Source organism: Rana temporaria, chromosome 3 (genome assembly GCF_905171775.1).
Source record: "Rana temporaria chromosome 3, aRanTem1.1, whole genome shotgun sequence".
In the NCBI taxonomy this organism is placed as follows: domain Eukaryota; kingdom Metazoa; phylum Chordata; class Amphibia; order Anura; family Ranidae; genus Rana; species Rana temporaria.
Window position 1 is genome coordinate 327701363 of NC_053491.1, and position 144179 is coordinate 327845541.

The 144179-nt window shown below is 43.7% G+C and overlaps 1 protein-coding gene across 2 annotated transcripts; it reads left to right on the forward strand.

Moving 5' to 3' along the window:
- The first annotated feature begins 14336 nt into the window (after nt 1-14336).
- Nucleotides 14337-104288, forward strand: CANX (calnexin). 2 transcript variants are annotated; one of them, XM_040344979.1, is made up of 15 exons: nt 14337-14436; nt 55383-55637; nt 59915-59988; nt 68093-68151; nt 72553-72694; nt 73429-73510; nt 74312-74504; nt 76688-76877; nt 80599-80712; nt 80799-80955; nt 84155-84370; nt 84987-85106; nt 86053-86188; nt 88208-88338; nt 103513-104288. In XM_040344979.1, exons 2-15 carry the CDS (start codon nt 55386-55388, stop codon nt 103564-103566), a joined length of 1920 nt encoding a protein of 639 aa, XP_040200913.1. In that variant the 5' UTR covers nt 14337-14436; nt 55383-55385; the 3' UTR covers nt 103567-104288. The 2 variants fall into 2 exon arrangements, with proteins under 2 accessions (XP_040200913.1, XP_040200914.1); XM_040344980.1 differs by having other exon boundaries at nt 88211-88338.
- The last annotated feature ends 39891 nt before the right edge of the window (nt 104289-144179 follow it).

Here is a 144179-nt window from a genome sequence, read left to right on the forward strand (position 1 = left end):
ACCCTTTTATTTAGCCATTTTTTCTTTCGTAAAAATAGTAGATTTAAAGGTTTAGTTCACCTTTACAGAAAAAAAATGTAAATGTGAACTAACTCTGGAATCCCTCCCCACTCCACCCCCCTAGTCCCTACTGTAATTTCCTCCAGAGATCCTGAGCTATCAGGGCACCCGCAGCCAGTCCAGCAGGTCGGGACTTAAGAAATCTTGAAGTGAACTTCTATTTCAACAACAGCCAGTGGTCCTGCAATATAAGTGAGGATGCTGAGGGCCCACCCATATCCCAGGAGTATTGGAAATTGGTTCAGAGTGTTGACTGCTGGGAAAGCAGGGGAGTATAAGGCTTCATTCAAACATGAAAATAATGGTTAACATGCTTCTGTGTTCAGATGCAGCAGCAATCTGTACTATTTGCACATACAAACTAGATGATTAGCTGTGGCCAGAAACACTATTCATGTCTCATGTCTGCATTCACGGCCTGTCAGAGTCCCTAATGGTGTTTAACCATAAGCAGTTACATGCAAACAGCACTGTTCTTTGATTTGTACAAGGTACATATCAGGTCACCCTGCTGCTGGCTGCGGCTGTTCACACATACCGTGTGCTACCAGACTGTTTCACTGACACCTGTGTGACAGATGACTTATGCCGCGTACACACGACTGTTTTTCCTGTCATGCAAAAAAAAACGTTTTTCTCGACGCGATTCCTCTCAAGCCTGCCTTGCATACACACGTTCATGAAAAAAAAAACACTCGAGAAAAGTGCAGTGACGTACAACACGTACGACGGCACTATAAAGGGGACGTTCCATTCATTTGGCGCCACCCTTTGGGCTGCTTTTGCTGATCCTCGTGTTAGTAAAAGTTTGGTGAGAGATGATTCGCGCTTTTCAGCCTCGTGCTTTTCAGTCCGTTACAGCGTGACACATGTGCTATCTCCATTACAAACGCTAGTTTTACCAGAACCAGTGCTCCCGTCTCATACTTGATTCTGAGCATCTGCGTTTTTTTTCCCCTCAGAAAAGCATACACGCAAGCGGTTTTCGCGATGAGAAAAAGAACGACGGGAAAAATAACGAGAAAAAATAGAGTAAGTTCTAATTTTTTTGCGGGCAGTTCTCGTCGAGAAAACTGCTATGAAGGATACACATGACCGGTTTTCACGACCAATCTAAAAAAATGGCAGTTTTCTGGTCATGAAAAACGGTTGTGTGTACGCGACATAAGGATATTTCACATGCGCTTTGATCAGGCATGTCTGTCAGTTTTTAGGGTGACCCGATTGGATACCCCATGCAAGTCTATGAGCAGGTAAATGTAGATGGACATTAACATCTGCCTACTTCCGAGTCTGTCCAGATCCAGATTTTTTTTTTTAAATGCGTTCCTTTTCATTGTTTCAGACCTAAACATGACAGAATGGAGGTAGCCTTATGTAACTGGATAAAAGTCCTTTTACATCTGGCTGCCCATAGGCCTGTTTTTGCTGCTGTCTCTAACCTGCAGCTGCTACGTACATGCAGGTTTTTTTACATCGATTAATACGCAGTGACTGCATGGACAAGGACACTATGCATTCATGGCCACTCACCCGCATGCTTTCACAATAAAGCCAGTGGCTGTGTGTAAGGGAGTAGGGGTAACGGTTCACACATTCTTCATGTTCTCCTCCTTACTGGGTGCCAAGTGTGGAACACATAGGAGGTTCTTCTGGGCTACGCTAGGCACTTTGTACAGGGTCACTACCATACACATGGGGTATCTTTACTTGAGCCACGCTCATGACTCAGTAGATTAATGGTCCCCAACCTTTTTGGCACCAGGGTTTCATGGCAGCCAATTTTCCCAGGGATCGGAGTGGGGGGGGGGGGGGGGGTGGAGCAGTGGAGTTGTTGGACAGGCCGGGGGATGGGATATTCACGGATTCTGTGCTTAGCCCTGCTTCACACCACAACTCCCCTTTACAGCACATTCCCTGCTTTATATCAGTGTCCTTAGTTCCCCTTCACATCACAGCCTACTTTACATTACAATGCCCCTTTACAGTGCAGTCCTATTAACATTATTGTGATGGTGACTGCTCTGTTAAGGGGACACTGTAATGTGATGTAAAGGGGAACTCTGGACACTGATGTAAACAGGGGGAATGTGATATAATAGGGTTTGCATTGTAATGATTACAGTGCTACTTTACAGTGCAGTCCCCTTTATATTACAGTGCCCCTAGCAATCACAGTCTCCTAAATTAAAACCCTCTGCATTCTACCCCCCCCCCTTACCTCTCTAACATCACACTTAACTATTCCTATCTCTGCCTCTCCTGAACAGGACTCCTACCTCTCTCGGCAACTAACGCTGCCCACCCAGCCGACACGTCATCCTATCGGCAGGGCGAGGGGTGGAAGGATCTCTCAATTTAGATCTGCAGTCCTATGCATTAAGGTGAAAAAAACACCTGGCTATCACGGGCCCCCCAGTTTTACTTACCTAAAGCCAGTTCACCTGCTCTGCGCGTCCCCCGGCGTCCTCTTCTCTATGGAGACTCGGCATTGATTGGATAGATTGATAGCAGCGCAGCCATTGGCTCCCGCTGCTGTTAATCAAATCCAATGACGCGGCCGCCATGGGGCGGGGGCGAGTCATACACTCGCCGTCTATGAATGCTAACTGTATGACACATGTGCACTCCCGCAAAGGTAACCCCCTTGGGAGAGAGATTCTCAGAGGGGGATAGCTACTTCGGGGAGGAGCCGCGAGAGCCGCCATGGGACCCCAGAAGAGAACGATCGGGGCCACTCTGTGCAAAACAAACTGCACAGTGGAGGTAAGTATGTTTGTTATTTTAAAAAAAAATGAACCTTTACAACCCCTTTTAACTATTCCTTTTCCGAAGCTGTGCAAAGGCTGAGAACCTCTGTGGTGCCGATCTGCTTCCATTGCTATGGGAGATGGACCTGATCACGGAGAGAGCCGACAACAACTCTTCCAGCAGAAGGTTATCCCACCTGTCACGTGTACACACTTACGACAGACTGCTAAAAAAACTTTATTACCCTTGGTAACCACTTGCGTTTTCTCACTGCATTAAATCTTGGACTGATGGCTTCATACCCCAATGTGTTTAAAAGACTTGAGCTGTAGACTGTGTGTGCCAGTTACTTTACAATAAACGCCTTTAGTAACTTCAGACCAGCCAAAGGCAAAATTTCAAAAGCTTTACTTAAATAACAATAGCACAAAAGCAACAGTCTATGCCAAAACAAATCTTTTTGCTAATGTTGATAGATATATTTCTCCAGCCTTATGGTTTCACCCATTTGGGCAATCCATTCCTTTAACGTTGGGGGCCCCACCACTTTCCAGTGTCTAAGGATCAGCTTACGGGCCTGAAACAGAGCCCTTTTTATGGCCTGTTTAAAATTGTCTTCCATGGGTATGTCATCTAATATCCCAAGTATCCATGGTTTCGGGGTCTGTGGGTATGGAGGTCTGATATACTCTGTTAACGGTGGCTAAAACCCCTATCCAGAATAAATTAAGTTTGGGGCACCTCCATAGCAAATGTATTAGGTCCCCATCATCTCTCGTACACCTGGGGCAGTTAGAATCCGGTCTCACTCCCATCCTAAAACAGTCTGTCAGGCGTATAATGTACTCTAAGAACAGCCACATTTAAGGAACAAAGTTGTACTGCCTGGAGTGCTTCCTCCCATTGTTCATCCTCGAACGTTCCCACGTCTTTCTCCCATTTACTCGACGCTGCAAGGGGAAATCCCCCCAGGTAAATATTAAGAATCAAGGAATAGGTTCTAGAAATGAAGCCCTTTAACTGGCATAATTCAGTCAAATATCGGAATATCGGTGTCAGTGAGAGAGTCCACAGGGTCCCCCCAGCCTGCGCTCTCACCGCATGTTGCAACTGCCTATAATAGAAGAGCATTGATTGCGGGAGGTGAAATTGCTCCCTCAGCTGGAAGGGAATCAGTGAACCCGCTGTAAATATTTGTCTCATGTGTGTAACTCCGTACCTCCTCCACCGCGCGCCACAATCCAGTGATAGCAACTCCTCATAGTACCTATTGGCCCATATCGGACTATACCTTGTGAATCCCTCTACATCCTGTAGTTGTCTAAGTTTATTCCATATTTTTTGCATCAAGACGTATATGTCAGAAACAATTAATCAGACCGAGACAGAAGTACAATTAAATCACACTTGTTTAATAATAATAATAATAATAAAAAGGTAAATGGAGTAAGCGTAGTCAAACAAGCCAAAGTTCAGTATCGGTGTCTGTGAGAGAGTCCACGGGGTCCTCCCAGCCTGCGCTCTCACCGCATGTTGCAACTGCCTATAATAAAAGAGCATTAATTGCGGGAGGTGAAATTGCTCCCTCAGCTGCAAGGGAATCAGTGAACCCGCTGTAAATATTTGTCTCATGTGTGTTAGGCTGCATTCACACCTGAGCGTTTTGTCGCCTGTACAGAAGTACAATTAAATCACACTTGTTTAATAATAATAATAATAAAAAGGTAAATGGAGTAAGCGTAGTCAAACAAGCCAGAGTTCAGTAACCAGACCAGTTAGTCGGCCAAGAGAGCCAGAGACAAACGTAATAGTCTAACAAGCAGGATCAGGAGCCAGAAGGAACACCAGCTGAGCAAGTCCACAACAGAAACACAGGAGAAAGTCTCTGCGATGTTGACAAAGGCGAAGGCAGAGATGAAGTGAGCTGGAAGGCTTTGAGTAGGCAGGACTGACGAGCAGATCATCAACAGGTGAGTCACTGTGGAGAGAAAGGAGCTGGCAATTGGCTGACAGCTGAGCGGCCAGCTCAGAGAAGGAAGGGCTGAGCCTAGCCCTGACAGTATGTGGGAAATCATTTATTGGACTTTGCATATGCCAGGGCCTCCATACCAGTGGGCACGTTGTCGAGGCCCGTGACATGGCAAATTAGGGGCTTAATGGGGTTAGGTTGTACGTTTCCTTCCCCCATAGCCCAGGCTATATGTTGTGCCCGAGCCACCAAATAATAGACCCATGGGTTAGGGAGGGCAAGGCCAACCGCTTCCTTGGGTTTTTGTAATTGTTCCAACTTCACCCTAGGGAGTTTATCAAGCCATATGAAGGCCCTAAAAAGGAATTAATAATTCAGATTTTTTTTAGAGGGATCACCATGGGTGTGTTGTGCAGGAGATATAAATGCTGGGGCATAAAATTCATCTTTATTAGATTAATCCTTCCCACCAGGGATATCTTACGGCGGGACCATATTTTGGCTCTATCTCGGATTCTATCTAACAGTGGGGTCAGGTTAAGAGAGATAAAATCGCGCGGTTCTGAAGTGATCTGAAATCCTAAATATTTGAAACCGGCAGACACCGGTACCTTGTGTATTGTCCGCACCCCGCTGTCCAGTTTAGCATCCAGCAGCAGGAGTAAAGACTTGGTCCAATTGATGACAAGTCCTGAATAGGTCCCAAATCTGCCAAGCACCGCCATAGCCTCCCCCGGGGAGTCATCTGTGTCCCCCAGAAGTAGCATGGTGTCGTCAGCATATAACATTAGTTTCTCCTGAATCTCTCCATATTCCTTGCACTCCCCGGTTTGCTCTAATCAAGGCTGCCATGGGCTCAATGGTGATGGCAAAGAGGAGTGGGGACAGTGGGCACCCCTGATGAGTGCCCCTATGTGGGGTAAATGGTTCAGAAAAGTGTCCCGCCTCTCTAATGACTGCCCTAGGTGAGCAGTACAGCAGCTCACAGGACAGGAACCCCTCGTCAAAGCCAAATTTGCCCATGACAGCCCAGAGGTACTCCCATTCAATGCTGTCAAATGCCTTATGAGCATCTAGTGACAGTAAGGCCCTATCCCCCATGTTTTCTGACTGCGTCTGGAGATTCAGGAAAAGTCTATGGAGGTTAATGGCTGTGGACTTCTGGGGCATAAATCCTGACTGGTCCGAGTGAATAATGGAGGAGATGGCCCTGTTAAGTCGCAGGTTCAAGACCTTTGCCAGAATTTTGATATCGCTCAATTTGATTTTGCTTTGATATTGGTCTGTATGAGCCTGGATCCAATGGGTCTTCACCCGGTTTTAATAGACGTACAATACTAGCTCTAGTCATGGAGTCAGGCAGACTCTGGCAATCTTTAGCATAATTAAGGACCTTTAACCGGCGCGGCAAGATAATTCCCCCATATTGTTTAAAAACGTCCATAGAAAGACCATCATCCCCGGGAGCCTTAGAATTCGCCCAAAACTAATCTACAATGCATTTTTGTATTACTGTCTTTCCTTTCTTAGGGCATCCTAAGTGCAACAATCATTGACACTCCTCTGAAAAGTTTACACGCTCGGATTGCTTCTCAGAGGTGTTTGACAGGTGGTCAGGAGGTCATGTCACTTCCTCGCTGTCTGATTTAAACCTTTAATTTCTGTACTACTGCACCACAATCACATGCATTGCATAGCAATTAAAGTTTAAAAAAACAGGCAGTGAGGAGGCAACATATTGGGGGTTATTTACGAAATGCAAATCCACTTTGCACTACAAGTGCAAACTTGGAAGTGCAGTTGCTTTAGATCCGAGGGAGACATGCAATGAAAATAAAAAACATAGTTTTAGCTTGCACATGATTAGATGATAAAATCAGCAGAGCTTCCCCTCATTTCATATCTACCCCTCAGATTTACAGTGACTGCAATTTCAAGTGCACTTTGCACTTGTAGTGCAAAGTGGATTTGCCTTTAGTAAATAACCCCCATTGTCTCATCACCATCTGTCAAACACAGTCAGATCGCTTTTCAGAGGAGCAGCAGGGCCTGATGCACTTGTGAATGAGATCATTTGGCAGAGACATTCTTAAGGCTTGTTCACACGTAAGGGTGGGGGGTGGAAAAACCCTGGTTTTCGCACTCCCAATCCCTACCCCCTTTAGCTGCAGACGCAGCAGCCAAAGGTGTCATTCCGCAGCAGGAATGATAACCCTTGTGACTTTCGCATATCGCTACTGCCCGTCAAGCGCGACCCATTCCAGTAAATGTTGCCCCTCTGCAAGCTGTGGGTCCAAGGGGTTAAAGCAGCTCGTGGGGAGGTGATACAATGCCTCCTCACAGTCTGCTTTAACCACTTGAATGGGTCATGCTGGGTGGGTGCTACACCCAAGAAGCATGACAGGGTGTATCACTCATGCTGCGGTGGCAACATGCGTACACCCCTGGCTACTGCAGCTAAAGGGAGTGTGGTTGGGGGGAGTGGTGGTAAAAACACAGCTCAACTATGGGGTTTTACTGCCCCCCCAAACTGCAAATAAGCCCTTACTGTCCTGAGCCCCCAAGAAGGTTGCTTTCACAATGATGCACCTACGAACTTCCTGCGGGTTAGCTGCGTTTTGCCTTAGACTTCTATGATATCCTGGGAGTTTGGTGAGCTTTCTAAAAACACACCAAACCCGCAGGATATCATAGAAGTCTATGGCTATGGCACCCGCAGCGCATCAGTGTGAAAGCTGGTTATTAGCCCTGTTATAGGTGCTATTTTGCCCATATAGCTGCTATTGTGCCCATATAGCTGTATAACAGCATCTATATGGGCACAACAGCATAAAGAAGTTATTCTGGCCATATACAGTAGATGCTGTTGTATCCATATAGCTGCTATTATGCATCTATATGGGCACAATAGCAGCTATATGGACAAAATAGCATACAAATGCTATTGTATCCATAAGTACTTTTGTCCGTAACTACTTGTGTCCATACAACTTAATTGTGACAATGTCTCCTTTTACATCGTTTTGATAAGTCTAAAGGAGATTGTACAGAGATTGCACAATTAGATTGAATAGTGTATGGCCAGCTTTAGATCTACTAAGAACTATGTTGTTCAGGGGCCTGTCTGATTGGATATAAAATAATTGTTTAAACAAAGTATACACATGTCACATGCAATTTATTGGAATGTGTTGTAGAGTGCAAATTATTGCTGTAATATCTTGGAATTACCGTTTCATGTTTTAAATAAAATATAAAAAAAAAAAATAAGTATACATGTTCAGTTTTTTTTGTTCAATCAGCGGGTTGAGCAAAAAAAAAAAACTGACAGATCCCTGCATCAACAATCAACACAAAGGATGTGATGCAAGAATCCCTCCCATAGTGGACATGTTGTCCCCTATGTGATGGGAAAAAATGTAGTGAAAAAAAGTGTAAAAAACGAAACCTCGGTTTGACTGGCCCCCTTTTCTTGTTATAACCTCTGACCTAACCTTCCTTGTCCCATTTCCCTCCACCCCCCCTTTTTCCCCTCTGTATTGTCTTCTCCCTTTTCATGATCTCTTTGCTTGGTTCTGTATTTATCGTGTAATAAAACTAATCCTCACAGGGTACAGAGACTCTTTAGTGTCGGGGAATTCAGGAACAATCTTTTCATGATTTGTTTATTGCTCATGACCTTGTTTTCCGAGTGCCGTAATTTTCTAATGTGGTGATATATTTGGACGTTTGTCATTGGTGTCTGTATTTTCTTTGAGTTCTCTTAAAAGAGAGAGTATTGGGAAAAAAAATTACACCTAAGCATTAAAAATCCCCCCCCCCAAAAAAAGTTTGAGCCTCCGCCCACGTACAAATACAAATACATGTGTTGGGAGTGTCTACAAATAAAAATGTTGATTGCACTACAAATAATACAAATCACAATGCATTTTGGAGTGGAAGCAATAATTTTAGGCCCATTATTCATAATTAAAGCAGAGCTCCACCCTAAAGTGGAACTTCCGCTCATCGGATTCTTCCCCCCCTCCGGTGCCACAATTGGCACCTTTCAGGGGGAGGGGGTACAGGATATCTGTCTTTGACAGGTATCCTTTACCACTTCCGGGAGTCCAGCCGCGGCGTCACCGCGGGGCTCCCTCCTCCTACTCCCCTGGCTGCCGGGCTAATAGGAGAGAAGAGCAGGGCCTCGCGCATACGCAATGGCGGTCGGCAGTGTAGCCTTTCGGCTTCACGCCGGGAACCCTACTGCCGACATCGCTGGACTCCAAGACAGGTAAGTGTCCATTTATTAAAAGCCAGTAGATATTGGCTTTTAATTTTTTTTTTCCGGACCTCCTCTTTAACTCTAAACATATCAATGGTTTTAACTACTTCAATACCGGGCACTTTTACCCCCTTCCTACCCATGACAAATTTTCATCTTTCAGCGCTCTTGCAAATTGGATAACAATTGCGCAGTCATAAAACACTACCCATTTGCCATTTTCATAATTTTTTTGAGACAGAGCTTTCTTTTGGTGGTATTTAATCACCACTGGGGTTTTTATTTTTTGCAAAACAAACAAAAAAGAAAATAAAAAAGAAATAGAAAGAAAAGGAAAACGTTTTTCTAATGCCCCGTACACACCATCACTTTATGTGATGAAAAAAAATGACGTTTTTAAAAACGTCACTTTAATTGACCGTGTGTGGGGGAAAACGTCGTTTTATGTCTTCTAAAAAACGACCCAAAAAAATTGAAGCATGCTTCAATTTTATGTGTCGTTTTTCAAAACGTCGTTTTTTACTTCACAGAAATTGACCGTGTGTAGCAAAAAACGTTGTTTAAAAAGACTTTTTTACACCCGCGCATGCCCAGAAGCTACTTATGAAGCGAGCTTCAATGGAAAAACGTGGTGGAACGTAACCTCGCTTTGCTAGAACATTGTGAGAAAAACGATGGTGTGTAGGCAACTTCGTCTTTGAAAATTTAAGTTTCAAAAACGTCATTTTTTACTTCACAGAAAATGTCGTTTTTTTTCATCACATAAAGTGATGGTGTGTACGGGGCATAACTTTGTTATAAAATTTTGCAAATAAATAATTTTTTGCTTCTTCACTGATGTCCACTGATGAGGGCTGCACCAATGGGCACTAATGATCAGTGTAAACCAGTGATTCTCAAACTGTGTGCTGTGGCACACTAGCAAGCCACAGGACATTTGCAGGTGTGCCGTGGGAGTTTTGAAAAATATTTAAAATTGCTAGCGTTTTGAAACCTTGAACATATCAAAAAATATAATGGTATATCAATGTCGCAAAAGTTAAAGTAACATATAAAAAGCAATCTCTGTCAGTCTGTCATTCATTGGTTCCTTTCCTAACGCGAGACTTGTGCGAGATCTAAGGAGAACATGATCGCTTTAATTATATTATAATAATGGAGACTGTTCCATTCCAACTTTGATACTTATAAATAAAGTTTGTTCATTGCTTATTGATGAAGAAATACCTAATCAAGTCTGGAACTCTGAAAGAGAAACTGGTAAATGAAAAGCAAGGAAGCAAGCGAAAGTACAAAGGATTACAATCTCTTCAATCTGATTTGCTCTCGAAAGCAGGCACATCCTTCTTATTAAATTTAAAATTAAATATATATTATGTAAAAATAAATAAGTTCTTCACCACAAAAATTGTTAAATCTTTTCAGGTGTGCCGTGAAATTTTTTAGATCTTTTTGGTGTGCTGCAAAAAAGTTTGAGAAACAATGGTGTAAACAATATACTGACAGTATTGCCGGTTATCGGCTCTCATACGGATAAAGCGTGTGAGGAAAGGACTGATGATAACCCGCAAGTCTGTTTACATGTGATCAGCTGTGATTGGACACAGCTAATCACATGGTAAAGGGCCACTGTGTTTTGCCCTTTATTGCCATCTGTAATCAGTTGTGTTGAAAGGACACAGCAGTCATAAGGTGCACCCCAGGGGGTGGGGTTGTAGGAGGACAATCATGGACGCCCTCCCAGAACTGGACAACTACCCTGTAGCCGTCTTTCAGTTATAGCGTGGCCGGCCAGTGGTTAAAGTTTTGCCTATGAAAAATACAGGGTACTGAAGTTTGTTGCCATATAACAGGCACATGAAATTTAAAGGCTTGACATGTTTTGTATCCCTTTACTCGGTACAACCTCATCTTTGATTTTTTGCCCAAAAATTGGGTAAGTTATTGTGTTTTATGTGCCCTAAAATTACCTTTTGTGTATTTTTTTTTACTGAAAAATTGTGTTTCATTAATCGTTGCACTATTGTGTGACATAAAAATCTGGAACTATCACCATTTTATTCTCTAGTCACTTCAGCCCCAGAAAGTTTTACCCCTTCATGACCAGGCCGTTTTTTGCGATACAGCAATGCGTTACTTTAACTGACAATTGCGAAGTTGTGCAAAGCTGTACCCACAAATAGAGCTTACTTTTGGTGGTATGGTATTGGATCACCTATGCAGTTTTTTTTTTTGCGCTATAAACAAAAAACCCAATTAAACAATTAAAAAAATCTAATTTCTTCATCGATTTAGGCCAATATGTATTCTGCTACATATTTTTGGTAAAGAAATCCCAATAAGCGTATATTGATGGGTTTGCGCAGAAATTAAAGCGTCTACAAACTATGGGATGTTTTTATTGAATTTTTATTGTTGTTTTTTACTAGTAATGGCAGCAAACGGTGACTTATAGCGGAACTGCGACATTACGGTGAACAAATTTGACACTAAGCGACACTTTTTTGGGGACCAGTGACACCAATACAGTAATCAGTACTAAAAATTATGCACAATCATTGTACTAATGCGTTATAACTGTGTGGGGGGTGCTTGTACTGTAAGAAGACAGAGATCAGTGTTCCTGCTTAGCAGAAACACAAGATCTCTCTCTTCACCTGTCACAGAACGGCAATCTGCCTTGGAAAAGATCGATGGGTCCCAGCAGACATCAGGCCTCCCGGACATGTTGATTGGCTCCCGCTGTGTCCAATTACAGCAGGAGCGGGGCTCTGGCGGTGCGTGTGTGCACCCCAAATGCGGAAGAAAAAAATCACGTAAAAGGAATGTGATTTTGCGTTAAAGGGTCGCCCTTCCACAGTATATGTGCATGGGGTGGTCCTTAAAGCGAAGGTCCAGCGATGTCGGCACTGCAGCTGATGTTTCCATCTGCTGTCGGATGCTGCCGCCGCCATTGCCAGTAAGGCTTCACGCCAAGTCCCTACTGCGCATGCGTGAGGCACCGCTGCACTCTCCTACTGGCCTGGCAGCAGGGGAAGGAGGAGGGAGCCGCTGGTGTAAGTTGCCATGGCCTGGACTCCCGGAGGTGGGGACAGGATACCTGTCAGGGGGGAGGAGACAAATGAGCGAAAGTTCCACTTTTGGGTGGAACTCTGCTTTAAGCCGCTAGGGCAGCGTTCCCCAACTACTCCTGCACCGGCCTCACGGAAGATGCCCTGGGGAGGCCGGGGTGTTTCGGGAGTTTGCAGCCTGTCACCTCAACTGCCACTAACATCTTTATTTGTATTTATTTTTTATGAGAAATTATTGAAACCAAATATATACTTTATAAATCTTAATTTCAATTTTTTTGGCTGATCACATGAGCCTTATTTAATATTATTAATAATATTGAATGTAATCAGCCAAACAGATAGAAATATAGATTAACCACTTCCTGCCCGGCCTATAGCAGCTTGATGGCCGGGAAGTGGTTCTGTTATCCTGACTGGGCATCATATGACGCCCAGCAGGATAACAAGCCAGCGTGCTCCCGCGGGGGCACGCAGAGCGGCATTCGTGAGTGCAGCATGTCACTCTGACACGCTGCATCTCAGATCGTGGTAAGAAGCCTCTGACAGGGGCTTCTTACCACATGATCAGCTGTGACCAATCACAGCTAATCATCGGATGAACCAGGAAGTGCCAGTAAACGGCATCCCTCAATTTGCGCTGACAGGAAGAGCCGATCGACGTCTCTCTCTGTCAGAGGGGGGTCTGTGCTGATAATCAGCACATTGATTATCAGCACGACCCCATCAGATGTGCCACCACAGTTACCCAAAAGGTACCCATCATTGGCAGTCATTGCCCCCTCATGATCGCCTGTCAGTGCCCAATAAAGTGCCAATCAGTGCCCACCACAGTGCCAGTCAGTGCCCATCACATTGCCAGTGTCCTACAGTCACACCTGTCAGAACCTCATCATCAGTGCTGCCCATCAGTGCCACCTGCCAGTGCCAATAAGTACCGCCCATCAGAGCCGCTTGTCAGAGCCACCTATTGGTGGCCATCAGTGCTGCATATCAGTGCCTGTCAGTGAAGGAAAAAACAACATTTTATAACCGAAACGAATAAAAACTTTTTTGTTTTAAAAAATTTCGGTCTTTTTTAGTTTGTTTAGAAAGAAAGAAATACCCCAGTGGTCATCCAATACCACCAAAAGAAAGCTCTACTTGTGGGAAGAAAATTATAAATAAATTTAGTTTGGGTACAGTGTTGTATGACCGCGCAATTGTCATTCAAAATGCGACAGCGCTGAAAGCTGAAGAGTGCCTGGTGCGAAAGTGCCTGGTATTGAAGAGATTAAAAATATATTTTTTTCAAAAATAAAAATTTTCATATTCTTTTTTTCTATAATAATAATAGATTGAGATCACGTGGTCAACCAAACAGATACATATAAAGATATATATATATATATATATATATATATATATATATATATATATAAAATGTTTTTTTTTTTTTATGTGGGGAGGCGGTTAAATAATCTTCAGACTTAAAATTTTATTTTTTAAATGTCTGTGCCAAAAAAAATCAAAAATGGATCTGGCAATGAAAGAGTTATATAGCCCCATCTCTACTTTCACCAATGACCCACATTGATGTGTATGGAGCTGCAATAAATAATCGTTTTACTGCCTAAAGCAAGCGATCAGCTTCTAAAGGTCATTTGTATTTTGCAGGATTCTAATGAATGGGAACAATGCCATGTTTCTAGTTGTCATTGGACACATTGCATCACAAGTGACTGTCATGCCAGACTTCCTGTGGGGGGTTGGGTGCATGCTTATGTATGTGTATGTATATATATATATATTATAACTGACACCCCAATGATATGGAGCAGTAATAAGAATCTCTGCTAACTCTATGCCCTGCCTTGCTGTATCCTGGGACAGCTCCTTCCCAGCCGCACATACACAATCCTATCAGAACACGAATGAATGGAGCTCTAGAAAGAAGAACCGTTTACTAGCTCATTTCCTCTTCCCGCATCACTGTTCTTCCTTCTCCGTCTCCCGCAGCCAATCACCTGTCAAAGCTCAGCGCTTTCGCCAACGAATCGCTGCTATCCACGAAGAGAAGGTCCTGGAAGGTCTCCGCCCAACGCAGGAGTGACAGCAGCTCCAACCATTCACAGGCCACCGATTGGCATTAGTCCCGCCGAGGCTGCCCGCGGCAGCCAATCGGGATTGACGTGGGGGACGTGCCCGCTCAGGGTGGAGTTGCTGGAACCGCTTCCTCCCTTTTAGTAAGTAACTCCTCCCCTTCTGCTTCACTCCCGGTAGGACACGTGACGGCTTGGTGCAGCGGCGGTAACTGGCGGAAGAAGACCGTCTCCCGGAGGGTGAGAGGGGCATTGTGGGCTGTTGGGGAATGTTGGGGGGCTGTAGAGTAAGGGCCGGGCGGCCTGACTTAGACATATACCGGGACAGTGTTGTCTTTGCTGTAGGCCTCACCCATGTTATTGTGTCAGTGCATTGTAGGGATGGACACTACATTTTTCAATCATAAATAGACAAGCAGTCATATTCTGCTGTGCTGTCATGTCTGCTATAAGTTGTGTTGGGTGCTAAGGATTAATACACGTTCAAATGATCACATCCTACAGGGCTTCATATACCAGGCTGATTTTTATATCCAATTTAATAATCAATGCTGGGAGAAGGTCAACCAGTGCCCAGGGAGAACATGCCAAGCTGCCCCCCACATGCCCCACACACACGATCGTTATACCTACATACAGAGTGCAGAGGGCAGGGTTGAATAATTGACAAATTCCAAGGATCTGGAGCAAAGATAATGTACAATGTGCAGTAGTCAGGAGAAGAAAACATGCAGAGGTAAGGTGTATGCACAGTAATGTACAATGTCAAGAGTGGTACACTACAGAGACCAGATACACCCTAGATACCCATACCAGTGCCCACTATAAATGATATCAAATTTAGTGTATGTGTCATTAACCGCTTGCCGACCAGCTGCTGTCATTATACTTTGGCAGGTTGGCTTTCCTGCGCAAACCGCCTTAGGCGTACGTCGGTCTTTGCACAGGGGATAGCGGGCATGAGCGTGCCTTTGGGTCCGGTGTACTCGCTGTCCGCCAGCGACCTGCGATCTCTGTGTACAGAGGCAGAATGGGGAACTACCCATTTAAACAAGGCGATTCCCCGTTCTGCCAGATGACATGTCGGAGATCTTCTGTTCCCAGTGAGTCCACCCCCCCCCCCCCCCACAGTTAGAACACACCCAGGGAACTCACTTAAAGGGGGTTATAAAAGTTTTCACCTTTAATGCATTAATATGAAAAACCATCTGAGGAATAGCCCCCCTCAGCCCCTTTTTACTTGCGTGACCCTTTGAAAGTCCTGCGCCGTGAACACGCAGGCTTCTCGGTCGGCTTCAGGGGTCATTCATTGTTTGAAAGCAGCGCAGCCATTGGCTCACGTTGCTGTCAATCATATCCAATGACAGGGGGGCCCGAGTGATACAGTGAGCAGCTATGGCCGCATCACAGGAGCGCGCCCGCAACAACTCATCACCATGCAAGCTCGCTCGCATGAAGATGAGTTCTTGCAAGGGGGAGCCGAGACAGCCGCCGAGGTACCCCAGAAGACGTGGATCGGGGACACTCTGTGCAAAACGAACTGCACAGTGGAGGTAAGTATAACATGTTTGTTATTTTAAAAAAATTTACTTCGCATTCCCTTTATCCCCTTCACTGCCAGTGCATTTTTATAGCACTGATCCGTGTAATGTCACTGGTCCCCAAAAAGTGTCATTTGGGGTCGGATTTGTCTGCCGCAATGTGGCAGTCTCACAAAAAATCGCAGATCGCTGCCATTACCAGTAAAAACAATAAAAACAAAATAAAAGTCCCTAAATCTATCCCATAGTTTGTAGATGCGATAACATTTGCACAAACCAATCAATATTGTAATATTTTTTTTAATATGTAGAAGAATATATATCGGCCTAAACTGATGAAAAAATTAGACCTTTAGAATTTTGTTTGGGTACAGCCTCGCACAACCGTGCAATTGTCAGTTAAAGCAACGCAGTGCCGTATCGCAAAAAACTGGCCTGGTCATTAAGGGGGGAAATCCTTTGGGGGCTGAAGTGGTTAACTCATGTCAAGTATGACCAAGTGAATTATGTAGATCACATGAATACGGAACCAAAATACCAGTTCTGCAAACAACATGCTGTACGCAGAATAAAAAAACATATATAATGCGAACAACGCGTAAAATATTCAATTAAATATCGCGTGTACCGTATTTGGTGGCGTATAAGACGACCCCCTAATTTCCCAGCTAAAATGCTGGTTTTGGGATATACTCACTGTATAAGACAACCCCTCACTGTGCCAGTATGCCTGCCTCACTGTGCCAGTATGCCTGCCTCGACGATCTTCCTACCTTCTCCTGTTTGCAAAGTTTCTCAGGCTGCGGGCGTCCATTATTCAAAAGCCGCGCCTCCTCCACAGACTGTTCCGTGATAGGCGGAACACTAATTTTCCCAGCAGAGCCTCTGTTCAGTGTTCCGTCTATCACGGATATCCTCTCGGCCGAGGATGAGAAGGCATCCGTGATAGGCGGAACACTGAACAGAGGCTCTGCCTATCACGGAACAGTCTGAGGAGGAGGAGGAGGCGTGGCTTTTGAATAATGGATGGCCGCCGTCTGACAGACAGGTACCCGGCGTATAAGACCACCCCCGACTTTTGGGGCATGATTTTAGATGCAAAAAGTTGTCTTATACGCCGGAAAATACGGTATATTGGACCAAACTCCCAGTGCTTCAAAACGGTCCATTAAAAACAAACCGTCCGTTAGAGAGAAACTGCTTTTGTGCACATTGCTGGATGAAGATGGGGCTCAAGCAAGTGGCTGACGGATTCCTTCATCCACACAAAATGGGTGAATGTGGGAACCCCCCCTCAGAGGGACATTGTATTCTGACAGCGGGGGCTGTTGCTGATCAGCACTGCTGCTGTATGGCTGCAAGCAGCTAATTAAAAAAAGGATTTCCAGCAGAAGATGATATAACAATCGGTTTCTGCCTAACGGAGGGCTACACACAGATACAAATTCAGCCTCTGGTGAACCAGATGAATTTTGATCCTTGTGTACCCAGCTTTATGTTATCCTTTGCTTCAGCAGGCTCCCCGCACTTCTGCTACTGGTTATCTGCAGCTACTGTGTAAGTTGGTAGTGACAGTGGTCACTGCGGCCTCCACTCTGGACCATACGGGGTTAATCTTCCTGTATATGTGATGTCTAGGGAGGAGGAGAGCACTGGAGCTGGCTGAAGTAAAAAGTTACTATATTGGCGTATAACACTCACTTTTTTACCCTGAAAATAGAGGGTAAACTGTGCCTGCGTGTTATACGCAGGGGGCTGTGGAAAGTTTTTTTCCTTAAAGGGTGCGTGTTATACGCAGATAAATACGGTATATCTTCCCACTCTTCCACACTGCAAGAGTGGACTTCTTTACTTTTTTGGAGTTGGGCTGAGAGAAGAAAGAAATCACATCATTTGCTGTGTAATGTATTTTTTGGAAAATCTTTTTAATTTTATTTGTAAAAACACATAGACAATACAAACGTACAATAGAACAGCCAACATCTGGCTTACAACACGGCCAGGACCCGCGTAGGGGTCGCAAGGTAGCAGTACAGAACCAAGACATGTTAGAGAATTAGCGACTACCATAATAAACCATCATCTATGAGGTGGTCTGGCTCAAGCTCCAGGGGTAGGATGATAGTGAAACATGTTCACCTAAGTTGTTGTGCTAACAGGGGACGGTTCAGCAAGACTTCAAGCAACGCTATCAGAAATCAAAGAAGCCTCCTAATCTGCTGCTGCGGTGGAAGGTTCTGCCAACCATTTAGACCAGACTCTGTCATATTTTTTCGGACAGCCTCTGTGTACATAGGTATCTTTGCATAAGGGTATCACATTATTGACAAGTGTTTTCCATAGACCCAATGAGGGAGGGGCCCTACGCTTCCAGCACAGGATGATGGACTTCCTGGCATAGAACAGCAAGAGACCCAACAGGGTTCTCTCAGCCACCCTGGGCACCAGGTCCTCCACCAGCCCCAGCAGGCATATTCTTGGGGACGGGACAATAGAGATACTGAACAATTCATTCACCTCCAGAAAGATTTGTGACCGAAAAACTGTTATGACCGGGCAGGACCAGAAAATATGAATGTAGTCCCCTTGAGCATGGTCACAACGCCGGCACTCCGGGGAGAGGGAAGACCTCATCCGGTACACCCGGGCGGGAGTGAGATACGCTCTGTGTCAATCTTGTATTGAATGAGGCGATCTCTCAGGGAGACCAGTATTTTAAATGGGGAAGTCCCATACATCCACCCAGTCCTCAGAGTCTAGTTCCGGAACATTCCGGCCCCATTGCTGACGGAGCCTGGACAACTCCGGAGAAGAGACTCGGAGGAGATGTGCATATAACACAGAGGTGGGTTTGTTTGCACAGTCGAAGCGCAAAATCCGCTCCAAGTCAGACTGCACCAGTTGCCTTTCGCCTGGTGGAAACTGGGCCCTGAAAGCATGGGACGCTGTGTAATGTTTAGATTCTTGAATAGGTTAGGAATTAGTGTGACATTTCAGATGCTACATGGATTTAATACATATAGCTTCTAAAAATAATGATTTTTAATAAGCTATAATGTGTATGTGGATCTATGTAAAGTACTGCAGCCCCTGAAAAGTCTCACTTAAATTCCTAACCTATTCAAGAATTTTACTTTCACTTTTAATAAACCTGGACTGAAAAGTTCAGGGCAGGATAACAGCACAGTATGGAATGCAGAACTGTCGGGATTTACAGTAGGAGGATCCAGTCTGCCATCCATGCCACACATCTTCACTCTGCCTGCTGTGTGCTGGGCAGTAACCAATGATTGATGCTGCCGTGTGATGTTCTCTTCCTGCTCCGCCCACATGTACTGTCGCTGGGACTGTATCAGCCCTGATCTGGTGGAGGGGTCTGGAGACTCGCAGGAACTAAAGAAGGGAACCTGGAAAGAGGTGCATCTGCTGCCACAGAGCAGCGGGCAGGGGCACATAATCTTTGTTTTGGGTAGGCAACAGGGGGATACAAGTGTCACAGCTAGATTTTGTGGACAGATTTTTCAGCTCACAACCTGGCCACCCCTCCCACACTCTGCCCGGGCAGAAGCCCCACCCACCCCTTGTACCACCCCTCATAACAATATATAGATCATTAATGTATGATGGGTACAGTTGTGGTTCAGTGTTATAATGATGCTACAAGACCTGATCCAGTTAGAATTCTACATTGCGCTGCTCAAGGGTGAAGCCTGAGGATGAATGTCACCATGCAGATGCAGCACCGAAGGCTGCCAATGCCTGGGTTATGTAGTGTTGCTAGTTCCAACTCTGGGGGTCCATTGCCTGGCTCCCTGTAGCATTCTTGCAGCTCCAGGGGCCCATTGCCTGGCTCCTTGTAGCGTTCTTCATTCCAGCTCCAGGGGCCCATTGCCTGGCTCCTTGTAGCGTTCTTCATTCCAGCTCTGGGGGCCCATTGCCTGGCTCCTTATAGCATTCTTCATTCCAGCTCTGGGGGCCCATTGCCTGGATCCTTGTAGTGTTCTTCATTCCAGCTCCGGTGGCCCATTGCCTGGCTCCCTGTACCTTCTTCATTCCGGCCCTGGGGGCCCATTGCCTGGCTCCCTGTACCTTCTTCATTACGGCCCTGGGGGCCCATTGCCTGGCTCCTTGTAGTGTTCTTCATTCCAGCCCTGTGGGCCCATTGCCTGGCTCCTTGTAGCGTTCTTCATTCCAGCCCTGGGGGCCCATTGCCTGGCTCCCTGTACCTTCTTCATTCCGGCCCTGGGGGCCCATTGCCTGGCTCCCTGTACCTTCTTCATTACGGCCCTGGGGGCCCATTGCCTGGCTCCTTGTAGTGTTCTTCATTCCAGCCCTGTGGGCCCATTGCCTGGCTCCTTGTAGCGTTCTTCATTCCAGCCCTGGGGGCCCATTGCCTGGCTCCCTGTACCTTCTTCATTCCGGCCCTGGGGGCCCATTGCCTGGCTCCCTGTACCTTCTTCATTACGGCCCTGGGGGCCCATTGCCTGGCTCCTTGTAGTGTTCTTCATTCCAGCCCTGTGGGCCCATTGCCTGGCTCCTTGTAGCGTTCTTCATTCCAGCCCTGGGGGCCCATTGCCTGGCTCCTTGTAGCGTTCTTCATTCCAGCCCTGGGGGCCCATTGCCTGGCTCCTTGTAGCGTTCTTCATTCCAGCCCTGGGGGCCCATTGCCTGGCTCCTTGTAGCGTTCTTCATTCCAGCCCTGGGGGCCCATTGCCTGGCTCTTTGTAGCGTTCTTCATTCCGGCCCTGGGGGCCCATTGCCTGGCTCCCTGTACCTTCTTCATTCCAGCCCTGGGGGCCCATTGCCTGGCTCCTTGTAGTGTTCTTCATTCCAGCCCTGGGGGCCCATTGCCTGGCTCCCTGTAGTGTTCTTCATTCCAGCCCTGGGGGCCCATTGTCTGGCTCCCTGTAGTGTTGCTAGTTTTAACTCCGGGGGTCCATTGCCTGGCTCCTTTTAGTGTTCTTCATTCCAGCCCTGGGGGCACATTTCCTGTCTCCCTGTAAGAATTACTTGGAACCCGCAAACATTTTTTTTCTTTTTTATTATTATTAGCAGAGACATCGAGGGAAAATGGTCGGTGTTGGAATTTTTCGTCACACGGTATTTGCGCAGCTGTTCTGCAGACACATTTTTTTTGGGGGGGGAACACCTTTACAAATTAATAAAAGACATTAAAGGTAGCCCAATTGTTTTGTATGTGAAAGATAATGTTACGCCGAGTAAATTGATGCCTAACATGTCGCGCAATAAAATTGTGTCTGCCAGTGTAATGGCGGCAAGCTGCGTTGCTTAAAATTACCTATAGGTGGCGCTTTAAACACCTTTACATGTTACTAGTTTTGCATTGCACAGTGGGTCTGGTTCTATAATTATTGCTCACGTTTGTGGCAATACCTCATATGCATGCAGGAGCAATGTATGTGTTCGCATTTGTGCGTAAGCACGGTGGTTTGGGGGCGCTTTAATTATTTTGTTTTCTATTTTATGCAATAATTTTTTTTGTACTAACTTTATTGCTATCACATGGGATGAACAAAATCTCTTGTGATATCATGGTACATGACAGACTCTCTTTGTTTCTCTGCCCTCTTTGTCTCTTTGTTTAGACCCCTGATATCTCACCAAAGCCCCCCTCTCCCCAACAGTTTTGAAATAAATTTTAAATAGATATTTTAACATTTAAATTGTAATAAATAAAATGAACATTGACACTGTCCACTAGGTGTGGCCAGTGTACATGTAGCTATAGTATGCTGGCTTTGGAGACTGAAGCCCGGAGAAGTAACCGGCTGGGCGAGGATGGCGCAGAATCCTGGATCAGGCGAGTGTCTGTTTATTAAAAGCCTATTTTAAAAGGTGATGGAAGAACCACTTTAATGCTCGGTGTGCATGAGGTCATATAGTAAATGTTGCACTTAATCTGTGTGCTCAGGAGTGTAGTTCTACTTTACGGTGAAACTGGTATGACAAGGTTTATGTGTGTGTGTGGGAGTAGTTTTCGTTTGTTGAAAGACTTGGCACTTTCATCCTTGAGGCTAGGTTCACACTGCTGCGAATTCAAAATTGCGGTAAAATCCAGATTTTACCGCGATTTCGCGGCTGCGACTTTGCTGCGATTTAAGAGACATCTGTGCAGTGTTCAATGTAAATCGCGGCCCGAAATCGCAAAAAGTAGTACTTTTTGAAATCGGTGCAGCGCCGCAGATGCGGCGTCGCACTGATTAGGACAGTGCCATTGCCGGCAAATGCCGCCGATTTGAGATGCAATTTGACACGTGAAATCTCATCTCAAATCGTACCCAGTGTGAACCTGGGCTTAAGGCCTGAGTGCTATATTCTAGATTGGTTTTAAAATCATAAGAAGTTACAATGGACAATGTATGTGTTTATCAAACTTGTTCCATCCCTATATGTGTACTGATTTTATTAAAGTGCATTGGAAGTTTTGTTTGACAAACAGAATTGTGCCATCTGCTAAATGAATGTCTGATTATCAGTTACCACCTGGACAACTGTAATTTCAGGCCTCTTACTGACTGTGATCCTCTTTCACACACAGATTTTCTGTTCCAGGGACTTTCTTTTAATCCTACTAATGGGTAAATAGCCTCCTTCCATGCTTTTGCCATGATGGCTTTTCCTAGTCATTCCTTGTTAATAAATCAAATTATTAGAGTTAGACCGATATGTGCCCATTTTTGATAAATCGGCATCGGTCTCCTCCCCTTGTGAGTCCCCGCCCCCTACAGTTAACTTTTGCGCAAACCAATTAATATACACTTACTGCAATATTTTTATATATATATATATATATATATATATATATATATATATATATATATATATATATAATTTTTTTTTTAAACTTGTCACTCTTTTGTTTATAGCGCAACAAATAAGAACCGCAGAGGTGATTAAATACCGCCAAAAGAAAGCTCTATTTGTGGAGGGGGAGAAAACATAAAACCATTTCATATGGGTACAGTGTTGCATGACGTCGCAACTGGAATGACAATTGCGACAGCGCTGAAAACGAAAAATTGGCTTGGGTAGGAACGAAGGGGGTGAAAATGCCCATTTGGGGCCCCCAAGTTCACCAGACCTAGTGTCCCCGTTGAAAGATTTCCCCTCCCTATTGCTTTTCTGGGGACAACTATTTTCTTTTACTTACACTTTTAAATATAAACAGAACTTAAAGTGGAGGTTCCCCCTAAAAAAATGTTTCTAACAATACATTCAGAAGACCGATTACACTGCGGGTAGGCTGGGTTTTTTTTTCTTTTTTCGTACATACCTCGATATCGCCGTTTCATCCCTCGGCTTCCGGGTATGATTCTTGTGGGGCTGGGCGTTCCTAGTTGATTGACGTTCCTCCGACCGGCACATACTGCGCGTCACGACTTTCCGACAGAAGCCGAACATCATTGCGCAGGCGCCGTATAGAGTTGGCTCTATACGGCGCCTGCGCAGCGACGTTCGGCTTCTTTCTGAAAGTCGTGACGTCAATTATGCGTCGGTCGGAGGAATGTCAATCAACTAGGAACGCCCAGCCCCACAAGAATCATACCCGGAAGCCGAGGTATGTACGAAAAAAGAAAAAAAAAAACCCAGCCTACCCGCAGTGTAATCGGTCTTCTGAATGTATTGTTAGAAACATTTTTTTAGGGGGAACCTCCACTTTAATGGAAAACCAAGAGAAATGAAGAGAGTGAATCTCCCTAACGGGGGCACAGGCAACAATAAAAACCTGACAGGTGTTCTAATCCATCTCCACTCTATCCAGAACAAAATAACTATTTCCCTTTCAGTTACACTTTAAAGCTGAAGTCCATGTTTCCTTTCACTTGAAGTAGTAGGTGTTCAAGTTGGTCCAAACTATTTCCGTATAAGTTGTTCTGCTGTCAGCACAGTATCATTCTGTAGTAGCATTAGCTACATACAGTATTAAAAAAAAACACTATGCCAAAAGAAGATGGGTATAGAGAAGTACATAGAGCCTCTGAGATATAGTGTCTGGTAAAAATATATCGACCTTTTTATCTAAACAAAGAATTGTATTACAAAGTTAAAGGGGTTGTAAAGATTTTTTTTTTTTTTTTTTTTAATAGATTACTATTAGCTAGAGCATTGTTGGTTCACTTACCTTTTCCTTAAATCTCCCTTGTTTTCTTTGTCTGAATTTCTCACTTCCTGTTCCTCCTCAGTAAGCTGTTCTAAATGACTTTCCACCGCTTGGATGATGGTGGAAAGCTTACTGAGGAGAAACAGGAAGTGGGAAATTCAAACAAAGAAAAAAAAAACATTTAGAAGGGAAATCGAAGGAAAAGGTAAGTGACCCAACAATGCACTAGCTTAAAGGAACCTATTTTGAAAATAAGACACAAACCTTTACAACCCCTTTAATCAATTAACCAAATACAATTGATAACCATTGATTCTTCACCAAACACCATCAATAGACAACGTTGTCTGGGGACAAACAGGCAAGACGTCTATACAACACTACACATGTATCTGCAATAGAAACCATGTAAAAATACTGCAAATTGCAAACAATTGAAGGGACTCCGCCAAAGGCCTACAGTCCTAATATGGATAAAGAAAAAAAGCAAAAGTCAAACAGACAAAAGAATATAGAACAGTACCCCTTCAAGAAGAGTGGGCAAAATCGGACTTTGAGGCTCGTGGAAGTATAAAAAATATATATTTTATTACATAAATTTACAAAATGTACTCTAACAATGGTATAATGGAATGCAACTGATAACAATCACAATACAACCATTCAGAACAAGAGAATAGTGAAAGAATCCTATTGAAGTCGCCTACGCGTTTCACCGTGGGGCTTCTTCAGGACGAAATTAACAGGATTATTGCTACTATGTAACCATTATTTTCACAATCTGATACACAGCTGTGGATATAATCATCCAGGAAGATTCCAATGATAGATGAAATATATACCGATGGTAGTAGATAGTACAAAAAATATGTTTAGAGATCGATGATCGCAGGTCCAGGCCAAATATGTCAATAATGACATGAGCAAATACACATTACAGTCCCCAGGCAAAAGAAGACGTGTCGGGGATAGAGATGCAGGTAACCGAATCCCTTAAAAATCCACTAGGGGACCTAAAGCTGGGGCAAAAGACGGCTCACAGAGGCAAACATAAGGCCATCCATCAATAAACGAACAGCATCTCCCATATAACAGAGATCGTCTTGCAAACACCTCTGTGGACTGTGTGCATGTAGCGTCCGTGTATGCCCCAGGGTCACAGCCTGTGCTGAGTACACAAACAGACAAAAATCCTGGGGACTGGGGTACACGCCTGGAACACTGTACATGACACTTGTTGGTGGATGGTGTAAATAAACCATGCACACTGATCCGAGGAAACAGAAAATATGTAAACAAGATGGATAGTCCCTTTAAAGAACAGAAGTCAAATCCCAGCACAAGCACAGTTTTAGCAGAGATGACCATCTAGAGCACATGTGTCAAACGCAAGGCCCGCGGGCCGAAAATCCGGCCCTCCAGGCCATTTCATGTGGCCCTTGGTCCTCTCCTGCAGCTGCAGGAGAGCTCCAGCCCTCCCCTGGTCCTCCTCCAGACCCTTACTTTCTGCTTTAAAGAAATGCATCCAGCTTCTTCCCAGCAGCAGCATAATGAAAGGGGGATGCACTGTGATGTAAGGGAGAGTGGGAGACTCAACTTCTAATGGTGGGGTGGTTCTTGACAGCTAATGTAAAGGGGAGGGGGTGCGCTGGACATCTAATCTTACAGATACAACCGGCCCTTTTGAGGGCAATCGTAATGCTGATGCGGCCCACAATGAAATTGAGTTTGACACTCCTGATCTAGAGCATAAAGTACCTTGATTTGGTGTAGAGATTTGAAGCTCTGCCGATGGACCCAGGTGGTGAACTGTGAGCATGCTTCATCATCAGCTGGGATACGAGTAGCCGTGGTGTTCCATAGCTGCGATAGCCAAAAATGGAGAGTCCCTTCAGATGCAGGCGTTTCCTCATCGCGGACCACACTACACCTATACTAGGCGTCCCGTCACCTACGATGTGCGGGGAGTGACTCCATAGGACGAGTCCGTCTTGAGATTGGCCGCTGGGCACAATAGCCTGTGCTTCTGTGTAGCAGTCCGTTCCTCAGTTCTGTGTTCCAGCAACATCACAGGTGGCCTCCCATCTACTGCAAAGACTTCCTCTGGTTAAAGTGAAAATTATGATGGCATCCACCTGTCTGTCTCGTCCAATCAGAGGAAGCCTTATGATGCAGCACTGACCGCAGCAGAATAACTTGGTTCTGGAATCTTTGTTTTACCAGCTTGGCCCAGATGAACTCTAAAGTCAAAAGAAACCTGAAGTTAGGCTGGCACTAGACTATTCAAATCTCAGCCGGTTCAGCAGGAAACTGACCAAGATTCGAACCATGTGTGCCCAGGCTGAATGTACCAAGTTGATCGATCAACTTGGGTACAACTAGCTGCCTGCTTTTGCGAGTGATTTATCGCTAGTGGATTATTATAGCTGCTAGCAATAATCAGTCTTCTCCCAGTGGGGATGGCCTTCCCCGCCAGGAGAATATGATGGCTTGGCAAGAGGAATTCCCCTGTCAACGCTGTTTGTTAATGGGGAGTCAAGCAAATTCTTTCCTGCAGCCCGTGGTTGCGGGAAAGAAATGCATTCCGTATATGGGCTGCTTTAGGCTTTAAATTTAATTCTGAGCAGGCACAACGTGATTAGCCACCTCAATACCGCCGTATTTATTTATGGCATTGTATTGAGGCAGTTATACCAGCATCATGTTTAGGGCTACAACCATGAATGAATGAATGAATGAAAAACTTATAAAGCGCGGCGCATGTGAACTGAATCGCTTCTGGGCGCTAGTTGTTCGTGTCTCATGTCATCAAAAGAGCAGAGTTTTGATTCGTCTTCTGAAAGTCAGGTGGTTTTCCTCCAACCGAATGCTGGTTGGTAAAGCGTTCCATAGTCTAGGACCCTGAAAAGCAAACCTTCTTTCTCCTTTGGACTTGTATTTGGTTTTTGGTACCCTGACCAGATTTTGGTCGGTGGATCGCAGAACGCGATTCGAATTGTGAGGTTCTATCTTGTCGCAAAGATATTGCGGAGCCTTCCCATGGATGCACTTATGTGTCAGGCAGAGTGCTTTAAATGCAATTCTGTCTTTTACTGGCAGCCAGTGAAGGGTTCTCAACGAAGGTGAGATTGATTCCCATTTTTTTTTCCCAGTCACAAGTCTGGCGGCCGTATTCTGTACGACTTGCAGACGAGAGATTTGGTACTTTGGGAGTCCGAGGTAAAGGGCATTTGCATAGTCCAGTCTGGAATTCACGACTGCTACGTCTTCTTTGGGGATAAATGGAATAAGTCTGCGTAGTAGGCGCAACAGATGGTGCGCTCCGCTGACTACTGACCCTATTTGTGCGTCCATTGTCATGAAGGTGTCGAAGATGACCCCGAGACTTTTGACTTTGGAGCTAGGGGTGATGATTTGGCCCAGAATGGGCGGGGGTGTCCAGGTTGTTGCCAGTTGACTCTTTCGGCTGGCGTGAAACATAAGGAGTTCTGTTTTTGAACTGTTGAGTTTAAGATAACTCTTAGTCATCCAGTTTTCTATCAAAGAGAGACATTTCTCTAAACTGAGATGATGATCCTTTTTGTTGCAGATGCGAAAATACAGTTGCGTATCGTCTGCATAAGAGTGATAGAGTAGTTCTTGGCTACTGATAATATCAAAGAGAGGGCGAAGATAGATGTTGAAAAGCACCGGTGACAGGGGGGATCCTTGGGGGACTCCACATGACACCGTGCGCTTTTCCGACGTGAAACAACCCAATTTAACTGTTTGTGATCGGTTTTCAAGAAAGGAAGAAAACCATGGTAAATCACCTTCTGCGACTTCTGCTACCTTGGCTAGTCGCATCAGTAACAGTTTGTGGTCTACCGTGTCAAAGGCTGCGCTTAGGTCCAGCAGAACCAGGAGACAAGATTCTCCTTCGTCTGCGGCCTCGAGGGCATCGTCCCATATTTTGAGTAAGGCCGTTTCTGTCCCGTGTCCGGGACGGAAGCCTGATTGTAATGGATCCAGTAGATTGTGGGTATCTAGATGCTGTTGCAGCTGTTGTACCACTACTTTCTCCATTATCTTGGAGAGAACATTAAGGCCTGTTATGGGACGGCGGTGAGTTGGGTCCTTGGGATCCAGGTTAGGTTTTTTCAAGATGGGCTGGATTGTGCCCTCTTTCAACAGGGATGGCACTGTGCCTTCCTTAAATGACTGGTTTATAAGCTGTGTGATGGGTGGTGCCAGGATGTCGGCACATTCCTTCAGCAGTTTGGTGGGGATGATATCATTGGGCGATGTGCTGTTCCGCAAAGCACCAATGATATTTTTTGTGGTATCGATGGAGATCGGTTCCAGAGTGAACTTTGTTGATTGTAGAGCGTTTCTGTGGGTGTTTTGTGGTTGATTGACGGTGGGGTTGAGGGGGGTATTGTTTTGCATGATGCTTTCCCGGATTCTTTCAATTTTGTTGATGAAGAAATCCGATAGTTCATTGCAGAACTCTTGGGTGTCTGAGTTGGGGACTTCAAGACATCCTGGGTTCATGGTCTGGGTGACCATCTTGAAGAGTTCGCGGGGGCGGTTTAGGGCGCTGTTAATCGCCAAAGAAAAATTATGTTTCTTGGCTTTGAAGATTTCTTTATGATATCGTGTTGTTATTGCCTTGTAGATGATGAGGTTATCCTCTGCAGGACTTCTTTTCCAGGCGGCTTCCGCCCTTCTGCGCTCTTGCTTCAGAAGCGACAGCTGGTTGTTGAACCAGCCGGACTTTCTTTTTCGAATGCAGGCTTTGCGTTTCGGTGCTACTAAATCGGCTGACTGTAGCAGGGCTGCGTTTATGGCGTCCAGTGTATCTGCGGCTGTTTGATGTGGATGGATTGTTTTGATTCTGTTTCCCAAGGTAGATTTGAAGAGTTCCGAATGGAGCTTCTTCTGAGATCTAGCCCAGTGTATTGTCACCGGCTTGGGTGCTTTTATCACTGGGGGAATTTTGGAGATTATGAAATTAATTGCATGGTGGTCTGTCCATGGCAATGGTTCATTTTCTAAAATGCTTATTTTCAGATTTTGTCTGAAAATTAGGTCGAGTGTGTGACCTGAAGCATGTGTTGGCCCGCATATAAGTTGCTGTAGCCCTAATCCCTCCAGGTGATCAATGCAGGCGTCCGCAATGGGATCCTGTGCGGAGTTGGCCCACAGATTAAAGTCCCCGAGCAGCAAAAGGTGTTTGCTGTTAAGGGTATAAGTGGATATAAACTCCGTTAATGATGGCAAAAACTGCGATTTTGGCCCAGGTGGCCTATAGCAGAGGAGAATGTGAACAGTCTCCTGGGGGGAAGTTTGAAGTTGAAGAGTAAGGGTTTCCATGAATGGAAGAGGATTTTGAAGGGCTGGCTTAGTGATTGTAATGCGATTCTTGTGGATCACCGCCAGGCCTCCTCCTCTTTGCCCTATTCTGTTTTCCGTTATAATGCGATAGTTTTCTGGCACCAATTCTCCGAGAATGGTGTTGCAGTCGTCTGAGAGCCAGCTTTCTGTAATAAAGAGGCAGTCTAGATCGTTTTGTAGTAAGAAATCGTGGATTTCTAATCGGTGTTTTACTGCCGATCTTGTGTTGATCAAAGCACATGATATGTGCTCGAGCTGGGTTAAATAGTTAAAATTTTTGATGGTCGATCGTCGATCGAATCTCAAAAGTTGCTCTATTTTTAAGGCCTTTTTGGTGACGGCTGGTAATGCTGTTGCGAATTGTCTCAGACCCCGAATAGAGTGCGCAGAGTATCGCAGATTAGCCATTGTCGCCAGTCACATTGTCATCAGTCTTTCCTAATTGCGGCGGCCGCGAATGAGGCCTGGTCTGGCGCGGATGCGGGAAGAGCCGCGAGACGCCGGACGTGATGGGTGGAAGACTGTCCAAGTGAGCCGTCACTCGTTGAGTCTTCTCTCCCCGATTGGTCCAGAGGAAGGCGAAAAACCCCCGGCGTGCTGTGCCAATCTGCAGCGATCGGGGGAAAAAATTCCTTCCTGACCCCTTAACGGCGATCGGTGCAACCCTGGATCAATTGGCTAGGGGGGTGATCTCTACCGTTTTTAGAACTGTGGATTCTCTTTTATGTAAAAATGATCTGATTGACTTTACGTCTGCCTGGTCACTTTTACAGGTGGAATGGGGTCCCAACGCCCCAGCCTTTACCTGGGCTTTCCTGATCCACAAGGGAACCTGGCAAGGCTGTGACTGGCGGCATAATTTTCCTGATATTGTTCCACCGACTGTAAACAACAAGGATTTTGTCACTTCTGGTTTGTTTACCAGCTTGCGAAAGCATCTGATGCTTTGGAGGCCAGAGGAGAAAGATGGGGTCTCGCCTGTCACAGCCCACACTGTCTTAATGATTGTTGCTCATCTCATGTGACGGCAATAAAGTTAATCAAAAAGGCAAACGCGCACATTGGTTCCATATGCATATGTAAATGGTGATCGCACCACATATGAAAAGTTTCATCGTGCACTTCAGATGGAGAGCAATAATTCTAGGACCAAATCTCATGTAGAACTCTAAGCTGGTAACTTGTAAAGGTTTTTAAAGTGTGGCGATTTGTGGGCAAGGTAGTTTGTCGCCCTTCCACAAGTGTGCAATTTTAAAGTGAGACATGTTTGGTATCTATTTACTTGGCGTAACATAATCTTTCATACTTTACCAAAAACAAGGTATGTGCAAATATTGTGTGACAAAAAAAAGGCCACACCCACCATTTCAAGAGTCTTAAAATAAATATAATTTTATGTAGGGAAAAAATGCAGATTTTTTTACATGGGGAGAGGTTGGCTTGGAAATATGAGTACAATGGTGCTTTAAATGTTCAAATAGTGGCCCAAGAAATATAAGACTTGTTGCTAATGTGGGTGTCTAGCTGCTGTGTGTGTGTGTGCCTCCCGGCATTTCTCTGAGGTGCGGATACAGCATCCAACCCCATTGCCTGGTATCTGCAACGTTGAAATTGCTGCGGCTGGACTGGGCTAAAGGCTGTACGAATGGTACTTGCATTTTGTGCCATATGTGTTGAGGGAGGACCCACTCATTTCATGCTCATTACCTGCGACATGCTACATCCTTTCAGGGACAGTGTATCAATGAAGTTTTACAAATGAATTGGCAACTCTACGGTCACTTATTCCTTATTTTAATAGCTCCTGTGCAGCCCCCTGCACTTGCCAGGAATTCTTAGCTGTCAATATGACGGACAGGAGTTGCTGTGTGTCAATACAGCAGCTGTAATAAAACCCTCTATAAACTCTGTTCAGATTTGAGAGAGATACGATGTACTTTTGTATCTATCATTTAAAGCAGCATCAAATGGATGAACTTCAAGGTAAAGAGAAGCTCCAGAGTGAGAAAATTTTGATCTCCGGGTCCCAGGAATAAAATGTACACTTTCATTCAGTCTGACTAGTATAGATATTGCTGTACTTCCAGCCTGCTGCTGTATAAGGGCTGCGGCTCGCTCTAAATGCAGCTCGGGTTTACATTCACTTTTGAAGGAAAATGGGCTGAAGTCACACCTCTGTTTTTTGGTGCTTTTTGCAGAAACGCACTACAGTTCATTTACATTGTTTCCTATGGGACACGTTCACATCCATGCTTTTTTCAGCTGCTGCATATTTGTAAAGGGCAAGGACTTTTTTTAATGCACACCTGTGTCATTGGAGAAGCTGCTGAAAAGCATGTAATAAGTTTTTGCGGCAACAACAAATTGGCCCCAAAAAAAATGCAAATCGCAGCAAAATTACTTTTTTTTTTTTTAAGGTTATTAACCAATTAATCGAAACAATAATCGGCCAACTAATCGATTATGAAAATAATCGTTAGTTGCAGCCCTAGCTGGCACAATGGCAGCAATGGGCATACAGGTGCCGTGTAGCGCGTGTCCTCCGTGAGTGTGCCCGCGATCGTGTCACGGAGAGGCAGAACAGGGAGATATAAACAAGGCATTGCCCTGTTCTACCTAGTGACATCTATTGCTCCCTGTCATCGGGAGCAGTGATCATGAGTGGTAGCCCAGCCCCTCCCCCACAGTTAGCATCACTCCCTAGGACACGCTTAACCTCTTGATCCCCCCCCCCCCCTAGTGTTTAACCCCTTCCCTGCCAGTGTCATTTATACAGTAATCTGTGCATTTTTATAGCATGGATCGCTGTATAAATGACAATGGTCCCAAAATAGTGTCAAACGTGTCTGATTTGTCCGCCTTAATGTCGGTCACAATAAGATTCGCAGTTCGCTTCCATTATTAGTAAATATAATAATAAAAATGCCATAAATCTATCCCCTATTTTTTTAGACTCTAACTTTTGCTAAAACCAATCAATATATGCTTATTGCGTAAAAAAAAGTAGAAGAATACCGTACATATCGGCCTAAACTGAGGAGATGTAGAGATATAGATATCTATAGATATATAATAAAAAAAAAAAAATTTTTTTTTTTTTTTTTTGTGGATATTTTATTATAGCAAAAAATATTGCTTTTTTTCCCCCTCAAACATTGTCACTTATTTTTCGTGCTATTAAAAAAAAAAAAAAAAAAAAGCAGAGTTAATCAAATGATGCCAAATGAAAGCTCTCTTTGTGGGAAGGAAAGGACGTCAATTTTGTTTGGGTGCAGCGTCGCATGCCCGCACAATTGTCCGTTAAAGCAGCACAATGCCGTATGGCAAAATGTGCTCTGGTCAAGAAGGGGGTAAATTCTTTTGGGGCTGAAGTGGTTAAATATCTCTATGCAGTGGTAAATATAAATACCCAGCTATATAGTTTGGGAGCAAAATCTCTAATCCACTCTAAGAACAGACAGAAGACATATACGGTATATTAGAGGTTGAGTCTGGTAAATGTTGTCAAAAAACTGTTTTGCTGAGACCGAACCAATATATGCTGGCCATAGAACGTTTGTTCCATTTTCTAATCGTTAGTGGTGTCAAATCGATGTTTTCGACCACAGCGATGGGAAAACTACTTGATCAATTCAGAAATTACCGTATTTATTGGCGTATAACACACTTTTTTTTCCTCTGAAAACAGAGGGTAAACAGTGCCTGCGTGTTATACGCCAATATCCTGTTTACCAATAGGGGGCGGGGATCGAACAGTGCTCCCTGCATAGTCTAAAGTTGAGAAAAAAGTCACTAGCCAGCCCCTTCTACACCGCTCCTCCTGTGTCAGTGTCATTGTAAAACGAAGCTTGTAAATATCTCTATAGCTCCGTTTTTTTCTGGCTGCTCTCCTCCTCCTGAGTGTAGCTTTGATTGGAGGAGGAAAGTGGTCACATGACCATCTCTGTAACATCAGAGGAGAGCAGTCATGTGACCAGGTCAGTGGGTCAAAAAACTGAGCTATTGAGGTAGATGGAAGCTTTGTTTTGCAATAGGAGTGACACATGAGGAGCAGTGAGGAAGGGGCTGACAGTTTTTTTTACTTAACTGTAGAGAATGCTGTCAGCACTGTCCCAGGAGACTGGGAGTGCAGGGGGGCTGTGTACTGGATGGGGAGGGCTGTGTAATGGATGGGGGACAGAGTACTGGATAGGGGGATGTGTACTGCATGGGGGGAATGCATAATGGATGGGAGCTGTATACTGGGGAGGGAAGCTGTATAATGGATGGGGGTGTGTACTGAATGGGGGGGGGGGCTGTGTACTGGGGAGGTGGACTGTGTACTGTAAAAGAGGGCTGTGAAAACATTTTTTTTCCTTAAACTCCCCTCTTAAAATTGGGGTGCGTGTTATACGCCGATTAAATCCAGTACATTAATTTTAAAAATTAATGTTAAGATCAAGTGAAATTTTCTAATGACATTCTTTCATTCAGTGAATGTACAAAGATTGTTGGGCAGATTAAAAAATGCACTACATGCTTTTCTGCAGCTTCTTCGTTGTAGTCTATTGAACCAAAAAAGTGTGAGCATGAATTCATGGCAACTTTGATCCTTCATAGGATTTCTTGGTCAGCTTAACAGGTTCCCTTTAAAGTTGACCCCTGGGACAGCTTATACTTGCCTTCCTTTTGCTTTTCCAGTCACTACCCAAAGCAAGGGAAAGATTACAGAATTGAAAGGTTCTCTGTAGGGCCGAAACAACTAATCAACCAAACAACTAATCGATTGTGAAAATGGTCAACTATTTTCATAATTGAGCACGAGTCTTAAAATCCCTAATTAAAAAGAAAAGCAATGACGTTCTTTCTATCTTCAGTTAAAGCGGAGGTTCACCCAAATAACATGTATATAAGATCATATTCTTTATACTTCCAACATGTACAGTATTCCCTTTTTTTGGCTCTACATACCTTTTTTTATTATGGCTATTTTTCACACGGCTTCCGGGTACTCACTCCCGCGGGAGTAGGCATTTCTATGCAGAGGCGCAATGTCACCTGGGACTTCGCCCAGATGATTGATGTCCTTGAGAAAAAGTCCCCCCCCCCCTCACCCCCCTATTGCGTAGGCGCGTCAGAGTTTCCGAAAGTAGCCAAACTGCGAGTCGGCTCTACACGGCTCCTAGTTGGTGCGCAGGCGCCGTGTAGAGCTGACTCGCAGTTTGGCTACTTTCGGAAACTCCGTGACTCTCGTGATGCGCCTACGCAATAGGGGGGCCCGGGGGGGAACTTTTTCTCAAGGACGTCAATCATCTGGTCGAAGTCCCAGGTGACATTGCGCCTCTGCATAGAAACGCCTACTCCGGGTACTCACTCCCGCGGGAAACCGGGTGGAAAATACCCACAATAAGGTATGTAGAGCCAAAAAAAAAAAAGCATACTGTACATGTTGGAAGTATAAAGAATATGATCTTATATACATGTTATTTGGGTGAACCTCCGCTTTAAAGACTATGTTCAGATTTAAAGCGGTGTTCTGCCTGGGGAGACAATATTAGAAGTCAGCAGCTACAAAATACTGTAGCTACTGACTTTTTTTAATATATGGACACTTGCTTGTCTAGGGAGCCCGCAATGTCGGCACCCCAGCCGATTTTTTGGATCGGCTGTCGGGTGCTACTGCTGATATTTATCCTAAGAGCCCTTTCACACTGGTGCGTTTTTGCGGTAAAAATAGCGCTATTAAAACGCTCCAAAAACGCCCCTCTCCATTGAAATGAATTGAAACGCGGTTAAATCGCGGTGTTTTACCGCTATTTTAACGCTCCGCTATAGCCGTTTTTGGTGTCAAAGGGCTCTAAGCAAAACTGGCAGGGAAGCCTTTAGTCTTCACAGCCGGTATCCTAATGGGCATGCTCGAAGCACACTGCACTTTCTTACTGCCTGGCGAATCGAGGGGGCCAAACTCCAGAGGGACATCGCTTTCCCAGAAGTGGGGATGGGTACCTGTCAAAACGGGTACCCGTTAATCCTGAAAGGTGCCAAATATTTCCCTTTTTTTTTTTTTCTTTCTTTTTTTAACACAGGAGCCTGCAAAGTATTGCATCCGCAAGAAGTGTATCGCAGGTGCAATGTCAGATTTCTGCACACTCTCCCTCCATCTTTCTGCCTGTATCGCTGTACAAGCTTTCAGTTAGAAACCATATCCTAACATTACATTATGGATGTATGTCCATAATCTGGAATGTATCTTTCGCGCACCTTGTCATATGTTGCCCAAATATTTTATACTTTATTTTAAATGGTGTATAAAAATAAAAATTTTACTTTATCAATCATTTTGTGTATCTTGTCCAAACCCAATACCGATAGTCCATCCCGTCCTGTGTATGGGTGACCTGTTTGGCACTGGTCTCCCTTTCTCCATTTCTTCAATAATTCCTGGATGATACCTGCTATAATATCTTCTACATGGCTTATATAATGTGAGGGTATTATTTTGACAGAAAGCTGGGGAAGATTTAGTGGACTACAAGTCCATGAAATACAATAGCTGGCAGCTGCCATTCCACTATTCACATTACTTGGTGTGGACAGGGGAATCTATGAATTTCTCTAGTTCGGTCCTTGGGACACGGGGGCGCCAACTTTGAGCATCCTTTTTTTTTTTTTTTTGAATGTTTGTGCCTGAACTGTATTTGCCATTGGCTTTTGTTTGCTAACATTATCAGTATTGTTTGGTTTTGGTTCCTTTCGATAGATAAGTGTTGGCTTGAACATGCATAACTGCTTTAACATTTGTTTATTAGTATTTGCCAGTTTTTTATTTACATAGCTGATCACTGCATTATATCGTTGTGCTCTCCCATAGACAGCAGAAGATTCCTCAAGAATGACAATCAAGGAGACATCTTTGGACATAGCACAGTTTACTATATGATTTGTCAGGTTGAATTGTTGCTCAATGTACTTCCCTCATTTGAGAAGAGACAGGGGTCCCAAACACGTCTGGCATTAAAGTGGTTGTTTACCCAATTGCCCCAATTAATCAGGCACCCAGTACATGTACCCTAAGTTGTGCAGCGTGCGTCTTATTACAGTCAAGCAAAACTTTTAAATAAATTCTGACTTGATATACAAGTAGCGTCATATCACAACTGTGTGTAAAAGAGAAGAGGCGCCTCTAAGTGTAGCAATATGGTTACATTTAGCAACGTATTGCTACACTTGGAGGTGCCTCTCTTCTCTTTTGCTTCTAATCCCCTTGGGGAGGTTGCCATTCGTGGATGGACATTTTATGGTTACACAACCTATCACATTGCTATAATCTTTTTATATGGACTATAAACTGGAAAGATCTATGAATAAATGGTTGTGGAACGAATCATTTGAGTTTCCATTATTTCTTATGGGGACATTTGCTTTCATATACAAGTGCTTTGGATTACAAGCATGTTTCTTGAACTAATTATACTCGCAATCCAAGGTTTTACTTTATATATACATTTTTTTTTTTTTTTTAAGTAAATGCCGTTTGAGTCACCTTTTAGCGATGTCATGTGTCCTATAGTCTCCCTTGTCCCGAGCAGAGTAGGAGGGACACAGATTCCGTCTGATGTATGCAAGATGCATCAGAAGAGGAATCTATGATCTTCCACCCTGTGGCTGTGCAGCTCTGATTGTTGATAATAAAAACAAAACGGTAAATCAAAATCATGTGTAAATGCACCAGAAACATTGCAGACAGTGCAAAAATGTATATCTATCGTGTTAAAACAATTACATTTCTATAAAAGGAAATTAGTGGGTGGGCAGAGTTACTGGTGATTGACAGGTAGTTTTATTTTTGCAGACTTGTAAAGTGTGCAGGGAGAGGGGCAGGGCTGGGAGTGAAGGAGTTGAGATTGTTTTTCTGACTCATGACTACAAGGAGGGATGGGGAGATGAAGACTGCGGATGATGCACACATGCACATTAACAAGGACCTCTTGGCTCAGCAGACATGGTGATCGAAGTCTGCACTCAAACAGGTATTGTAGGAGATACACAGACATAACAAAAAAGCTTTAAATGGAAGCATTTTCTAGCCTGTGAGAACCCATGTGTCAAGTTTACAAGTTTCTGAATGTCCTAGGACAGTGAACTTGACATCTATGCAGATGCCAAATGGCTGCAGTACATACCAACTGATCTAGTCAGAAATGTGGCTATTTTTTATTTTTTACTTTTAAAATCTTTTGTAATTGGGTGCATTATGATGGCATTTTCTTGCTTTACCACATATGAACAAGTAAAACGCATGTTTTTACCGCCTAGTTGTAAAGAGGAACTCCAAGAAAATATATGTTTTTGTTTGCAAAAAATTTTTTATTGAAATTTATATTAACATACAAAACTAGCCCACGCAGGGGCCGAACAGTTGCCCACGCAGGGGCAGTACCTCGGTCGTGACAACATGCCGCAACAGAGCACAACACACATCTTAAACATCCTATCTTAACTTATACTATAGCCCCAATGTGGGGAGAGGGTAACTTCAGGATAATCTGTGCTGAAATCGGTATTGACAAAAGAGTGCAGCATGAAAATAGTTTGGTCAATAGCTAACAAACTGCAGACACATTATCTATCTAGGCATTTCCGGGTGGAAAATACCCACAATAAGGTATGTAGAGCCAAAAAAAAAAAGCATACTGTACATGTTGGAAGTATAAAGAATATGATCTTATATACATGTTATTTGGGTGAACCTCCGCTTTAAAGACTATGTTCAGATTTAAAGCGGTGTTCTGCCTGGGGAGACAATATTAGAAGTCAGCAGCTACAAAATACTGTAGCTACTGACTTTTTTTAATATATGGACACTTGCTTGTCTAGGGAGCCCGCAATGTCGGCACCCCAGCCGATTTTTTGGATCGGCTGTCGGGTGCTACTGCTGATATTTATCCTAAGAGCCCTTTCACACTGGTGCGTTTTTGCGGTAAAAATAGCGCTATTAAAACGCTCCAAAAACGTCCCTCTCCATTGAAATGAATTGAAACGCGGTTAAATCGCGGTGTTTTACCGCTATTTTAACGCTCCGCTATAGCCGTTTTTGGTGTCAAAGGGCTCTAAGCAAAACTGGCAGGGAAGCCTTTAGTCTTCACAGCCGGTATCCTAATGGGCATGCTCGAAGCACACTGCACTTTCTTACTGCCTGGCGAATCGAGGGGGCCAAACTCCAGAGGGACATCGCTTTCCCAGAAGTGGGGATGGGTACCTGTCAAAACGGGTACCCGTTAATCCTGAAAGGTGCCAAATATTTCCCTTTTTTTTTTTTTCTTTCTTTTTTTAACACAGGAGCCTGCAAAGTATTGCATCCGCAAGAAGTGTATCGCAGGTGCAATGTCAGATTTCTGCACACTCTCTTCCTCCATCTTTCTGCCTGTATCGCTGTACAAGCTTTCAGTTAGAAACCATATCCTAACATTACATTATGGATGTATGTCCATAATCTGGAATGTATCTTTCGCGCACCTTGTCATATGTTGCCCAAATATTTTATACTTTATTTTAAATGGTGTATAAAAATAAAAATTTTACTTTATCAATCATTTTGTGTATCTTGTCCAAACCCAATACCGATAGTCCATCCCGTCCTGTGTATGGGTGACCTGTTTGGCACTGGTCTCCCTTTCTCCATTTCTTCAATAATTCCTGGATGATACCTGCTATAATATCTTCTACATGGCTTATATAATGTGAGGGTATTATTTTGACAGAAAGCTGGGGAAGATTTAGTGGACTACAAGTCCATGAAATACAATAGCTGGCAGCTGCCATTCCACTATTCACATTACTTGGTGTGGACAGGGGAATCTATGAATTTCTCTAGTTCGGTCCTTGGGACACGGGGGCGCCAACTTTGAGCATCCTTTTTTTTTTTTTTAGAATGTTTGTGCCTGAACTGTATTTGCCATTGGCTTTTGTTTGCTAACATTATCAGTATTGTTTGGTTTTGGTTCCTTTCGATAGATAAGTGTTGGCTTGAACATGCATAACTGCTTTAACATTTGTTTATTAGTATTTGCCAGTTTTTTATTTACATAGCTGATCACTGCATTATATCGTTGTGCTCTCCCATAGACAGCAGAAGATTCCTCAAGAATGACAATCAAGGAGACATCTTTGGACATAGCACAGTTTACTATATGATTTGTCAGGTTGAATTGTTGCTCAATGTACTTCCCTCATTTGAGAAGAGACAGGGGTCCCAAACACGTCTGGCATTAAAGTGGTTGTTTACCCAATTGCCCCAATTAATCAGGCACCCAGTACATGTACCCTAAGTTGTGCAGCGTGCGTCTTATTACAGTCAAGCAAAACTTTTAAATAAATTCTGACTTGATATACAAGTAGCGTCATATCACAACTGTGTGTAAAAGAGAAGAGGCGCCTCTAAGTGTAGCAATATGGTTTCATTTAGCAACGTATTGCTACACTTGGAGGTGCCTCTCTTCTCTTTTGCTTCTAATCCCCTTGGGGAGGTTGCCATTCGTGGATGGACATTTTATGGTTACACAACCTATCACATTGCTATAATCTTTTTATATGGACTATAAACTGGAAAGATCTATGAATAAATGGTTGTGGAACGAATCATTTGAGTTTCCATTATTTCTTATGGGGACATTTGCTTTCATATACAAGTGCTTTGGATTACAAGCATGTTTCTTGAACTAATTATACTCGCAATCCAAGGTTTTACTTTATATATACATTTTTTTTTTTTTTAAGTAAATGCCGTTTGAGTCACCTTTTAGCGATGTCATGTGTCCTATAGTCTCCCTTGTCCCGAGCAGAGTAGGAGGGACACAGATTCCGTCTGATGTATGCAAGATGCATCAGAAGAGGAATCTATGATCTTCCACCCTGTGGCTGTGCAGCTCTGATTGTTGATAATAAAAACAAAACGGTAAATCAAAATCATGTGTAAATGCACCAGAAACATTGCAGACAGTGCAAAAATGTATATCTATCGTGTTAAAACAATTACATTTCTATAAAAGGAAATTAGTGGGTGGGCAGAGTTACTGGTGATTGACAGGTAGTTTTATTTTTGCAGACTTGTAAAGTGTGCAGGGAGAGGGGCAGGGCTGGGAGTGAAGGAGTTGAGATTGTTTTTCTGACTCATGACTACAAGGAGGGATGGGGAGATGAAGACTGCGGATGATGCACACACGCACATTAACAAGGACCTCTTGGCTCAGCAGACATGGTGATCGAAGTCTGCACTCAAACAGGTATTGTAGGAGATACACAGACATAACAAAAAAGCTTTAAATGGAAGCATTTTCTAGCCTGTGAGAACCCATGTGTCAAGTTTACAAGTTTCTGAATGTCCTAGGACAGTGAACTTGACATCTATGCAGATGCCAAATGGCTGCAGTACATACCAACTGATCTAGTCAGAAATGTGGCTATTTTTTATTTTTTACTTTTAAAATCTTTTGTAATTGGGTGCATTATGATGGCATTTTCTTGCTTTACCACATATGAACAAGTAAAACGCATGTTTTTACCGCCTAGTTGTAAAGAGGAACTCCAAGAAAATATATGTTTTTGTTTGCAAAAAATTTTTTATTGAAATTTATATTAACATACAAAACTAGCCCACGCAGGGGCCGAACAGTTGCCCACGCAGGGGCAGTACCTCGGTCGTGACAACATGCCGCAACAGAGCACAACACACATCTTAAACATCCTATCTTAACTTATACTATAGCCCCAATGTGGGGAGAGGGTAACTTCAGGATAATCTGTGCTGAAATCGGTATTGACAAAAGAGTGCAGCATGAAAATAGTTTGGTCAATAGCTAACAAACTGCAGACACATTATCTATCTAGGCATTTGCTACTGGATCATTTACCGTGGCGTTATCATCTAGCCAACAGTTCCACACAGTCTCAAATTTTTGTGGGCATCCCCTGCCCGAGTAGGTGGCCCTATACAAGGGCAAACTAGCATTTACTAGGCTTTGCCAGAATCTGACAGAAGGGGGAGACTATTGTTTCCAGGTCATCGTAATGGCCTTACGAGCATAATATAGTAACAGGGATATGAGTATCTTCCTGGAAGAAAATATGTTTTTAAACAATCTGCTGGGTTACAAAACTGCAATCTAGAAGACTGTAACCCAGCAGATTTTTTGAAAAAAAAAAAAAAAATCCTGCAGGAAGCTGTACCGAACCGAAAGGCAAACGGCATAATGATCCTGTCAGTAAATCTGTTTTTCAACAGAATACGCTGTTCCACAAATGTAGCTGTTGGGGGGGGGGGGGTTTGACACAAACCATTTAGTACTAACGGGTGCTTACAATGGTCTGTTTTTACTTATTTCTTTATTTGCATAAGGGCCCTTTCACACTGATCAGTTTTTTGCTTAAAAAAAAAAGTGGGTAAAAATGCATGCTTGCGCACAAAAATATAGTAAAATTGCATCTTCTGCTTTTTTAACTGATCAGTGCGAACGGGTCCTAACATGCACCAAAAATGTAGCAAGCAGGACTTTTAAAAATGCAATTGACTGACTATTGGGAAGTTCCATAGTATATAAAGGAATGCAGTATGCGTTGTTTTTTTTTTTTCTCATCGTCCATGGACGGACTCATCCTCTTCAATTCTTGGCAAGTGGGTTATGTTCCCTGTTTACAGGAGAGAACTAGGCAGAAACACAATAGATATTCATATACATGTCATTTTAACAGAGTTGAACAGCCCCGCACAGGGGGCGGTCCCTCCGGACATAACCCTCCTCCCTGCAGTATGCAGCCTCAGTTTCGTTTTGCCTATTAAAGAAGGACGTATGGCTCCCTTTGGGCCCAGCGCCCTGAGGAAAAGATTTTATTTTTTGGTCTTTTTTGACTTCTATCAACTGTCTGAGAGACAGGCTGGATATTATAGATCCTTGTAGTCTACTCAGTCCGGCCAGCGAGCGTGAGCACAGAGGCTGGGTCTACCACGACATCACCCATGACTCCTGGGGTGGCCGGTGAGCTTTGCTCTGAGGTCCACATATGACTGGGCTGTGGTGTTGTCTCACTCACAGTGGACCGGGCCGATGGCTACCTCAATTGCGGTTGTATGCCTGTCTGGAATGCGTCAGGTGTCCTCCCGTGGACAGGTAAGTACAGTCCTTCCCTCTTGGGTGGGGTGGTACGGCTGAGCATTCCTGGGGTTTTGGGTATCCTCCCTTCCCTGCTCCCTTTTCCCTCTGCTGTATTACATACTGCTGTCGGGGTGAGGGGGTGGGGGCACCTTGCTGAGGGGACTGTGCGTCTGGCCTATGTTTTGTTTTAATGCTGGTGGTCCTTTTTCTAGAGGAGTTTTGGAGCTGTGTAGCCTCTTTAGGCTTTCTCTTTTTAAATTGCTGCGTTCTGCCGGGCGGCGCTATCGCCTTTTTTCGGGTGATTTTCAGTTTCCATTTAAAATCCCATTGGTGGCCATTTTGTTATAGCTTTGCTATGATGCAGCATACTATTGCGGTCAGCGATTTTCCTGTGGCCACGTCAGGCTCCATATGCTGCGCTTGGCGGCCATCTTGCCTGAGCTTTCGGCCTCTAGTGGTGATTCCTACGGTGCGCGGCGCCGTTCTCCTCACGATACAATGCTTCACGGCTTACCTCACGGCCTTCTCCTCTCCCACACGGCTGTGTGCTGAAGATGGGCAGCGGTGCTGAGCAGTTTCCTCCGGTGGTGGTGAGTCCCCTGGGTAGCCCCCCCAGTCAGCACAGCAGGGGGGTGGGTTTTTGTTTAGGTCTGAACTGGGCCCTGAGAGTTTACCTTAATGGAGTCAGTATCTGGTCCTTCTCCCCCAAACATAAGTTTGCAGCTGGTGCTTCTGCACCTGCGGTTACTATAGACACTTTGTCGGCAGTCCTGGAAACCTTTGTTGCCAGGGTGGAAGCGGCGTGCGAATGTAAGGGGGGTAAAAAGCGCCCCCTCTCTCCGCTATCCCCTGGGGAATGCTCAGATTCAGACCAGGACCTGGCTGCGGCTCAGGTACCTGGTCCTGTTTTATCTGAAAATGTGGACCAGGGCCTTCCTTGTGAAGAAGACACTTTAACTGGGTCGGGGCACGAGGGCTCGGTCTTTTTGTCCAAATCGGACAGCTCTGAGGTTTTTCCTTATGTGCCCTTCTTTGATAAATTCATTCATGCGGAATGGGAAAAGCCGCAGAAGTCTTTTGTAGTCCCTCACCGCCTGGCGGCTCGGTACCCCTTTGAGGAGAACCTTTCAAAAAAGTAGACTTCTCCTCCGGTGGTGGACCCTCCAGTTGCCTGGTTAAATAAGGTGACCACTCTCCCTATAGAGGGAACCCCTGCTTTTAAGGATCAGACTGATAGGAGACCTGAAGCACTGACCCGCTCTGTTTACCATGCTGCGGCCTATTGTGGCCACTACCCTGGTGTCTCAGACACTTACTGAATGGGCAAAGGTTTTGCGCCAGACTGCGGAGGAGCACCAACTCCCATCCGAAGTTATGAGACTGGCAGACCAGCTGGTCCAGGGCCTTGTCTATGTCTGTGATGCTTCACTAGATGCAGCATCCTTGATATCTAGGGCTTCTGTTTCCCAGGTGGTTTAATGCCGCCTGCTTTGGCTGAAATTCTGGTCTGCGGATTTACCCTTCAAAGGTGGAAGGCTTTTTGGGTCTTCACTGGACGACATTATCAAGGATGTCACGGGAGGGAAAAAGCACGCTCCTCCCTCAGTCCTCCAAGGGGAAGGAACCCCGCCGTAAGCCGGGTCCTTCCTTTCCCACACAGAAGCGGTATTTTCGTCAGTCGGGGTCCGTGGGTAAACCCTCCCAGGTCGACAAAGGCTCAGCTGGGGGACAAACGTCCCTGGGTGTGTAAGTCAAACAAGCCAGCCCCCAAGCCCGCCACTGCATGAAGGCCTGCCCCCGCCCGACTCATGGGTGGGGGGACGGTTTTGCAGGTTTATGACTCGGTGGACCTCACTGCTCTCCGATCAGTGGGTCTGTGAGGTGGTCTCTTTAGTTTCTTTCCTATCCCCCGAACAGATTCTTTCCCTCGGGTCTCCCTCTCCTACCGGCTCGTCGGGCTGCCCTGTTAGGGGGAGTAAAGGACTTGCTAAGTTGCGGGGTAATTTTTACCCGTTCCGCAGGACGAGAGGTTTCAGGGATTTTATTCCAATCTGTTTGTGGTCCCAAAAAAGGACGGTGTCCGTCCAATCCTGGACCTCAAGGCTCTGAATGCCTTTGTGAAAGTAAGGAAGTTCCGCATGGAATCCATTCGCTCGGTGGTAGCTGCGCTTCACCCGGGGGACTTTCTGGCGTCCTTGGGTGGGTGTTGAACGTTTATTAGTCGGTCCCGGTTCCAACTCGGCGTTTGGAATATCTGGGGTTGATTCTGGACTCCTCGGAAGCAAGGGTCTTTCTACCCCTGGAAAAATTGCAGACACCTCAGTCACCTCAGCAATGAGAGTGTTGGCATCCCCCAAATGGTCATCTCTCCGATTTTTTGCATGCGAGTTCTGGGCCTCATGGTGGCCTCATTCGAGGTACCGTATGCCCAGTTCCACACTCGAATACTACAGAGGGAGATCCTGTCCAAATGGAACAGATCTCCATTGTCGCTGGTTCGCCAGATTCAGATCAGCCACCTGGTCAGGGTTGGTGGCTGAGATCCCCGGCTCTTCGGTCAGGGAAGTCTCTTCTCTACTTTCAGTGGATGGTGATTACGACGAACACCAGCCTCACAGGCTGGGGGGGTCTTTGGGGGGTCCAGTCGGCCCAGGGTAGTTGGACTCTAGAAGAATCCTGTCTACCGATCAATGCCAAAAGGGGAGGGAGGGCTGTTTTACTGTAACTGCTTAAAAAATGTAAGCTGAAGTTTTGCTTTAATTGGTTAGTGTATCTAAATCTTCTAGTGCATCAAATGCTCTCCTCCCTTCAGTCGGATGATGCTTAGCAGGAGTGCCTTTCCCTGTTTGGGACCATTGTTCCTTTGTCAGAAGCTGGTGATCTGCTGCCCCCCCCCCCTCGCACTGTCAGTGTGAGGGGGGGGGGAGCTAATTACCGAACCTTTGTTTACATCACGTGATTGTCTTTTATTGGCTGACAGCTGATCACCTGGTAAGGGGAGGGAATCTGAGTCTTTATTGGGTGCGCAGGCAGCTCTTGCATGGGGGTACGTCTATTGGCGGCCTACCGGCAATTAAGGCCCACGCTGTAGCCATCATTTAGCTATAGAGCAGGAGGTGGTTAAAGCTTGAAGTGGTGTTTTGTCAAAATAGCCAACGCATCGAAATATCCAATCGCGTTACTCTACAGTAGCCTTTTTCAACCAGGGTGCCTTGGGGTTTCTTCAGGGGTACCTTGGCAAAATGCCTAAAAGTTGGCCAAAAATTGTATACAAGTCGGCGTGTGGATGAAGGCTGCCTTTTTAGTTAAACTAAATCACAGGTTTTCATTGTGCACCATTACAACCTTCTAGCTGCTTGCGTCCTAACGACCAATGGCATCATCAGTCATGTCATGGGTGGCCTGCCTTTGATTATAAAACGGCTGTCAGACGGGTCGCGCGTCATTCGGCCGGGAGCCTCCTATGGAGGCGGTATCGTTCGTAGCGGTGGGTCGGACTCGTAGAAGGGTTGCGGCACTGGAATTTTTTTTTTTTTTTTTCTTATTTCTCACTTTTTTGAGTGAAATGGTACCCTGTTAACAATTCACATGGGGGGCCAGCATCTGGGGGTCCCCCTTTGTTAAAGAGGCTTCCAGATTCTGATAAGCCCCCCACCTGCAGACCCCCACAACCACCGGGCAAGGGTTGTGGGGATGAGGCCCTTGTCCCCATCAACATGGGGACATCCTATCCATGTTGAGAGCATGTGGCCTGTTACGGTTGCGTGCTCGGATAAGGGTCTAGTTTGGATTTTAAGGGGAACCTCAAGACCGGTTCCCCTTAATATTCATACCAGACCCAAAGGGCCTGGTAATGGACTGTAAGGAGGGGGGGGGGGGGGTGTAACCCATGTCGTTTTTTTAATGACTTATCTGTTTTGCCGGGACCCAGCAATTCATTATAGCTGCGGGTAGTTTTAAACTACTCCTTTTTCTTTTTTAGAAATGTCATTTTGTGCAGGGACTGTTATAAACGCTGGAAACATACAGTGCTTTACAGGTATATTATAGACAGCCCCCTCCGGTATTATATTTAAAGGAATATTTCACTTTTTATTGTTTCACTTTAAGCATTATTAAAATCCCTGCTCCCGAAAACACAGCAGTTTTTTTTAAAACTTTTTTTTGCATTGATACATGTCCCCTGGGGCAGGACCCAGGCCCCCAAACACTTATATATTTTTTTTTTTTTTTATGACAGTAACTCGCATATTTGGCCTTTTAAAATGGGCACTTTTGATTTTTCATGTTCGTGTCCCATAGACTTTAACGGTGTTTGCATGTTCGAACAAATTTTTTGCATGTTCAGGTCATCTTTAGATCATTAAATATTTAAGGATGATAGACCTTTGGGAAGGTCTAAATATAAGCTAGAGGTGAATTTGGTTCTTTAGACTCTCAGATGTGAACACTCACCCATTTTAGACCGTTTAGGTTTGAATGTCTACGTTTTATGGCCTTATCGCTGATGCCTGTAGTGCAAATAATAAATCTGGTGGCATTTTCCTTCAAAATCATCTAACACTAGATTTCCATATATGCAGGTGCAGGAATGTGTGTAAAATCGCAAGCGTTCCCGCACCTGGAGGTTACCCGTGCTGCTATTTAACAGACACATGGGGGTGCCATTCATTCTTCATGATACTCTCGCACATCTGAAAACGCAGTGCATTTTCAGGTGCTGGAAATTTCATGATTGAAATGGTGCAGGGACCTTTTTTTTGCTGCGTTTTCTGCACTTACCCGTTCATTTGAACACAAGCTGCACCGATCACATGGGTATAAAACTAGACCAAGGGAATGAATGGTACTGCATGTGTGCATATTTTTGGACTAGTTATTTAAAAACAGAAGTATTCCAAGCAACAGATTGTAAAATTTGGCCAGTATAACTGACTGATGCTAACATCATCCCTGTAAATTACAATTCGCATTCAGAACAGACTAACAGATAAAGGAGATCAGTATGTTTTACTGACCTACTTTGATTTAAATATGCCAGATGCTGGTACTCTGTTACTTTTTTTTTACCATTTTATTTGTGCGTTTTTAGATAAAAACAACATCTAGTATATTTTTGTTAGAGTATGTCCACTCACCCCTGCAAACATTAAAAGCCAGCAGCTGCACATACTAAAATGTTTCCAAGATGCTAAATTGCAGGTAACCTGTAGTGCCTGAAAGTACTTGTGTTGGTCTTAATTGTTGCCTGTGTCTTTGCAGGATTCAAGACATAGGGCCTTTCTTTTCTACCCAAATTCAAGTTAAACTTTGCCCCTTCAAATTGGCAGAATTTTAGTGGACAGCAACTCCTTGGCTTCCTCCTTCTTCTTTTTTTTTTTGTCCATCAATTGTCGCCACTGTGCCGTGCCATGCCATCAAACGCAGCCACTGTGCCCTGTACTTTTCTGGAAGTCAGCCATCCTCCTAGTCCTTCCACATCCCTTGATGTCTTCTCCCGCCCACGATGACGCTTCAGCCAATCAGGTTACCGATAACCAGAACCGGTGAACCTGATTGGCTGAGACGCCTGTTAGTCTTATCCAAGGAATGCACCTCCCGTACGTTCCCTGGATAAGCATCCGGAAAGGCTGAGGGCTGTACTTGGAAAGCCTATCAGAGCCGTTGGCTCTGATAGGCACTTCCACACAGCCAACCAGCTGCCGTTATTCAGGTGGGCGGCGCTCAAGGTCCAGCCATCTGAATAGACCAGCGGCCGGCAAGAATAACATAGATTCATGCAATGCATCAATCTGTTATTTGCGGTGCGAGAGCCAGAGGGGGGCGGCGCTCCAGTGCCCTCCATAGACGAACCGCCACTGGCCTAGAGGCAGGTTTTCTTTAAAACAGCCAGTCTTTTAGACCCTGGATGTCTCCCCTGTGCTTCATTGAATGTAATGCAATGCAGATTGCATTGTAAAAGATCCGTTCCCAGGTATGCTGGCTGGGAACACGAAGAGGTGGATCAGGAAATGTCAAACATGTCACTTTCCGTATCCGTAACAAGGAGGGGAGGAGAGCGGTTGCAAGTCCTCTGCCTCCCTACCTCTACCTGAGCAGCACCCACTGTGTTTGGTCCCAGACCCTGAAATAGGAAAGTGGATTGCCATTACCAGAAGTGTGTGGAAGCAATTGGGCGACGGCGCAGCAGCCCAAATGCTTCCATCTGACAGGCAGGAGTCTGCTTGTCAGATTTACGATGTGTAAAAGCAGGCAATAGAAGATGTTTACTCTTTAGCACTGTTGCCTTGGTAACATTCAGTGCTGGTGAGCATCTCCGTTCCTCAAGGGTGAAGAAAATCATTAATACTTACAGTACCTGCCCCACCAAACTTCTCTCTTGAGGGCCTTAGCTTGCCAAGATTTTTCAGCATATTGTACTTGTTTGTGTGCCAGATGCCCAGTCCCTTACTTCATCTAGTCCGTCCCTTACTTCATCTAGTCCTTCCCTCTGCCAGATCCTATTTTATCCTGTAGTAACTTGGCAGGCGGTGCCAAGAAAAAGGCATCTGAGAGATTCTCCCAACAACGTAGATCTTCAAGAAAGGGAAGATCTATGATACGAGTGGAAGGACAGATACATATTCTTTAAAGTGGAGTTCCGGCCACAATTTCACTTTTTAAATATACATACCCCTGTAATACACAAGCTTAATGTATTCTAGTAAAGTTGGTCTGTAAACTAAGGTCCGTTTTGTTAGGTTGTTACAGCATTTAGACACTTTATAAAATAGAAATTGACTGGGGCCATCTTAAGTGTGGGCATCATGAAGCCAGATTGTATGAATTCCTGGATTTCAGCCTTGCAGATCTCGCACATGCTCAGTGCTGCACAAGCAATGTAATAGTTTTCAGATCAGGTTTCAGCACCTGTACTGTCCAAGTCACATGATTCTTCGAGACTGGGGAGTGCACAGACTCCTGGAAAGTTACACCCACTACATTCCCAGGTGTGCGGTAAAGCTTAAGCACCTAGGTGCAGGAAGAGGGAAGATTAACTATTCTGCCTAGCAACAACACTTTGAAGGCATCTAAAAAAAAAAAAATTCTTAACCACTTGCTTACTGGGCACTTAAACCCACTTCGTTCCCGGACCAATTTTCAGCTTTCAGCACTCTCACACTTTGAATGTTAATTACTCAGTCATACAACATTGTATCCAAATGATTTTTTTTGTCCTTTTTTTCATACAAACAGCTTTCTTTTGGTGGTATTTGATCACCTCTGGACTTTTTATTTTTTGCGCTATAAATGAAAAAAGACGGAAAATGTTGAAAAAAAAAATGAATTTTTCTTAGTTTATGCGATAAAATTTTGCAAAATATTAATTTTTCTTCATAAATTTTGGCCACAATTTATACTGCTACATATCTTTGGTAAAAATAACCCAAATTAGTCGATATTATTTGCTCTTTGTGAAAGTTAGAGAGTCTACAAGCTATGGTGCAAATCATAAAAAAATTATCACACCTGTTGTACCGGTGCCTATCTAATTTCTTGGGGCCCTGAACACGCCAGGAAAGTACAAATACCCCCCAAATGACCCCTTTTTAGAAAGTAGACATTCCAAGGTATTTAAGATGCATGATGAGGTTTTTGATGTTGTAATTTTTTTCCCACAATTCTTTGCAAAATTTTTTTTTTTTTTTTTTTTTCCCCCTCACAAAATTGTCATTGTAATAGGTTATTTCTCTCACATGGCATGTGTATACCACAAATGACACCCCAAAATACATTCTGCTACTCCTGAGTATGGCGATACCACATATGTGGGACTTTTTCACAGCCTGGCCACATACAGAGCCCCAATATGCAGGGAGCACCATCAGGTGTTCTAGGAGCATAAATTACACATCTAACTTGTTGACTACCTATTACACTTTTGAAGGCCCTGGACAATGGAAATGCCCACAAAATTACCGCATTTTGGAAATCTAACACCCCAATGTATAATCTATGAGGCATAATGAGTCTTTTGAACGATTCATTTTTTTCCAAACTTTTTTGGAAAATGTGGAAAAAAAATGAAAATGCAATTTTTTTACGCAAAGTTGTCCATTTATAAGATATTGCCAACACATAGCCTGTACATAGCAAAAATGACACCCCAAAATACATTCTGCTACTCCTCCTGAGTATGGCGATACCACATATGTGGGACTTTTTCACAGCCTGGCCACATACAGAGGCCCAATATGCAGGGAGCACCATCAGGTGTTCTAGGGACACATAGCATACACATGCAAAGAATTACACCCCAAAATACATTATGCTAAGCAAAGGGTAAACAAAAAATGTACCTGTGGTTTTAGTAGCGCAGTTGTCCACAGAACGATAGCACTGGTCCAGGCAGCAGGCAGGGACTTGGTCAGCAAAAGCAAACGCGATTGTCCAGGCAACAGGCAGGGATATTGTCCATAGTCGGTACAGGCATGATGGCATAGGTCCTACAGGCAGCAGGCAGAAGTAGGGCCTCGTTCAGGACAGAATGGGGACAGGGGTAGAGGCTTCTCCCACACAAATCTCTTTGAAGCCTCCGGGCAACCAGACCCTAATCTAGAATGAGAAAACAAAAACAATAGTTTTCTTCATCCAGAAAAACAATTCTGGAGCCCCTCACATGTGAGACCCCTGTACTATGAATCCCACTAGTCCACTGGCAGGGTAAAAGATCAGTCCAAGAGGCAGGCAAAAAAGAATGGTCAAACGGTCCAGGGTCAGTTCCAGATCAGGCAGAGGTATAAACAGAATCGGTAGGCATAAGTAAATGGAAACTTTTTGTTATACCACTGGTATGATCATCTTGTGGAAAGGTAGGGTTCGATCATTGAAATCGACACCCCCCATGAACTTATTGTATTCGTGGATACATTTAGGTTTCTGGATTTGCCCATTCCTCCTTCTGATGGTAACGCATGTATTGTTGTGGATGGTAGAAAGCACGTACACATCCCTTTTGTCCCTCCATTTCACAGCCAGAACTTCCTCATTGCGTAAACTCGCCGTCTCCCCTTTTTTTAATTTTTTGGTGACAAGGCTTTGGGGAAAGCCCTTCCGGTTCGACCGTACGGTGCCGCATGCTGGTGTCGTTTTTTTTCTATACAGGTTTCGGAACAGGGGCAAACTTGTGTAGAAATTGTCCACATACAAGTGGTATCCTTTCTCCATTAGTGGGTTTAGGAGTTGCCAAACAATTTTCCCGCTGGTTCCTATGTAGTCTGGGCAATTAGGGGGGTGTAGCTGGCTGTCCTTTCCTTCATATACGTTGAAGGCATACGTATATCCGGTGGCTCGGTCGCACAATTTATAGAGCTTCACTCCATAGCGGGCCCTTTTGGAGGGAATAAATTGTTTTATGCCCAGCCTGCCAGAAAATTTTATAAGGGACTCATCCACGCATATGTTTTGGTCCGGGGTAAACAACTGGGGGAAAATTTGGGAAAAATAATCAAGAAGTGGCCGAATTTTATAAAGTTTATCAAATTTTGGGTCATCTCGGGGAGGGCACTGGGTATTGTCACTGTAGTGTAGGAATCGCATGATCATTTGATATCTGGACCTGGGCATTTTTGGGGAAAAGATGGGCATGTGGTAGATGGGGCGTTTTGACCAATATGATCGTACTTCGTTTTTATGGTTTAGTCCCATACAGAATACAAGGCCCCAAAAAAATTTAAACTCTTCCACTGTTACGGGTCTCCATTGGAAGGGACGGGAATAATAGGACGTGGGGTGACTGGAAATAAATTGTTGTGCATAAAGGTTGCACTGGGAGACAATTGAGGCAAGCATGTCCTCCGTAAAAATTTTATTGAAAAAATCTATTGGGGCAAAATTTTATGTGTCCACCTGGACTCCTGGCTGGGCAGTGAAAGGGGGAATGTTGGCTTCTCCTGAATTAGGAGGAAGCCACAAGGGGTTCTGAAGGGAATAGGGAAGGCTGGCATGGGACCTACTGGTACGTGACCTTGCTTGACGAGGTGTTGCGGTTCTGGTGGATGGCACCGCGGTGCTGGTGGATGGCACTGCCTCCTTTAGCAATACGCCTTCGTCTGGCGGGCGGACCCTCCTCTTCCTCTTCCTCTTCCTCCTCATAGTCAACATCAGATTCCTCTACCGGCTCATAGTCAACATCAGATTCGGCGACTGACCTTGCGGAGGAATCCGAATCGCAGAGCTCCCCGTTGCTCTCGTCGGCCGCAATAATTTTGTACGCCTCCTCAAGTGAAAGATCTTTTAGCCATCGTTGGCAATGACAAAAGGTGGCACTGGTGGCACTGACGGCAAATGGGACTGGCAGGTGGCACTGATGGCAGATTGCACTGATGGCAGATGGCACGGGCAGGTGGCACTGATGGCAGGGGCAGGTGGCACTGATGAGAATGCACTGGCTGATGGCACTGGAAGGTGGCACTGGCAGGGACTGTGGGCCATGTTTGTGTCACTCACTAGTTTTTTTTTTTTCACTGTAACGATCTCTCTCTCTCCTCACACGCTGTCTGTGTGTGAGGAGAGAAAGCCGGCGATGAGAGATGATCTCATTTGTTTACATTTGAGATCATCTCTCATTGGACGGCTAGATCGAGTGCTGAATGGCCGCTGTGATCGGCCATTCAGCACGATCTGTGATTGGCTGTGTCCGAGGGACACGGCCAACATAGTTTTCTCTAGAAGCGCGCTCGCGGGGACGCGCTTTCAGCAGAGAAACGGCAGGCCGTTTAAACACGGCCACTTGGCACTTCAGGTCCGCGCTGCAGACGTATTTTTACTATAGTGCGGATCTGAAGTGGTTAAAGGACTAATGACATTTTTTTTTTAAACTACTGATGTAATGTTATATTTATGGGTGGAACTCCACTTTAAATGGACTTTTTCTCTATCATTCATAGGAGGGCACAGCTTCATTAATTCACTGATGGAGTATTTCTCCGTCTATGAACTCTCAGGTCCCTTTTGGGACTTGCAGACAAGATTATCTAACGGTTTTCGGTTAGATCCCTTATTTGATCTTATCTACAAACCGTAGGTGCATTCGCCAAGCCATTCTCCCTTCTCCCTGCCCTCACGGTTCTCTGTTCACTATACCTTAAGGTGTGTTCATCAAAAAGTGGGATACCCCTTTTGTGGTCACCCCCCCCCCCCCCCTTATTTCCTGCCTAACCAAGGCTACCATTATTCTCTCTGAAGCCCCATGCTCTTGGGACTCCTCAGACAAGAAGTTGGAGAGCATGACATGTTCGCTGTGTTTGGTTTCTGGGACCTTGATCTGGCCGGTCTTGGCTTCGGCTGTGGTCTCCCAGGCCCTGACCAAGTGGATCAAACTCCAATGCCAGAGTTTGACTACTGAGTAGGTCTCTAAGACACCTGATTTCTATAAAAACCTGTCGTAGCCCATGCTCTCACATGGAATGTTGTTCATCCCTTGTGTTGGCAATAAAGTTCATCCAAAAAAAGGTGCAGTGTAAAAAACAAACAAATTAAAGCTACCTGTGCTCGCGTGCGAATGCAAACACTTGCGTAGGTCCCACACGCTTATGTAAACGGTGATTGAACCACACATGTGAGTGTCGGCAAGGGCAAAAATTCTAGCACCAGATTTCCCATGCAACTCTAAACTTGTACGGCCTTTAAAGCATTGTTTATGGAGGTTTCTAGGTATTGTAGTTTGGCGCAATTTCATGGGCATACAGAGCATGACATAGTATCAATTTACTTGGTGCAACATCCTTCTTTTTTCTTTTTTCTTTTTTTCTTTTTTTTTTTTTTGTGCACTAAAACTCATTAAAGGTGGGAGTTTTTTTCTGGAAAATTAGCATTTGATAAACCGCTGCGCAAATAACGTGACATAAATTGCAGCAACAATTTTTTTTTATTCTCCAGGGTCTCTGCTTCTAAAGAATATTGGAGCTATATGGGAAGCGGGTAATAAGATACACACCATTACACGTATCAGATGTTTGGTTCTATATCCTATAATTGAACAATAAAGATAAGAGGCCCTTTCTTACAACCTTTCGGTGCCTCTAGAATGAATACAAGAAAAACTTATGGGTGGTTTATTTAGTTTTTCCAGTTCCCTTATTGTAGGGAAGGTGGATACCACTTCACCCATTTGCTTCCTCTCCTCCTTCCCACCCCCTCATTCCACCCCTGCCTTGCTATATTACTACAAACTTTCATTCTCTTCTACCTGTTCTCTTCTTTTCTAATCATTGCTATTCCCTTTTTTCCTTTGCTCACACAAATACATCTTAAAGCGGGAGTTTACCCATAAGACATTTTTTTCAAAAAATCCCCTTAGATGGATGCTCGTTTTGTCTAGGGGAATCGGCTAGTTGTTTTGAAATATGAGCTGTACTTACCGTTTTCGAGATGCATCTTCTCCGTCGCTTCCGGGTATGGGTCTTCGGGAGCGGGCGTTCCTTCTTGATTGACAGTCTTCCGAGAGGCTTCCGACGGTCGCATCCATCGCGTCACTAGTAGCCGAAAGAAGCCGAACGTCGGTGCGGCTCTATACTGCGCCTGCACACCGACATTCGGCTTCTTTCGGAAAATCGTGACGCGATGTATGCGACCGTCGGAAGCCTGTCAATCAAAATAGGAACGCCCAGTCCCGCAGCCCATACCCGGAAGCGGCGGAGAAGATGCATCTCGTAAACGGTAAGTACTGCTCATATTTTAAAACAACTAGCCGATTCCCCTAGACAAAACGAGCATCCATCTAAGGGGAAAAAGTTTTATGTACGGGTAAACCCCCGCTTTAACAGTTCAACCGCCTAGTAAGACATTTTTAGCGGAGTTCTGTGTGTGATATTTGTTGTATAATTAGGTTTAGCAAAAAACAAAATTTTGCAAAATGAAAATAAAGTATTAAAATCCAGGGTGTAACTCATAGCATTGAGCTTGTGGTGCCCATTGGATTGCTTAGTTTCAGTTTTAATGTCCTGACTTAATACATATTTATATGATTATTTTTCCTAGATCATGGATCAGAAGTGGTTACTTTGTGCAGCCTTTCTAATTGTTGGATTAGTAACAATAAAGGCACATGGCGGAGACCATCACCACCACGTCCATCACGACGACGACCATCACGACCACGACCACCACCATGACCACCATCATGACCATGATCACGACCATGATGATGGTTTAGACATAGATGACGATTTGGATGATATCATTGAAGGCGAAGAGTCAAAGCCGGAGATCAGCACTCCACCTCCTGCTCCAAAGGTGGGTCCCTTCTTTGGCTTTTTTACCCCCTCTGTTTTCACCCGGGGCACATGCTGGCAGCTGATGGAGGCTGCACTAATGATCAATGTGCTAATTATCAGTGAAGACTCCTCCCCCCCTCCCGACAGGGAGAGCTGCTGATCAGGCACAAGCTGAGAGAAGTTCCTAGTTCACGTGAACAACTGTGATTGGTCACAGCTGATCACGTGGCAAGAAGCCTCTGCACACCGGCTTGTTATCCTAATCACATCATATGACTTCGGGTCAGGATAACAGAGCCACTTTGCTGACGTCATATTGCTATATGGCAGGCGGCAAGTGTTTAAAAATGGTTGCTGTTTTTCTAGCTGCAGGGACCCTACGTTAGATTTCTCCCAGCTAGTATACCAAAAGAACTGCGTGAGAATGTGGCTGCCCAAAGCAGTTTAGGAAAAGGCATCTCTGGTAACAATTGGCCAGAATGGAAAGAGGGATGTATATACTGTGGTAAAGAACTCTTGCAAAAAATAAAATACAATGTTTTGTTTAATTCTCTGCTTGGTTCCATTCTAATCAGTGGCCCTATTGTCCCCTAAAACACCTATTTGTGTTATTTTTATGGGGTGCGGTACAGCCAGCACATAGCTCTTGTCCCCTCTGAGGTGAGTGATTTTTAAAGCGGCGTTCCACCCAAAAGAGGAAGCTCCGCTCATCTTGCCTTTTTGATGCATTGTCTCCTGTGGCGATTTTAAATAAAAGTAAAATTTATACAGAAGTCGTTTTGCAAGTCACGCTGCATGGGATGGCTTCAGAGTCGGGCGACTTTGAAGCCACCCCTGTGTGAACAGGGTCTAAATTAAAAGCTCATGCAGATATGCAAGGATGACTTAAGTAATTACATAGCTGTAACGTAGATATGAATGCTCCACATAAAAGCCATATTTGCTTCACGGCTTAGGGGAAATATTGGATCAAGATGTGATCCCTTTTCCAGGGTCCTAGAAATTTTAAAATGGTGAATCTGGAAAAGCATATGAATCCACCTAGAACTAAAAGTAGTGGGTAGAATTGTCATGTAAGCTGGAGATTTCCACATCCTGCACCAACACTTTTCCAGCTGCTAAATTGAATCTGGTACTTGCCAGTTTTTTGTTCTGCATGTCTCTGTACTAGAATGTTATTTGGTTTTCCCCTTATTACTGTGTACTTTTTGACTGTACAAGCTGGTTGCTTTCCAGGGCTTCTACTTGTGTACTGACTTTATAATCTGCAGACAGCTGGCACGATCTCTTGGCAAGCTGAGTGCTCTGTGTAATGCATAGCACTTCTCCCTATGGCAGGGGTGTCCAAACTTTTTTCAACGAGGGCCAGATTTGATGAATTACATGCGTGAGGCCAACCATTTTGCCTGACTTTCTTTGAACCATTAAAATTAAATGCAAATTAAATATAATAAAAAACCTAGCAGTGTGTACCGGGCTATAGGCTGTACTGCAAGATTGTCAGAGTTGAGAAAGGTCCGTTACTGGTCCTCAATGCATGTCCATAAGATCTCGTTAACCTGAAAAAATGTGTCTAAAAGTTGTCACTTTTGGATTGAGTGTGTAGACACGGTACAAAAAAAAACTTAATTGAGATTTGGTTTTAATTAAACACTCCTGGCATTGTGGGCAGTTCCATGCTTGTCAGTATTCATATCTGAACCTGAAAATTTCAAGGCAATAAGTTCACAAGTTCCAAGCGGCTCCATCCACACACAGCACCGCTGCTGTACCACCAGGACACTTGCAAAGACTAGTGGACTATGAAAGGTTTGATAAAACTAGGTGAGAAATTCCCGAGCGCCTCTCACTGCAAGGATGAACTTGGGCGTGTTCGCAAGTCGATGTGCCGTGCTCGCTAGGATGCTGACAGCGTGCAGCGCTGCCACCAATCGCAGGCACTGAGTGCTCTGCAGCTGTGGACCAGGAAATTACTTGGTGCCTGTTATTGGCGCTTCACGCTGTCGGCTTCCCATCATGCTTTGGAACACGCCCCAGCTCATCCTTACAGTGAGAAGCGCTCTGGGATTTGTCGGGGGGGGGGGGGAGATAAGAGAATATATATAAAAAAAAACGGCTCATCCTTGCCCTGTAAGGGAGCCACAAAAGTGATAAAAGAAAATTGTAAGTGGGGTCCGTATAAAATCAGACCGCGGGCCAGATTTTGGACATGCCTGCCCTATGGGATGTGTTCCCTAATGAGGAGTTTGTACAAATGTGACGCTCTTGCTTAATATTGGGGACATATTCACTATAAGCTCATTGTAAGCAGCAGCCTCCTGGTGATCCAGCCAGTAAGTGTCGTCCCCCCCCCCACCTTGCATTAACAGAACAAGCTGTCCAAAAAAGTAGCAATTGAAGCGTTTAGACAAACTATTTAACACTGACAGGGGCATTTATAATGCTCAGTTTTTATTCACTTGTGCAAGACCTTTATCCAAAAAGGAAAATATTTGCTGTAACTGATCGCTGGAGTTCAGCTTCAATTTGTTTATTCAAGTCTATCTAAATGGAACACTATCCTCTCCCCAGACTGACATTGCTGCTGTCCAAAGGGGTCTGCTTTACTACTACATCCAAAATACACTCGCTAGGTTTATATCTCTGTGGTGTAGCCTGCATTCACTTGAATGGGTGCACTGTACCTGCACAAAATGCAGGAAATGGGTCCCAGCGCTTTTTTTGAAACCACAGGCACACAGAAATCATGTGGTGCTTTTGCACCATGCAATTTCCTGAAAACACGCTCCATGTTTAGATGTGTGGGGGTGCCATTTAGAATGAATGGCAGCCCCACGTGTCCGTAAAACAGTGCATTGTGGTTTGGGTGCGATTCCCACTCCTGCATCAACCCACACAAGTATGAACCTTGTCTTGGTTCATCCTTGTGTGGGTTGATGCAGGAGTGGGAATACTGTATTGTACTGGTGGATCATAGGTGAAATAAAGGCTTCTTCCTTTCCTTTAAAAAAAAAAAAAAAAAAAATGCAGCCACCATATCTAAAGATTGGTAAGCTTCCAAGCACAATTCAGTTCCCAAACAGTTATATGGGACCAGATCCCAGTCCTTCTAAAAGTAAGTAAGGCAAGAACAGCTAAAGGCTTAATATCAGTAATATATAATAAGCTGAGTGCCAGTGCGATAAGTAGAGCGGGCCCGTCCAAGAGCAAAGAGATGTGGGATAGGATCCTTCAACAAGGTGCCTTGGTTTCAATCGCTCCGGCGCAAAGACGGTCTCAACTGTATTTACTACACAGGGTATATTATACCCCTCATAAAATGTTTAAATTGGGGTGGAGAGCAAATAATGCCCAAGATGTAAAGATAAAGGGGATCTCATACACATGGTCTGGAAGTGCCCCAAGCTCTATGGTTTCTGGGTGGAAATAATAGAAAGGATAAATGAGGCATTTGGAACCTCCCTTGAACCAGTGGCTAGGACTTGCCTCTTGGGGTGCATGGAGGACACAAGAATACCTCAAGGCAACCTGGAAGCAATATTGAGAAGCCTCTTTCAGGCACGGAAGATGATCGCTCAAAAATGGCAGGCACAGAGCCCTCCGTCTGCAGAAAATTGGTTAGCGACTATGAAATTAACAATTTCAAGTGAAAGAGTGTATTTCACTAGACAGGGGAACTACGGGAAATTCGCTAGAATATGGGGGCGCGGCAGAGGGTTGCTGGGGACCCCTTAGGGGAGAACCCGACGATGGCTCTCCCGGGGTAACATGCCCCTCCGCCAGCGGCGGCTGCCGCCACCCGTTGCGGTGGGGGCGGGATTCCCGGGAGCTCTTCTAGGATACAATACAACCTGCCCCTTGACATTAAAACAAACAGATTAGCAAAAAGCTAAACTGCCTTCTCTCCTCGGTTAGTCGATCAACCAACAGGGTAGTACGCCTCTCTCTAGGTAGGGGTTGGGATGGGGGGGGGGGGGAGGGAGAGGGAAGAATACTGGCTAGGAGAGCTAGTAGACAGCAGGTATATCTGGTTAGGCAAACTAGGAATACATTGAGTACAGTATGGAAGGGTATGTTGTTTCTTTGCTTGCTTGCATGTATGTACTAACCAGATCATCTGTTTAAGTGATTGCTTGTTGCTGTAAGTTATTCAAAAATCAAATATATATATAAAAAAAAAAGATTGGTAAGCTGCAGTATTACTTTTTTTTTTTTTTTGGTTTACTGCTCTCTTAATTTTTAGCTCTGTTATATTGCATGATTTCATGGTATTCATGTGTTTTTCACTACTTGCAGGTTACATACAAAGCTCCAGTCCCAACTGGTGATGTCCTTTTTGCAGAGTCGTTTGACAAAGGCACATTGGAAGGGTAAGAATGTGTAGGCTGACTTTTTAATGTTTGGCATGAGATGTTAGTCTGCCATTGTATATCCTGTTAATGCACGTTTATTCTCCCTGACTAAAAATGTCAGTTTGAAGATACAGATAAAATTGGAAGTAGAAGTGTCTTGCATATAATCCCTTCTGTAAGGTTACTGTATGTAAATTACAATTAAAGAAGTGTCATCTCGATTCATGAGGAGCACAGGATTCATAGCCAACTGGGTTATGGACACGCCTTGGTTTTTTGATAGTGTCCATGGAGGATACATGAATTGATAGGTTTGAAGGGCTGTACCTGGACCCTTCTGGGCTGCCGATTTGTGGAGCTAGCTTGTTATGTGACCTTTGGTCACTGGGCTCTGCATTGTGGGGCTTTCCAGACCTGAGTGTACTTATTACTGCGTAGTGTTTTCCAGGTCCAGAGCTGTGGCAGAGCTCCTGGTAGGATCCTGTGTATTAGTCACTCACTTTGTGAGTAGGCAATGTGGGCAGGAAAGGTGTCTCTTTAGTAATACACTTAACAGTGGCATGTCCCAGGCTCCTGATTCTAACTCCATGTAGAAAAGAAGGGAGGGTGCACTGACCTTGTGCATTTCCAAAAATCATTTTAATAAAGGTAAACAGTAATGTTTATACGCCCATATTGTTCTCAGGAGGGCAGCATGACCATTTGACATTCCATATAAAAGGGCTGATTGCATCACACACCTGTAGACCTAGCACCCAAGCGCAGGAGATTTGTTTTGTGACTTCACTCCATATGCTAGTTTCAGCGAACATCTGGATGAGACTGGACGATCCCAATCTTAATCCACTGTGTTTTACCTCAAAGGCTTTCAGAGTCTGCCTCCCATCTTGCATCGCAGATTTCAGCATCGCTAACATTTTGTTTCCGACATCGCCCCTACCATAACTAGTGGTTTCTTGTTGTCTGTTGGGTCCCAATGATATTCCCTCTTTTTAGTTTGGTTGCTCAGACTTCTCCCCTTTACTTCCACACTGGACCCTCAAGAAAAAACTAAGAAAAACAGAAATGGAAGGCGCGCACACCTAGTGCATTACCAGAGATAATTTAATAATAATAAAAAAAATTGGTATAAAAGTGGGTACTTGCAAAATAAAAACTGACAACGGACCATAAACAGTGCATGGACAGAACATGGGGTACAGCTAACGTGTTTCGGGGGCGCACCCACTTCCTCCAGAGCTAGGCTAGTCTTGCACACCAAGCGCTTTTATAGAAAATGGTGGAATTAAAAACTGTGTGTCAAAAAAGCCACGCCCTAAAAGGGGCGAAAAAAAAGGTAAAGTTTAGTTTGCACTAATGTGAAAACATAATCCATAACAAAAACGTTATATGGAGAGAAAAAAAAATCCATCATAAATGCACAAATGAGAATTCATTTAAATCCATGATATATTGCACATTAATTTATATTTAGTCAGATGAATACAGGTGTAGGGACACATAAAACAAAAAAGGAATGCAGGATTGATAAATGGGTCAATCCATGTCTCACCTCTACATGCCTGAAGTAGCTGCAGGGGGATGGGGGGCTTTGAGCATTTAGAAGGTGTCCAAAAACCACACACTAGGGAACCAGCTCAGTACCAGGGGGAATCCACTTCCTGGAAACTCTGGAAGATGCCTGATAAGTGACATCACTTCCGGAGCGGGAGCAGTACAACAGTGTCCCCATGGACATGAATGGGCAAAGATGGATGGAAAAAATACTTTTTTTTTTTTTTTTTCTAAAATTGAATAGGAGTCGGAACATCCAACCCCACATTCAGGCCCCTAGGCCATAAGGCTACTAAGAGATGTATCCAAAAAGTTTCTCTTATACAAAGTCTCCGAAAGCACCTGCCAGTATCCGCATCCGCATCCTCACCAATAACTTCCAAGCCAAGTAGCCTAAGACCAGATGGATTATGATCGCATTGATGCAAAAAATGTAATGGTAGTGAATGGTTATCAACACTTTTGAGTATATTCCTTTTATGCTCCTCAAACCATGTGCGTAAAGTCTGGATGGTGTGGCCCACGTAAAGAAGGCCACAGGGGCATGTCGGACAATACACTATAAATTGTGAACCACAATTGATGAATTGCCGAATGGCATGGGTTTGGCCATCACTACCTGTAACCTGCTTCTTCCTATGCCACATGTATTGGCATGCTCCACAGTTGGGGACACCACACTTGAAGCTACCCTTTTGGTTAAATAAACTGCTTCAACATTGACCACAATTTTGGGTTTACGGACTCTGCTTTGAGCAATATATCCCCTTAAATGCTTGGGTCTACGGAAAATTACATTCGGGCGTTCTGGAATAACATTGGTTTAATGGGGATCTTGATGGAGAATACCCCAATATTTTTCTATGATCCGCTTGATAGGAAAGGCCTTGTTTGTGTACCAAGTGTTAAGTCGCATCAGAATGGCTACAAGTGCCAGTATTTTCATTGACTGAGCTATTCCCATCATATCTGGTACTCCCCCACTTCATGCTGGGAATTCACCTTTCCAGCGAACTCTGGGTTATTTGGATCTATATTTGGTGTGTGCATCTTCAATCGTGGCCGGATCATAGCCTTTTTCCAAAAATGTTACTCAATCACTGCTCTGTTCACCATAATATGGGTAAGGATGTTGATACTGGCAGGCGCTTGCTTGTAGAAAAACTTTTTGGATACATCGCTTGGGAGCCTTATCGCCTATGGTCCTGAATGCGGTGTTGTGTTGGATGTTCAGACTCTTATGTGACCCGCCGGTCTCCTTCCCCCTTCAGTTTTTTTTTTAGGTGTGTGTGTGTGTGTGTGTGTATATGTATATATGTGTGTATATATGTGTGTGTGTGTGTGTGTGTATGTATGTGTGTGTATGTATATGTATGTATATGTATGTGTGTGTGTGTATATATGTGTGTGTGTGTGTGTATATATGTATATATATATATATATATATATATATATATATATATATATATATATATATATATATATATATATATATATATATATATATATATATATATATATTATTAATATAATATATAATATATTTTTTTTATTTTTTTTGCCGTCATTTGGGTGTCCTTCCAGGCGCTCATTATACCAACATGTTCGTTTTTTTTTTTTTTTTTTTCTTTTTCATCCAAGTATTTGTGTACATTTTTATTTATATTTTTCTTTGTTTTTTATATTTATTTACTATAACATTTTTTTACTTGAATCCACCATTGTTCTTAAAGGGTCACTAAAGGATTTTTTTTTTTTTTTTAGCTAAATAGCTTCCTTTACCTTACTGCAGTCCTGGTTTCATGTCCTCATTGTTCGTTTTTGCTTTGATGTTGCTGTAATTCCTCTCTGTTCTGGACACTTCCTGGTTGTCTGTTTCCTGATCACCACAGTACTGGGAGCTTTCTCACTGTGGTGACTAATCAAGGAGGTGTGTCTAAAACCCCTCAGCACCAATCCAGTTACGTTTTGCAAATCCTTCACTGCCCTCTATTGGCTCTTTGTCGCTGTACATCAGAGAACCAGGAAACGGCAAAAACGAAACTAAACTGCAGGTACATTTATATGATTGGTTTTTATCCATTTTTAATCATTTTTAAAAGGAATTAGTTAACTTATGTCTCTATACCCTGTAAAGTCATTTCAGCAAAAAAAAATTCCTTTAGTGACCCTTTTAATGATTAGCTGCTATTGATTATCAATTACTTTAGCAACAAACTTTTATAGATTTTTTCTATTTCGTTTTTGTAGGGTTGTTTTTCACGTACTCCATGGCTCAGCGCTTTTCATTAATTGTTACACATTGGGATATATATATAATATATTTAGATTAGATTACCAATTTTTATTTTCAATATTCACTATTCCCTAGTGGTCCAGTTCTGTCGAGTTGTTGTAATAAAAAAAAAAAAAAAAAAAAATTCTCTTTGCCCATTCATGTCCATGGGGACACTGTTGTACTGCTCCCGCCCCGGAAGTGATGTCACTTGTTATCAGGCATCTTCCTGAGTTTCCAGGAAGTGGATTCCCCCTGGTACTGAGCTGGTTCCCTAGTGTGTGGTTTTTGGACACCACCTAAATGCTCAAAACCCCCCATCCCCCCTCCCACAGCGACTTCAGGCATGTAGAGGTGAGACATGGATTGACCCATTTATCAATCCTGCATTCCTTTTTTGTTTTAAAGCGGTAGTTCACCCCCCCCCCCCCCCCCGACACATTTTACCATCGAGACAGGCATTGTAGCGCGAGCTACAGTATGCCTGTCCCGATTTTTTTTAACCCCGGACTCACCTTGTTCTCGTAGATCGTATTTTTCGGCTCCCGCGGGGAATGGGCGTGCCTATGGAGAGGGAGGATGATTGACGGCCGGCCCTGGCACGTCACTCTCCCCGAAGACAGCCGGAGTAGGTCTCGGCTCTTCACGGCGCCTGCGCACAGGCTATGCGCACGCGTCGTGAAGACCAAGCCTATTTCGGCTATTTCCGGAGAAGCGTGACGCGCCAGAGCCGGCCGTCAATCATCCTCCGTCTCCATAGGCACGCCCATTCCCCGGTATCTTCAATCTACGAGAACAAGGTGAGTACGGGGGTAAAAAATTCGGGACAGGCATACTGTAGCTCGCGCTACAATGCCTGATTTTATGGTAAAATAAAAAAAAAATGTTTTTTTTTCGTCGATAGGGTGAACCCCCGCTTTAAGTGTTCCTACACCTGTATTCATCTGACTAAATATAAATTAATGTGCAATATATCATGAATTTAAATGAATTATCATTATTTGTGAATTTATGATGGATTATTTATATATTTTTTTTCATCTAAGTTTTTGATGTGGATTATGTTTTCACATTAGTGCAACTAAAGTGTGCCTTTTTTCCGCCCCTTTGAGGGCGTGGCTTTTTTTTGACAGGCAGTTTTCAATTCACCATTTTCTATAAAAGCGCTTGCCCATGGTGTACGAGACTAGCCTAGCCAGACTTCCCTCTAAAGGAAGGGGGTGTGCCCCGAAACGCGTTGGCTGTGCCCTGTGTTCTGTGTCCATGCACTGTTTATGGCCTTTTGTCAGTTGCATTTTGTGAGTACCCACTTTTATCCAATTTTTTTTTTTTTTTTATCTCTGGTAATGCACTAGGTGTGCGAGCCTTCCATTTCTGTTTTTCTTGTAGTTCCTTTCGGATTACCCCATCTGAGGAAGGCAGCAACCACCTAGCTTTGGGCTATCGTATATATATCTTTTACACCACCATTTTATCTGATATCGGTTATGCCATACCTTGGAAGACCTATTGGCACTGGAAGTGACTGTGTTTTTTGTATATCCACACTGGACCCTATAACGGAAGTTGTTGTCTTTGTACCCTACACATATTTTTCATACCCTGTGCTGAATTGTATGCTGTGTCCTTGTGCTGCATTAGGTTGTTACTGTTTTGTGATATGCTGACATCGAGTGGCAGTTTTGGGCCACTACAACTTGTCCGTTTTGGCATCTACCTCTGTCCTCCCCTCCTGTTTAGGGCTAGTTTAGTTTAATCCTGGGGAGTTCCTCCCAACCTCTTCCATGTTCCCTCGCTCAGTGTTATTCAGAGATGGGAATTTAGGAAAGCCATTGTCTTGCACTTTCAAAAGACTGGAGCATTATTCTGTGCTTTGATTTAGCATTGTGCTTTAGATTTAGTAAAATTGCTTTGAATTCAATGCTTGTCTTATTGAAGAGTGACTATGGGTGGCGTCAAGTCAGCAGGTGACCATACTGTCCAGACAGACTGGATCTAAGGAGGTATGTCAATGCATCAAGTATCATTTAACCACTTGATTACCGAGCCTGTTTTTCAGATTCGGTGTTTACGAGACTACGTTTTTTTTTTTTGCTAGAAAATTACTTAAAACCCCCAAACATTATATATATATTTTTTTCTAACACCCTAGAGAATAAAATGGCAGTCATTGCAATACTTTTTGTCACACCGTATTTGCGCAACGGTCTTACAAGCGCACTTTTTTTGAAAAAAAAAAACACTTTTTTTAATTAAAAAATAAGACAATACATTTTGCCCAATTTTTTTATATATTGTGAAAGATAGTGTTACGCCGAGTAAAATGATACCCAACATGTCATGCTTAAAAATTGCGCCCGCTCGTGGCATGGCATCAAACCTTTACCCTTAAAAATCTCGATAGGCGACGTTTAAAAAAATTCTACAGGTTGCATTTTTTGAGTGACAGAGTAGGTCTAGGGCTAGAATTATTGCTCTCGCTCTAACGATCGCGGCGATACCTCACTTGTGTGGTTTGAACACAGTTTTCATATGCAGGCGCTACTTGCGTATGCGTTCGCTTCTGTGCGCGAGATCGTCGGGACGGGGCGTTTTAAAAAAAAATAATTTTTGTTTTCTTTATTTTTATTTAGTTTTTTATAAAAAAAATTTTTACACTGAAGAAAAAAAAAAAATGATCACTTTTATTCCTATTACAAGGAATGTAAACATCCCTTGTAATAGAAAAAAGCTTGACAGGTCCTCTTAAATATGAGATCTGGGGTCAAAAAGACCTCACATCTCATATTTAGACTAAAATGCAAGAAAAAAAAAAGAAATTTGAAACTCATTTTTTCAAATGACAAAAAAAAAATGTTGCTTTAAGACGCTGGGCGGGACTGACGTTTTGACGTCACTTCCGCCCAGCAGAGCTATGGGGACGGGTGAAGGAGATTTTTTTTCTCACTCGCAACCCCAGTCAACAGCCGAACAGTCCTGATCGCCTCCGCCGCTACCGATGGCGGCGGGAGGGGGGGGCCCTCTCCCGCCACCGATAACGGCGATCTCGCGGCGGAGACCGCCGTTATCGTTTACAGGACCGTTGGCACTAAAGATGGATACCTCGGTTGTGGCAGCAGCTGCTGCCATTCCCGAGATATCCATCTTTAAAAACAGGACGTCTTTTGACTATGGGCCAGTAACCAAGTGGTTAAAACAAAACATTGCCCTTTTCTGTATTGCTCCTTTTTATCTGCATTTTTCAGTGTGGTAGTTTGCTAATGTTTGTTCTAGGTTTACATCCCCTTGCTCCTTAACAAATCTTTGTCTTTCAACTATTCTCGTATGATTATGTTCCAACAGGTTTGCTGCATATTAATTACCACATCTCATAACACCTTGCCATTTGGCTACTAAAATCTCATCCCCCTACTTCCTGTTTAATGCGCCTTTTTATTATTTTTTAATTCAAGTGTTGCTTAACTTTTTCCTCTCCCCTTTTCTAAAGGATAAGTTCACCTTTTGGACAATGTTACACCCATATATGTTACAGTACAGCGTGACAGAAGGGATTCTTCTCCCCGCACCTGCTACCACTATTTAAAAAATATTGAAGATGTCCCCATATATATCTAAAAGTGTTAGTGACATGAAATTTTCACCACATGCAATCCATAGATACAAAAATACCAAACAAACAAGTTCAGAAATGAAAGCGGAGTTCCACACATATTTGCAACTTCTGCTTTAAGCACTCCTCGCCCGTTTACATGCCACTTTTGGCATGTAATTTTTTTTTTTTTTGGGGGGGGGGGGGACCTGGTTTTGGGGTTTAAAGGTACCTCTTGTCCCACTTCCTCCTTCTGGCCACCTAGGCGGGGACTCCTCTCCCCCCTAGGCAGCCCCTCCCTCTCTGCAGTCTTCTGGAACATGTCACAGGTCCCAGAAGATTGTCTTGCCACTATGAGAGTGCAAGCTGTCACGGCCGGGTGCCCACAGTTGCTATGACGGCGCCGAGGAGGGGGAGAGGGGCGAGGACTTGGGCATCCGCATCGCTGGACCATGAGACAGGTGAGTGTCTATCAAGTTTTGATTCCTAGCAAGGCTCCAGCTGTGTGTAAAAAGGCGCACCCCCACTGTGGTGACAAGGACCCTGATGAGGCTACAGTCCAAAAAATGTATATATGGAAAATCAATGCGTTTCCATGTAATTCCATTTGTTTTTATAGTTTTTTTTTTTTTTTTTTTTTTTTCTTGATGCAATGTGTTCATAAATACTTTTAATGATGGACTAACACAAAAAATCTTGTCTAGGTGGGTTCTCTCAAGAGCGAAGAAAGATGACACCGATGATGAGATTGCTAAATACGATGGTAGGAATGCTTCTACTTTCTAAGGTCATTTTATAGTGTCTATTCAATTGTACAAATACAAAAAGAATTTGGTTTCTTGCACAGGGCTATACAGGGACTGTACAGTGCGTAGAGCCTGCTTTAATGACGTACCTAAGACCTACATCCATCTACTGCAACGTATTGGGTGTGCACATGTGGATGCTTTAAGCAACCCTTGGCACACACCTGCGTTTTGCCACCTCTTCTAATGCATCTCATCGGGGCAGCCATGTGTGGTGCCAATGGGTCCACAGAATATCATAACGCCCCTGTGCACCAAGTGTATTAAAGTGGTTGTGAACCCTTACATATACCTAGTGAAGTGACTGGCCTCCGGTGATGCACAAATGAAATCCTCCCACCTAAGTTGTAACTGTTTTTCTGCAGTCTTCTATTTACATCCATTGTGCTGAATTTATAAAGCTTGTAAGCGTTCAGAAAACAGGGCAAAAAGCTGAAATTATACTCTGTAGAACTCAGTGAGGAGAGCTGTATGGAGAGAAAGACATACAGCACAGAGACACAGAGCTAAGGCTGCCAATCGGCTGGAGATCCCTCCCCTCCCACCTTTTTTCTCTTGGTAGCAGGAAAGCTTGTCATAAGTGATTTATGCTGACAGCAGAGGAGCAAGGCAGCAGACAAATGATGCTTGGTCCTCTTAATTGAGGCAAGTACACACTATAGAGGGATATGCTATGTTCATATTTCATGTCTGGGGTTTACAACCACTTTAAGCATAAAGCTGCCGATTTGTGGTTATTCCCGTTACTTTAGAAATCCAGTGTTCAATGCTGTTATACATAACCACTCTACAAAAGTACAGAGCACTTCAAAATAGATGCACAGTTTTGACATTGGTTTACTTCCTTTCAGTTGACCACATAGCTAAAAAAATAGAACTATATGCAATTTTTTCTTTTCATTTTGGCTGCATTACGAGAGGGGTCATAACCCCTGTTGGTTTATTTTTTTCTATCTGTGTCCCATTGTGGACTTTTCCCTTCACTTCCTGTCCCATAGCCAAAACAGGAAGTAAGAGGAAATCCCTGCAAACTAATAGAGTCTCTTGGGGACTCCCAGGTGACCAGAACTAGTGTCCCCATTTAAAGTTTTTAGATTTCTCTTCTATTACTTTGCTAGGGACAGCCCAAAAGAATGTGAATCTCCCCAACGGGGGCACAGACTGCAACAAAAACTGACAGGTGTTCTAAACCATCTCCACACTATCCAAAATTTAAAACAAGTTTTGCCTTCGTTGTATTTTTGAGACTGTAGCTTTTTTTTTTTTTTTTTCTCTTCAGGTTTGTCACATGACAGGATAGAGCAGCCCTACACAACAAATGATATAAAGTAGCTCCTGCACCTGTTTTGCACATTTTTGTAACACACGTTTTTTGGAGCTTGGCAAAACGTCTCTTAGCCGTGTTTTGGAGTGCCATTAAAAAATAATGGCACTGCGTAATACATCCCTAATCCAATCCACCGGTGCCCTTCAGTGCTTCTACTGACTCACTGATGTGATCGGTGAGTCAGAACAGATCTGCTGGCCTCGGATGCTTGCCATAGAGTTTTACGGCAGACCAGATGGTTGCCGGAGTCTCTATGATCAGAGGCCGGGTACGAAGTTATGACGTCACGCCCGACCTCTGCATTTTAAATAAACGGCGCCTAGACGTTAGAGCTGCACGATTAATCGCGGAGAGAATCGCAATTTCGATTCTCCCCGTGGGATGACCCGCGATTCTTCTGTGTTCTCCGCTGGTTCCACGTAACCAGCGTGGAACGCAAATGCCGCCGACATCGAAACCGACGTCAGCAGCCTGCGCCGCTGGATAGATTCCTTGAGCTTCTCTCACAACAAAAATTTGTATCCATGCGCCACCCAGTGGTTGCCTGCGGTACTGCTTCTGTACGACTGTGTGTATCCATGCGCCACCTAATGGTTGCTGACAGTACTGCTTCTAAAAAAAGAGACCAGTGATATGTCTATAATGTTAACCACCTAAGCCCCGGACCAATATGCTGCCTAAAGACCCAAGGGGTTTTTACAGTTCGGGACTGCGTCGCTTTAACAGACAATTGCGCGGTGGTGCGACGTGGCTCCCAAACAAAATTGGCGTCCTTTTTTCCCCACAAATAGAGCTTTCTTTTGGTGCTATTTGATCACCTCTGCGTTTTTTATTTTTTGCGCTATAAACAAAAATAGAGCGACAATTTTGAAAAAAAAATCAATATTTTTTGCTATAATAAATATCCCCCAAAAACACATATAAATTTTTTTTTTCCTCAGTTTAGGCCGATACGTATTCTTCTACCTATTTTTGGTAAAAAAAAAATCGCAATAATCGTTTATCGGTTGGTTTGCGCAAAATTTATAGCGATTACAAAATAGGGGATAGTTTTATTGCATTTTTATTTTTTTTACTACTAATGGCGGCGATCAGCGATTTTTTTTTTTTTTTTTTTTTTTTTTTTTTTTTTTTTTTTTTTTTCGTGACTGTGACATTATGGCAGACACTTCGGACAATTTTGACACATTTTTGGGACCATTGTTATTTTCACAGCAAAAAAATGCATTTAAATTGCATTCTTTATTGTGAAAATGACAGTTGCAGTTTGGGAGTTAAACACAGGGGGCGCTGTAACATTTAGTGTTCACTTTGTGTGTGTGTTTACAACTGTAGGGGGGTGTGGCTGTAGGACTGACATCATCGATCGAGTCTCCCTAATAAAGGGGATCACTCGATCGATGCGCCGCCATAGTGAAGCACGGGGAAGCCGTGTTTACATACGGCTCTCCCCGTTCTTCAGCTCCGGGGAGCGATCGGGGCGGCTATAAACGAATAGCCGCGGCGTTGTCCCGGATCGCTCCCCGAGGCTTAAGGACTGCCGCATGTACCGGGGGGGGGGGTCCCGACCGGACCCCCGACCCACGTCAAGCAGAGGACGTATAGGTACGTGCATGTGCCATTCTGCTGACGTATATTTACATGAGGCGGTCCTTAAGTGGTTCAAGACCATATAACTCCTATGAAAAAATCAGAATCAAAGTTTTTTTATTCTGCCTTTTTCATAGGAGTTATATGATCTTTAACATTATAGACATATCACTGGTCTCTTTTTTTTTTTTTTTATATATATATTCATATTTTCAGATAAATCACAGGGTTTTTTTTTCTATGAATTTTTTTTGGGGGGGGGGGGGGGGGGGGTGGTTCTGGCATTACATTTTTGAGAATCGTGAGAGAATCGTGATCTTTTGTCTAAGCAAAAGAATCGTGATTCTCATTTTGACCAGAATCGTGCAGCCCTACTAGACGTGGGATCTTATTGACCACATATCTCACTGTAAAAAGGACCGATCATGCCATATTCCTATTACAAGGGATGTTTACATTCCTTGTAATAGGAATAAAAGTGATCACTTTTTTTTTTTAAACTGTCAAATTACAAAGTTAAAAGTAGAATAAAAAAAAGTGCCCGTGTGCTCGCACGCAGAAGCAAACGTATACGCAAGTCCTGCCCGCCTATGAAAACGGTGTTCAGACCACACATGTGAGGTATCGCCGCAAACGTTGGAGTGAGAGCAATAATTCTAGCCTTAGACCTCATCTGTAACTGAACATGTAACCAGTAAAAAAAAATGTAAAGCTTCGCCCATGAGGATTTTTAAATACTGAAGTTTGGAGCCATTCCACGAGCGTGTGCAATTTTGAAGCGTAACAAGTTGGGTATCTATTTACACGGCATTACATCCTCTTTCACATTATGCAAAAAAAAATTGGTCTAACTTTTAATGTGTCCCCCCCCAAAAAAAAAGTGTTCAGAAATTGCTGCACAAATACCGTGCAACGATCGCCATTGTAGTCTCTTGGGTCTCTGCTTAAAAATTCATAATGTTTGGGGGTTCTATGTAATTTTTTAGCAAAATGATTTTTACATGTAGGAGCGACGTGCCAGAATTGGCCCGGATAGGAAGTGGTTAAAGAATAAAAGCGTTGGTAGTTGTATTTGCAAACATCACATTAATAATTTAGAGAGCCACAACAACTGCTAATTGAAGTTTTAAAAATATCCTTACATTTTGGATGCTAATTTTAGTAACTTTCTCATGCCTCGGATACTGAATAGTAAAAATCGCTTTTGGAAAGTACCCTGAAGGGCTGTATAACATATGTTTAAAAATAGATCAATAATTTGTGAAAGCTAAAAATATGCTGAAGTAATTGCCTGTTTCCATTTTCATCAAGTTTTTTTGTGTAGCGCTGGGACAATAGTTTTTATCATGTGGAAAGCACAGAGTAGTATTGTTACCATATTACCTTGTGGACAATGCAAGGCACACACAAGTTATTGACCCCTTTTTTTTTTCCTGTTTAGGCAAATGGGAGGTTGCTGAGATGAAAGAGAGTAAACTGCCTGGGGACAAAGGACTCATTCTGCTGTCACGAGCCAAGCACCATGCTATTGGCAGCAAACTTAAAAAGCCATTCATCTTCGATAAGAAACCTTTGATTGTTCAGTAAGTGCATCAAGTTGTCACTGTCTGTTACTATAATGAAAGTGATGCTAAACTCACAACTTTTTATTTAAAAAAAAAAGCAGTGTGTCTAAATAAGTAGAATGCACCTTCTATCTCCCTTAATTTCTCAAATTCAAGCTTTTTTTCTGCTGTAATCCTACTTTGTGGGTGGCTACATTTATTCTCGATGCCCTTCTTGTATATGCAATTCCTGATCACCCCTAAGATGGAGTACACATTTATGTAAACATGTTCAGCTCTGTGGGAATTGTAGTACACGCAGAGCATGTGACCAGAAATGATGGCGTTGCTCTCTCCATATTAGCACTGAGGTGCATCATTACAAGATACAGGGAGTGTACAGGACAAACAAGAAGCCTGAAAATAGTAAGGCCCCGTACACACGACCAAGTTTCTCGGCAGAATTCAGCCAGAAACTCGATCGGAGCCGTATTCTGCCGAGAAACCAGGTCGTGTGTACACTTTTGGCCGAGGAAGCTGACGAGGATCTCGTCGAGCCAAATAGAGAACATGTTCTCTATTTCCTCGTTGGTCAATGGGGAAACTTGGCTCTCCGAGATCCTCGGCGGCTTCACAAGGAACTCGACGAGCAAAACGATGTGTTTTGCCCGTCAAGTTCCTCGGACGTGTGTATGGGGCCTGAGACTTTAAGTGTAGATGCTTTTATTTTTATTGTGATGTTTATGTGATAAGATGTTTTTCTTCTTTTAAAGGTATGAAGTGAATTTTCAGAGTGGAATAGAGTGTGGTGGAGCGTATATAAAGCTGCTGTCTAAGACATCTGACCAGAACCTGGTTAGTATATCAATTATCCGTATTGTGATGTGATGCCAGCTCTGACATTTGGCAAAGAGTAGTTGATCTTGCCTCCTAAATGGTATATAGCTCTTGTAAATGTTTTTCTACAAAATCTGGCAAGGTTCGTGTTAAATTGTAGAGCACAAGTATCAAATCAAATGGGACAAGCATTAGGTTTTTAACCATCTGCATGACGCCTAAAATTTACACTTGCAATGTATCTAAGTGCAGTGCTTGTGTTAAAGTAGCACTAAAGACAAAATCATTCTTTTAATTTTGGATAGAGTAAAGAAGGATTATAATCCCATTTATAATTCTATGGCATGCAATACCGCATGTGGCCAGAGCTGGGGGGTGCCAGAAATACTTGGAAAGGCTCGGGGATCTCTCTCTCTCTCTCTCTGTCTGTCTCTCTCTCTCTCTCTCTCTCTCTCTCTCTCTCTCTCTCTCTCTCTCTCTCTCTCTCTCTCTCTCTCTCTCTCTCTCTCTCTCTTCCCCCCCCCCCCCCCCCCCCCCCCCCTTTGATCTAAAGAAGGAAAAAAATACAATTTCTTTACTAGTGCAATGTTTTGAAAAACATGGCGGACTGCCCGTTTCTTTTGACAGCTGATTGAGCAAAGAACTTTTTACACTTTGAATTAATTTTGAAGGAAATTCTGCATAGGGAATAGAGATCGCTATTTTTTTTTTTTTTTTTTTTTAACCGTGCAGCTCTACTGCATGGTCACAATGTTATTGCAAATACACATGTTTTTTTACATCACTACAGTTGTGCTTTAAATTGATTTATTCTCCCAGGATCAGTTCCATGATAAAACGCCTTACACCATCATGTTTGGTCCTGACAAGTGTGGAGAAGATTACAAGCTGCACTTCATTTTCCGTCATAAAAACCCCAAGACTGGAGAATATGAGGAGAAACACGCAAAACGACCCGACACCGACCTGAAATCCTACTTCTCAGACAAGAAAACTCATCTCTACACACTAGGTTAGTGGTTTTCCTGTTCTGAAATAAGATTGCAGTGTTTTCACTACTAATCCAGTACGTAAAATAGACCATGCTATTGAGTGTGGGGTTCACTTGAGGCAAGCCTCATCTCTGAGTAAGGTGCCAAGGGTACCCACTGTCTAGGGAAGTAAGACCTGAAAATGTTTGGATAACTTTTTTCTGTGGCTACATAGGGATTTTTATTTTGCGTGGAGAGACTATTATCCAAGAAACCCCTTTTTAGAGAAAAAAAGACTTTGTTTCTTGCTTCCATGTTCAAGGGCTCAGACACTGAAGTCCCCTCTGGCAACGACTAGTTATTGTCTACTAAGCTGATGCATTGTAAATGTATTCTAAATGAATAAAATAGTGGCGCTATAATAACATGAAACGCCTAAAATAATAAATTCAATAACACCCAGTGAGTGAAGACTGAAATCATTACAAAAAATAAATTGGTGTTTAATATAGTGAAGTTCAATTCAAGTCCATAAAAAGTGCTAAACTTCAAGTGATTAAACTTGGTGACCAAATCTTCTTATGAAGCAAATATGTAAACCTTCTTCCACCACACCGATTGTGACTGTGATTCCGCTCCCCTTAAACGCACTCACCGAATATAATTGCCTTGCACTCTCATACTCGGCAAAGCTGCTTTAAACCCTACCAGGTTAATCAAACTTCCGATATCTGACCGTGCTCATAGAGGATTGCTCCACATGAAAACGAAAAATGCCTCCAATAGTGTAACTTAAAACATTTTACTTTAAAATGGATACACAACTTCAACCATTGAACTCGCGTCTCATCAAAAACAAAAGGCGTCAAAGGCAAACTCCCGTTATTGAGCTGTAGTGGTGTATTGTGGTCACGGCGGACCTGCGATAAACCTCTCATTTTTCACTCACCAGTATCCAACAATGTCACAACCAGAAACACAGAATGTCTTGCGTCACAAATGGTTGCCGTATAGCCACGTGGAGTACCTCTGGAACTCCCTGCCCTGGCATGTTCGATCAGCCCATACCCTGTCCACCTTTAGGAGATCCCTGAAAACTAATTTATTCAGGGAAACCTATCCCACACCCACCTAACTGTCCCTGAGCCACCCCTATCAAATCATTCTCTGACGCTATTACTTTTTGTACCCCCCCTTTTAGAATGTAAGCGCTACGAGCAGCTCCCTCCCTGTACCTTCTGTATTGAAATGTGCTGTCCCCCACTCTACATTGTAAAGCGATGCGTAAACTGTTGGTGCTATATAAATTGTGTATAATAATTTGCAGTTTTTAGTTGCCTAATTAGTGCATTGAGGTTGGCTTGTAAATTGGAGACATCCTGTAAGAACGTTGACACCACAAAGCTATTCAGTGGAATAATCTGCAAACACAGAAATGTTACTTTTAATCTCAGACCCTATATCATTTATAAAGATATTAAGTAAGGGTCCCAACACTTAACCTTGGGGTACACTGCTAATAACCATAGACTCTTCAGAGTAAGAATTGTCATTTCAGCTATTGTGTTTTGGCGCCTACTCTGACTCGAGGGCTGGTCCATGGAGCAGACCACCTCCTAGAAGGCTCTAACTTTCAGATGAAATTAAACTTGTGGGCAGTAAGGACACCTTTTCTGCCCCAGTCCAGAAGTGGCTTCTGCAAAGCAATACCTCTTCCTCAAGTCGGGCATCCCTGGCAACACAAGTCCACAGAAAAGCCCCTTCCTGCATGTAGGTTTGCCCCCATCGCAACATCTCAAAGTTTGGTGATGTCTGTCTTCACTTGAAATCCAGTGGCTATCCCTCATTTCAGACAAGTGGGTTCTGGTGGTGGTATTTCTGCAAAAATAGTTCCAGAATTTCCCTCAGAAATGCTTGTTTCCCTCCACCCTGAGCTTCTCTGTTGGGCCTGAATTCAGCGGTTCAGGGGGTGATATTTCCATCGCCATCCTCCGCAAAGTTCAGAGGCTTTTATTCCAATCTGTTTGTTTATTTCTGAAGAAGGGGGCCATCTCATTCTGAATATGAAGGCCTTTAAAACCTTTTTAAGGTGTGCAACTTTGGATAAAATAATGGGTATCTATCAGCTGTGTGTTTTAAAAGTAAATGGTTTTCCTATTGACAAAGTGACATCTGTGTTTTTTTACGCCTTATAATATTTAAAAAAAAAAATTCTCTCTTACAGTCTTGAATCCTGATAACGGCTTTGAAGTCCTGATCGACCAAACTGTGGTAAACAGTGGCAACTTGTTAACTGATGTGAACCCCCCTGTTAATCCACCCAATGAGATTGAGGACCCAGATGACCAGAAGCCTGAAGACTGGGATGAGAGGCCAAAAATACCTGATCCTGATGCTGTCAAACCAGCAGACTGGTAAGTATCAGATCAGAATTGGGGTTTCTTTTGATGCTAGTTTTGGATTTTTTTTTTTTTTTTTTTTTTTTTTTACATTTAGTGTTTAAGTCAGTTCAGTTTTATTTAAATTTTATTTAACTTTACATGTTTTGAAATGGCTCTTTATAAATATTTAGCCCAGCGGTATTTGATTCCTTTTGAGAACTGAGAGGTTCTTCTCAATTACTAAGCTGTGCATTTGATTGGTCAATGAATGTCCATTGTCAGCACTGCTCACCTGTTTGTAGGGAAAAAAAAGCCTATTCAATTGCCCTCGCTTAAAAGGGGTGATTATACATTATACGTTAAAACATGTAAACATTACCTTTTTATAAAACGTTGGTGTCCTTTTTACCTTGTTCTTGCAGCACATGAACGTTTTATATCCTGTGCCTGGAGTTCAGCTTCATGCTTCAGAGGATAATCCCGCAAATTTTTTAAGGGTTAAAGGTTTTTAAGGTTCAACGGTTTAGCTAATTTGTCTCCTAAAGCAGTCAGAACCGAACTCCATTCTTACCTTTTCAGTATTGCACAGCTGTACAGTCTCCTCTCCTGTACTGAAATGGCTTACTCTGTCACGGCATACTATGAGCTTATTGCAGTGTGCATTAGAAGCTGCAACAAGTCAGAGCGTACCCCATTTGCTGGCCAGAGGGCATTCAGCATCGTACAACTTTCTTCCTCTAACCTCAGTTGTATTTCAGTCATATCCATCAAGACGTGTTAATATTTGCATAACTCCTTCCAGGAGTCAGACCTTACAGGAGCTCCTAGGATGGACAGGTTGCTGTGATGTTTTCAGCGGTCTAAAGCACTCTACTGACCCCTTCTGCCACTTATCTGCCTGAATTGCATAGAAAAGGCCAGAAACCTAAAATAAGGCGTGTTTTGCAGACCGTTTTTTTCTTTTTGACCTTTTTGCTGAGGTAGGAACTAGGGCAAAACAGATAACATTTCAGCTTTAAATAGGATCCAAACCTGATGTTTTCAGACTATACTCATCTAACATACCCATAGTCTGTTATACCTGATGTCGGCCCTAATTTTGTTCTGCTCCAGTTCCATCTCTGACCCACGGCAACACACAGGGTTATGTTTGCAGGCAGACTGGATGCCTCTGGCTAAGCAGCTAATCGGTAGCACTTCTGCCTGCTAAACTCCCAGACTGGGACACAAACAATATTGCTTCAGTGCTGGCCCAAAAACAACCTTTTTCTTTACATAATTGAATACAATCACACTTGCCATTTAGAGGCGATTTATAGAGACACAAGGAACTACAGTTGGCTTTACCAGATGGAAAAATCCTTCTCTATTATATTTTCGTTTCCAATGTTTTTTATTAAGTTTTCAAAAAAAAATTGGGGAGAGGGGTATACAAAAGAAAAATTGGGGGTGGGGGAAGGGGAAGAAAAGCACTCGCAGTCAACATCTGGAGGGCCCTTAAACAGATACAAATTATTGCAAATATACACGTGACAAATACATATCTTATGTCTATGGGCGCTCCCTCTAGAGTCGTCCCCAAAAGGGATAATCGCCATTCTAGCACAGGATCGCCCAATTAGGGCACTATCTAGGCCCGGAGGGCCAACATACAAGAGCTAACTACGGCTGAGTTAGTATCATAACAACGGTAGTGCAAAAAAGGGGAAAGAAAGAAGGGGAAGAAAGAAAGATAGGAGAGGAAGAAAGAAGAGGAAGCGAGAGAGAGAGAGAAAGAGGATGGTGCATCCCCACCCTAATCCAAAAAAAAAAGGGGGGGGGGAAAGCCCCTGCATCGCTTCGGATCAATGCACATTTGTAAGGTAAGCGATCCAGGGATCCCACACCTTGTCAAAAACCTTGACTTTATCATTCAGAATGGCCGACAACCTCTCGTTCACCATAATCCATGACAGTTTAGACTTCAGGAGACAAAAGGGGACAGTGGAGGATCTCCAGGACTTGGCGATGGAGATTCTGGCTGCCACAAATATAAAAGCTATCAGTTTTCTCAAGAATTTTGACGTTCCCTCTACTCTCTATTATATTTTATACTTTTAAAATCTACACTGAGTGCACAATTATGCATAAAAATTATTTGGTCAAAAAACTCACTTGTCTATTCTCCAACTCCAAGCTGTATGAACTTGAATGCTTACTGGATTTAGGCCTCATGTACACTGCTGCTGGTAAATGGACGTTCAGGAGCAGTTGGGCCTTTTTTTCAACTGCTCCTGAACTTTCCTCTGTTATCTTATCAGTACATGTACACTGGTTGGTTTATAGTAATTTCTCGCGCATCAGGTCCCCAGTGATGCGGCGCGCACTCTCTCCACACTGCAGGGAATCCCCGGATGTCATATGACTATACGCCAGGCAAGAACAGGTTAATGAGGGAGGGTGTGGCTTAAGGCAGATGCTTTTCCTCAGGCAAAATGGGCCAAAAAAGAGATTTAACTGACTCTGAAAAGTCAATGTCTTGAAATTGTTAAGATATTGGCGAGTGATCACAGAACCGTCAAACATTTTGTTGCAAATAGTCAACAGGGTCACAAGAAATGTGTTGAGGAAAAAAACGCGAATTAACTGCCAAAGATTTGAGATTAATCTAACGTGTAGCTACCGGGAACCCATTATCCTCCAGTTCTGTCATATTTCAGATAATCTTGAACTGCAACCTACCAGGAGTGCCCAGAAGAACAAGGTGTTCAGTTCTCTGAGATTTGGCCAAGATAAGGAGGGCTGAAACCTGACCACCACTGAACAAGAGACATACGTTGAAATGTCAAGACTGGGCCAAAAATATCTGAAGACAGATTTTTCTAAGGTTCTTTGGACCGATGAGATGAGTGACTCTTGACAGACCACATGGATGAGCCTGGGGCTGGATCCCTAATGGGCACAGAGCTCCACTTAGACACCAGCAAGGTGGGGTGCTGGTATTTTAAAATAAGTTATTTGGACCTTTTCGGGTTGAAGATGTCTTCAAAATAAACTCCCAAACCTACTGCCAGTTTTTAGAAGACACTTTCTTCAAGCAGTGGTACAGGAAAGTCTTCATCTATCAAGAATATTTATGCAGGACAATGCACCATTTCATGCATTAAAGTACTCCACTGCGCGGCTAGCCAGTAAAGGCCTTAAAGATCAAAGAATGACATGGGCCCCCTTCCTCACCTGACCCAAACCCTATTGAGAACTTGTGAGCCCTTCTTAAATGGGAGATTTAAGGTAAAGGAAAACTGTACACCTCTCTGAACAGTGTCTGGGAGGTTGTGGTTGCAGCTGCAGCTGATCGTCAACAGATCAAGAAAGTGACAGACACCATGAATGAAAGGCTTAGGATATATATATATATAAATAATTTTTTTTTTTTATCTCAAATGTTTATTTAGTAAATCTCACTTTAACAGATGGGGGGGACAAGTGAGATGGGAACATTTTTCATTTAAAATTTTGTTGCATAATTCTGCACACTAATTGCCCAAAAATTGTGCACACACTGATATTCTAAGAAAGCCAAAACTTCACTTTTACATAAATATTCAGGTTTGAGGTTTATTAACATTTTGGATTGACGAGAGCACTGTAGCGGTTTACGAATGAAATCTTTAAAAGTACAACTTGTCTAATTGTGCACACAGTGTTTGTATTATGATAAAACTATTTAAAATGTACATATAGAGATCTTTTACTTGAAATGTCTAATCTCTAGGGATGAGGATGCCCCAGCAAAGATCCCTGATGACAATGCAGTAAGACCTGAGGGTTGGCTGGACGATGAACCTGAGTACATTGCTGACCCTGATGCAGAAAAGCCTGAAGACTGGTGGGTTGAAATAATTTCCCAGTGTGCAATTTTTTTTGTTTTCACAATGGTGCAATGTTTGAGCTTCCGCTATTGCTATCCAACAGGGATGAGGATATGGACGGAGAATGGGAGGCACCTCAGGTGGCGAACCCCAAATGTGAGGCAGCACCTGGCTGTGGAGTCTGGCAACGCCCCACAATTGACAACCCTAACTACAAAGGAAAATGGAAGGCACCAATGATTGACAACCCCAGTTACCAGGTTTGTATGTTGACAGGTTTTTACCTTTTTATATGTGCTCAGATTCTTGCACAGTTTTATGATCTTGCAAGATTTTGTGCGTGATTTATCTTTTATGTTTTGGTGCAGATGAGATGATATGCTTCCATAATGGAATACAAAAATCTATATTTTGGCTATAGTACATGTCACTGCTTGTTGATTGGTGTGTAAGAATGTAACTGCAGTTCTTGGCAATTAAGGCTCCATGCACACTGGACGTTAAAATGTTAAAAAAAACACCAGTAGCTTTGCATTGAGTCTTTTTTTAATGTTTTTGCAATATCGTTTTTAGCGTTTTTCCACGTTGGCGTATTTTTCGATGGATCAAAAACTTTAAAATGCTGGTGAGTGTTTATCAGCGTTTGAGCGTTTGGCAGTTTTTGTAGTCAGAAAAACGACTCCTAAAAATGATTTTAGTACGTTCAGAAAACCCCATAATCTCCACTGCTGATAAATCTCCAAAACTTCCATGTGTGGACACATAGGATAACATGGTGAGGAGTTTATGGGCTGTTAAAGAAATCGCCCAAAAAACTCCCAAAAACTGCAGTTTGAGCTTCAGTGTGCATGGAGCCTAAAACGCAAGTTTTTTTGTTTATGTAGAAACTTGTGAACTTCATAGCCTTTTGTCATTGACAGGAGCTAGCTCTCTAGGGCTCATTCACAATGGGCATTAGCCCCTGCATCATCTAGAGTGGTTTGTTTCCCTGTTTTACTAATTACTGAGCTGCAAACAAACAAGTACACAAGCTGCTTTAAGTGGTTCTAGCTGCCTGCTTCAATGAGCCCTTAAACGGATCCCAATGCCCTAAGAGGGCCTCTGATCATGCGATCAATGTGATTGGGTAACTGTGTATGGAATACTAAAGGGCTGCTATGCCAAAATACTGATACTGTGAAACTAGAACAGCTGCACCGTTAAATGGTGATCTTACACTAGCCTAAATATATACCACTAAAAAGAATAGTGCTTTGATTCAACGTGTGCATAAATCCGAAATTATAAATAAAATCTGCCACTGCCTATAGCATGAAAAATAATATAAGTTGTAAATATTAAATGACACACAATCACGACTATGTGGTAAATGGTTCAAGTGAAAACATCCCACATAGTCATACGGAGTCTAGGATCCATCCTTAGATGCTTTGATTCAATATGTGCCACGTAGTAATACAAGTCAATGATCTAAAACCACCACCTCAGGTCTAATCGCGCCTTTAGTATACTGGTCTTTAGTAATCCTGAAAGGAAACACCGCTGTGTCTTTGGTCCTCTGTATTTTCTCAAGTGCGCTGGAAAAGCTGCTTCTCTGAAGTGACTCAGAGCAAAAAAGACTTTTATCGTGCAAAATTGCTTTAAGAAATGCGTTTATTAAACTTTCCCACTCACATAGACATCTTGTGTAATGCCTAAAATGATCATACACTGAGAGGATCGCCTCCACAGCTTCTGGGTTTCCAGAGACCAAAGAAGAAGTTGGGTGATCACTGATGCAACGCATCGGGAGGAGCCGGTGACGCCCCTTCAGTGTCTCGGGAAACACGGAAGAAGCGGTAAGGAGGCGAGTGCCTCGGTGTATGATCATTTTAGGCATTACACAAGATAATGACTGTGAGTGGGCAACTATGTTTAATTAAAAACACATTTATTCAAGCAATTTTGCGCAATGAAAGTTGTCTTTGTGCTCTGAGTTACTTCAGAGAAGCAACTTTTGAGGAGATACGGAGGACCAAAGACACAAGTGGTGGTTCCTTTCAGGATTACTAAACACCAGTAAACTAAAGACCTGATTACACCTAAAGGGTCTTTTCCTAAGGTGAGCGGGCAATTCATGTGGAGGTGGTGGTTTTTATTACTGAATTGTATTGCTACATGGCACATATTGAAGCAAAGTGTCTAAGGAAGGATCTTGGACTTGGTATCACTGTGTGGGACATTTACACTTGAACTATTTACCACATACCCATTATAATATTTTTCATGCCATTGGCAGGTTTTATTTATGAATATAATTTTGAATTTATGCACGAGTTGAATTGGCACACTATTTTATCGGTTGTATACTGTACGCACAATTAAAGGCCCATCTTGCCTCACTCGTTTTTTTGAAACCCATTTACATGTTATATGCTGCGCTTGCTCTAAATTGTAAGCAATGGCTGGGAGCTATCGATGACAGCTTGGTTACAGTGCTGGTGTGCCAAGTGAGCACTTCATTAGCACTAAAATGAATTGCTGGCTGTACACATCTGTGATGGATATGTACACAGCTGACAAGGGTTACAGAGAGACCTGCTTACTTAGCCCTGGTTCACACCAGTGCGGCTTTGAAATCGCAGTACTTCAGCGCAATTTCAAAGCTGCAGATCAGTGCACTTTGGAACTCTTATTTCATTGCGACTTAATTGAACAGAAGTCTGCAAGTCACAATGAAATCTCAAAAATATAGTGCAGGAACCTTTTTTAAAGTTATTGTGACTTGAGGCGCAACGTTTTAAACTATTCCATTGCCGGCAATGGGCTGCGACTTATTTGATTTTTGAACTGTCGGGTCACATGACAAATCGCACCGGTGTGCGCCAGGGCTTAGAATAAGGGGGACAAACAGCTACTAGTATGAGGTTGCAGGCACCTAGAGCTATCTGCAGCAGTCTTTAGAACATTCCTGTTGGCCAAATGCCTTGCCACGCTAGTGATCGTGTTGGAGTTTGCTGGTAAGACTTGCCTATTTGTCTAGTAGAAATTCACAAGCGGTAGGAGGAGCCTGTGAGGACAGCTTGACTTTAAAGTGTTTGAAAAACGAACTCTCTGAAGCCATTCACTTTGCCCTTTAATCCCTGTCCCCCGAGAGCAGGTTTGTAAATTCAGAGGTGGACTGCAAATCAACTGTTACCGATGGAACACATGAATCTATTCGTTGTTGGAAAATGCTGATTAAGTTTTGTAGCTGATCTAAATCCAGCGATGGTGGTGGCCCAAAAGTTTATATCAATGCTTGTCTTGAATAACGGTCAGTTGCTTATGCTCTCAGCTGAACTGTCAAGCCACCAAATGGTGGATATTTTATAGCTGAACATATGTGCAGCATTATGGCAACTCCAAGAAAACCACTGCCTTAGCTGGAGAGAAGTCATTTTCATCTGTATTGACTAACCTTACTTATGTTCACTGCAGGGTATCTGGAAACCACGCAAGATCACAAATCCAGATTACTTTGAAGATCTCGAGCCCTTCAAGATGACTCCTTTTTTCGCCATTGGTCTGGAACTGTGGTCCATGACTTCTGATATCTTCTTTGACAACTTTGTTGTGTGCAGTGACCGAGCTGTGGCTGATGAGTGGGGAAATGCTGGCTGGGGCTTGAAAAAGGCTGCTGATGGAGCTGCTGAGGTATGTCTTTAGATTTTTACTAGCAAACATATGCCCGTTTTGGACATTGGGTCACTTTGGTAGTATCGGGTGATTTGGAGAATGGCGAATCGACAGAGATAACCTATTTATCTTAATGTATTTTGTAAAGCAATTTCTAGGAAGCTTGTAATTTATATATCTTTATGAAGATGTTTGAAAAGTACCCTAGTGTGGGTCACCTAACAAAGTCCCTTATAACTTGTACCCTGGTATTTAGGGCATAGTAGGGGATTAGTCAAAATACTGCGGCAATCAAACCAAGGTGTGGATCCAGTACTGCTGTCGTTAAAACACAATTGAGGCAGTTTATGAAACAAACAAATATATTAAATTATGGCTCTTGCACTCAACCCTTCAATCAAGTGATGGTTTTTCATTTTTTTTAACCTGTGCATGAAAACTGAGTCGTATAATTTGCTCCTTTTTGTGTGTAAACAAACCTGCTTGGCCCCCTTAATTTCTCAAGTCTTGACTTAATGATCTTAGGTTTTATGAGAGTTTTAAATGGTTGCTTTTTTTAGGTCACATATAATTGGCTACAGTAACATTTAATTGGCCCTCACATGTGCTAACTACTAAACTTTTTTTATTCCAGCCCAGCGTAGTGGGTCAAATGATGGCTGCAGCTGAGGAGAGGCCCTGGCTTTGGGCTGTCTACATCCTGACAGTGGCTTTACCAGTCTTCTTGGTCATTCTGTTCTGCTGCTCAGGCAAGGTAAGCACAGGATCTGTTTTTCAATGTTGAATGTGTCACTGTTTACTGGACAAGTGTCTTATTGATCTTATTCTCGGTTTTGTCTCCCAATTGTTTTTCCCTTTTACCAAATACTTGCCACTCTAGCAACTATAGTATGTTTAAATTGGTATTCCACTATTCATACTTGGCTACATTTTAACTTGTCTGCTGAAATTTTTCTTTAATTTTTTTTCATGCCTCTTCATATAAAAATGTTTGTATAAGGGCCCATTCACACCAACACTGTGCTGGAACTCTGCATTGAATTGCATAAACGGCCCCCTCAAAATGAATGCACTGCAACACATACAAAAATAGAGCAGGTTGAATTTTATTCCAGAGCGCCAATGGGATACTATGGGGGTTATTTACTAAAGGCAAATTCACTTTACATTACAAGTGCAAAGTGCACTTGAAATTGCACTTAAAGTGCACTTGGAAGTGCAGTCACTGTAGATCCGAGGGGGACATGCAAGAAAAATAAAAAACTGCATTTTAGCTTGCACAATAAAATCGGCAGATCTACCCCCCTCAGATTTACAGCGACTGCAATTTCAGGTGCATTTTGCACGTGTAGTTTGCACTTGTAGTGCAAAGTGAATTTTCCTTTCGTAAATAACCCCCTATGTGTTGGCATGCTGCTTTTACAGCGCACATGTGTTTTTATCGTTGCACTGTGATGTCTTTCACAATGAATGGCATCACAGTGCATCAACCCATGTAATGTGCCTTGCCGTGCACATATTTACAATGCTGTGGTGTGAATGGCTATTAAATCTATAGAATTGATGTTCAAGGAAATTGCCTTGAATTGGCCAAACGTCTTACAGAAAGCACATTGTGCGTAGCTAGTTATTGTCATTTTACATAAAATCTAACTTTTTTTTTTTTTTTTTCTTCTTCTTCTTTGAATTTAATTTTATAGAAGCAGCCAGCAGATGTAAGGCACAAAAAAACTGATTCTCCCCAGCCTGATGTGAAAGAGGAGGAAGAAGAGGAAGAGAAGGAGACTAACAAAGAAGCCGCTCAAGACAATGCTGAGGAGCCGGCTGAGGAGCAGAGTGAGTTTTGGCTGATCGCCCTAAACTAAATGTTGCATGCCTGGATTCTAGATTTGCTGCAGCAACCCCACACTACAATCTAAGGTCCCTAACTCACATTCATATACTAGGGCCAATTTTAGAAGCCAATTAACCTACTAGCATGTCTTTTGGAGTGTGGGAGGAAACCGTAGTACCCGGAGGAAACCCACGCAGGCACATTAACATTTCAACAGGGGTACCCCCAGGTGAACCCTTTTGGGTGGACAGTTTCCCAGCTTCTCGTGAACCTCTTAGGGCCCTTTCACACTGGTGCGTTTTTGCGGTAAAAATAGCACTATTAAAACGCTCCCCATGCCACTCTTCATTGAAATGAAGTAAAATCGCGGTGTTTTACCGCAATTTTAACGCTCCATTTTTACAGTGGTTTTTAATTCATTTCAATGGAGGGGGCATGGGGAGCGTTTTATGAGCGTTTTAATAGCGCTATTTGTACCGCAAAAACGCACCAGTGTGAAAGGGCCCTTAGAGTTCAGCAGCTCTTTGCAAATACAAACATCAGATAAAGGGGCTCTATGGGTTACTTTCAGATAGCCAGTTAACCACTTAAGCCCCGGGCCTGTTTTTCAGATTCGGTGTTTACGAGACTAAAACATTTTTTTTTGCTAGAAAATTACTTAAAACCCCCAAACATTATATATATTTTTTTCTAACACCCTAGAGAATAAAATGGCAGTCCATTGCAATACTTTGTCACACCGTATTTGTGCAGCGGTCTTACAAGCGCACTTTTTTTGGAAAAAAATCACTTTTTTTTTAATTAAAAAATAAGACTACAATAAATTTGGCCCAATTGATTTATATATTGTGAAAGATAATGTTACACCGAGTAAAATGATACCCAACATGTCACGCTTAAAAATTGCGCCCGCTCGTGGCATGGCGTCAAACTTTTACCCTTAAAAATCTCGATAGGCGACGTTTAAAAAATTCTACAGGTTGCATTTTTTGAGTTGGAGTAGGCCTAAGGCTAAAATGATTGCTCTCGCTCTAACGATCGCGGCGATACCTCACTTGTGTGGTTTGAACACCGTTTTCATATGCGGGCGCTACTCGCGTATACGTTCGCTTCTACGCGCGAGCTCGTCGGGGCGATTTAATTTTTTTTTTTGGGGGGGTTTCGGATTTATTTTTATTTATTTTACAATTTTTAACATGGAAATAAAAAAAATTATCACTTTTATTCCTATTACAAGGAATGTAAACATCCCTTGTAATAGAAAAAAGCATGACAGGTCCTCTTAAATATGAGATCTGGGGTCAAAAAGACCTCAGATCTCATATTTAGGCTTAAATGCCAAAAAAAAAAAACATTTGAAACTGTCATTTTTTCAAATGACAAAAAAAAATTTTTTGCTTTAAGACGCTGGGCACGACTGACGTTTTGACATCACTTCCGCCCAGCAGAGCTATGGGGACGGGTGAAGGAGATTTTTCCTTCACTCGCAACCCCGCACAGCTGCCGAACGGTCCCGATCTCCTCCGCCGCTACCGACGGCTGCGGAGGGCGCGGGAGGGGGGGGGCCCTCTCCCGCCACCGATAACGGCGATCTCGCGGAGACCGCCGTTATCGCTGACAGGACCGCCCACTGAAGAGATGAATATCCCGGTTGTGGCAGCAGCTGCTGCCGTTACCGAGATATCCATCTTCAAAGTGATGACGTATAACGACGGTGGGCGGTCGGCAATTAGTTAAAAATGCAAAAAGACTGCTGCTGTTTTGAATGTGTCATATGCTCTACATAAGGCATTCAAAATGTGTCTGAATAAAGCAACTACGTAATTTGTACAAATCTAAATCCAAGCACAAGTCCAGGTTAGCAGATGACACAATTATTGGAAGAAAAAAACTACTTGTACCATATAAAAATCTGCTTTTCCAGCTCGCCTAAAACCCAGTCAAGGAATTGGGCATTTAGGCTTCTCACAAGACTGGTTTTTTTAAAAAAAAAAATTGTGTTTTTTCATTTGTTTAAACAGCAGGTGAAGAGGGTGAAGGAGGTGCTGGACAAGGAAGCCAGGAAGAGGACGAAGAAGAAGAGGAGGAAGAAGAGGAGGAGGAGGAGGTGGAAGAAGAGGAGGAGCAGGAAGAACAAAAATCTACAACTAAGGTAGGCCTGTAGTAACATAGTTTAATGAGATGGATTTGTGTGTGTGTGTGTTTTTTTTTTTTTGTCAGCCTTATCGACTATGTGACTATGATATAACTTATGAGAGATGCTTTAATGGGGTACTAGGGGTGCGCATCTTCACTGGGCTCACGATTTGATTAAGATTATCTGGTCAACGATTTGATTCCGCGATGCATCACGATTGCTGATGCACTTCCACTTGGGTTGCCTAGGCGGCCCTTCCTCAAAGCAATCTTCTGGGACACATCACAGGTCCCAGAAGATTGCCCGGCTATGCAGGACAGCTCAGAGAGACATGCGCACCCGGCTGTGAAGGTGCAAGCTGTCACAGCTGGATTGTGTGACAGATGAGTGTCTGTCTTTTTATTAAGTCGGAAGATACACCTTTTTTTTGTAGCTGCTGACTTTTAATAAACAAAACATTTACTGGAACTGCTTTAAATTAAAAATAACCTCACTCCTTTAAAGCGGAGTTCCACCCAGTGGAACTTCCGCTTTAAGCACTCCTTGCCCCCTGACATGCCACATTTGGCATATCATTTTTTAGAGGGGGGGGGGGGGGGCGTAACCTCTTTTTATAGTCAGACTTCCTGTCCCGGCCACCTAGGAGGCGACTCCTCTTGCCCTAGGCTGCCCCTCCGTGTCAGCGATCTTCTGGGACACAACACAGGTCCCAGAAGATTGGCTGGCCAATGGCAGAACGCAGTGCGTGCTCTGCCATGAAGCCGTAACTGTCATAGCCGGGTGCCCACAGTTGATTTGACGGCAGAGTGGAGGGGGGGCTCCGTGCAGCCGCATCGATGGACCGTGGGTCAGGCAAGTGTCGGTTTGATAAAAGTCAGCAGCTACACTTTTTGTAGCTGCTGATTTTTAATAAACTAAAAATAGGGTGGAACTCCCCTTTTAAAAATTGCACAACAGGGTACAGGAATTCAGGCATGTGGCTGCTAGGAGGTCAGGAGGGATTACTGAGTTTCACTGTACTGTCTGTGTGCTGACATTTCTCTGGGCTTTGCACATTCCAGCACACTAGGAGTTAACATAGTGGAATGTGCAAAGAGCCAGATAAATGCCAGCACAGGCAGAGCACGTGTAGGAGTAGTCACACACTGCTGATAAAAATACCTGTGGTAATAAATGCCGTTATCCATTAAGTGGCCACTGCTGTAATGTGCTTTTTAAAACCTGTGCAGATTCATACCTCATGTCTCCGTGTGTATATAACTGTATATGCCCCTCATGTGACTACATGGTCCGGCCTGCCTCTCCTCTGAAGTCTCGCATCTCTCCTGACATCCGTTCTCAGCCCCGCCCACCGTCTGTAGCTAAAGTATTGTATCACAAGAAAGGCAGGCGGGGCTGACGTCAGGAGAGACTTGAGATGAGGGATGTGAGAGGAGAGAGGCGGGCCGGACCATGCAGTCACATGATTAGCAGCATATACAGTTATATACACACGGCGACATGAGGTATGAATCAACATATATTTTAAAAAGCACATACATAAGGCGGCCACTTAATGGATTCTAACGCGGCATTTATTACAAAACTGCTTATTTAAAGGACACGCTCGGAGCGATCTTCTGTGAGGGGCGGGGCATGTCGGATGACGTCACGGAAATCGATTATTGGGGTTGCATGCATCAATGCCGCATCGTGGACCGTCGAATCGCGATGCACCGATTCGACAATTATATTCAACACCCCTATAGGATACAAATGGCTGGTCATATACAGTAACCCAGCAAGTAGAGCTCTGTTATGCTAATATAATAGTGCAGCAAAATGTAAACCTTTTGGGGGCAATGGGCTTCTTAAAGTGTGTGTGTGTGTGTGTGTGTGTGTGTGTGTGTGTGTGTGTGTGTGTGTGTGTATACACGCACAAATTTACAAGTGAATTTCCATGAGACGGATATCACTAGTTGTTTTAGCCCACAAGTATCAACCAAAACAGATGGGTCATCATTTTTTATTTCAAGGCATAGTCTAAGCAAGCCGATTGAACATGACCAAAGTAATCTTTTATAACTTGGTGTTAACCTGCAGAATGCCAGACATTTAAATACAGATTTTATTCCTGCAGTTTAATGTCTACCTCTCTGTCGCCCAAATCTATTTTGTACAAAATCTTTCTGCCAGTTTCCAAGCATTCCCCAACATCCACACTGACTCTAACTCTGCCTTTTCAGTTGTAAAAAAAAGTGTGGCAGGTCTTGTGTGACATTGCCCTAAAAATAGGATTTTTTTAATACGGCTTGCCTGTAAAATCCTTTTCTTGGAAATACATCACGGGACACAGAGCCTTACTTAATGGGTTATGTAGTCACCACAGGTGATTGGACACTGGCAAACCCAATTAGAATTGAATTCCTCCCCTATATAACCCCTCCCAAATGGAGAGTACCTTAGTTTTGTAGAAAAGCAATAAGTGTTCCACGTTAACTCCGAAGAGGGGTGGGAGCTATGTGTCCCGTGATGTATTCCCAAGAAAAGGATTTTACAGGTAAGCTGTATTAAAAAATCCTATTTTCTTGCTCGTACATCACGGGACACAGAGCCTTAATTACTTAATGGGATGTCCCCCCATAGCAATGCTTAAATTGATGGGAGGGAGACACAGATCAGAAATAAGACCGCCATTGGGCCAGGATCTATACTGCTGCCTGCAGTACACTACGCCCGAAGGCAGCATCCTCGTACACTCACATCTACCTGATAGAACTTAGTAAATGTATGGACCGAAGACCAAGTAGCAGCCTTACAGATCTGAGCTATGGAGGAATGGCGATGCACTGTCCATGAAGCACCAACTGCTCTAGTTGTGTGCACTTTCACCCCAAAAAGGAGGAATCTTCTTTTCTAAACCATAGGCCTGAATAATGACTTGTCGAATCCAACATGCAATAGTAGATTTTGACGCTGCCTGGCCCTTCCTTGGGCCCTGTGGCAGAATAAACGCACAATCAGTTTTTTGTATCTGAGCCGTAGCTTGCAGATAAACTTTTACCGCTCTTACAACATCTCCAGTGTGTAGACTCTCTTCCTCCCGCAGACTGCGGATCTGGAAAAGACGGTAGGACTATATCTTGATTCAGATGAAATCCTGAAACCACCTTAGGTAAAAGTCGCCAATTCCGATACCCTCCTTGCTGAGGATATGGCTATGAGAAAAAAGTTTATTTGTCAAGACTTAAAGAAGCAAGGTGTTATGGTTCAAAAGGTAGTTTCTGTAAAACGGACAATACCAAATTCAAATCCCATGGGTACACAGGAGACTTAAAACCGACGGATTCAAGCGCAGTGCTCCCTGAACAAAGGCCCGGACTAGGGAATGAGAGGCAAGCGGTCTTTGAAAGAATAACGACAAGGCCAAGATCTGGCCCTTGATGGTGCTCAAGGCCAACTTCATTTTTAAGCCCAAATGAAGAAAGGCAAGAATCCTATTAATGGCATACTTTCTAGGATGCCATCTTCTGTGTTCACACCAGGAAACATATGCCTTCCAGATTCTGTAGAAGCCCAGAGGCTGGCTTCCTAGCATTAACCAGGGTAGATAGGACTGGGCCTGGGATTCCACGTTTTCTCAGATTGTGGGTCTTAGCCACACCGTCAAATTTAGACTTTGTAAGGCAGGATAGAATATTGAACCCTGCGATAGTAGGTCCGAGCGTAGTGGGAGAACCCAAGGTCTTCCTTCTGCCATCTTTACGATTTCCGGTTACCAGGGTCTCCTGGGGTGAATAAAATCACTGGCTTTCCTTCCCTCTTGACTCTCTGAAGGAATCATGAAGCGGAACTGGAGGGAACGCATAAATCGGAGAATATTGATCCCACGAAATTGTCAGGGCATCCGACCCTTGAGCAAAAAGATCTCTTGTCCTTGACACAAAGTTGTCCAGTTTTGTGTTGAACCTGGAAGCCAACAGGTTCACATCTGGGGTACCCCATTTCTGACATACGATTTGAAATATGTCAGGGTGTAGAGACCATTCTCCTGGACTCAGTTACTGGCGGCTTAAAAAATCCGCCTGCTAATTTTCTATACTTGAAATGAAGACCGCAGACAGGCAAGGAATATGCCTTTCTGCCCTGGACAAGATGTTAGTCGCCTCTCTTTGAGCATCCAGACTTCTGGTGCCCCCTTGGTGATATAGGCCACAGCTGTAGCATTGTCGGACTGTATCCGAATAGGACAACCCTGCAGTCTGTGAGACTAGACTCTGAGGGCCAGATGAATTGCCCGAATCTCCAGAATGCTGATGGGTAGGAGCTTTTCAGCACCGGACCACTTCCCCTGGGCAGATGCCTCTTCCAGAACTGCCCCCAGCCTACAAGGCTGGCGTCCGTGGTCACTATTTTCCAGGTAACTGGAGTAAAGGATCTTCCTTTTGATAGATTTTGGGGGAGCAACCACCAATTTAGGCTCTGGCAAATTTTTGGAGATGAGATCATTGGAAGGTCCAGGGCCTGAAATCTTTGTTCCAAGCAGACAGAATTCTGCCTTTTTGCCTTTATCACTCGGACCAAGTCTCCTATGGCTTTTGCCTTTGGCCTGGGAAGTAATACCCTGCTCTGGGATGTGTCTATAATCATGCCCAGATATTCCAGCCTTTTTTGAGGCTGTAAGGAGGATTTTTCCAGATTGAGGTAGCAGCCTAGGTACTCTAAATACGCCACTGTGCTGTGCACATTGTGGTCCAAGCGTGTAGCGGGCCAATCTATGAGCAACAGATTGTCCAAATAGGCTGTTGCTGCTGAGCCCCATGCCCTCAGCCTTGCCAGGGGCGGGGCAAGTATTTTTGTGTACACTCAAGGTGCCGTAGCCAGACTGAAAGGAAGGGCTGCAAACAAAGTGGTGCTGATCCACCACAAACCTTAGAAATTTTTGAGTGGGGAATATTGGCACATGTAGATATGCATCTCTGATGTCTATTGATGCCAGGGATTCTCCTCCACCTTGGAGGCTGCAGACAACTGAACGAACACACTCCATGCAAAAGGAGCGGATGTTCAGAAACTGATTCAGGCTTTTCAGATCTAGAATAGGTCTGACATCCCCGTTTGGTTTTGGAACCGTGAAAAGGTTTCAGTAGAACCCTGATCCTCTGGGGCTAGCTCTATGATTACCCCTTGGGACAACAGGCGTTCCAAGGCCAAAAACAAAGACCTTATTTTTTCCGGATCTTTGGCAATTCTTGATCTCAGAAAACGGGGTGGCGGAAGTTCTCTAAATTCCAGCTTGCAGCCTGAGGACACCGTGGAGATGACCCACTTGTCCTGAACTTCTTCCCACCATGCGTTTGCAAACTGCAGCAGCCATCCCCAAACAGGCGTCCTCCACCAAAGGGGAACGCCACCAAGTATCTTTTGCAAGAAACCTCGGGTTCCCAATGTTTCAACCAAAGGGACCTCTGCATGTGAACCAGCAGTAGATTCAAGCGGGATGCTTGCTGAACAGAGTCCAACCACCTTAGACACTGGCGAAAAAACTGAGGTACTCTCCATTTGAGAGGGGTTATATAGGGTAGAAACTCAATTCGAATTTGGTTTGCCAGTGTCCAATCACCTGTGGTGACTACATAACCCATTAAGTAATTAAGGCTCTGTGTCCCGTGATGTATGAGCAAGAAATTGGTGTTTTTATAGTAATATCCCACTAGGTGGCACTGTTGATGGCATATGATACTTGCCAGTTTTCCTTAGGAAGCAGTGAAGAATAATATGCCTAACTTCACATGTACTGTAGGCCCTGGTATTTTCAAAATAAACTGTGCTCCTGTCTGGGCTTTCAGCATATTCCTAATGGCATGTACTCAAAGAAACTGAGAAATATGGGTGCTGCTATCACCACTGAAAAAAAATTCTAGTCTAGCTTACTTTAGTTTCAGTACTTTGGGTCACTGATGTGGAATAAAACATACTATTTAAGTCAGTCTTTTATCTTCGTACATGTTCTGAGCCCATTGATTTAAAAAAATAAATTAAAAAATTCTTCAATCAAGATTAATTTACAATATTTCTAGAGGTGATCTTTACACTTGCGTTTATGAAGAGCAGTCTTTCATGGGTCTAGTTTTCAGAGTGCCATGTCTTGACCCCTCTGCTCTAGATGCTGTAAGTGACCTTGGGACATTCTATTCTGTGTAAAGTGTTTTCCAGACCCTGTTCTGATAACATGTTGGCCATGGAGCACTTTTTCAGTCCAGGGCTGTTAACATTTTCTCAGGGCTTGCCCGGTCTCTGATAAATTGCTTCTTGAGTAGGCTGTTTTGGCTGATCACTGCAAACGACCTCCAGCCAGATGAACCTTGCTTCTAGCTGTCTGTATTTTGTGACTCGGAGGCCTTGCCTTGTACCCTGAGCCTAAGTTGTCTTGCCTCAACAACGTTTTCATCTAGTCGCAGAGGGAACAAATCTGGATCAATGGGTGACCCCAAATCGCATTCTGCTCATGCTTTTGGGGTCACTTGATCAATGTCCTTTGAAGATGCTGACATCTGGAATCCTGTTAACCTATTATGGAGACTACATCATCTCTGGAATCCTCCATGGATCTGCTGAGTGGGGGTAGAGTTCTCTGCTTGTCAGCTGGAGTCTATTATGATCACACTAGACTTAGTGGCCCAATTCACCCAGTTTCAGTGCACTTTCATGCCTTCCACTGCAGAGTTTCTCATTGCAGTCCTAGGGGTTTCTGATTAGTCATTAGTTCAGTGACTGTTTATGATCGAAGTCATTTCATCCTCTGTCTGATGAGGAATCGGTCTTCTATTACTCCAGAATTAAGAGGCTGTTTTGGCTCCGATATGTTGCACACTACGAATCTGGAAAATCTGTACGCTAGGGTGCTGGCCCCAGTGATGGCCCTGGTGCATTCTCATGGCATTCCCATTATGCAATATCAAGCAAACTTCCTGTCAAGTAAACAGTTGGCATGGGCTCTGTTGGAAAAAGCGTCTAGTTGGCAAAACATCTTAAATATTTGGTTAAATCCTGAAACCTCTGAATTCAGGGCAGGAATGCTGTCATTGCCAGCAAACAGCTTGGATCAGAATAGTGTTTTTGTTCTTGGTCTTCAGTCAAGGAGTTGCCCATCTCTCAGCTGTTGGGTCATGGGTCTGTGGGCAGCCCTCTACAGTTTCTTTACAGGCTGTCTTGGATACACTGTGACAAGTTGTCTATCTTTCTGAGCAGACCGCTTTGAGGATTAAGCGGCTCTTGCTTTGGATCAGTCCATCGGCTCTGGAATGTGTGTGTGTGTGTGTGTGTGTCTGTCTGTGTATCACCACACAACAAGTAAATAACCTAGAGCAGTGGTTCTCAACCTTTCAAGTGCTGGCACCCCTTGATAAAATTTTCCAAGTTGTGGGGACCCGGAGTAAGACAAGTAATTTGCACCCCTAACCCACAGACATTTGGCGCCCCCTGGGTCTCTTTCACTCGTACGGTATTAAACACCTTACGGTAGATTTTAGGATGTACCACTTTTTCTCTTTGTTCTCCTTTCTTTCCCTTTTATCTCCCTCTCTCCTAATTTCTTTATTTTTTTTTATTTTTTTTTTCCCATCCCTCTCTTTAGCCATCTTTGTTGGTCTTTCTCTTATTCTTTCTCTCCCTTTTTCTTCATTCCCCTATTTTCCTCTCCCTTCCATGTATTGTCTATTTTTATTCCTTCTCTTACTCCTTGGTGGGGTGGGGAGTTGGGATGAGTGGCAGTGCTGGGGGGGGGGGGTGTTCTGATCAGCCAACTTGGGTGCTCTTGATCCAGGTCATCTGCTGATCTTAGAACTGTAGTGGAGATTTAATGGCAACTATATTCACAGGTAGTGTTGCTCACTGTGTCTCCGGCTTCGTGTTGTCTCGTAGGCAGTGACACCTATGCTGAAATCAGGAGGTAGGGTCTCCTCCAGACCCTCCCACTTCACATTCCTCACCAGTCAGCTGACCTCTAGTCTCTGCCGCCCAGCCATCCTGTGAACTGATTGGTTGGCTGCAAAGAGGCTGAGTGGGCGGACACGGGCTCCAAGAACAGCCCAGCTGGGTGGCCACAGGCGACAGGGAGCCCTGCTGGGCAGCCGCAAAAAGGCTGTGAGAGCAGAGCGGGCTTTAGGAACAGGCCAGGATTTGGTGGCCCCTGCCAAATCATCATTTGACCCCCGAGGGTGTCCCGACCCCCAGGTTGGGAACCACTGACCTAGAGCTTGCTGGCACTGTCTCAGACTTAACCACACGATAAGAGTAATAATCAGTTAAAAGTGCAGCATTTAATATAATACCTTGCTTCTTAACCACTTAAGACCCGGACCTTTATGCAGGTAAAGGACCTGGCCAGTTTTTGCGATTCGGCACTGCGTCGCTTTAACCGACAATTGCACGGTCGTGCGATGTGGCTCCAAAACAAAATTGGCGTCCTTTTTTTTCCCACAAATGGAGCTTCCTTTTGGTGGTATTTGATCACCTCTGCGGTTTTTATTTTGTTATATATATATATCTATCTATCCTATCTATCTATCCTATCTATCTATCTATCCTATCTATCTATCTATCCTATCTATCTATCTATCCTATCTATCTATCTATCCTATCTATCCTATCTATCTATCTATCCTATCTATCTATCTATCCTATCTATCTATCTATCCTATCTATCTATCTATCCTATCTATCTATCTATCCTATCTATCTATCCTATCTATCTATCTATCCTATTTATTTATTTATTTATTTATTTTTACAGAAGGATATTGATAAAATATAACAAATCCAGAGACGGCTTTTTAAAAATGGTGAAAGGTCTGCAGGATAAAAACCAATTAAGAGCAACTTCAGGAACTTAATATGTACAGTCTGGAGGAAAGGAGAGACATTACTGAAACATTAAAATACATCAAGGGGGTGAATAAGGTTTAGGAGGGCAGACCAATTTTCAGCTTTCGGTGCTCTCACAATTTGAATGACAATTACTCATACAACATTGTACCCATTTGAAATTTTTGTCCTTTTTTTTTTTTTCTTCACACAAATAGAGCTTTCTTTTGGTGGTATTTGATCACCTCCTGGGTTTTTTATTTTTTGCGCTATAAAAGAAAAACGACTGAAAATTCTGTAAAGGAAAAAAAAAATCTAGTTTCTGTCATATTAGCAGGTTATTTCTCACAATCAGCATATGCATACCACAAATTACACCCCAAAACACATTCTGCTATTCCTCCCGAGTATGGCGATACCACATGTGTGAGACTTTTACACAGCGTGGCCACATACAGAGGCCCAACATGCAGGGAGCACCATCAGGCGTTCTAAAGCACCCAGGCCAATTCTGACATTTCTCTCCTATATGTAAAAATTATCATTTATTTGCTAGAAAATTACATAGAACCCCAAAACATTATATATGCTTCTTTAGCAAAGACCCTGGAGAATACAGTGGCGGCCGTTACAACTTTTTATCTCGCATGGTATTTTCGCAGAAATTTTTTGAACGCGTGTTTTTAAAAAAAAAAACAAAACAGTGAAGTTAGCCCAATTTTTTTCCATAATGTGAAAGATGAAGTTACGCCGAATAGATACCTAACATGTCACGCTTCAAAATTGCGCACACTCATGGAATGGCGCCAAACTTCGCTACTTAAAAATCCCCATGGGCGATGCTTTAATTACTTTTATTGGTTACATGTTTTTAGTTAGAGGAGGTCTAGGGCCAAAATGATTGCTCTCGCTCTAACGTTCGCAGAGATACCTCACATGTGTAGCTTGAACACCGTTTTCATATGTGGGCGGGACTTGCGTATGCGTTCGCTTCTGCATGCGAGCACACGGGGACAGGGGCGCTTTAAAAAAATGGGTATTGCAGAGTATTGGGGTATTGCAGAGTATTGGGGTATTGCAGAGTATTGGGGTATTGCAGAGTATTGGGGTATTGCAGAGTATTGGGGTATTGCAGAGTATTGGGGTATTGCAGAGTATTGGGGTATTGCAGAGTATTGGGGTATTGCAGAGTATTGCGCAGGGATAGCTGAGCTGGGATGTATGGCTGGATCTGTGACTGCAGTTGTCACAGATCCAGCCCACAGTGCTGCTGCTGACACCCGCTCCCCCCTCCTCCTCTCACACTGTACTGAACGGTACCGATGATGCCGGTTTGTTTACAAGTGATCGCTCCGTCATTTGACAGAGCGATCACGTGGTAAATGGCCTATATCAGCGGCAATTTACCGCGATCCGTGATGCTTCGGGTCTTCTAGACCGGGCGCTCACGGATGATTGCAGGAGCGCGCCCCAGGGGGCGCGCGAGTGGAGAATTCTGGGAGGACGTCCCAGGCAAGTGGTTAATATGAAACCAAAATTAAGAACTCTGGGACATGACCTAAAACTGAAGGAAAGTTCAAAACTAATCATAGAAAATATTCTTTTACTGAAAGGGTAGTTGATGCTTGGAATAAACTACCAGCAGAGGTAGTGAGACAGTCGGTTAGTGGCTTCAAACATGCTTGGGGCAAACCTAGATCTATAGTCGGACAATAAAGTCAACGCTAACCAAACAAAAAAAAAAAATTGTCACTCGATTTGACTACTTGGTCTTCTTGTGCCGTAAATTTTCTATGTTCATATTTCTTTAAAAACTTGTTTAGATTACTGCAAATATATACTGTAAGTATGTGAATTGCCCTGTGTCACGCACAAATTGCATGTAGAACTTGGTATGACATCCAATAGTGTGCAATACAGTGCTCAATTAAAGCAGAAGTAAAGGTCCTATAATAAGGCTTACCTATAGGTACTATAAATATCTCCTAAACATGCGCCGTTTAGGAGATATTTTATTATAAATGCAGACGGTTTACGTCATTGGCGCATGCACTCCGAAGAAACGGCCACCCATCCTGTTTCTTCAGAAGCTGTGCTGTGACCACGTCACGCGACTTCAGACAGTTTCACACTTGGAGTCCGTGGACCCTGGAAGTAAGACGGGCGAAGGTTTTATGTGGCCTCCATTGGGGACGGCGAGGGTTTTTTTTGCAAGCAGGTTTAACATAATATGCTAGTCTGCAATGCAATGCCTTTAGTTTTGCAGGTCTGAGAAAGGGAGAGAAAAAAAAAGTGACTACTTCCTCTTTTAAACCATGTGTAATCAAAGTCCTTGGAAAAGTGTCCTCATAGAAGGTGAACGTGTAAAAAAATTGTCAACCGGCTTTCACGGTTTACTTTGTCAAGAATCACAATAAAGAAAAACGGTGCTCTTGATATATTCACCAAAACACCAGCCACCTTTGGTCTCCAGAACCTCCACATGTGTGATCATCGCTGGATACCTACATAAATTTGACCCCTTAAATTACAGGAAGTCAAAGAATGTAACTGCAACTGCAATGGGAGGCAATTCTACAAGCCACTGCCTTCGAGCCAACAAACTCTCACCTCTGTTCTTACTGCCTCCAGAAAAACCATAGCAACTGCAATATAACCATGCTGTTTTCAGTGACTCTTGAGCTGCACAGCCAAACAGGATTGCAGCTACAAATGACCTGGGACCTTCCACCTCGCATGTATATCAGTCAGGAACTTGATGAAGTCAGTTTAAACAGAATAAAATCTGTATTGTGTAATTCTTTAAAACAAGTAAAAACAATTACAAATGCCAGCTCTAGAATGCCTGACATAATTCATCTATTGACTTCATAACGGTGTGAACCCCAGATGTGGTTATCTTTGCATTCAGGTTCAAAGCGAAGCTGGACAGGTTTCATATCTAGGACCAGGGACCCTTGAGCGTTTGTGGTGGATTCTCTGGTGACACCATGGGATCAGTTCTCCCTAATTTAAGCCTTTATCCATTACAGCTTCTGCCTCGACTGCTTGGCAGGATTCAGGCGGCATTCTGGTGACTCTAACTACCCCAGCCTAGCTCTGACATCTCGTAGACTTATCGGTGGACGAACCATGGACTTTACCACATAAACCCAATTTTCCATCCTTTACAAATTTAACGGCATGGCAGCTGAAACCAGGGTCTTATCAGAAGCATATGCTTTGGTCAGACGACTTCAAGGAAAATTTACCACAAGACTTGGAAGCCTTATTTTGCCAGGTGTGAGGCTAGGATACTTCATCCTAGCCTCACCTTCATTCATGTTGTGGGTCGCGTCCTTGTTTCTTCAATTTGGGGTCAACCAGGGACTGGCCTTAAAGTGGTTCTAGAGGCTGAAGTTTTTTTGCATTTAATGCATCCTGAGCATCATCTACTGTAACAATTCCCACATGGGCTATCACTGGACTTTACTTCTAGTCAGGGCTGGACTGGGACAAAAATTTGGCCCTGGACTTCATCCAGACTGGCCCACTTTGACAGGTTTCTCCCATGGCGGCTGGACAACTCCCGCACCCCCCTTCCCTGGCCACCCAAGCCCCCTCTCCCCCTTCACTAGCCACTAGCCGTTCTTCTTTATTAGAGTAGAGCGGCTGGTACTGGTACTTTTATAGGCAGTACCAGTGGGGAAGCTAGACATTATTTCACCCGGGGTAAAGAATCGGTTTGGTGCCCCCCTTATGGCACAAGATTTGGCAGAAGTGAGAAACTCCCAGGCCATAGCTGTTGAGTCAGCTGTCTGTCCCCTTCCCCATGCTCCTCTGTTGTCCCCCCTGCTCCTCTGGTCCTCTTCCTGCTTTTCTGTCCCCCCCCCCCCCCCCAGGTGAGCGCTGCGGGGAGGAAGAGGAGGTGAGTGCTGTGGGAAGGGAGAGACAGAGGAGCAGAGGGGGGCAGCGGTCTGCTGTCACTGAAGCCGGCCCACCGGGAAACTCCCTGTAGTCCCAATGGCCAGTCCATCCCTGCTTCTAGTCGTCTTTCTTGTAGACATGACTGTGCCCAGAGCTGAGCTGTATCCCAATCAAGTCTGGACCTTATCTTTCAAATTTTCTAGCCCATGCTAAGACTTTCTGTGCAGGATTCCCATATTCTTTCCCATGTCTTCCTTGTTACTCTGTGGGATTGAACTTTGGTTCTCTATTCTCAGGAACTGTTTGGAGGCAGTTCTACTTTTTACCATCAAGGGGTTCTCTCCCTTTTTATACCTTTTCCTTTTGAGAGGCGAGTCTGACTTGTCAGCCTTTCCAGACATGGACTTGATTTTCTCTTTTGGGCCTGTGATGGGATGGTGTGAGTAAAGGCCTAGGCCGGTTTCTGACATTTTGGGGTGTGTGTGTGTGTGTGTGTGTGTGTGTGTGTATGTGTGTTGTATTAAAAAAAAAAGCAGAGCTTTTTGTCCTGTAAAACTCCATGTACGTTTTGTTTTGTGGAAGACTGGGCAAAATTGAATGTTCGGATATTCTCACTCCAGGTTGAACATTTTGTTGTTGAGTAAAACTGGAAAATAACAATTACCGCCACTACATATAGCTGATCATAGAAAATACTGTTTTCCTGGTTTTACTCTATTCTGTATTTTAAGCATTCAACGTAGCCAGCAAATAGCCTATGTGGCTTTCTAAGTTTTTGTTTTTTAATAGTGTTGGGGGCATCCCTAATGGGTTCTGCTGGGTCATTCAGTTCTTGTTTTAGCTTTTGGTTGGTTTGGCTCCCAATTCTAAGCTGAATCTTTTGAATAGGTTTGCTCCCCTCCCTGTTGAGACTTGAGGCACTGGTTGAGTGTGGCTCTTCAGGCATCATGCACCTGAATCTAATGTTTTTGTTTTAGCATAGGTCCTTTTAAGGTAACTGTTGGAGCTGCAGGCATTCGCCGATTTTTCTCATTCTTGAACCCGTTGGCATTTTATGGTTTCCCACTGCTTAGATTGCCTTTTAGATGTCCCAAAGGTAAAAGATTTCCAGTGTCCTAAAATGGATAAAGATTTTTTTTTTTACTCTGTAAAAAAATCCTTTTCTTGGAGTCCATTGCAGGTAATATGTGGTCCTACACTTCTGTTTCTGATCAGTACTGCTTTTTTACAGAACTGAATTATGCAGATATTAGGGATGGGTTATGCTGGTCTGGGCTAAGACCCTGGTGTTTTTGATCTTTTATGTTCGGCTAGATCCCCACCTCTCAAATGTTGCCTACCCCTAATTTAGAGGGTATTGAGGTCAACAGCCAGACAACTATTACTTTTAGAACATCAGCTATGACAGCCATATAGCTCTTAAATGGTTCTAAAGGCTGACTTTTTTTTTTTTTTTTTTTTTTTACCTTCAGCCACAGCACAGCTCTGTGTCTTATGGACACATAGAGCCGTGGCTTGGGCGCGAGCATGCAGTGGTGCCCCCAGGGCAAGCGGCTTTGTCTGGGGGGCACTGCTTGAGGAAGAGGAGCGTCGGCGAGGGGACTCGACAATAAGAGGATCGGAGCTGCTCTGTGCAAAACCTCTACATGTTTGTTTAAAAGAAAAAAAAAACATGGCTATAGCGCGGGTTTACAATGTGCCGGGAAGGCATGCATTGACATCCTCCTGTGCCTGCGTGCCTTGTTCTTTGATCGCCGAAAACGCTCCTTTTACCACATGATCAGCTGTCGGCCAATGACAGCTGATCACATGATGTAAATAGAAGCTGCAAATAAAATAAATAAAAATAAAGCTGATTACTGGCTTCTGTTAAAGGGACATCGGTCCCACACAGTGCCCTTCCGTGCAGCCTCATCAGCACATATCAATGAAGGAGAAAAATTATCTGTTTGCAAGATTTAAATTTTTCTCAATGGTCTGGCTTTGGGTTTTCTAAAAAAAAAAAAAAAGTGGTGATTAAATACCACCAAAATAAAGCTATATTTGTGTGAAACAAATAACAATTTCATATGGGTACAGTGTAGCATGACAGCGCAATTGTCATTCAAAGTGCCTCAGCGCTGAAAGCTAAAAATTGGCCTGGGCAGGAAGAGGATATATGTGCCCAGTAAGCAAGTGGTTAATACCATTTTAAGGTTTTCCTTATTTGACTCCCTCTCTACAGCTTCTTTGAACCACTGTTTTGTTGTCTCATGTTGCTTTCATTCATGTACCAATTGAGCAATACTGCTGATATTCAGTCAATTTGCTTTTGCATCATACTTTGCTCTTTTTTTGTTTGTTTATAATGTGTCATTTTATTAAAAGACTTTTTTTTTTTTTCAGTATTGGAGTAATGTACAGCCATAGCTAAAATTCTGTTTTTATCTTTTTTAATAGGAAGAAGAAATTTTGAACAGATCTCCCAGAAATCGAAAACCGCGAAGAGATTAAACATCTAGGAAAGAAATCAAATTTAGAACTTGAATATTTGGCAAAATTAATATATATAAAAAAAAAAGTTTGCCGTTTCTACAGAGTTGCAACAAAAAACTGACCATCACCCTGGTTCTCTATTCACTGAAGCCACGAAATGCTGTCACCCATGCGTTGCAGCTGAATTAAAACAGTGTGTCTAGAATTTGCAGTCACCGAGGTGGCAGCAAAATAAAATCCATCTTTTTCTGTATTTAACCTTAGTTGACTTCTCTGTGGGGATTTGCAGTGTAACGAAAACTAACTGTGCTGTTTGCTTGATTTTAAAGAGCTTTTTAAAAGAACAATATAGTATTGCCAAAATCTTCCAAACTTCAGTGTAACGAAATGTATTAATCCTAGAAAAAAAAAAAGAACATTTAGGAAGCTATCTTTAAAAAATGAAAAGCAGAGATTTTTTTTCCTTCCAACATTATTAGCACACTCTCTTTTGAGAGGTCAGTAGATTTTTATTATTTTTTTTGTTTCCTTGTAAACAAGAGTATCCCCCCCTGAATACTGCAGTACATTCTCATTTGGTTCCAAAGGCATGTTTCTATCCTGATTCCATGCATGCTGCCCTTGGTCTCTGGTAAAAGTGGGCCTTATGGACCAAAACAATGGTCCACTTTAAGCAGGTTCTAGAATTGTGCCCCTCTCCTGTGTGCGTGAGCTTATGTAAATATAAATATATACATATATCTTTTTGCTTTGTGTGCTTTCTTAGTTCAACAGTTGACCATCATTTTAGGCTGGCTTCACACTATGGTGTTACAGTAACATGCTTGTTACCGTGTGTTATACGCAGCATTCTGTGTGGTGTATTTGCTGCATCTTTCAATTGTACCCAACATTTTAAATACAGTAGGTGCCAATGGACCTGCACTGCAGCACACCACAACAGGTCCTGTTTTTTAATTCCTCTGCCGTTTGTAATACAAGGCACATTAATGCACAAAGTAACGGAGCAGCATGGTGTGAAGGGGGCCCTTAATTTTTCCATCACACTGTTTTCTTTATTGTGAATTTCCACTGTTCTGTTAATCATACATCTTGTATGTTGTTTGATGTTATTTAAGAGGGACTCGCCCAGTGGAGTCATTGCAATCTTACTGGTTTTACATTCAGTGTTTGTTTTGTTTCCTGCTGTTGATCTGCGATAGCCATGATTGCATGTAAAGTGTACTGTTAACTTCCACATAGTGGTAGTTGCAGTTTGACCTAAAAATCAGGGTGCCAAGGTGGTAAATATTTTAGGGGTCAGTCCACCAGAAAGTAACATTGTGGTTATGCGTACACACTTCTGGGCCAAACAACCTAAATAGCTTTGCATATCCTGGCTATTGGCAAGATTACCGGCAAGAATTCCTAGCTCCCCCTGACTTATCTGCTACAATCTGAGTTTTACAATAATTGATGTGTACCCTACATAGGGTAAAAAAAAAAAAAAACTCTCTACCTACCAAGACATGGGGGATTTAGAAAATGTTCCACTGCTGTTTTAAGCTGATATAAGAAGTAAGGGACAATTCAGCTTTCTGGCATCTACTCTGAAAGAAACATCAGTATAAATTGTGAACTTACCCTATCAATTGCTTATAATGACAAGTCCAAAAATAGGTTGTTGTTCTAGAGCAGGTTTAAGCATTTGAAAAGTCATCGCTGCTAAAGGCAACAGTGACCCTTATGTCTCTTGCACTAGTTTTGTCACTGTATAACAATGTTTTGTCAGTTAGACTGTCAAGTCCTTATAATTGCTGCCTATGCTGTGTGTATTAAACCGATACACTTTTCTGCCCCAGCCGTTGCTTTCTAACCCAAATATCTGCAAAGGGTACGTAAAGACCAACATAAACAACTTGACTAGTTAATTTATGGATGCGGAAAACTTTCAGTGGCAGCTTCTTCTTACATTTTGTATTTTACGAATATTATTTAAACAATACTTTTTCATAACTGACCTCTAAATTCCATTGTTTTATCACACCTGTGTAATTGGCTCATTCAGAGAGAGTGCTTTCCAAGGCCAATGAAAACTTCACCATAGCAGATATTTGGGGTAGACTCTAATAGTTGTTGACAGTCCAATTTGCTGTAACAATGTAAGGTTTGTTCATGGTTTTTTGTTCATTTTCTCTTGTTGCATCATAAGTTATCTTGTTGATGTAGGGGTTCTGAGCTGAACACAAAATAAAACTTTTATTAAAAAAAAAAAACATGGCTTTTTTGCTGCCCTGAGACAAATGTGGCACATTTTAAAGAAGTGTGTTAGAATGGCTGGTAGTTGGCACAGTCAATGCTCCTATCCAATCCTGGAGGCTGTCACTGCCTGACTCCCAGCGCCTGTTCTGAGGATGGTGCATAACTACCACAATACGTGTGATTTTTTTTTTTTTTTTTTTCCTGAGGATTGCATAGTGAGTGGCAGCTGCCGATGCTGGGTGGCAACTTTGGTCTGTGACAGGTTCCGAATTTAAATGTTACATTAGCTTTGTGGTTCTAACCCTCTTTCCTATTTCTATATCTTTCATAAGCTGCACTTGTTTTAAGACAATTTAAGGTCCAACAAGAGCTCTCCATATTTATTTATTTATTTTTTATATATAAAAATCTGCCAGTTGTCTTGTTACTAGGAAACAATGGAAATGGGTAGAATTCCATCTTCTACCATCTAACAGTCTTCCATGCTACATAGTGGCGATGGTTGAATCTCAAAATACCCAGACAGTGCCTGCATCTGACTGTATGTATGCACTGTTTGGCCAGCCAATTGTCTGCCTGGTTGATTAGATTTTTCAGTCCAAGGATGTCATCTGGAAGATGGGCAAATGGGCCACCCACTGAGCAAATTTCTGCCAGTTCATCAAGAAGCTGCCCACATTTTGTTATTTTTTTTTGGTGTCAAAACAAGATGTTCCATGGCTATTCGTTACTGACAAACACTGGATATTTTTTATTTTGCTGGAGTAAGGGCTAGTTCACACCAGATGCAGTCCAGTGCGTTTTTATTTTTTCCTGCAATAAAAGGCATACAGTGTTTTCCATGTATTCCAATTGCCCTAATTTACTCCAGTTTTCAGTTCAGAAAAAACGCATATTTTTTTTTTCTGCACGGAACTGTACTGGAACATGGCAAAATGCATCGGAATGGAGTGTGGTGTGAGCTGTAAGCAACGTATCCAGAGTTGTGTGTTTTTTTTTTTTGTGATGTGAACTGCCCATAAAATGTGACATTTCATCATAGTGTTAAATTATCGATCCGCATAATACACATAGTGCGTGGTACAATAAAGGTTGCATATGTGGCTAACCTATTATCTTAGTTATGCAGTACAGGACACAGGTAAAGTATACATGTAGACCCTAGATTGTAGGCTCGTACCTTCAAAGGATTGGACACTGGCAAGATTTTGACGACACGCCTACTGGGTGCCTCCCTCATAACTGTACCTCACTATGTGAATTCTCAGATTTATGCTAGTGTTCCAAGGTGATGAGCCTCTTGTCCTTTTTATGAAAAAGTGTTGGATAGAGTGGAGATGGATTAGAACACCTGTCAGTTTTTTTTAATTTTCCTTTTTAACCATTTATCATTGAACAAAAGTAATGGAGGGCAAATTTTCCAATGGGGAAACTAGTTCTGATGACCTGGGGGTCCCCAATAAATTCCCTTAATTTTCAGGGATTTCCTTTCACTTCCTGTTTGCCTATGGGACAGGAGATGCAGCAAAAAACATAAACAAATCTGATGGGTTTTAACCCCCCTTGCTCTATCCAAAATCAGTTTTGCCCATAGTTTAACAAAAAAAAGTTTATATTTTAGCTTAGGATTCTTCAACTCCTTCAATGATTTCTTTATTTTTATTCTTTTAAAGATTTTTTTTTTTTTTTTATTGCATTTTCTTAACAAACCTACATACACAAAAAAACTTGCACAGTACAGAATGCTCCTATTTCAGCTCATAACAAAGGGAAATTATTCATCATATAGATACTACACTAGGCAGCTCAAAATGTGTCCGATACAGGTATCAAACTTGGGAGGTAAGTACTATAGTTCCAAACATAACCATGGCAGAGTTCAGTGTAGTAGTATGATGCAAAGTTCACCACAGTGAAATCTTCAATTATGGCAGTATGGGGGAGAGGGTCAGAGGACTAGCTAGCCATCTGCCCCAGATTTTGTGGAATGTTTATTTTCAATTTTTTCCTCTTTCAGATATCAAAGGTAAGCTTGTATAGAGGCAGGGACTCATTAACCAGTTTTAACCAGAGATTGAGTCGCTGATCCCTTCCATGTGAGTAAAGGAGTTCTTGGCATAAAGAGAATACGAAGCAGTCTCTTGGCCTGAGAGGGAATAGTGAGGTCACCAAAGATGCCCAGAAGACAATTCTTGGGGTTGACTATATTTGGGAGACCAAGTGCTGAAGAGATGAAGGAGCCTATACTCACCCAGAAATCTTGTACAATGTGACAGGTCCAGAAGCAGTGCTGAAAAAAAAAAATCAGCTGGTTGGCTACATCCCCAGAAGCATTCAGCAGAGGGGGACATTCCCATTTTTGCAGCCTAGCCGGGGTGAGGTGTGAATGGTGAAAGATTTTAATTTGGATTACCCTGTCCCTTAAGGAGATAACAGGTCTTAAATGTCACAGAATTCATACCAGCCTTCTTCTGTAATAGGGATATTTAGGGAGTCTCATTTCTTTTGGGCTGTCCTAAATCTAGGGTTGGTGTCTGTCACAAGGGTTGAGTAATAGGTGGAAATAAGTTTTTTTGTCTGGTCCCGAGATCTCAAGTTTTTCCAGGTCAAGCATCCTAATGGGACTGTCTATGGGAACCAAACTGTGCTTGTACTGCAGGTCTAAGCTGGTAATAAAATGGGTAGGTCAAAGTCTAATTGCATCTGAGAGAAGGATTTGAAACCCTGAGGGGATGTATATATGGCATAAGTACTTCCCCTGGACGTCCATCTTTTGGGGGTCAGGCAGGGAACAGTAGGGTTAAACCATAGTGGACTATTGGGAGAGGCCAGCCAGGAGTTGGTGGAACGCTTTGCTACCACAGTTTGGAACAGGGAGACAACCTATAATAGACCTACCTTGTTTGGGTGGTGTGCATCCTCTATATACAATGTTGTGGAGTGTTTTAAATGAGCAGACTATAGCTCCTTCAGTAGTGGTACAGGCATTATTAGAGTTAGGGTGAAGCCAATCATGAATATTACTTCACCCGTTTTCTAATGCCACAAATGGAAGCAGTGTATAGATCAGCACAACTTTGTTACACCTTGGGAGCCGTTCACAGGCTGTGAACCACCTGTAATGTTGTTCTGGTGACTGGATCTTTCATAAGTGCTTGACTTGACACTTGGTGCAATGCATGTAGTCAGGACAGGTGCAGGCTCAGGGCTGTGATCCATCCCTATGGAATCGTTTCCCTAAAGACCCTGCTGAAGGTATGCCCACCTAGACAGGAAAGCATGACTGTTTTATATAGGGTCTAGCTTTGCAGACAGTCCCTTTGCATCTCTGACCATTACTATGCAAGTCTAGGACTGTTTTTGAGTTGTATTTACTACAGTGTAAACTTTTAAAGCTTGGTGCTAAAAGTCAACCACTCAGAGCTTACACTCGGGTGAATGACCAGGTGTTTCATAACACCACAGATCGTACGTTTTTATCTTCATTCCCGCCTAGAGCTCTTAAACGGTACTCGAGTGCTTTCTGTTGCACTTTTGCCATGAGGAGTTGCTACAGAATGGTCTACACCTGGGTCGCTGTGTTCTTATGAACACACTTTTTCTGCCTTTTTACTCTGTGAGTACCCCACACAGACATACCTTCACAGGTAGCTATGGCTAGTCGGGTGAATAAGACCCATTGCAAAATCACAGGCGACGGTTTGCTCTGCCAAAGGCCTCATCGCAGCCGATGCACCAGTGCATTAGCCAACTCACATTTCCTCAAACAGCTTTAATATCACCATCTTTGCCCAGGGCTCAAACGCCACACCTTGCATCTTCTACTCCCATTTTTTTTTACCCGAGTTGGATCTTGATACGTCCTGCTGTATATGAGACCGACACAGAAGGGAATGAAGAGGACACTGAGACAGGATTGGAGGAAGCTGCAGAAGATTTTTTTCTTCAACAAATTGCCACATTATTGCACAACATTCTTGCTAAATATGGATAAGCTCACTGCTGCTGTCTGCAAAAGCCTTGGCATTGTGCAGCTAGATTCTCCTCTGGTCTCCCCAAGCAGGTTCAGAATCTTATGGCTAAAAGCCTCAACAGCTGAAGTCGCCTGTAGACGCACGTATGCCTGTTTGGGGAGGCACTTGACCAATTCATAAAAGATGTCACATGAGAGAACATTTTACTCCCACAGCAGAAGATCCCAAAACTCCTCTACTCAGGAGCCTCCACCTCTGTAAAATGTAGAACAATCTAATTGCTCTACTGTGGCTTTAGCTTCTAAGCCTAAATTTAGCCCTTCTATTTCATCATAAGACTTGGGCCCCAAAGCCCTCTTCCCAATGATGCTAAGAGTGGGTAGTAGTGTTAGATTTTCTTGCTGGGATGTCCCAGGCATGTGGCTTCAATTGCTAGCTGCAAAGTGCTTTACAGGTCCAGGGCTGTGATGCACCCACTGCCAGTTTTCTTACCCTGAAGCCTTCTTGGAAAAATGCCACCTGAGGGACAAAGACTGTCTGTGATGTGATGCTTGACTGGGTCCTGCATTGGCACTCTCCAGTGCTTAGTTGCTGTGTGTGTTTGATGCTGAGTGCTCGCCATGACAACCACTGTGGTAAGTTATTTGGGCTTATTTCCCCTTTCTATGAAGCCTGGCATGTATAGTTGTCCTGGTACTTCACAACTAAAGGTTAAAATGCTATTTAAACCCCAAAGCAAACTTTTTTTTTTTTTTTTTTTAATAAGGCACATAACCAATTTTTTTAGAGGCGATGGATGTGGAAAATGTTGCTGCAACTGCAGTGTAAGCTGGAGTTCTGTTTCAGTTGTTAGTGTATCTAAGACCACTTTCGCACTGGGGCGGTGTGGGCGTTGGTGGTAAAGCACCGCTAGTTTTAGCAGAAATTTACTGCTGTTTTAGCGGTGCTTTTCAGCCAATGGCAGTCGAAGAAAGTGTTAATGGTGCCTGTGTTCATTTCAATGGGCAGGAGCAGTGTATATACCGCCCCCCACACTGCCACAAGATGTTGCTTGCAGGACTATTACCCCCCCCCCCTCCTGTAAGCGCACCGCCCCAGTGTGAAAGCACTCAGGCTTGCACACTGGGGTGGCTTGAGAGGCATTTTCAGGCACTATTTGTTGGCTCTAAAACACCTTAAAAGCACCCCAGTGTAAAAGGGGTCTTAATCTGTTAGTTTATCTAACACCCCCCCCCCCCCCCAGATTAACAATGCTGTGCTGTCAGCTGTTCTAGCGCTGTATGCTGTGTCTCTGCTCCTTCATTCAGAGATGGGGCACTCTAATACAGGAGGTGTGTTACTGGCCAGATCACCAGGTGAAAATGGGAACAAAAGCCACATCTAATGATCGGTAAACTGTATATTACATTTTTGGGTTAATAACGCTGTAATGCCTGTGAGGTTGCTGCCTGCAATTCATTCCATTGTATTGCAGACACTCTGGTATGCAGCTGCAACTGTTTTTAACATCTGCTGCATGCCCTCTGTTGTACTGTGCCACTCTCGTGCGAGCACACAGGCTGTCTAGTTTATTTTCTGCGGATGTGTCCAACCTGCTCGTGCCTGAGGCTGGCAGGCGTGCATGCACTGGATTGTCCCTGCGCAACTCTGGATTTAGCCCCATAGTGTGTTGCAGCTGCCAGGGCTTGCATAATTGTGGATTCCAACCTCGGCACAGACCTGAAAGTATTTCCCCTCGCTGCCGTACAGTGACACTGTCAAAGTCGGCCATACAATGTGTTTGTTTTTTTATTTTTTTTATGCGCACCTATTTACTGGGCATTTTAAGTATTTACATACTACAGTATGTTGGATCATAAGTGTGTTGTGGGCCTTTCGCGATCACGATCCACTAACCTTTCTGGTGTAGCTTGGTAAAGGACCCAATGCTGACCTCTTGAACTGTTGTCCTCTCAGTCTATATGTTCCTCGGGGTATTCCCTGGCTCCATTCAACATTGTTTCCTATCCTTTCCTTTATTATGCAGGAAGGATTGGTTTGTGGTTATAGCTGATTTGAATGCACAAAATTGAGGATGGGTGACCCAGAAAGCAGGGCCTGTGAATGTATTTTGCCTTCTCCTCCTGTCCATCTGATATGCCTGCAGCAGCTTCTGTTCACTCCGCTGAAGAGGAAAGTTACTTGCCTTTTTTGAATGATTTTGTACCCAAGAAGGTTCAATCTTCTTCCAAACATCATATGATTAAAGAGACCAGTTTGGTCTTCAACACAGTGCAGACATATCTGGAGCAACCTGCTTCTGGATTATCTAAGGTTAAAGCGGGAGTTCACCTGAAAAAAAAAATGTAACATTAGATTGAAGCTCATTTTGTCAAGGGGAATCGGGTAGTTTTTTTTAAAAACGAAGCAGTACTTACCGTTTTAGAGAGCGATCTTCTCCACCGCTTCCGGGTAGGGTCTTCGGGACTGGGGGTTCCTATTTGATTGACAGTCTTCTGACAGGCTTCCGACGGTCGCATACATCGCGTCACGAGTTGCCGAAATAAGCCGATCGTCGTTGCGGCTCTACACGGTGCCTGCGCACCGACGTTCGGCTACTTTCGGAAAATCGCGACGCGATAGATGCGACCGTCGGAAGCCTGTCGATCAAATAGGAACGCCCAGTCCCGCAGCCCATACCCGGAAGCGGCGGAGAAGATCGCTCTCTAAAACGGTAAGTACTGCTTTGTTAAAAAAAACTACCCGATTCCCCTTGACAAAATGAGCCTCAATCTAATGTTAAAAATTAACATTTCCGGGTGAACCTCCACTTTAACAGTCTGGGCTCCCTTAATAGCCACCAGCCTGTAAAAACATTTCCAGCAACCTGTTTTTTATGGTAACTGGTTAACTGACATTTTTTCTGATCCCAAACACTTTGCAAAACATAATGATGTGGAGGCATTTATTAGGAAATGGACCATTTCCATTGTGGATCCTGCCATTTAACCACTACCCGACGGCCGTACGACTTTATACGGCCGCGGGGTGGTTCTCAATCTCTAACAGGCCGTAAAAAGACGGCCTGCACGCATCCAGCGGCGCGGGCGTGTCCAACGGCGGAGCGCGCGTGCTCGCCGCTGAGATGCCGATGCGAGTGCCTGGCGGCCGTGATGTCCGCCAGGGACTCGGGGTCGGCGGCTACAGGGACAAGACGTGGAGCTCTGTGTGTAAACACAGAGATCCACGTCCTGTCAGGGGAGAGAGGAGACCGATCTGTGTCCCTTGTACATGGGGACATAGATCGGTCACCCCCCCTCCACCTACAGTTAGAACACAATTTAGGGTACACATTTAACCCCTTCCTCACCCCCTAGTGTTAACCCCTTCAATGCCAGTCACATTTATACAGTAATTAGTGCATTTTTATAGCACTGATCGCTGTATAACTGTGAATGGCGCCAAAAATGTGTCAAAAGTGTCCGATGTGTCCGCCATAATGTTGCAGTCATGAAAAAAATGCTGATCGCCGCCATTAGTAGTAAAAAAAAATAATAAAAAATAATAATAATTCTGTCCCCTATTTTGTAAGCGCAATAACTTTTGCGCAAACCAGACGCTTCTTGCGATTTTTTTTTTTTTTTTTTTTTTTTTCCCAAAAAATATGTAAAAGAATACGTATCGCCTAGACTGAGAAAAAAATGTTTTTTAAAAAAAATTGGGCTATTTATTATAGCAACAAGTAAAAAATATTGTTTTTTTTTTTCAAAAAATCAAATATCACCAAAAGAAAGCTCTATTTGTGGGAAAAAAAGGACGTCAATTTTGTTTGGGAGCCACGTCGCATGACCGCGCAATTGTCCGTTAAAGTGACGCAGTGCCACAAGCTGAAATTTCACCTGGTCAGGAAGGGGTATATGTGCCCAGTAAGGAAGTGGTTAACAAAACACTTGACCATTCCTAGGTTTTAGGCCTAGTTCACGCTAGTGGGACTTGAGTGCTTTTGGAAAAGGTTCCTGCGCTACATTGGTGCGATTTACAATGCAACTTGGCCCATAGAGTTTTCAAAGTCACATTACAGTAGTGTGAACCCAGCCTTAAGGACCTGATTTCCAAGAGACTGGAAACCCTTCCATGTCCCTGTTCAGCCTGACAGGCCCTTCTTTGCAACCTTTTTATTCCTATCAAGTCAATTCGCCAGACCTTGGGGGTATGACCCAAGGATATGACTAAAGAGTAAATTTTCACTGATCATTTACTGTTTGGAAACGATTAGCACTCATGCCTGTTGACCTACGCTACTGTGTTTTATGGGCTTGTGGATTTTGTATGTCTCATTACAAATGTTTTTTTCTGTGTGTGCATTTGCAGAAAGGACTCAAATTACTAAAATTTTGGTCCACTAAACCATGCAGAAAGTGCTTAATGTTTGCCATTTAAAGGGGTTGTAAAGGTAAACCTTGTTTCCCCTAAATAGCTTCCTTTACCTTAGTGCAGTCCTCCTTCACTTACCTCTTCCTTCCATTTTGCTTTTAAATGTCCTTATTTCTTATGAGAAATCCTCACTTCCTGTTCTTCTGTCTGTAACTACACACCGTAATGCAAGGCTTTCTCCCTGGTGTGGAGAAAGCCTCTTGAGGGGGGAGGGGGCGAGCAGGAGTGTCAGGACGCCCACTAACGCACATCTCCTTTCTCTATCTGCAAAGTAGAGGGCATCCTGACACTCCTGCTCGCCCCCTCAAGAGGCTTTCTCAACACCAGGGAGAAAGTGTTGCATTACTGTGTTTAGTTACAGACAGAAGAACAGGAAGTGAGGATTTCTCAGAAGAAATAAGGACATTTAAATAAAAGCAAAATCGAAGGATGAGGTAAGTGAAGGAGGACTGCACTAAGGTAGAGGAAGCTATTGAGGGAAAAAATGTTTTACCTTTACAACCTATTTAATGTATTACAGCTACTTGTATAGCACTATCAATTTTATGCAGCACTTTACATATATATTGTATATTCACATCAGTTCCTGCCCGCAAGGAGCTTACAATCTAAGTCCCCTAACTCACATTCATACATATACTAGGGCCAATTTATGTGGGAACCAATTAACCTATCAGCATGTCGGAGGAAACCAACGCAGGCACTGGGAGACCATGCAGACTCCAGGAAGTTAGTGCTGTGGTTGGGATAAAGGCCCCTTTCACACGATAAGCCCGCTCGGATCCAAGCGGGCCATCTATTGACTCCTATGGGCAGTAGTGCTGCTAGGTGGAAGTGCTAATAAATTGGCCACTGTTTTTAATGAAAGTCTCTTTGGTACGTCCCTGGACATGAATCTCGGTCCAGAAGTGTCTGGCCCTGTAAAAGAAATCTAAGCTTCAGGCTTGAAAAGCATACCTCTGAACCCAAGAGAATTTCATTTTGTTTCTCCCAGACCTCTAGGTCCAAGTTTGGGACTCTGCTTCATCATAAAGTTTGGACGCCCAAATCTAAGCCTGCAAAGCAGTTCCTTCTCGCGATGAGGGGGGGATACCATCACGCCTTAAAGTGGAGGACATCTGTAAACTTTTTTGTGGAGCACCTGAATCAAAAGAACATCAGATGCGTAGGCAACGGACTTTGTGTCCAGGGGCTATGAACTAGAACTTTGATATCCATCACCGTACCCACTTCATGGTGTCACACGTGCGAACATCTCCATAAAGACTAACAAACCTTTATGTTGCTCTGACACCACTCCTTTCTCCGGAATTGTTGCCTTTTGTTCTATAAAAGGGTTTTGTTTTTTTTTTGTTTTTTTTTAAATACGCAAAACTATTCACAGTTCCCAATTCATACTCCAAAACATTGAATGCTTTTAGATTCAGGATTGGGAGTGCACAAATTCAACCCCAATTCCAAAAAAAGTTAGAACGCTGTGTAAATCTACATAAAAACTACACAATGATTTGCAAATCCCATAAACCCGTATTATATTTACAATAGAAAACCTATCAAATGTTTAAACTGAGAAAATGTACCCTTTTTAGAAAATATAAGGTCATTTTGTAATTAATGGCATTACTTGTTCAGATATGTCTTCTTTGCATGATGGAGCTTGACCTTGCGCTTGGCGAACTTAGACTGGTTCTTGGAAGTATCCCTGAGCCAATGCAGAATCGTGTATTTTTAATGCAGTTCAGAGGGGCGAGAAGATCTCGGGCATCCAATATTGCAGTTTGGCCTTGTTCCTTGTGCAAAGAGATGTCTCAAGAATGTTTGGATGTGATTATTGTACTGTTGATGATGATCAATTTGAAAACTTTGCTCTTTTCATACCCAATCATATTACTGACATGTTGCCGTGAACCACTTCAATAACGGGCACTTTCTCCCCCCTCCCTGCCCAGGCCAATTTTCAGCTTTCAGTGCTATTGCGTTTTGAGTGAAAATTGTGCGGTCATGTACCCATATGGAATAGTTAATTTTTTTTGAGCCAGAGCTTTCTTTTCTTGGTATTTAATCACCATTTGTTTTTTGATTAAAAATAAATAATAACAGATTTAGCCACAGCAAATACTTTTTCTTTTTGGGATAAAGGTTTTGTATGAATAAATAAGTTGACCATTTCAATCACCCCTGCCAGTGTAAGTGGTTTGTCTCACCCATGTAAACTGATACATTCTGCTGGAGAGCTTGTGCCTGTGAAAAAAACGGAAAATTGTATACTCACCTTTCCGTAATTTTCCTTTCCTGACGCATCTTCATGGCAGCACACACTGGGTTGTGACTCCGCCCACACAACCTGACAGGAATGGTTAGCTATAAATTTGAAGGGGAGACGCCCCGCACCATTCTCTGTATATATCATCATAAAACAGCAGGGCGGGCATCTGTGTGCTGCCATGAAGATGCGTCAGGAAAGGAAAATTACGGAAAGGTGAGTATACAATTTTCCGTTTTCCTGACGCATTCATGGCAGCACACACTGGGAAATAACTCGCCAGTCGGGAGTTGGGAGGGTGCAAGAAAACAGTAATATTTATTCTCTATAGCGCTGAGGAATTGGCTCTAAGAACAGATCTGACGGTAGCCAGGAGAGCAGAATCCACTCTGTAGTGAGAAATGAAGATGTGTTGGGAAGACCAAGTTGCTGCTCTGCATTTGGTTTCCGGTGAAGTCCCGCAATATGCTGCCCAAGAAGTGGCCACTGTCCCTGTCGAATGAGCCCTAATGCTCTTTAGGAGTAGTAAGTTGCTGGATGGAATAGGTCTCCCAGATAGCCCTAACAACCAAGAGGTAATGGTACGGGAGGTAGCTGGCTGACCTTGTCTGCTCCCGTGTAGGATAATTAAGAGAGAATCCGTCTTCCGGAGATGTAGCTGTGAATTAACTGGAGATGGTAGACTTGACATCCTAGGCATGGGACTTGCCCCTCTCATTAGTAAAAGACGGAAGGACGATGTCCTGGTTATAATGAAAGGAGGAAGTTACCCTTGGGTAAAAATGGTTTGAGGGCTTCAGAACCACTCTGTCAGGGGAGAACACTAAATAGGGGTTCCGTAGCCATAAGTGCTTGTATCTCCGACGCCCTTTTAGCTGAGGTGATAGCAATACGGCAAGCCATCTTCAGAGCTAGGTTCCACGGTGAGACTAAGTTAAATGGAGAAAAGGATGGATTGGACAGGGCCTCGAGTACTACACAGAGATCCCCTGTTGGAAAGGCTGGCCTCCTAGGTGGTCTGATCTTACGCAGGCCCTGAGGAACAGAGTGACCGGATGATGAAGAGCCCATCTAGTACCCGTCATGGCTGAAAGGGCGGATACTTGCACCTTCAGGGTACCCGGGCCCTTGTTAAGCCCTGACTGAAGAAATTCAAGAATTTGAGATGGGATTCCAATCTCTTTGCTGCAAAAAAAACACGAACCTCTCCCAGATCCTAGTATAGGTGACATCAGTGGAGCTCCTTAGAGCTTATAATAAGGTTGATATTACCTCCTGAGAGTATCCTAGTTCCCTTAACCTAGCCCTCTCAACTTCCAAGCTGGCAAATGCAGCTTCTCTGGGCTGGATGGAAGAATTGCCTCTGATGTATGAGATCCCAGGTTACTGGAAGATGTATTGGAGGCCACGAAGTCGGGACAGGAATCTTGTAATCCGAGAAGTTGGAAGAAAAATGTACCCCAGCTCGAAGCTCCATGGAAGAACTAGGCAGTTTGTCCCTTCGGCTGATGGAAAGTGGGCTCTGGACAAAAAGTTCTTTGGCGTGGCCTCTAGGTCGACTTCTGGTATTCCACAAGTTTTCGTAAGAATGGAGAATACCTGTTGGTTTAGGGACCATTCGTTGTTTGAAAGTGTCTCTCAGCTTAGGTAGTTGGCCAACGAATTCTGTGTTGCCGGGACGTATACTGCCCATAGATCTAACAGGTGCACTTGTGCCCTTTCCAATATGGGCGAACTTCCTCTTGAAGCGTGCGACTCCTGATGCCCCCCTGTATCTGGATACATGACACCGCTACTTGTTGTCCATCCTTATCAGGACACTCTTCCCCTCTAGAAGAGGCGCAACGGCCAGGAGAGCCTGAAAGGCTGCTCTGAGCTCTAAAATATTTGACACTATGCCCCGAGCCCGAAAGTGCCACTGTCCTTGGGCTACTTGGTCTAGATAGTGTGGACCCCATCCCCCCTGGCTGGCGTCCGATGTTACTACTTCTGGACTTGGGGGAACTATTGGAATGGACTCCCTGAGGTTGGACGGGTGTGTCCACCACCATACTAATTGCTTTACCCAGTTCGGGATGTGAATGGTTTGGAGTATTGACGTTCCATTCCACTGCCTGAGAAAGGAGTTCTGCAAGACTTGCATGTGCCACAGGGGCCACTGTATCAAAGGTATGGATGCTGACATGGACCCCCGGGTACTGAGGCAGGCTCTGACAGTAGACGTCTGGATGATAGCAGATTGTGTATCTTCTGGAGTAAGGGCTTCAGCCTCTCTTGAGGGAGTTGCACCCGGTACAACCTGGTATATTATTCTGCCCCTAGAAACACCCTGACTTGCTGAATGCTCTGGGTGCTGAGGCGATGCCGAATGGGGGGAATGAGATTGATAGATTGAGAACCGAAGGGACCTCTGGAAGGCGGGATGATCGGGACGTGAAGGTAAATGTCCGAAAAATCTAGAGATAGCATCCAGTCTCCCACGTCCACTGTCAACAAAATGGACTGAAGGCTTTTTCAATCTGAGGGCCTCTATTTTGATCGTCTGTTGAACCTCTTTAGGTACAGAACTGGACGTAGATCCCCTGTGTTTTTTTTTTTTTTTTGTAACAGAAATAAAGGGGAATAAAACCCCCTCCCTTTCTGGTGCGGAGGTACTTGGTAGGCTGGAATGTGTTCCCTGGCAATGTGCCCATGAATTTCCAATTGTGACCGGTCTTGATAGAGGATAGTGTCCATGAATCTGTTATACAAGTTTCCCATATCCGAGCGAATCTCTTGAGTCTGGTGCCCACCTGAGCTGGGTGGGCAGACAGACCCTTAAAAGGGACTTCTGCTGTTCCCCGGCTGTGATAGCCTTGGCTTACTGTACCTACATGAAGGAGGGTCGAGTCTTCCAGTCCCTCCTAAATTCCCTGCCGGGACAGTAGGATCTAACATCCCTGTACTTTACAGTAAGATCGCGTCTGTAAGCGGGGCCCTTCTGGGGCTCTGGTCTCCTATTGGAGGGAATCAGCCCGGATTTTCCCCCGGTAACCTTGGAGATGGCCAAGTCCATCTTTGTGCCAAATACACTTGAGCCGCCATATTGAATTTTGCACCAGTTGATTTTGATGCTGCCTCCGCTATGCAGGGTCTCAGCCATAAGGCTCTTCCCAGCCATGAAGTCGCCCCCTCAGGAGCCGTAAGCCAACTTAATTTTCCTGCAGGGAGGAGAATATCGTCCCCTGGTCGGCTCCTTCTAGAATGGAATTCTCAACGTTAGCCGCCCATGCAGCGGTAATTTTAGCTACTGCCGCCATGGTGATAGCCGGCCTACTAGCGTCTCCTGTCGTGGAGCAGGCTTTCTTCAGTTCTATATTGATTTTACGATCAAGAACGTCCTGGAAGGTAACTGCGTCTTCAATCGGTAGAGAAACGTCTCTAGCGAGTCGCATTAAAGATGAATCGACCGTAGTTGCATTGATCAAAGAATTGATCTTAGACTCCCACAAGGGGTACAATCTGCAAACTTGTTGCTCATACTGGGCCGCTTATGCGATCTCCCCCACTCATCCTTTATGAGGTTTTCCAGCTCTTTGATGAAGGGAAATGATTCAGGACCCCCTTTTCAGCACCGGGAAATATTTCTGAACCTTCAGAGGTTCTGCCATAACCTTCTCCCAGCCGATCGCTTCCTTGACTGAATGGGCAAATGGTTCAACTAAAAGAAGACAGTCCGACGCCTGCTCACACGCCTCATTCTTAGAGAGGGTTTTTTGCAGCCTGGCGTAACGGCCGGGTGCTGAGCGATTGTGGTTGGTTACTTCAATGAAGCACGAGCGGCAGGCCAATTCCCCAATTCCCCTGGCAAGGCTGGCGCCCCGCATATTTGGCAAACATTTGCTGTGGTGCGGGTAAGATAGCTCCGTCTGGGATGAAGGTAATCGTCTGCGGTGGGACCGACTATGACGGGAGTGGCTGTGACGCGAGCGGCTATGCCTTGATTGAAGAAAGCAAGAGGGTAACCTTGAGTGACTTCTTGCGCCTTCTGCCGGAAGCATGGCTAGAATCTCCCTCTGTGCCGCAAACTTGCGTCTCTTGACCCGATAGGGCTACCAAAACTGTAGCGTCAGTGGCCAGGCTCTCTTTTTTGTCTCTTCTCTACTTGCCACCTTCTGGACGGCCTCTATACCTGGTCAGCTGATGGTGGTCTGCGAGGGCAGTGGCCCCCATGAGGATAGCAAAGAGACAGCCCGGAAAGGTGGGAAAAAAGAGAGAAGGGAAAACATTACAATATGCCCCCCCCCCCAACATTTCTATTTATTAAATATAATAATTTTATACACATATATCTATCCTTATTTTATTTTTTGGATTAAATTGTTTAATTATGGATATACTTTCTCCTATAATAGGTTATAAATTAATATATAAATGTATTATATCTTCTATCCTATTTGTTCCTTTTTTTTTTTTTTTTTTGTGTAATCAATTGGCCCAGGCTGAACTGGGATGTGCCTGCACACACCTGGTGCAATCTTCACTCTGAGTAGAGCAGAGCAGCAGGACTGCAGCCAGAACTACAGAGCGATAGGACTTTTTTTTTTTCAAACGGCGCCGCCATTTGGAAGAGGGCAGAGGAGACAGGCGGCGTCATCATCACTGAGCTGTGTGCATGCGCAGAGTGCTGAGGGGTACGCGGCGGTGACCCCGAGAGTATGGGGTGTCAGAGGAACCACAGGGCTCAGCAGAGCTGAGAAAAAAACAGGCAGACAAAGGTACAAAAGGGACTAACCTTAGGTGGCAAATGTAATGATACAAATACCTTTTGTGGAAGCACACACTGCACTGGAAGGAAAGACAGAGCGAAAGTGGGGGCCACTGCGAGATTTGAAGCTTCTTTAAAGCTTGCTACAGATGCCAGTATAATTCCAGAGCCCCTGAGACCACCAGAACGGGGGTTCCCACCATAAAGCTCATTTAGAGACTGTACAGGAGGGACTTCCAAACAGGAGAGGCTGAACCTGCTGGGGCGATCTGCGGTAAGAGGCATGCTTCTTGCTTGTTCGTCCAATCTGTCAGGTGAGGATAAAAAAAGAGAATGGTGCGGGGCGTCTCCCCTTCAAATTTATAGCTAACCAATCCTGTCAGGTTGTGGGGGCGGAGTCACAACCCAGTGTGTGCTGCCATGAATGCGTCAGGAAACAGACTTGCGGGCTGGCTCACCAAATGGGGGAAAATAAAGGGAAACAAATGCAGCCATGACATCTAAGCATTGATTACCTGCAATATGTTTGCTTTTGGGTTTAATACAGCCATTAAGTGTTCATCACTGCAGTTTGCTATTTGTTTGTTCATACTGACAATCAGGGCCGGACTTACCATTGGCCTTGACTGGGCTCAAGCCCAGGGGCCCCACCCAATAGGGGGCCCCCTTTAAAAAAAAAAAAAAATTTTTTTTTTTTTTTTTTTTTTAGGGGTCCGGAGGTCCCCAGGGCCCCGGACGGCAACCCCCCTTTTTTTAATTTATTTTTTGTAAAAAAATGTTTTTTTTATATATTTATTTTTATATATATTATATATATATATATATATATATATATATATATATATATATATATATATATATATATATATATATATATATATATATATATATATATACAGTATATATATTTTTTTATTATTATTATTAAAGGGCCCAGGGGTCTCCAGGGCCCCCGGATGGCAACCCACCTTTTTTATTTTTTAATAAAAAAAATTAATTTTTTTTTATATATATATATATATATATATATATATATATATATATATATATATATTTTTTTTTTATTAAAGGGCTCAGAGGTCCCCAGGGCCCCATGTGGCAACCCCCCCTTTTTTTATTTTTTTTATAAATGTTTATTTTTTTTTTTTTTTAAATGTTTATTTTTTTTATAAATGTTTATTTTTTTATTTTTGTTTATTTTTTTTTTTTTTATTAAAAGGCCCAGAGGTTCCCAGGGGCCCAGAGGTCCCCAGGGCCCCCGGGTTTGGCAACCTCCCTTTTTTTATGTATTTTTTTATAAATGTTTTTTTTTTTTATTATTAAAGGGCCCAGAGGTTTATTTTTTCTTTTTATTAAAAGGCCCAGAGGTCCCCAGGGCCCCGGATGGCTACATATATTTATATATATTTGTTTTCTTCTTTATTTCTTCTTTTTTTTGTAAAGGCCCCCCCGCTTCTCAATTTGCGGCAGCCCCCACGCTTCTCAATTTCAGGCGGCAGCACCCCCACCCCCCCTAGGTTCTCTGCTTCAGGGGGCCCATGCCTTAAGCTGTGCAAGGGGCCCCAAAATTCCTGATGGCGGCCCTGCGCATACCTCCCAACACGCACGGATTCTGTGGGACTTTCCCGCACAGACAGCTTCTTCCCGCAGTCCCGCAAAAGGGTTAATTTTCCCGCACTGCAAGAGGAGGAGGCAGCACGGAAGCAGGAGGAACCGGAGTGGTGTGTGGAGGACTGTGGCTGCTGAAGGGAAGAAAGCCGACAGCCGGGCTAATGACAGTCTGAGGCCCCGGCTGTTGGCACAGGTGAGAGGCACTCCCCCCTCAACAACTGCAAAATCCCCCCCCCCCGCTCAACAACTTTAATGCGCTCCCCCCCGCTCAACAACTTCAATTCGCCCCCCCCGCTCAACAACTTCGATCCCCCCCCAATTCTCGGCTCCAGGGGGCCCCTTCAACACTCAAGCCCAGGGGCCCCCACCACCCTAAGTCCTGCCCTGCTGACAATCTATCTATGCTTATAGCTATGACCATGTCATATGATCTTGTCTTTTTTAAAACAGACCATGCTGGTTATGTGTACAGCTTTTTTGTTGTGCTAAGCTGCTGAGCCTTTCATACACTTGTTGACCTGAAAAGCAGCTGACTGGGACAATGCCAAAGTATTCTAAACAGGGTAAATAAGAGTGTATGGGGCTGGTTTATAAAAAAAAACTGGGACAAGGAAATCTGGGGGGGAAAAAAACAGAACCAATCGGATTTTGTTTTATTTTTCTTTCCTGGTTCCTATGGCAACAGCTCCACCTTGATTCAGATTGCAGTTTTCTTTGCTCTAGTTTCCATAGATTAGTCCCATGGCGTTCTGATTTGGGTGCAAAGGATCGTAAAAAATGTAGATGAAGGTAAAACAATTGTGCTGTAATTGTTAATAATTGACATGTTCTCGATTTTTTTTTTTTTTTTTTTTTTTTCATTTTGTAATTGTATTTTTTCATCTCAATGCTCTTGATCTCCACCAGCCTGTTTTGTAGCCACTTTTTGTGTACATGCACTTCAGCAGCAGCTACATGTCATTGCTCAGCCTGTCAGAAGCTACATACAGAGCGGACAGTTTAAATACAAGCTGACACACTGCAGCAGCAGACTGAGAGGATGAGATGACAGTGCTTATAATAATTATTTGTATATTACTTATGGTAATTAACCCCTTGCCACCCAGGCTGATTCTGACACTTCTCTCCTACATGTAAAAATCATCATTTTGTTTTTTGCTAGAAAATTACTCGAACATTATATATAAAAAAACACTAAAGTTAGCACGATTTTTTTTTTTTTGTATACTAAGCCAATGGCCATCAACCCTGTCCTCAGGGCCCACCAACAGGCCAGGTTTTATGTATTATCTTGGGGAGATGCAGACTAGAATACTGCAATCACTGAGCAGAAAATTATATCGCCTGTGATGTATTTCAGTTATCTTGCAAACCTGGCCTGTTAGCGGGCCCTGAGGGCAGGGTTGATGACCACTGTCCTAAGCGATGCTTTAATTTTTTTTTTTTTACAGGTTACATGTTTAGAGTTAGAGGAGGTCTAGTGCTAGAATTATTGCTCTCGCTCTAACGATCGCGGCGTATGTAACCTGTGTGTATCTGGCTCTGATACTAGCCAGGGCCTTCTCAGGGACTGACTAGTATCTCTCCCCAGCCTGTCCCCACACACCCGCTCACCTGCTGACCTGTGGGTGGGGGAATCACTTCTGCAGTGTTATTGTGTTCTGCCTGTGAATACAATGATCAGTGTTGCTAACTATAGCTGGCAGCACTGATTGTTTTGGGAAAAACCTGTAAGGCTCAAGTCAGATAACAGATTGACTTGTGTAAAACCAGCTAGCCCATACATAGATCGGCTATGGCTGATCTCTGCTTAATTGGCGTAATTTCAATCCATGTATGTACCGCTTAACCACTACGCATTTCCTAAACATCCTTCCACAAACCTTTACATTTTTCCTTCCCAGATTCCTCCATCCTCATCACCTATACATACTCTCCACACTTCTGTACTGTTCACTGTCATACCCTCCACACTTCTCTCCTATACATAGTGCCCAATGTCATACCCTACACACTCCTTTCCTGTACATAGTGCCCGCTGTCATACACTTCTCTCCTGTACATAGTGCCCACTGTCGTACTCTCCACACTCCTCTCCTGTACATAGTGCCCACTGTCATACCCTCCGCAATCCTCTCCTATACATAGTGCCCACTGTCGTACCCTCCACACTCCTCTCCTGTGCATACTGCTCACTTTCATACCCTCCGCACTCCTCTCCTATACATAGTGCCCACCGTCATACTCTCCACACCTGTGCATACGGCTCACTCATACCCTCCACACTCCTCTCCTATACATAGTGCCTACTGTCATACCCTCCACACTTCTCTCCAATACATGGTGCCCATCATACATACCCTCCACACTTCTCTCCCATACATAGTGTTCACTGTCATACCCTTCAAACTTTTCTCCTATACATAGTGCCCACTGTCGTACCCTCCACACGTCTCTCCTGTACATACTGCCTACTGTCATATCCTCCCCACTCTTCTTCTGTACATACTGCTTACTGTCTTATCCTCCACACTCATCTCATGTACATACTGCTCAGTATCATACCCTCCACACTCCTCTCCTGTACATATTGCTCGCTCTCATACCCTCCACATTCTCTCCTGTACATACTGCCTATTGTCCTACCCTCCACACTCTTCTCCTGTACATACTGCTCACTGTCTTGCCCTCCACACTCATTTAATGTACATACTGCTCAGTATCATACCATCTACACTCCTCTCCTGTACATACTGCCCACATTCATAGACTTCTCTATTGTACAAAGTGCCAGTTGCCATACCCTCCACACTAGTCTCCTGTGCATATTGCCCACTATCATACCCTCCGCACTCCTCTCCTGTACATACCGCCCACTGTGATACCCTCCACACTACTCTCCTTTACATACTGTAACCCAACCTTACCCTTCACACTCTACATACTGCCAACTATCTTTCTCTCTACATTCCTCTCCTGTACATACCGCCCCCCATCATACCCTCCACACTCCTCTCCTGTACATACTGCCCACTTTCATATCCTCCACACTCCTCTCTGGTACATACCACCCTCTGTCATACCATGCACACTCCTCTGCTGTGCATATAGCACTTATAAAAAAAAAAGTGTCCCCTAAAAATATTTTTGAAATGTTGGCAACTATGCACTTATCACTGCCTAAGGGCCACGGGTCAGTAGGGGGCCCCATGAGAGGCTCCTGGGATCCTGTGATAATAAAGCGGTAGTAAACTTCGCTAACATTACTACTTTTGAGGCCCTGAGGTAGGTTATGTCATGGTGTACAAATATTCACCGCATATTGGCACATTGGGGTACACTTAAATTGTCAGACTGAGCCCTCCAGTGCTGCGCTGTTATCAGTCCGGTGGGTCCCGGGTGCTTCCATCTTCACCCGGGCTTCCTTCTGGGCTCTGTGCCTTCGGTCACTTGCCATGGCTGGGCTGCGTTGATGTTATTCCAATGCATGCTCATGCGCATCCTCTCTCTCACCCCTCCTTTCTCTCTCATCCTCCCTCCCTTACCCCTCTCTCGTCCTCTTTCTCTCTCTTTCTCATCCTCTCTCTCTTTTTTTAATTTAATTTGTTATAACAAAATATTGTTTGTATATTTATTTATAAAAGACCCACCAAAATCCTCAGCACCAGGCCCATGATGTTCTTAATCTGGCCCTGCTCAAGGTAGTCTCCCAAATAGGACAGTGAAACATGCCTATGCAGATATAGTTACTAAGTAAGGCCTCTTTCACACGGGGCAGATCAGTGATGATCCGCCCGTGAACCTCTGCTTGCTCAGCGAGGATCGTTCCGCTGGGCCGGCGGATGACAGGGCGGTCCCCGCACACTGTGCAGGGACCGTCCTGTCTTTTCTCCGCTCTTCTCTATGGGGGGATCGGATGAACACCTATCGTCTGTCTGTGTTGATCCGATCCGCAGACAAATGGAAAAATAGGGTTTTCCTCTGTCTGCAGAATCGGAGGATTGCGGAACCGGGTGAGATCGGGTGTCAGCGGATGTTCATTCCGTGACACCCGCAATCTCATAGGGACCAATGTATTTCCATTTTTCATCCATACACGGATGGATGGATGAAAAAGCGGACATACGGTGAAAGAGTCTTAACACAGCAAAAAGTAAAGCTTGGTATACGCTACTATTTTTCTTTTTTTCTTCGTTCGTTTAACCTAGATGGGCTGAATGGAGATAAAAATGACCGCTAAGGAGGAGCCCCTGTACTAACTATGCAATATTAGTATAGTGATCTTCCCTGCTGTTCTATTGTGTTCTGAAAGGAGGGACGGCCCCCTCACCAGAACACTTCGGTCAGCTCTCTCAGCCGATGGCTGATCAGGAGTTGGTGAGTAGACCTTTTTGGTTCATGCCCTTTCGACAGAAGCCGGCCCGGTTGCAGTACACATGGCCGAATGTCTCTATTAAACTGTCCGGAGCCGCATTATGTTCGGCCTGTGTTTACTAGGCTTAAGAGGTGGGGGCACCGGAGAGCCTCGTAAACAGCTGGAAAGAGCCAGAGGAAACCTCAGAAAGGCTCGGCAATAGAGTATTTCCATGTCTTTCCGAGCATCTCCGAATGGCTCCGGCGCCCCCCACCTCAGGCCAAATGCGGTACTGCACACCGCTTTGGCTAGAATCCTGCTCGTTATGCGAGACAACACTCGCAAACTGAGTTAGGATTTTAAAAAATGCAAATGCTTGTATTGTAAAACGTTCCTTAACTGTGTTACTCGCAATCTGAGGTTCCACTGTATTACAAGATAACAACTGCATTGAATATGGCCTTTCTGATCCCTAGACTCCAGTAGAGTGTTGGGTAGCTGGCCCCTTTGAGACACATCAATATATACACAGATTTATTAATTCATGCACGTTTGTACACACCGAGGGTCATGGCAATCATGTGTGCCTTCACAGTGAGACTGGTTGCAATATAATAGCAACAGGGAGCAAGGGCAGGGTTAAAATCCAGTGCCCACCGAGTATAAAAGAGTATGGAGCTGAGTTGTGTAGCCACGCCCTCTGACAAAGTGATGATGATCTACTTAACCTGGGTACACTGCTCTTCATGAAGTCTGTGGAGTGGTGAGAGTTAGACAAGCGACTCAGAGACAGGATTGTGACATTTTTATTGCACTTTTAAAAAATTTGCTACATTGTAAGTGTGCATTTGTAAAGGCAAGGGTTGTTTTCAATAAAAAATGTATGACTAAATTGCGCTGTTTTTTGTTGAGAGATACATCTAGACTGACGGAGGCCATTCCAGATGCAAAGATACAGAATTGTGATAGGCGCAAGTTCTGATTTTTTTTTTTTCTGGTGAGTGCGAGACCATAGGGGTGATTTACTTGTGTGGGGACGGGATCCTAATTTGGAAAGCATTTCCTTTGTGAACATTTGAATTGTTCCCAATTTGATTGATTTTGGACAAATGAACATTCACTGTATTTGTTTATTTTGGATTACTTTAAGTGCTGCTACTGTTATGGTTTGACTATAGCATATGTTTTAATGTTTAATTCTGTTATAGCGGCTGCCATTCATGTTTTTTATAAAATTATCATTCTTATTTGAGGGAGAGATCATTTAGCTATTGTTGATTGATCACTTTCATTTGATTACATACAATGTCCCATCTTTGGTGTCAGTGGATGAAATAGTGTCCTGTTATTGGTGTCGGTGAGAGGAATAGAACCCCATCTTTGGTGTTCGTGGAAGGAATAGACCCCTGTCATGGGTTAGAGAGGATTGTGCCCTGTCATCGGACCTCCTCTTTGGTACTATTGGGAGGAATTGTGCGCCATTGTTGGTATCCGTGAATGTGAAAATAGTGCCCCGAGGGCCACAAAGTCACAGTTTCGAGACCACTGGTCTAGTTCCTAGTGTAGGCATATGCAATGCCTGCATATAATTCAGTTAATTGCTGAAAACATACTAAGATGAAATATTTAATGTGTTGACATGCGTTTAGAGTATCTAATCTTCCCCTGAATGCAAAGATTTATTGCTTTCTAAAACCAGCTGCACTAAATGCACCGGAACACAGGTACACAAAGTGCTTTTTCCCATTTTCTTAAATGATTACATGTATATGCCTTTTGGAACAATCTTATAAATCCATGCCCCTGCACCCATTTAGTTTGAAAGCGCTAGCTGCATAATTTTTCTGCGTTATGCTCACCATGCATAGATTCAATTTCATTAGATTCCTACTGAATTGGGTGACATTTGAGTTGTAGGAGGCCCTGTCAGTACCACCCAGCTCAACAAACTTTAATCTGGATGGAGATCTCTGAGCTGAACAGTGACTGAAACCAATCAAACACAGTCACGGTATTGTGGCAGGAGCAGGAGCAGCGACTGTTGGAATACAATACCTTTCCTGAGAGATTCTTCCCTTTCATGTCATGATCATCTTTTGTACAGACCTGTATTAAGTAACCTTGGTGTACAGTAGGAAGATTGTTTTAGCTCCTCTGTAAGCAGGTCAGAGCTCCAAGGGTTGGGTCTCTGTTCCCTCCCCCTAGCTTCTGGAATGGCTGGAGAGTTTTAGAACTTAGAGGGTGGAGGAGCAGAGATTAGGTCTGAATATTTGTGGAGTTTCCAGAAGGTGGGGAGAGTTTAGGGTCCAGTTGCCTGGGGGGGGGGGGGGGGGGGGCTAGCGAGAGAGAAGAAGCCAGTGAAAGAGAGAGACTAGAAGCAACTGAAGCCTCACACCCTTTGAGCCTCATCTAGACCTAGCTGAAGCCATCCTGGAAGCCAAGGTCAGGGCCTGTTCAGCAGGAGCTGTGTGCCACAGTTGCTTGAGCTTCAGGAAATGCCAAAAAGGCTGATTGAGTAACTTCAACTACTACACCCCAAAGCCTGATAGAGGAAAAGTGACAAGGTGCAAGACCCTGTTTGCTCACAACCAAGGGACAGCTTAGTGGCAAGTAAAAACACCCTACACCTCTTGCTTGGGGATCTATGGATCAGCCAGGTGCTATAGCATTTTCTACAGAGAGCATCTGCATTCAGTATTTGGAATATTTTTGCTACCAGCTGAGCTGCTCTGTTTGGAAGAACAGCATAGTAATTTGTGATGGCAGGGTGTTCGCCATGATGAATACCCTGCAAAGCACTGCACAATGCATTCTGCTCCCTGATTGGGCAAAACTTTGCCCATTCAGGGGAAAATGTAAGGAGCAGGGCCTGGGAATCAGCTGTCAATGGGTTTTCAGAAAAAAACACAGCGGAGTCCTCACCAGGCCCCTTGGGCCGGTATAGATTTGGACGGAAACCCCACGCCAAAAAAAAAAAGCGTGGAGTTTGCCCCACCCCCCTAAAATGCATACCAGACCCCCATATAGGCATGCAGCCTGGCAGGTCGGGAAAGGGGGGGCGAGCGAGTGGCCCCTCCCCCTTCTGAACCATACCAGGCCATGTGCTCTCAACTGCCCCCCAAAACACCTTGTACCCATGTCGATAAGGGCCTTATACCCACAACCGTGGCCGTTGGTTATGGGGGGGTCTGCGGGCACAGGGCTTACCAGAATCTGGAAGCCCCCTTTTAGCAAGATCCCGTCCCCTTCCGCATGTCAATGAGTATTGGGTACATAGTACCCCTACCTATTCACCAAAAAAGTGTCAAAGTAATAATAGCAAGAGACACGTTTTTGACAACTCTTTTCTTAAAAAAATAAGGTGTCCCTCAATGTAACTCCATCAATCAAGCTGCCCGCCGGCCCAAAGAAATTCTCAGTTTACTGGGACAGCCTACCCCCGGATGCCTAAGCTGTGCTTTGATATTTCTTAGCCAAGTAGCCCCGCCCCTTACCTATATATGTCAACCAGCGGCATCGCCCCCTTCTGACATAAGACTGGCGCATGCTGGGCCTGTGATGTCACAAAGGGGCGGGACCAAGTGTCGTTTGCCAGGTGGCCCCGCCCCTTACCTATATAAAAAATGTAAAAGCGCAGACAAGGCATTCACTGGGAGGCTTTCCCAGTACTATGTACCCCTACCCATTCACAAAAAAAGTGTACAAAAAGTAAAAAAAAAAAAGACAAAACCTTTATTAAAAAATTTAAAAAAAAACAATTACCCTCGATGTATATCCCCCAAAAAATGCTCCGCCTTCTGGAACAGCCTCCCGCCAAATGCCTCCTCTGCTCTTTGACATTTCTTATATAGGTAAGGGGCGGGCAAACTGGCAATGTCACCTGGTGGCCCTGCCCCCTTGTGTTGTCACAGGCCCAGCATGCACTAGTCTGGTGTCAAAAGGGGGCGATGTAGCCAGGTGGCCATGTCCCTTACCTATATAAAATTAAGACATTCGGCGGTAGGCCATCCCAGAAGGCGGAGAATTTTGGGGGGTTTCGGATCAGGCGGCTGCATTGGCAATGGATTTACATTGAGGGACACTTTATTTTAAAAAAAATTGTCAAAAACCTGTCTTGTTTTTTATTACTTTTTGAATTTTTTTTGTTGAATGGGTAGGGATACTATGTACTTCTGGGGGTCCCCTTGTTAAAGCCCTCTGCCCGCAGACCCCCATAACCACCAGTCACGGTTGTGGGGATGAGATCCTTGTCCCCATTAACATGGGGACAAGGTGCTTTGGCAACAATTGTAACCACGAGTCATTTTAACCACTTCAGGCCCAGGAGGTTTCACACCCTTAATAACCAGAGCATTTTTTGCAATTTGGCACTGTACTACTTTAACTGGTAATTGCACAGTCATGCAACCCTGTACCCAAACAAAATGCATGTCCTTTTTCTTTTGGTGGTATTTAAACACCACTGGGATTTTATTTAAAAAAAATTGCGATTTAAACGAAAAAAGACCGAAAATTCAGAATAAAATTACATTTTCTACTTTTTGTTATAAAAAATATCCAATAAACTAAAATTTTATCATACATTTATGCCAAAATGGGTTTAGCTACATGTCTTTGGTAAAAAAAAAAAAAAAAAAAAATATCAATAAACGTATATTGGTTTGCGCAAAAGTTAGTGTCTACAAACTATGGGATATATGGTATACTGGAATCTATGCTGCTTCAACTTTCTGACTGCCTATCTAATTTATTAAGGTGCTATAATGGCAGGGCAGTACAACCCCAAACCCCCCTCCGCCCCCCAATAACCCCTTTTTGGAAAGTAAACGCCCCAAGGAATTTGCTGAAAGGCATGTTGCGCCCATTGAATATATATAAAAAAAAAATCAAAATAAAAAAGTTGTCACTGAACTTATATATTGCTCACCTATGCTACTGGTATGTGGGGAATTACACCCCAAAATACATTCTGCTTCTCCTGAGTACGGGGATTCCACATGTGAGACTTTTTGGAGCCTAGCCGCATACAGGACCCCAAAAACCAAGCACCGCCTTCAGGATTTCAAAGAGCATAAATTGATAATTTCACTTCCTCACTACCTATCACAGTTTTCGGAGGCCATAAAATGTCAAGATAGCACAAACCCCCCCCAAAGGACACCTAAGCTATTTACTGAGGGGCATGTTGAGTCCATGGAATATGTCTTGCCACAAGTTTCTGGAAAATTACACAGTTGTCTCTTAAAGTGGAGGTTCACCCAAAAACTCAATTTTTAACATTAGATTGAGGCTCATTTTGGGAAGCAGAATCAGGTGGGTTTTTTTTTAAATTGAAGCAGTACTTACCGTTTTAGAGAGCGATCTTCTCCGCCGCTTCCGGGTATGGGCTGCGGGACTGGGCGTTCCTATTTGATTGACAGGCTTCCGACGGTCGCATACATCGCGGCACGATTTTCCGAAAGTAGCCGAACGTCGGTGCGCAGGCACCGTATAGAGCCGCACCGACGTTCGGCTTCTTTGGGCTATTCGTGACGCGATGTATGCGACCGTTGGAAGCCTGTCAATCAAATAGGAACGCCCAGTCCCGAAGACCATACCCGGAAGCGGCGGAGAAGGTCTATCTCTAAAACAGTAAGTTCTGCTTCGATTTTTTAAAAAAACACCCGATTCTGCTTCACAAAATGAGCCTCAATCTAATGTTAAAAATTGTTTTTTGGGTGAACTCCTGCTTTAAATTATATATTGCTTTCCAAAAAGGGGTAATTTGAGGGGTGTTTTAACTATCCTGGCATTTTATGCCCAGCATTAGAAGCTTAAAGCACACATAACCCACTCTTCTAACCACTTGAGGACTCTGGAGGTTATTTACTAAATAAATAAAGTTGCGCTCAATAGGAGTAGACCATTGTAGTCCAAATGTGTTTATTAAAGCAGAGTTCCACACAAATTGAAAAGTGTAGCTTATATGAATCAGTATAATGCGTAAATTAATACATTGTCACTCCAAAAAAAAATTCCCCATCACAATACCTTATTTATTACATCTGAAGGGCTACTGCCGGCGTCTCGCTCCCACGGGAGTAGGCGTTCTCCTGCGCCGCACTGTCTCCTGGGAGCAAAGTATCATGCATCCCATGACTCAGTGCGGGTCGAAGCCCAGGCAAATCGACCGTTATCATGGCAACCATGAAGTTTACGGCATGGCTCTCTGTTAACACTGCCCATGCGCGGGATCGATCGGTGAATGGTGGGCGATATGCATTCACGCTTCCCGGAAATAGGTGCTTGTGGGCTTTACAATGCCCACAAGCAAAATGGAATCGACCGAATAAATAGACATGAACTGAAGCCCTTGTGTTGAGAAATATGCAAAAAATAAATATGGAAGGGGGGAAATACTTTTTCACACAACCCGTTCCTCCAGCACTGTGTATAAACTCATCCACGGAAGCTTTTTTTCTCCCTGTTCTGTGGGATGCATTTATATACAGTTCTGGAGGAACGGTTTATGAGATGCGCATCATCCGCACTACATCTCCTATGAATACAACAGGCATATGCAAAACATCTATTTGAGCTTCAATAATAGAGGGTCCATTAATTGGGGTACGAGCACATCTTGACCTTAATGTTGATGATGTCACAAGGTGTTGGATTTTATTGGCACAAGCACTTCAGTTCATGTATATTCATTTTAATTTATATTTATTTTGTTGCTATTCAGCCTGTGTTGCTGTATTGGACTTTATGAACACATTTGAACTATAATGGTCTACTCCTATTAATCGCAACTTTATTTGTTTTCACTTGGTTGTTTAATATCTCACAGTTTTTGTTGCTGCTATTTATTATTTATTACACAAGCGCAGTACAGTGGAACCTCAGATTGTGAGTAACGCGGTTAACGAGCATTTCACAATATGAGGATTTTTTTTTTTTTTAAATCCTGACTCAGTTTGCAAGTGTTGTTTTGCAAAACGAGCAGTATTCAAGCCTCTACGGTGTGCAGTACCGCATTTGGCCAGAGGTGCGGGGGCGCCAGAGCCGATCCGAGCCGTTCGGAAATATTTGCAAAAACTCTGTTCCTGAGTGTTTCCAAGCCTTTCTGAATGCAGCAGAACGGTTTCTGAGTATTTCAGAGTCTCTCCGGTGCCCCCCACCTCTGGCCACATGCGGTATTGCATGCCATAGAAGTCATTGTGGAAGACTTATTTTTGTTTCCATTGACTTCAATGGGGAAACTCGCTTTTGATATTAGAGTGCTTTGGATTACAAGCATTCTCCTGGAACGGATTATGTGCGTAATCCAAGGTTCCACTGTATTGTTTTGTTTTTTCCTGGTTATTTACTAAAGGCAAATCCTCTGTGCACTTGGAAGTGCAATCACCGTAGATCTGAGTGGGACATGCAAGGACAATAAAAAACATTTTAGCTTGCATGTAATTGGATGATAGAAATCAGCAGAGCTTCCCCTCATTTCAGATCTTCCCCTCTGATCTATATTCACTGCTATTCCAAGTGCACTTGTAGTACACAGTGGATTTGCCTTCAGTAAATCAACCCCCAAGCCTGTTCTGACACTTAATATTTTTTGTTAGTTACTCGTTTGAACTCCCAAACATTTAAATATTTTTTTTTAAAGTGGAGGCCCTATAGAATAAAATGGTGGGCATTGCAATTGTTTGGAAAATTGCTGCGCTAATACTGCGTGACACGAACACAATTTTTGGGGAGAAAAAAACACCTTTTTGAATTTTAATGCACGAAATCACAATATAGTGCCCAATTTTTTGGTAAAATGTAAAAGATGATCTTATGCTGAGGACATAGATACCAAATACGACATGCTTTAAAATTGCGCACGCCCGTTAAATTTTATTTACACTTTTTTTGTAACTGTAAAAAAACTTTCCAGGCTAGGGTCTCCCAAAATGTTTCGAGACCCTGTGTGAAAGCGTGCCCTAGACTGTGCCGCGCTGTAGCCTATGCTAATAATCCACTAGTGTATGGTAGCAATGGAAATATTACCCCGATGCAGAGACCAGGTTGACCAAGACGGGAGGGACAAAAATAGCGGGTGTCATGCCTATATCCGCTTTTTTGACAGACACAACGTCTTCTTTGGGGTACTCTTTGGATGGGGGTACCAGGGAGGACATCTGTTAAATGCCTCTGATGCAGCCTGGGTCACTGCATCTGGATTGTGAAATTGGGCTTGCTGATGGTTTGTATAGTACGTAAGCGTTAAAACGAGCCAATTTAATAAGTATACAGACACTTTGTTATACTAGCATCTGGCCTTAAGGGCAATTAGGTACAGCCCCATACTCTGGTAGTTTAAGTCCACCCCTCCCATGTTAAGGTTGTAGTCATGGACACAGAGGGGCTTCTCAACAACACCAGTCGCCATTGTAATTTGGAGTGCCGCGTCTGTGTGAATGAAAGACGTTCCGTTTGTCCTTCCACCTCACTGCAAGCAATTCATTACAGTTCAAACAGGCTCGCCCCCTGTCTAAGTGGGGCATTTACAAGCCGTTGGGGAAAGCCCCAGCGATTAGATTGCACGGTGCCACATGCTCCAATTCCTAATTGAAAAAGGTGTCTAAATAGTGTGACGCTTGTATAAAAATTGTCCACATACAAATGGTACCCCTTTCGAAATGAGGGTGACACCAAGTCCAAAACGATCTTGCTGCTGCTCCCTATGTAGTCTGGGCAGTTGGGGTCCACATGACTATCCCGAAAAGGGGCTCCAGGAGAGGAGATTGCATAGTTTCCTGTGCCTTAGACATTGCACAGGACAATCTGTGATTCGTCAGAACCGATCTGCATAAATCATTGGCCTGGACCTGTAGATCGGTTCTGAAACAAATCCGACCACCGCTGGGTCACAGTCGCGCACCACCTACAGGGGTTGCGAGTAACATACGGGTACACTGTTTCACACAGCCGGACTGGTTAAATGTGATTTGACTAATTTTTTTCTTTAGAAATTTCATTTTTTTTCTGCAGCGTGTGCTATATATGCTACAGATGCGTGAATACAAATAAATTTTCCTTTTTAATTTGTTCTTTAAGCATAATTTAAATCTCTGCTCTTGAAGAAAAAGTTTGTTTTTCAAGAACTAATTTTTATTGATACATGTCCCCCAGGGCAGTACCCGGAACCTCGTATGCTTTTTATGGCCAATTACTTTTATATAACCTTTCAAAAATGGGCACTTTTTATTTTTATTTTTTCTGTTCATCTCCCATAGACTTCAATGGAATTCGCCATTCAGGTTGGATCATTTCCCCTGTTCAGGGCTCTGCTGTGAACCGAACAGGGTGGGTGTTCGGCCCATGTCTAATAGTAATCTTTAGTAGCTAGAAGACCATATCAAGTCCTCCCTTTGCATTCAAGTTACAGGTCTGGGCATCCCATATCTTCCTATCCAAGTTCACCCCCTAATACACCAAAACCACCCACCCTGGACTGGTTCTTAAACCTCTGTGCAAGTGCTAGAAAATTTCTCTTGCCTGGCTGTGCGACAGAGGGGAGACCATTGTGGGGGTAAAGCTACATGTGTAGTTATCTGACCTAACTTGTGTTTCCAATTACCATTTACAGTTAGCTTCACACTGCTGACTACTCCTACATAGCCAGTTAAAGGAGAAGCGGGACCAAAGTTTTTTTGGCCCTACATCTCCTGTGGGTCACAAGAGTACACAATGTTCTACACTCCTGTGACCCGTTTTTATCCGACAGCGGGCTGAAGTGTGCTGTAAGCTGATGTAAATCAGCTGCTTGAGGCTCTGGATCAAACCCACCTTTCAATTTGGAGATCCACCTAGATGTCTGAAATGGCAGTTGGCTTAGGCCTCTTACACACGATAGGTTAACCAGAGGACAACGGTCTGATGGACAGTTGTCATCGGTTAACCTAAGAAGCTGACTGATGGTCCGTCGTGCCTACACACCATTGGTTAAAAAAACGATCGTGTCAGAACGCGGTGACGTACAACACAACGACGTGATGAAAAAAACGAAGTTCAATGCTTCCAAGCATGCGTCGACTTGATTCTGAGCATGCGTGGATTTTTAACCGATGGTTGTGCCTACTAACGATCGTTTTTTTCCTATCGGTTAGGAATCCATAGGTTACATTTAAAGCAAGTTGGCTTTTTTTTATTTTTTTTCATATTTAACTTCTTTATTTTTTTTTTATAATCAGGGTCATACAGATTTAACATAACATATAACATATATATTGGGCCCATAATCAAATGGATAATATTGCTTCAGAGGGTTACCCAGGGTAAAAAAAAAAAATCTCACTAGAATACCTAGATACAAAGAATTACCAACACGGTCACTTTACCCTGGTCTTGTATTAGTCCTCTTCCTATCTTTTACCTCTTATACCTCTACCCTAGAGCCCCCATATTCTCTGCACCCCACTTATCCCAATCTAAACCCTTATCCTTTTATTTTAAACCCTACCTACCCCTTCTCTATACATAAAACCTACAACCCACCCAAATAATAATAATAATAATAATAAAATAAAAAAAGAGGAATAAACACCCCAACCCCCCCCCCCCTCCCCTCTCCCCCCGCGCCTAGGAGGGACCTATTCTCCACCAAATCCTACCTACTGTCTCACTTCAAATCAGGTGGGCCTTCCCCTTCCCATACTACTCCTCCAATAGTCTCTTCCCTTCTTCCGTGTTCATAAACTGGTTCCAACTTGTCCATGTTTCTACATACTGTTCCCTTTTATTCCTGGCGGAGAGGATCAAATCCTCTATAGCTCCCGTCTCTCTCACTCTATTGAGCCATCTTGCTATAGAGGGTGGTCTACTATCTCTCCACTGGAGCGCTATTCCAGTTTTAGCTGTATTTATCAGATGGCATAACACCGACCTTTTATACTTACTGGAAATTGTGAACTATGGAGTAGAAAAAAGGCCCGGTCATCCGGAATCTGGAACTCCGTCAGTTTTTGAGCAATCCTCTGGACTTCCCTCCAATATTCTTTTACTTTTATACAGGACCAAAATATGTGCAGCAAAGTACCTTGCTCTAAGCCACATCTCCAGCAATTCTCTGAACTTTCTTTGAAAATTTTATGCAACTTTACAGGTGTATAGTACCACTGGGACAACAATTTATAATTGGCTTCCTGTATCCGCGTAGATACTGAGGAGTTTAGTGTTAGATATATTATATGCTTACGTTGGGTCTGCGTAAATTTTCTCCCCAGGTCCTTTTCCCATTTAACAATTCCTGGCAATTCAAAATCCTCTTGAGGTGAATTCAATATTTTATACATCTTTGAACTCACCCGTTCTATCGGTTCCTCCTCATCACAATATTGTTCAAAATTCGTTAACTGTCTTCGGAAATTAAATGGTTGTCCCAGGGTACTTAAAAAATGTCTCGCTTGTAATGCTTGCCAAAAACTTAATTCATAATTCCCCCCTATCTTCATTAGGTCCTCAATTGATGGCCACATGTCTGATTGCAGGAAGTGGGATACCTGCATCCTGCCTCTTTCTTTTAGTTTATTGAATACTGCTCCTTCCACTCCTGGTATAAAACCTGGATTCCCTAATATAGGGAACAGGGGGGGAATAATTTGAAGAAAATTTTGTTTTTTTTACACACTTTAGCTGCAATAAACAACGTTGGCCCAATTATGGGGTGCTTCTTTATCATACTTGGCAATAAATTATAGCACCAGGGGGCCCTACATAATGCTATTGGACAGATCTGCTGCTCTACTTCCACCCACTTTTTATAATGTCTATTTCTGCACCAATCTATCAGTCTCGTCAAAGGTGCCGCTTGATAATATTTGGCGATATCCGGTACTGCCATTCCTCCAAAACACTTGGGTAGCCTCAACACCTCTTTTTTTATCCTTGGACCTTTCCCCGCCCAGATAAACTTCATTAGAATGGTGTCAATTTGCCGGAGAAAGGCCGAAGGTATATTAATTGGCAAGGTCTGGAACAAATACGTAATTTTTGGTAATATGCTCATCTTAACTATATTGTTTCTACCAAATCATGAGTGTAATCCATGTTGCCATTTCTCCAGTAACTTTCTTACTGAGCTGAGGAGAGGTGGAACATTTATTTTAAAAGTTTATTTTATATTTGCAGGAATCACCCAAGAATTTTAGCGCGGTCTTCCATTTGAATCCAAAATGTTGTTGTATAATTTTCTGCTTCTGAAGTGGCATTGCCACACTCATTGCTTCCGATTTTGCCTGATTTATTTTTAGATTGGAAAGTTCGCCAAATTTTACAATTTCTTTAACAAGATTGGGAAGTGAGACATGTGGGTTTGATATAGCAAACAACAGATCGTCTGCAAATGCTATTACTTTATGCCTTCCTTCCCCCACCTGCATGCCCTGTATATCTGGGTTTTGGTCGAATTTTACTTAATAAAGGTTCCAGGGATAGTACAAAAAGTAACGGGTGACAGGGGGCATCCCTGTCGTGTTCCATTCATGATCTGGAAGGTCCTGGAGAATATCCCGTTAACTCTCACTAAGGCCCGTGGGCCCGTATAGACACTTCCAATCCATCTTAACATATTCTCCCCCAGGCCCACGTGTCTCAGCACAGAGAACAGGAAACCCCAACTCACTCTATCAAAAGCCTTCTCGGCGTTGGTATTTAGGAACACGCAAGGGGTGCCCCCCTCAGTAGCCCCCTGCACCAGATTAAGGGCCCTTATTGTCCCATCTCTTGCCTCCCGGGTAGGAATGAATCCTACCTGATCCATATCTATTAACTCGGGTAGCCAGACCTGCAACCATCTGGCCAGTATCTTCGTAAACAGTTTTAAGTCGGAGTTTAGCAACGAGATCGGCCTATAACTGCCGCACTCCGCCGGATCCTTACCCTCCTTAGGGATAACTAATATGTGCTAATAAAGCATCCGGCGGAAATGCAGCAGACCGGCCCATGGCATTAAATACCTTTATCATCTGATTTCCCAAAGGTGTTACAAATTCTTTATAGTATCTAATTGTATAACCATCTGGTCCCGGGGCCTTCCCCTCCTTCATAGATTTTAACGCTACCTCTAATTCCTCAATCGAAATAGGGGTATCTAGACTGGCCTGGGCAATGGGAGGTAACCTAGCAAGATCTATTGCTGAGAGATATTCTTCTATCTTCGATTGGGCCGCTGGTGTCTGAGCCAAATTATACAAATTGGAGTAGTATCCACCAAACTCCTCCACTATGTCCTTTTGGCTTCCGTTTTAATTGCCCCTCCTTCCCCTTGATTTGCGGGACATACGTTAATTGGTTCTTCTCTTTCAGTTTCCCAGCTAATAGTTTGCTGCACTTATCTCCAAGCTCATAGTTTGTTTTTTCCCCCCTTTGTATTATTGCTTTAGCTTTGTAGCGTAAAATCTCAGTGATCTGCCTTCTCAAGTGGCTCAATTCTCTACCTGTTTGGGGGGTATGTGTCCTTTTATGTTGGAGTTCCAGTTTCTGGATTTCTGCCAATAGATTTTTAACTTGCTGTTCACGTTTCTCTTTTATTTTCGTTTCATGTCTGATCAGAACCCCCCTAATTACCGCCTTATGGGCTTCCCACACCATCCCCGGATTACTCTCAGGGGTATCATTTATTTGAAAATATTCTGTTATTTCCCGAGCCACATCCTCTCTTACTTCCACACTCTGCAGGAGACTTTCATTCAGGCGCCGTCTTCTCTCCTGGGCCATCACTGCACTGGATAATGAAATACTTAGGCTCATCGGGGCATGATCTGACCATGTTATGTTGCCAATGGATACCTCTGTCACAGATGAGATCAGATAGTGAGGGATCATAAACATATCAATTCTGGAATACACCTGGTGTGGATTAGAGTAAAAGGTATAATCCCTCTCCTCCCCATGCATCGTCCTCCATACATCCACCAACTGAGCCTCATGCAATCTGCCCAGGACCCCCCGTCTGACCCCACCTGCGACAGACAAAGTCCCCCTGGAGCAATCCAACTTTGGATTCAGGGGGATATTGAAGTCTCCCCCTAAAATTAATTTGCCTTCCGAGACTACCATCAGTTCCTTAAGAACTTTCCTCAAAAAAACATCTTGATGTTCATTTGGCAAGTACACTGTGGCTAGGGTCACTTTAACTCCTCCTATCGTCCCTTTTAAGAAAAGTTATCTCCCTTTTGAATCTTGGTATCTATTTTCTAATGTCCAGGGAATCTTATTAGAAATCAAAATGGAAACCCCCTTGGATTTTGCTTCTTGGTTTCCTGCGTGATAAGTGAATGGGAAGAACCTATTTTGCAATAATGGGAGCCCACCCAACCTGAAGTGAGTCTCCTGTATATACGCTATATCAGTCTCCGCATGCCGTAGATCATTCAGAAGCATCCTTCGTTTTTCGGGGACATTAAGTCCCTTAGCATTCAGGGAGGTTATTTTTATTCCCTCCATATCCTGCGCGGAGGGGAAGATGGAAGAGAGGGGGAGAGAAGGGGAAAGGAGAGAGGTAAAACCCCCTCCCTTAACCCACTCTACTTTACCCCTCCCACAAAACCCACCCCCCCCTTTCCCTCCCTCCACTAAGTCTCTCCAAGAGAAATTACCCACTTTTAAACCCCCTCCCCAATGGTTCGGTGGGTACTAGTCTATACCAGAGACTGGTCCAATTAGGTGGTGCAATATAAAAATGTAAAGAAATAAAAAAAAATAATAACTTGAAAAAGTGAGGCACCCCCGCCTACTCCTCTTCCCCCCCACCTCCTCCTATTATTATTTCCCTGTAGTCTTATCTCCATTTTTTTTTCCCCTTTGCCTTGACATCCTCCTCTTCCCACCCTCCCAACCCTACAAGGTTGTTATTTCTTTACTTCTTATTTCTTTATTTCTTTACTTCTTGTTTTACCTTTGCCTCTATTTGCTTCGCTATCCCCGCTCTCCCCAATCTCGCCCCCCCCCCCCCCAAACTCATCGGGGGAGGGAAGAAGGTCAGGGAAGAATTGCCACCAGGGAAAAAGACACATAAGGAACCAGGCATCCGGGGGAGATCCTTCCAGATCCTCTCCCCCCCCCAACCCCCCCACCTCCCGCAAGCCCTCCAGTTGGACTCCACCCCCCATCCCCCAAACCCCCTCCCATCATCGTGTATTGTACTGTGCTCCTTTCCTATATGGGGAGAAGGAGGAAGCTGCCAGAGAGGTAGGGGACCACCCCTCCCCCCCCCCCAGCTACCCCCCCAACCCCCCCCTCAATGCAAAAATATATTCTCTTATAACATCGTGATTGCTTCTTATATTGCCATAGTTAATTCCACTACGGTCTACTATAATTATGTTCTCTCTCACTTAAGGAGAAAGAAAAAAAATAAAAAGGTGAAAACCAATACCACATATCCTTACTCTGAGGTAATATTTACCGTACCACTCTTGTGACATATAAATATGAAATTAATGTCCATAACATGTGACACTCCACAATAATTGAAATTTATAGTTAATCCGAGGGAAAAAATTGTGACAAAGAAAAAAAAAAAAAATCCACATAATAATAATGAATATTTTTCATTATTATTATGTAAATTTTTTTTTTTTTTTCACTTTTTCACTCACTGTTTTTTGCAGACTTGAGCATCACTTATTAGTGATGCTCAAGTCTGCAAAAAACAGTGAGTCCAAAAGTGAGTGAACATGGGGGTCCCAAACCCATAGTAGGGACAGTCCCCCAAAAGGGGAGGAGGGAAGAAACCAGGGGCGGCGGGGCAGGGGCACGGACCCCGGGGGGGGGGAGGTCCCCCCACTTGCGGCGGAATACACGCCAGCTCAGAGAGCAGGAGAATAAATAAAGCCTAGGGGGGGGAAGGGAGATAAAAATAATAATGATAATAAAAAAATAGCTGGCACCCCCCACCTCGGTTCTAAATTAACTATGGTACAGTGGCTCTTCAACTCATCTAGGCCTAATATATAATTTCACTATAGTCCATAAGACATATCAAACCAAGGGATGGGGGGCCGCTGATCTTCCCCCCTCGGGGGGTTCCAGTGTACTCTCCCTTCTCCTCTCTGCCCGCCTCATTCCTGTAGAGTTTGCTGTAACCCTGGTCAGACTTGGTAGATGCTGCAGCCAGTTCGGGACCTCTATTGCTTCCATCTCCATAAATTTAAACATCTCAGGTAGTTCCATAGGCTGTTGTAAATGGAATGTCTGTGTATTCCTCTTTATTATGACTGCTATGGGATATCCCCATCGATATGTCCCGCCTGCTTGTTTAACCTTGTCCAGAACTGAACGCAGCATTGCCCTTCGTTGGAGGGTAGCCCAGGAAAGGTCTGGCAATATCTGAATCCGGGACCCCTCATATACAATTTCTCCTACTTCCCAAGCCTTCCGGCTTATAAGTTCCTTGTGTGTAAAATGGTAGAAACAGCCGATCACATCTCTTGGCCTATTTGGGTTTACTGAAGGGGGGCCCAGTGCTCTATGCAACCGCTCAAATTCCAGGGGATGAGTAAGAGAAGGGCCCACCACTTGATAGCATATTGCTTCAATTGACCGCTGTAGCGCCTCTTTCCCAATTGTCTCAGGGACCCCCCTAAACCTCAGGTTTTTGCGCCTACTACGGTCCTCAATTTCCTCAATTTTAAGCTGCAAAAGGTCTACTTGAAAGGTTTGTAACCTCTGGGTTTGTTCCAGGTTAACGACCCGCTTCTCCAACATCCCCCCCCCAGTTTCCACATGTGCCAACTTATCTGTCAGTTGCTGCACCTCCTCCTGTACAGTCTCCAGCTCTCTCCGGTGCGACTCCTCCATCCGTAACACCATGGCTTCCATCTCTGCACGTGTGGGGAGTGCCAATATGTCTGCACGTGTTGGAAGGGTTAATAGTAGTTCCTTCAGGGACCTGAGCTCGGGTTCCTGATCCCCTTGTCTTTGCTCCATCTCACGCTGTCTCTGCTCTTTCTCTTCCTGAGCGGGTCTCCGACCCCCCCCCTCACGTGCCTTGTCTGTGTCAGCAGC

What these genes read in the sequence shown, in the direction of transcription:
- CANX (XM_040344979.1), top strand. Translation starts at nt 55,386, where the DNA reads ATGGATCAGAAGTGGTTACTTTGTGCAGCCTTTCTAATTGTTGGATTA. An exon ending in GACAAAGGCACATTGGAAGG is followed by an intron (nt 59,989 to 68,092) that starts GTAAGAATGTGT and finishes AATCTTGTCTAG; the next exon opens with GTGGGTTCTCTCAAGAGCGA. An exon ending in AGACATCTGACCAGAACCTG is followed by an intron (nt 73,511 to 74,311) that starts GTTAGTATATCA and finishes TTATTCTCCCAG; the next exon opens with GATCAGTTCCATGATAAAAC.